Source organism: Nelumbo lutea, chromosome 8, assembly GCF_056320005.1.
Source record: "Nelumbo lutea isolate HS-2025 chromosome 8, American lotus-T2T, whole genome shotgun sequence".
NCBI classification, from domain to species: Eukaryota; Viridiplantae; Streptophyta; class Magnoliopsida; order Proteales; family Nelumbonaceae; genus Nelumbo; species Nelumbo lutea.
In genome coordinates this window covers 26,515,624-26,649,693 of record NC_142691.1, presented here as the reverse complement: position 1 = coordinate 26,649,693, position 134,070 = coordinate 26,515,624, and the positions used below count along the sequence as shown (strand labels likewise).

The 134,070-nt window shown below is 37.4% G+C and overlaps 2 protein-coding genes across 4 annotated transcripts; both read left to right on the top strand.

Moving 5' to 3' along the window:
* Positions 1–20,797: 20,797 nt before the first annotated feature.
* On the top strand, positions 20,798–109,168 carry NUDT3 (nudix hydrolase homolog 3). 3 transcript variants are annotated; one of them, XM_088957476.1, is made up of 22 exons: positions 20,798–20,873; positions 21,102–21,291; positions 24,475–24,654; positions 25,198–25,275; positions 35,260–35,356; positions 42,041–42,174; positions 43,123–43,204; positions 57,686–57,772; positions 62,958–63,064; positions 69,362–69,533; positions 69,709–69,962; positions 70,063–70,144; positions 70,512–70,577; positions 71,329–71,406; positions 71,491–71,586; positions 79,078–79,184; positions 79,305–79,473; positions 82,204–82,287; positions 99,364–99,458; positions 99,558–99,648; positions 99,746–99,892; positions 108,873–109,168. In XM_088957476.1, exons 2-22 carry the CDS (start codon positions 21,215–21,217, stop codon positions 108,933–108,935), a joined length of 2,346 nt encoding a protein of 781 aa, XP_088813602.1. In that variant the 5' UTR covers positions 20,798–20,873; positions 21,102–21,214; the 3' UTR covers positions 108,936–109,168. The 3 variants fall into 3 exon arrangements, with proteins under 3 accessions (XP_088813602.1, XP_088813601.1, XP_088813600.1); XM_088957475.1 differs by having other exon boundaries at positions 20,861–20,972; XM_088957474.1 differs by lacking the exon at positions 20,798–20,873 and having other exon boundaries at positions 20,876–21,291.
* A 12,798-nt stretch (positions 109,169–121,966) lies between these two features.
* Positions 121,967–131,585, top strand: LOC148843546 (phosphatidylinositol 3,4,5-trisphosphate 3-phosphatase and protein-tyrosine-phosphatase PTEN2A-like). Its single transcript, XM_088958512.1, has 13 exons — positions 121,967–122,171; positions 122,457–122,932; positions 124,041–124,142; positions 124,229–124,285; positions 124,388–124,453; positions 126,549–126,725; positions 126,850–126,936; positions 127,026–127,090; positions 127,158–127,234; positions 129,534–129,580; positions 129,736–129,866; positions 130,601–130,670; positions 130,816–131,585. The coding sequence occupies exons 2-13, from the start codon at positions 122,504–122,506 to the stop codon at positions 131,353–131,355; spliced, it is 1,848 nt and encodes a 615-aa protein (XP_088814638.1). The 5' UTR covers positions 121,967–122,171; positions 122,457–122,503; the 3' UTR covers positions 131,356–131,585.
* The last annotated feature ends 2,485 nt before the right edge of the window (positions 131,586–134,070 follow it).

Genomic DNA, 134,070 nt, shown 5'->3' with positions numbered 1-134,070 from the left:
TTATAAAAAAAAAATATATATATATATATATAATAATTAAGTTATATAAATAATTTATATATTTATATATTTTATATTAATAAAATATTTATTTTGTAAATTTATTAATTATCTAAAATAATTAATTAATCGAATTTCAATTGAATTGAATATTCAAATATTTAATCGGATTCGAATTCGAATATTAATTTTCAATATCCATCGAATATCGAATCAAATTCAGATATCGGATTTAATCGGGTTCAAATTCAGATATTATCTGATCCGATTCGAATTCGATCCATTTACACTCCGCATCTTTCAATTGGGAGGCGGTTTGGGAGTAGAGTGACTTGGATCTAATCCATAACCTAGGTATTTGGTCTCACTTATGATTACATATTCGTACTTGTGGTGGTGTAAATGTGACCATGGAGTGTGTATTAGCTATCCCTTCAGACTCCATCACCTTCACCTTCAATGTTATTGATCAAGGTCTTTCAAGTGGTGGGCCACCTTGTGATTGGGTCATAATCCCGTTTTCTGTATTGCTATTTGTAAGCTTCCAAACATCAGATGAACTATTTTTTTCTTTTTGGTCTGAAGTTTTAAATCCTATTCCTTGATCGAAACTGGTTCATCAATCGTAAGGTGGCTACTGGCAGGTCAGGGAGTTGTGATGTTCAATGCTATAGTCTCTACTCTCAAGTTAGCTTTCTCTTCGCCATCTCAATTCTCAAATGATATTAGGAGCTCATTCAAGAGTCATTATTTAGGGTAAATTACAATGAACCCCCGTAGGGATGAGCAAGAAAAACTGAAAACCGACTGAAACTGAACTGAAAATTTGGTTAACCGAATCGGTCAGTTTGATATTTTAAAAAAACCAATGGTATCGGTTCAGTTTTGGTTACCAAACCGACTAATATACATATACTTATATATTTTATTTATATTATATATATATATATATATATATATATATATATATATATATATTGCCTTTATGTTCTCTAAATGAAGCCATTTAAAATAACAATAAATAAAAAATCATTTCACTAACATAGAAAAACAAAGTTTCTTGAAACTTCTCTTCATCTTAAAATATAAAAATGATCCACTCCTTTCTCCAAGAAAAATTAAACAAAATTTTAAATTTATATCTATCAAAAAGAAATCTCTACCATTTCATTTGAAAATTGAATACAACCAAAAATCTACAAGGATCTATTGGAGAAATTGAGTGGACTTCAATATTATATTTAGAAAATTAATCAAATCATAAATCATTCAAATAAATAATAAAATGATAGTTTGGGGATTTAAAAAATTAAACTAATGAATGAATCTTTTTAGAAGCTAATTGGCGGAACTCACACAGTCAGTATTTGCTGCAAAATCAAAGTTCAAGGACAAGGGGGTCTTTGTTGCAAATGAAAGTTCAAGGGTTAATTGTTACTGACCCCATAGTATAAGGAGGTCTTTGTAATTTACTATATTATTGATTAACAACTTCTATGTCAACAAAAGTAATACAATTTTGCTGGTGTGGAAGTTGATTTCTATTTTATAAAGCAAAACTATTCAAATTTGTGAAGATCCTCTGTGATTATCCAAAAACAACTCACATGGATTGATATGGAATTGATACCTATCATTTGAAGGAAATGAAAGTGATGGGACCTTCAAAAGTTGTATTGGAAATCATTTTTTATTTACAGCGACTCTAAGCCCGAGGGACTGGCTAAACCAATTCGGGTAAGACTTGAATGGGGAGAAGGAAAGTATTAGACACCACTTTCATGTTTCCAATAGATGGTGTCCATGTGGGTGATTACAAGGCATGCACAAGCATAGATTCATGACTGTCAAGTGAGCATGGAGAGTATGAAGTTCTCCTCCCCAATTTGTTTACAAAGTTCTTGGTTTAGAAGCAAGGAGTGAATGAAGGTCTCAGCATGCTCATGAAAATGAATAAATATATTAATAACCTTATACTTCTATAAAATAAGATAGAATCATGAAAATTAGGAATAATCATCAACAAACAGTACATAATAGCGTGATCCTTTATTGGGTAATAGTGGGGTTAGGCCCCAAACATCTGCATATACTAACTTAAGAGGAGAAATGGACCAAGACTGATAATATTGTAAATGGTAACTTGTGGTCTTTTTCCATTTGGCATGAACTACAAATAGATTTTGAACAAGGATGCTGCCTTGGAAGTCCAAACTTGGCAATCATATGGTGAATTTTATGTAACTCCGGAGTCCGGATGGTCCAATTGATCGTGCCAGCCTTGAAATGTAATTCGTCTCTGACACAAGCTGAAACTCCATATGCTTTATTGCTTCCTATAGCTGCGCCTATTGGTAAATGATAGAGTCCATTACACTTAGGTCCTTGGAGCAGAACATTCCCCATTGGATCCTTAGTCACAAAGAAATTTTGTTGACTGAAAGAGATTTTTGGCCATAAGGGAATATGATATAGTACCCAAATGAAAAATATGATATTTATAAATAAGTGAAGAAGAAGAACCAACATGATGTATGGGAAGACCATTACTACATCCTACTTTCACATGATCTGTGTCAGCAGTATCATCGCTTCCTGCCACAGGAGGACTCCCACCAACCCAGATAATGCAGATCATGATAAGGACTCTTCATGCTAATTCCTACTCTTATTCTTTATCTATACTGTCAAGTGTTATACTGTTGTATCTTATCCCTATCATTCTATACATATATAAATATCATTGATATACAACTCCACAGGCGAATTGTGATAGTAGAGTTTCTCTCAAACTTGCTTCAGTTCTCTAAAGTTAAAGTTATCCTTCAAGTTCTTTCATGGTATCAGAGCCAATGGCTTCTGTTGGTTCTGCAACTTCCTCTGCATTCAATGTTAATCAGTTTGTCTCAGTGAAGTTAGACCTCCACAATTTCATACTGCGGCATTCCCAAATGACAGTAGCACTACGAGATGCTAAACTCTCTGATTATGTCACCGGTTCCTTTTCTTGTCCACCCAGATTTGCATCTGATTCTGGCAAGGAAAAGCATATCATCAGTTCAACAGGGCTGTCTGATCCTTGGTTGGCTCTTGGCTTTTTTTCATTGAAGGAATATTGGCACAAGTTACGGGAACCACCACCTTCAAGGAATGTTGGGATTCTTTGTCTCGTATTCTTGCCTCTAAGTCAAGTGCTTGAATCCGGAAGGGAACAATGTCAATGACTGAATACCTGATGAAAGCCCGTAAACTAGCCGATGTGTACTAGTAGCAGCTGATCAACCGTTATCTGAGATTGATCTCATTCTTCTCATTCTCGGAGGACTCGACCTTGACTATAGGCACTCACCACTACAATCACTGTGAGAGCAGCCGACTACACCTTTGGTGAAGTTTGTGCCTTGCATCTCAACCATGAGATCAGGTTAGATAATTCAAAATTTCTTATTGGATCTGTTATGGCTGCTAACATTGCAGTTAAGGACATCAACAAAGGACAACGTCTTGTTCCATCTCAACCACGTAGTGATAAGAACAAATCCAAGCCTACTCCCTCTGACAATTAGCGACCTACCAAACCAAAGAATCATTCTGCTATGATCGCATCTTCTTCTTCTCGGTTAGGTAACTCTAGTTAATTGGTACCCCGATTCTGGAGCCACCAATCACCTCACTACTAATCTCCATGACTTGAAGCTGCATTTTGAGTACAAAGGTCCTGATCAAATTATGTATCGTAGGCAATGGAACAGGTTTGGACATCCTTCACACCATGGTTTTTAAAGCCGGTCTGGCAACCGAACCGGTCAGGGGTCCGGTTATTGGATCGAACGGTCCGACCCAAACGATCGGTTCAAAACGACCAAAACTGTTCAAATGATTAACTAGCCAGTTCAACGGTTTGCTGACCAAAATCAACGGTTTTGGAGAAAAACGAAACCAGTCAGGTGACTGGTTCCCGGTTTTTCCGGTCCACTATTGTTTTATAATATTTTACATGTTCCAGAAATTACCAAGAATTTATTATTTGTTCATCACTTCACAACTGACAATGATATCTTCTTCGAATTCCATCTTCATGTTTGTTTTGTAAAGGACCACTCATCAGGAAATATACCACTAGAGGGTCTGAGTAAAAACGACCTATATCAACTTCCACTGCTCTCTACCGGTTCAAAGACAGCTTGCCTAAGAGAACATACAACCATTGATCACTGGCATGACCACCTTGGTCACCTTCACTCAAGATCATGCAACGTGTGCTAGCAGAAGATTGTTAGCTCCCTCTCTCCTCTCACAAGAAACCCACCTTTTGCACTTCGTGTCAGCAAGGCAAGAGTCATCGGTTGCCTTTTTCTCCTTAGTGATTCAGTTGTTAGTGCTCATTAGACATTATTTATTCAGATTTGTGGGGTCCCTCCCTCGTTAATTCTATTAATGGATATCATTTCTATATTATTTTTATTGATGGCTTTAGTCAACTCATATCGATATATCCATTATTTCGAAAATTAGATGCATTTTCATTTTTTCTTCAATTTAAGGTAATGGTTGAAAACCTAATTGGACATAAAATAAAGATCTCGCAAATTGATGGTGGTCTTGAACTTACCAAAATTTAAAGGCTCTCTCGCTAACCATGGTATCCTCCATCGTATTTCATGTCCATACACGCAACAATGTTGAGCGGTGTCATCCTCATATAATTGAAATGGGCCTTACTGTATGTCTTGCCTACTAGTATGACACTTTTTATATTGTAGTACATTTGGTTAATCGACTTCCATATGCTATATTTTCTTATATGAGCCCTTTTGAAAAATTATATTGTGGAAAAATTCAAGAAAACAGATTCAAATGACATCCAAACTGAAAGTAAAAGTAGAGATAAAGAGAAACAAACACAAAAAACACATATGGATTTATGTGGTTTGGCTTATACCCTACATCCATGAGCGAAGCAGGAATAGAAAACCATTATGAAGTTTCCAATGGAAAAGAAATGTAGAGTTTTGCCCTCACAAAAAAGATGGGTATTGTTCATTGCTCACACCCTTAAAAGTTTATTTTATAATTTGAAAAAAAAAACAATAATTACAAGAAGGCCCCTATCTGGGTGCCCAAATACTAAGAGAATATAAGAAATGAAAAAAAGACCAAAAGCACCCCTATCTAACCATTCTCAACACTCCCCCTCGAGCTAAACATATATGTCAATCATGCCTAACTTGGCAAGGTTCTTTGCAAACTTTGGATGGTGAACACCTTTAGTGAAACAATCAGTTAATTGGTCCTTTGACTTTACAAAAGGAATGCAAATTTCTCCGCTAGCAATTCTTTTTCTAATAAAGTGTCTATTCACCTCAATATGTTTTGTACGACCATATTGGACAAGATTGTGAGTAATATTTATGGATGTTTGATTGTCACAATATAGTCTCATTGGAACATCTACTTGGATGCCCATCTCAATCAATAAGGTCTTCAACCAAAGTAGTTCAAACACTCCATGAGCCAATGCTCTGTACTTTGCCTCAGCACTAGAATGAGAAACCATAGATTGTTTCTTATTTCTCTAGGAAACCACATTGCCTCTAACTAAGGCACATAATTGGATATAGATCTTCTATCATCAATGGACCCTGCCCAATCAACATCCATGTAAGCCACAATCTTTAGATGGTCGTGGTTGGAATACAACATCCCTTTGCCAGGGCATTCGTTTAAGTAAGTTAAAATTCTACTAACTACCTGCATATGAGATGTCCTTGGTTCATGCATATTTTGGATAGCCACTCCAATAGCACAGGAAATGTCAGGTCTAGTCAAACAAAGATACAGAAGGCGTCCCACCAATCTCTGATATATCCTCCTATCTGGAAGAATTTCTCATTCAGTAGATTTCAACTTGTGGTTGAGATCAATTGGAGTTTATATAGGCTTACACCCTAATTTCCCAACCTTATGAAGCAAATCAAGTATATATTTCCTTTGTGACAAAAAAATCTCCTTCTTGGATCCTACAACTTCAATGCCAAGAAAGTATCGGAGATCACCATGATCCTTAATCTCAAATTCAAAAGCAATGAATAATTTTAACTGAGAAATAGTTGTGATATCATCACCTGTCACAACAATGTCATTAACATATACTATCAAAAAAATTACTCTACCATCAACTCTTCTAATAAATAAAGTGTGGTCAGCTTGAGGTTGAGAAAAATCAATCTTTAAGATGGCATTCCTAAACTTGTCAAACCATATTCTTGGAGATCGTTTTAACCCATACAAAGAATTCTTCAAACGACACACTTTTCCATCACTATTAGGAAAACTTACCCTAGGTGGTAAGTCCATATACATCCTCTTATAAGTCCCAAGTTCCTTTTAACCACCAAGCATCCATTACCAATTGAACCAACTGAACCACACTCTTTCACTCAAGCCAACATTGATCCTTCCTGGCATTCTGCTATGGAATCTGAGTTTAATGCATTAGTCAAAAACGACACATGGACATTGGTACCTAAACCCCCTGAGAGTTGTTCCCATTGGTTGTAAGCGGATTTTTAAGCTGAAGAGGCATGGTAATGAGTTCATTAACCGTTACAAAGGCTATTTAGTTGCTAAGGGCTTCACTCAACAGGCTAGCGTTAATTACACTGAGACATTCAGCCCTATGATTAAGCCTACCATCATATATGTTTTCCTCAGTCTTGCAGTTTCTCAGGGCTGGCTGCTCCGTCAATCGGACATTTAGAATGCTTTTCTTTATGGGGATATTCATGAAACTATCTATATGTCACAACCACTGGGTTTCAAGGATACTTCTCACCCAGATTGCCTTCTTTTGAAGTTGATCTATGGCCTCAAATTGTTTCCATGTGATTGGTATCATAAGCTCATTATCTTTATTCTATCTATTGGATTTACCACATCTCAATCTAACTCCTCTATCTTCAAACATGATGGGTCCAATTCTCTATTTGTTCTTATATACGTGGACGATATAATTGTCACAAGTTTTCATCGAAAGATGTACTAACTCTGATTCAGTCTCTGGGTTCTCAATTTTCTATTAAGGATTAGGCCCTTTGCATTTCTTCCTCTACATTTTGAAGTTCTTTCCACCTAGTCGGGTCTTTTCCTCTCTCTAAAGAAATACATCACTGACCTATTGCTGAAGTCTCATATGGACGATGCAAAGCCTGCTTCTACCCCACTTCCCTTAGGAATTCACCTCTCTCAGAATAGGGCACTCCACTTGCAGATCCTCATGAATACCGTCAAGTTGTTGGAGCTTTGTAGTACATCTTGCTTACACAACTTGACCTCTCTTTTGCTATGGCTAAAGATTGCTAAGTTATGCACAACCTAACCACATCCCATTGGGCCCATGTTAAGCGCATACTGCACTATGTTAAGCACACCCTATACTTTGGTTTCATAATCAACAAGTTTGCTGATCAGTGTGTGTGTGTGTGTGCATGCATGCTTTGACGTTGTTTGGGTGGGTTGTCCAAATGGCAGGAAGTCGCATGGTGGCTATTGTGTATTCATGGGCCCGGACACCATCTCTTGGTCTTCCAGAAAACATCCTACTATGTCGTGCTCTATTATGGAGGCTGAATACCTGACCATCGCTTTTTTTTGCTTCTAAACTTTTTATGGCTCTAATCTCTCTTTCAGGAGTTGCATATTCCTCTCTCCTCCCTGCCGGTTCTGTGGTGTGACAACATTGGCGCGACATACCTTTCCTTTAACCCAGTATTTCATTCGCGCTTTAAACACATTGAGGTGGATGTTCACTTTATTAGACATCATGTCCAGCTTTGGAACTTAACAATTCGTTTTGTTTCCACCAAAAGTCAGGCAGTTGATATATATAAACTCTTGTTCTTTATTTGTACTGCCAAGTGTATACTGTTGTATCTTATCACTCTCATTCAATTTGGCCCTGTACAATTAGTTTTGTTTTGAGGAAGTCCAAACTCTAGAAGTGATGCCCTGATGTAGGGGTGTCAATGGACCGGTTTTAGGTTGGATTTTGTTCATATCAAAATCCATTTGGACAGATTGGATGGACCAATAATACATATTGAATTTGGACCGACTGGATGGACCAATATGACATATTGCATTGGACCTGGTCCGTCCATAATGAATTTATATTGGATTGGGCCAATATCTGGTCCATTGATAGAAGATAAGAACATAAGTGTCAATGAACCAGGTTTGAATTGAAACCAATATAAATTAACAGGAATTTAAACAGATTGGACAGTCACTGGACTGGTCCAAAATATTCATTGGACTGGATTGGACCAGGTCCATTTGTAATGGACTCACATTAGACTGGACCGAATTGGACTAAGTCCAGTCCAATTGACACCCCTACCCTGATGGGTCATCCTCGAATCTGGATACCCGCTCAGTTTTTGTCAATTCCTATTCTTGTTCTTTATTATAGGCTGCAGTCTCTTGGGATTGTTCACCCTGGTATGACAAGTTAGACCCTCGTCAACATTGAAAAGCTCCATCGCCAAACCGATTACATAATTGACAAGTGATCTGTGAGTGAGGACCTCAATACCTCTGTCATTAGGGTAGTTTTTGCATCCACATCTTAGTCCACTTCCATGATAGTTGTTATGTATTTGAACTGCTGATTGTTGGAATTGGACTTAGGACTTGTATTAGCTGCATTAGCTACAGGGGAAGCATCAATAGGTTGAGCATGTTGCGTTGATCCATGATTTAAAAGAAAGCCAAGAATGTCATCAATACTAAGACAGTCCACATCAGGATGATTAGCTATAGCAGTAACAACGGGTTCATATTTGAATCGGAAAGGATATAGAGAATGAGATGTTGTCTCAGAATTGGACCTACAACTGTTTCCAACTTATCTACAATGACTCCACCTTTTTGCAGATATTCAGAAACAGATAGTGAACCCTTCTTCAAAAGTCTGCCACAGTCTTCGAAGCTGAAGAAGTTGGGCCTTTGATTGTGAAGAGAATGAATGTTACAGTGCATACCGAACTTCTGATGTTGTGTTGAGTCCAACCACTTAGCTAGTATTCCCTCAATCAGAGATGAAACTAATAATCAACTGAGTACTAGTTGATTGAGTTGGCTCCATGAATCATACCCTTGGTTTGCTACCATTTGACCAGGATTAGTTACATCCTCGATTTCCTTGGTCGATGCTTTTTTAGTTCCTTCAACAATGCCCATTAGTCGTGAAGTCTTAGTTTATATGGTAACAATCTGGGCTCTCCAGATTAGGTAGTTTTCATTGGTAAGTTTGATTGGTACGTAATGGGTGACCTAACTGGTGGTGGGAGAACTGCTCTTCTCACCAGTGGTAGGAATAGAAGCAGCCAAAAGGTCACCATAGAGTGATAAACAAATCAATTGGAAAAAGACCAACGTGCAAGGTAGGGTGTATCGGTTGTATCGATGTTTTTTTATGTTTTATTTATTTATTTATTTTTAAAACCAATTTAGAGGGATCGATTTAAGTTCCAGGTACCCTTTGAACCATGGCCTAATCCAATACAATTCCTGTAGGGGAGTATCGAAAAGGCCCCAATACATAATGATATTTTGAACCTTGCCAAGGTGCCTCTCATGATTGGTTTAGGAATTTGTAGATGAAGTATTTGAGTCTAGTAAAACTATTGTTGTGGTTAAATGGGAAAGAATTCGTTTTCAATAGAAAATATATCAAATACATATTAGGGTACAATAGTCCTTAGCTTAGTGGGGGTGCTTTCAACAGAAGGGCAAAAGTAGAAGTTGCATCCCCCAATTTTAATGTGATTGATATTCTTATATTTTTCGGTTTTCTATCAGAATTTTTGTTTTTGTTTTTTTTTTTTCAAATTGCAACAACTGATACCAAAGATACTTTACGTGCTGTTGACTTTTGTCTTCATTCTGCCTCTCTACAAGTACTAGAATCATTTTTCTTGGTATATTTGAGAAAGTAAGTTTCTTACTTTATGAGAAATGGTTGTTGATTACTTTACTACCATTTAGTTCTCTTTCAAATTATTTAATTGTTGTTTAGTTCATCTTTCCTCAGGAAATCTCTGAGCATGTTGATCCAAATTAAATGTGCCACTTTTATCCCATACCAATTAGCAAAGGTTTAAAGATGATGTCTTACATTATCCCGTAAGCATCCTTTGCCAACCTTTTATTGCACTATTAGGGTCTCCTTTGCATTGGAATTATTGAGGAAATTACTCACGGATAATTGCTATCTAAAAATTTTAGTGGTTCTTATTTATTCATGTCCTGTAACCTTACATGGTTCATTTTTCTATGTAGTGGTAATGGTATCTAAAGATAAATGCCTAACATCCACTGTTCAACAGCAATTAGTTATTTAGCATCTAAGAATCATCACTTCGACTTTTTGAGGTAGAGAAACTCCTTTAATTTTGATCAAATTTCTTAAATTAGAGATTTTAAGTGCACTATACCTGATTAGCATTTACGTTTATATTGTTTCTTTGACGTTATGGATGGCACTATCACTCCAATCGAATGAAAAACTCAACAAAGGGGAAGGGTATTTGTTTGCAGTGGGACCGGTGGGAAAGAAAACAGGAAGAGAGAACAAGAATAAGGAGAGAGAGAGAGAGAGAGAGAGAGCAGGAGATCTATGCGATTAAGAAGACGGGAACTTCTGGATGGTATTGGTATGTAGGGATGGCAATTTTCATCGTTCCCGATCAGCCTTCCTGACCCAACGGGGTCGGGGTCGGGGATGAAGTTATCACTGAATCTTCAATCGGGTTCAGGGACGGGGATGGAGAATGCAATCCCTGCCCCGTCCCGGCTCTGATTAATATATATATATAATGTTATATATTATTATATAATATATTATTCATTTATTTGATTAACAAATAACATTATAACAATTAACAATTTCAATTAATAATTAATTAAAAAACAAAAACTAAAAAACTTTCGAAAGTTGAGAGTCTCTTGAGTCTTGACTCTCTTTTATTCTCGACTACCACTTAAGTCTCTATAGAGGACAGAGAAAGACTCAAAGAAGAAATAATAGACTACAGAGGAAAACCCTAATTCTTCCTTCGTCTATTATCACCGATCGTCGTCGTCGTCGCCTGTCGGACGTCAGTACTCAAAATCCTGGTTCTTTGGCTTCCTTCTTTGTCTATCTACACCACAGGCCCACAACTCGCAACTGTCCTCTCTCTCTCTCTCTCTGCTTTCGATCTCTAATTTTTTGTGCTTTTGATTTCTTATTTTTGAAATCTCAAACATATTACAAATACAAATCCGAGTCTACTTCAGATTTGAATCTACTTCAGTACATATCTAAATCTACTCACAAGTCTGAAGTTTCTCTCTCATTTAGATCTAAAGAGCAACTTTGCAAGTTTTGTTTCTGATGCCTAGGATTGTTGGTTGTGTATTATGGGGTTCTGCAAACAACCATATCAAGTTCAACCGGTGGCTACTAGCTTTCGTGTAATCGGGGATTCAGGTCTCTGATGAGGAATTCATCCCTATCGAGGTTGGGGATGAAGGAGAGTTCCTTTCCCCGACGGGGATGGAGAATGTAATCCCCTCCCCGTTGCCATTCCTATTGGTATGGTATAGGTTTTTGGGAAAATTCCTGATTAGCACCTTGTACTTTAGGGGTTGTGCCAAATCAGTCCCCGAACTTCAAAATGTGTCTCTGTAGTACCCTAAATTTTCAAATTGTGTCTAATTAGTTGACCGTCAGTCAACACTGCCACATGACATCAGGTGCGCATTAAATAATTCCAAAATGGCAAAATTAACCTTAATGGTATTTTTCTGACCATTTTACCCACTTTGTTTGAGTGTTAAAAGAAGGAAAGGAGAAGAAGGTTATGAAACCGAACACTGATAAATTATTGAAGCTCCTACTCCCCTGTTCAAGCTCTCCCGTTCAACTATCAACTATAACTGGACAATCAACTAGAACCAGATGAAGAATTATACTACTCAAGGCTTCCTCTATTTAAATGAAGCTTGTTAAAAAGTTTTTAGATGGAAATGGGTATGGGACCGTGGCGATAATGATGTTGACTTATGGTCAACTAATGGTAGGGATCTATTAGACACAATTTGAAAGTTCAAGGTACTACAAAAACATGTTTTGAAGTTTAAGGATTAACTTGACACAATCCCCAGTGTATCGGGTATTGATAAGGAATTTTTCCTAGATTTTTTGTTGGATTTAGTGATGTTTGTGCAAAGAAGTTTAAGTTGGGCGATAGAGGATAAAGAAAAGCCGTGTGTTATTGGAAATTGGGGTCACAAAAACTTGGAGATGCTTTGAGACGTGTCTAAAGACATTGTCTTTAGAACGTTAATTGCCCCCACTTAGTTTTATTGAATTTGTTGTTGAGTTACAAGCAAATCCGTTTCCAAGATACAACAAAGCCTTGAGCGAGAATCTGCAACCAACAAAGTTGAAGAGTTTCCGAAGAAACTTTCTGTGAGATAGTAGTAGATCGAAATGAGAGGGATAAGAGTGATTTTCGAAATGCTTATATGTTCATTTGCTTAAGTCACGCTCCTTAAATAAATTCTGAAAAGTCATGGAGCAGGGAAATGTACTGATTTGGAAAATATCCTTGAACAGTTACAATTTCAAACATTGTGACTGTTCAAAATTAGTCAGTTAATGGCTATTAACTTTGAATAATGCCTTTTGATCACACTCGATCATGATCATTGAAAAATATCAATGGTCAGCCTCGCACAAAAAAGTAAAGTTGTTTTTTGCAAAGTATGCAAAGTGTGTCTCTAAAGTGCCTCATTACATCGCACACATGCGCATGTGTACGCACATTGTACAATAGCAAGCTTCCATACTCTCCTCATATATTTTCAAGAAACATAAATAAACTTTTATAAAAACTCAAAACAAGTTTAATAATTTTCCAATGTAAAATAAGTTAAAAACTGATTTTTCATGTAATTAATCAATCAAACCCCGATTTAATCTCTCCAACATGTATGTCCGTGTGCAATTGTACTTGGATGGAGAGAGGCGCCATTTTGAACTTTTATATGGATGCGTATTGATTACATGTTGATGACTTAGATTCCTACAACATGTGTTGGTCCCTCCGTTGGTGACAATTGAGCTAGGAAAATACACTCAATAAATTGAACCAAGTGAAAAATATGATTAAAAATGGGTCTGATCTGATCCATTTTCAAACGATCCATGCCCTTTTGACCCCTTCAGCTTATTCTAACTTCTAGCATGTTAAAAATAGTTTTTATTATAATAATATCATTATTATTTCCTCAAGAGAAATTGAAAATCTGATTTCGATAAAGGTAAGATCAAGGTCTCTTGAGCGAGGCAGAATTGTACTCAATGAAGAACTCTAGATATGAGGGAGACTTTGAATTTCATGATCATTCACCTTGGGACGAAGAAATAAGGGATGGGATATACAGTTTTATGGAGAATTTAGCATGAAACCTGACTAGAGAGAGATATGTTTTATTTTTGCTAATATTTTGTTTGATTGTTTTTTTTTTAATTTTTATGTTTTTATTTTTCTCAACTACTTTTTTTCTGCAGAGAGAGAGAGAGAGAGAGAGAGAGAGAGAGAAAATAGTTTTCAATAAATTCAATATTTATAGTGTGGTAAAGTGCCAACTGGCTGGTTGGTAGGGGGGTGGGGGGTTATGGGTTAGGGGATGGGTTACTCCTGTTGTGTAGCCCCGTGGAGTAAAAAGAAAAGAAAAAATTGTAGTGCCAATTGAATGGCCCAAATTGGACTATGTACTTTTTTTTCGCTAATAGACTAATAAAGTATGGAAATTGTCTAAAACTCACCATGAATTCTCGACATTTCTCTTAAACTCACCACAACTTTTCAAAACGTTTAAAACTCACCATGTCAGTAAGTTTTTATTTTCCAAAACTCGCATTCTGTTAATGCGCCGTTAATGTTTCTTAACAGAGGTGTCCAGATCAGCATAAATAACAATTTTATGACCAAATCACCCTTGAATGGCGAGTTAGAGGAAAATGGTCCTTTTCATTTTTCAATTTTTTTTTTACATTTTATTGTTTTGTTATAATTTCTAATGTTTTTTTATAATTTCTGTTTTTCTAAATTTTTCTATTTTCTACAATCTATAAAATTTCCTGTATTTTTTGTTATTTATTTGCAATTTCTGTGTTTTCTATATTTTTTGGTGCTTTTTTTACAACTTTTATTTTCTGATTTTGTTTTTCATTTTTTGTAGTTTCTATAATTTGAAAATAATTTTTTTATATTTTTTGCAATTTATGTGTTTTTATGTATTTTATATTTAAAAATATTTTTTGAACTTTTTTCCTTTTTTTTTCATATCTAAATAGTAATAATATTAACAGCCGTTAGTCTCTTTAACGTCAAGTTAGTGACATGGTGAGTTTTAGACATTTTGAAAAGTTGTGGTGAGTTTAAGAGAAATGTTGAAAACTCATGGTGAGTTTTTGACAATTTCCCATAAAGTACTCTAAGAACAATATGGTCATAACCTTTTTTTTTTTTTATGAAACAGGACACACCCAATCCCCCCTCTTCCACAAATTTGGAAGAACTCTCTTGCCTTTGATTGGTTTTCTTATAAATTATGTGAAGTAAAAAATATAAAATTAAAAAAGGAAATTGGGAAGGGGGTTTGGAGTAAGGAGAGGCATGTTGACATGGACAACCTTGTTTTTATATATATAGTATAGATTATTCAATAAAAATCAACACCTAAACTATAATTTTCCATAATTTTGGTAAATTGGAAAATTTAATTACTAAAAATTATTGATTTTGGTAATTTAATTTCAGTTTTTTTTGAAAATTAATTATTGAAATCAATAATTACTAAACATGAATAATTAATTGAAATATTAATAAATACAAATTTAATAATTAATAATTAATAATTTTCATTGAAATTTTTATTTAAATAAATATATATTTTTTTGCATTTTCAGTAATTTTGATATTATTAGTAATTTGTAACAATAATTAGTTATTGATTGATATTTTCTATAATAATTAAATGATATTATCAACTAATAATTAAAAATATTTAGTAATTTTTAAGTGGAAAGTTAATTTCAATAAGTCTATTTTTTTTACTTTTTAGTAATTTTTATAGTTACTATAATTTTTGAGTAATAATTAGTGATTTTGGTAATTTAATTTAGTGAAAGTTAAATTATAAAACTTCCAATTATCCAAATAAATAATTAATTTTTTTTTGTAATTTCTATAATCATTGGATATTACATCTAAAATTTCCATAATTTTTAGAATTATATTAATGAGTTTGGGAGATGACCCCCATGTAGGAATGGTAATGCACAGTTTGGGGTAGGGATCATACTCCTAGTCCCTAACCCTGAGTTTTAAATCAATTCATGTCTTTGACCCTTTTCCCCGTTGGGAAGAAATTTAACATGCATCCATGGTCCCCGATGAAGATGGGCTCCCCATCTCCTCCAAGTTTTAATAATATAATTTTTAATAATATATATATATATATATATATATATATATATATATATATATATATATATATATATATATATATATATATATATATATATATATATATATATATATAATATATAATCGTGGATGGGGTGGCATGTGAACTTCACTTCTCGTCCCCCAATCGAGTATTCCTTTTAATTCCGTCCCCACTCCATCCCTGCTAGCACTAAGGCATTTTGCATCCCCATCCCCCGCCTGGTGTGGGAGACCAAGTACCTGGTGGGGATGGGAAAAATTGCTATCCCTAGAGGTGTAAATTGGGTTGTGCCGCCTGTGACTCGACTCGACTTTGGATCAGGCCATGCTGGGCCTAGCGTTTGAAGCCCACGGCCAGCATGACACAACACAACTGTGCGTGTTGTGCCGCCCGAGAACTAGCCGTTGGGGACCCCCATGGCTAGTTTCAACTTTTTGGGTTTTTTTTTTACAGAAACACCCCTAAGAACTATAAACAGTTATATATGGGGTATTTATGTATTTTGGTTATGGGGGAGAAAAATGACACAAATGCCCCCCAACAACTATATGACAACTAGTTTAGGGGGCATTTTGGGTAAGCTAATAAATAACTTTATAATGACCAAAATACCCCTCTCAACAACTAAAAAATGACTAGTTTTTAGGGTATTTTGGGCGATTAAATAATTTTCAATTCCTATAAATAGCCCTATCCTCCACCATTCTCATCACACCAATTCAACAATCCTCTTATTCTTTTCTCTAGTTCTCATACACTCTCTGAACTCTGCTTGACTGATTCTCCAATTCTCAACATTATTGAAGTTTCAACAAGGAGAAGGCTTGCTCAGCTAACTCAAGTATTTCAAGTTAGCTAATTTGGGAGGCTTGGACTCTTGGAGTTGAAAGGCTTCAATTGTTGAAATCAAGTTGGGATTTCGAAACCGGTAATCCGGGTAAGTCCAATTAAATTAATTTTTACTTTTTTTAGAATTAAAAAAAATGGTTGGATCCTCCTGAAACCAATTCCCCAACATGTTCAATGCGACGATATTCAGTCACAACATGATAGTGTTAGCATCGATATGGATGCTATTGATATTGATGGAACTTCCACCCCTAGTACTGATACTAGGGGAAAGAAAAAGAGAGCCTTTAAGTTGATTAGCCCGGCTTGGAAAATATTTAAAGTAGAGAAGGTTGAGGGGAAGGGGAAAAGAGTTATTTGCCAAAAATGTAGGAAAGATTTTAGCTATTGCAGCAAGGGTGGTACTGGCCATTTGGGAAGACATTTGCTCAGTTATTGGGAAGAAGAAGAAGAAATGAAAGAAACAACACAAACACAAATTGGGCGGGGGGGGGGGGTACATTTAAATACTACTAGATTAGATGCTTTAAATTATTTTCATTCGTATAAACAAATTTTAATTTATAAGTTATCAAAATTTTAATTCTAAAGTTGCAACTACTTTTGATGTTTGGACTTCTAAGTTTAACATAAGTTATATTTGTTTTATCGGTCATTTTATTGATGGAATTTGGCTTTTAAATAAAAGAATTTTAAGTTTTACTAGGCTTGATTAGCGACATACTCGCCCAGCTATTGCTGCAAGTATTTTAAATACTATACATGCTTATGAATTGATAATAAATTATTTTTTATTAGTTTTGATAATGCTAGTAATAATGATTTAGTAATAAATATTTTAAAATCTCAATTAAAATCATATTTAAATGATAAATTATTTCATATTAGATGTGCATGTCACATCTTAAATTTATGTATTTAAGATTCTTTAAATATTATTTCTACTCATATTTCTAAAATTAGAAATTGTATTATATATATTGAAAGTTCTAGAGAAAGAAAATAAGAATTTAAATATTTGTCTAAATTATGGTTTAAAATGTAAACATTTTATATTATATGTTAAACATAGATGGAATTCTACCTATGCTATGTTAGAAAGTTGTATTTCTTACAAAAAAAAAAAATTAGTGATTTTTATAATGAAAAATGCCTACTGATATTATATTTAAGGAAGACTAGGAAATGACAATTCGTATAAGAGATTTTTTAAAACATTTTTATGATGCAACTAATGTATTGTTAGGTATTTATTATCCAACTAGTTTTAATTTACCTTATCAATTAATAGTGATTAGTGATTGTTTTTCAAAATATAGAAATAATCCATAATTTAAAAGTATTGTTGAAATAATAGAAAATAAATTTAAAAAATATTGGGAGAACATTTCTCCTATTTATTGCTTAGCTACGATATTAGATCCTAGGATTAGGAAAGATGGTTTAAATATTTTACTTGAAATATATTGTGAAAATATGAATATTGAAATTGGAAATTAAAAAGAAGAAATTAATAGTTTATTATTTGAAATGTATAATTTATATAAATCTGAAGTAATAAGAATAATTCTATAAGTTGTACAACTGCACCTTCCACTTCTGAACTTGAGCCTAGTAGTAGAAGAGAAAAACATTTTTTATTTAATAAGTAGAAGGTAGAAATCTGCTACCTCAACAACAATTTAATTTATTGAACTTAATTTTTATTTACAAACAAATTTTTCTACTTTAGTTGAGGGAACAAATAATTTTGATATTTTAACCTGGTGGAGTGAACATTCAAAAAGTTATCCAGTTTTCGCCACCATTGCACGTGATCTACTAACCCCTTTGGTGTCTACAGTTCCATCGGAGTCTTGTTTTAGTGTAGGTACTAGGGTGTTGGATGATAAGAGAAGTTGAATGAATGAAGAAAGTCTAGAGATGTGCATCTGTTTTAAAGGTTGGCTGGATGCTGAAGACATATTGCAAGACAAAGTAGGGCATGACACTACACCCAATATTTCACCTAAAAGTCATGGACAATAGGAGAAAATCAGAAAATGATGATGGCAATATTTTTTGTATACTCACTCAATAGTTGTATAGAATTTTTTCAAATTATTGTAAAATTTGTTTTACTTTTATTTAATTTATTTTCTATTTTTTTTAACAATGTAATTTTGTATTTTCAATTTGTAACTATACTATATATATATTTTTATATTTTATTAATTTATTATATTTTCCAAATTTCATTTTTTATTTATCCAAGTATCCAACCATTGTATGTTGTGTAGTTTGTATCATTCAAATTTAAATGAAATAAAATTCCTATTTTTCTTCCAATTTGTTATTCCATTATTATTTGGTTAAGTATTATTTTTTCATTTATTTGTTAGATTTCTCATTTCTTATTTTTTCAAATAGTTCCCAAAAGGAAAGTTAAACATTTTAGTTTTACTTAGTAAAGAAATAAAAAAATAAAAAATGTCAGAAAACAAAAAAAACAAAAAAAAAGTAAAAAACCAATCTGGCCTGGTTCAACTCATGCCCAAGGCCCGGCCTGTGGCCTAGCCCGACACAACCTAGGCCCATGGCACGACTCAGCACAAGCCCGCACGGGCTTGGGCCGTGGCTGAGCCCCCAAATTATCCTAAGAGAGGGCAGCATGACCCATGAGCTATGCCAGCCTGGCACAACCCATTTTACACCTCTAGCTATTCCTAACCCCAAGTTGTCTGGCCCAATAGAACAATAAGTTTTAAGCCAAGTCATAACATGTTTTTTCCTGTGCATGGCATGGAGCTATTAATGCTTTATAGTCTTTGATTTCTTAGATTTTTCTTGCATCGCATTTGCACGTTTTGTTTGTATTTTGTAAGTAGTATGATTTGGACGGCTATGTGAAATTTGCACATCTTTTGCAAATAATAATAAAAAAAAAACAATACAATTTGAATCACCTTCATTCTACCTTGCACGTGATTAATTACTTCACATTCCAACCTTTCCAAACATAAAATGGAACCTACAAGAGATGAGATTGCAACTTTGGACATCATTTTATTTCACTAGAAAAAACATCATTTTACTTCCAATTTTATTTCTCCCAAACATAAAATAGAGAGATGAGATTCTCGCCCTCAGCGTGCATTGGGAATATCTCCCCTACTTATCATGGGAACATGCTTCCAATACATGGCTGAGATGGGCTGTGCGGCGCTGATGCCAATTCTACTGAGGTAGATCAGAATTTGCACTCAGTCCATCTATGCTATTAGATGTTTGCACCACCAAGGTGCAAATCTCCCCAATCTCCCCATATATATAAGGTTTTCAGGCTACAATCCCCCAACATTTAGACACATGGCATTTTCATTTTTTTAGAAATTTAAACATATGACATTTTTCGAAAAGTTGCTGTTAAAATCCATAATCCACTACTACCATTCATGCAAGTGGCATTCTCATTTTTTAGAAAGCTAGACATGTGACATTTTTTGAGAAATTCCTACTAAAGCCCACAACCCACTACCGGGCCTGTTGAGAGAATTTTTGGGTTGGGCACGTTCACGGCAATTCACCAATTCACGGGCATGCTTTTGTTTTTATCAAAATAAATCAATGGGCAATTACTAATTTGCCCACTCCCATGGTAACACGCCCAACCCAGAAACTCTCTCAACAAAACCACTACCACCATTCAAACATGTGACATCCTATTAATTCAAGAAGTAATTAATAAATAGGATTCAAAAGTGAGATCCATTAAAAGATTGTCATAAACCCACATTTGTTTTTAAATGATTTTTTAAAAGAAAGTACTTTATTATTTACAACCTTGATTTAACTTTTAGGAACCAACCTAATTTAACTTTTAAAATTAAATAACTCAAAATAAGTTTATTAGATAAATAGTAAATACCAAATAAAGTGGATTACTGTTTACCAATAAAATCTCATTTAATATCTTAAATCAAATAAAAAAACATAAATTAATATTGTCAATTACAAAAATGCAAGACCCATATTAATTGTTTTTATTTAATTTTCGATAACTAAATAATAAACTTCAAACTAAATTATACATACATTTAGTTACCCCGTACTAAATATATGGTCTTTTGAAATAAATAAAAAAAAACTGGTTGAGCAGTAATCAATTGAAACTGATTCCAATTATTCAGGATCAAAGTGGGCATTGAATATTTGAATTGAATCAGAAATGGGCCCATTTCTAATTTTTTTCTGCATAAACAAACTGAAACACTTAAACCAATCAGAAATCCCTGGACGGCTGAACCCGGTTGACTCGATTCTCATCAGTTTTTTTTTTTTTTTTCTTTTTTTAAGGTATGCTCCTTTTTAAGTCATTTTCGGACTCTGCAACGCCAGACACCTACGTGGCCTACCTAGATTTCAAAGCATTCGATGTTTTTGACAGAGTTAATACTTTCAAGTTTTTCAACGTGATGGTAAGTTCAAAAAAGAAAAAAAAAAAAAGAAACGTGATGGTAAGTTGTGGTCGTTCGAGTATGCAATCAATGGCAACTCGTTAACCCTCTATTCTTCCTGTAAGTTGTAATCCAAATGGGTTCATCGTAGTTAGTAGTAGTACGCAAGGAATAAATAAAGCCAGGGTAAACTTGGGAATCCGAGGGTAAATGTGGAAACTGATCGACTTACGTCATCTGTGACCGCAGCGTCAGCGCAAAGCAGGTTCAAGTTCAATGGTGGAATACAAGTACTAGCAGTGGCGTAGCGCTCGTTTCCTTCTGTTATCTAAGGCGATCGGTTATACACGGAAGCAGTAGTCATGGCTGAAGCCCACGAAGAGGAGCTTTTTGATGTTCTTACCAAAACGGGTGAAAAGACGGGCATTCGGAAACCCAGGCGAGTTTGTCTTATCATTCTCTATTCATCTAGTTAGAATTTCCATTTCTCTCTCTCTCTCTCTCTCTCTCTCTCTCTCTCCCTCTCTTTTCTTTTTCTAGTTATTGCAAAACATCATTTGGATAGACATGTACAACGAAAATCTTGAGAGATGAAAATCTATGAGTTGATTGGCATAAGTTAATATTAGAACTTTTGTAATCAGTTTGTAGAATTGTAAAGAATTTGGTTTTGTTGCAATGCACTCTTAATGATCGACAAAAGGCGAGTTCTCAAGTCCATCAATATGGCCAGCAAACTTTGTTTTTCTTAATAATGTGAGGGACATTATTACGAGGTTCTTCAGAGCTATAGCGCCAGCGGAGAAATATATAACACTGTTTTGGTGTGCAGAGGTATCCAACATGTCAATCTCTAAGCAGCTGTTAATGAGTACTGAATAAGATGAACTGTTGGAAAGTACAGTAAAGAAGACTAAACTGTTGGTCCCCTCGCCACTGAATTTGAAAAAAAAAATGGCAATTCTTTATCTCTTAAACAGAGGATGATCCTAAATTCAAATAAAGCATCATTAAGATTAGTGACGGTCTTACTGTAGTGTCAAGTCAAGGATGGTCTTACTGTAGTGTCAAGTGAAGGATGAAAAGGATTCCAGTTAACATAATGGGATTCTAGATTTAGGCACAAGTGTCTTTTTTTTCTCTTTGTGGCGTGTATATCTAGATAGAGGTGAAAATCAAGAGAAGAGATTTTGAAGCTCATCCTGATTGATTACCTCAATCAGGGAAGTCTACATGGAATATCATTTTTGGGTTTCTTCATTTAACATCTAAGGACAACAATCTGAACAGAGGATCCTTCCCTTTTCTTTTTCTAACTGAGTTTGGATCAAGCTTAATATTTGTTTGGAGGGTTTTGACCTCTGATGTCTCAATTAGAGGTAATTGTTCTGGAATGGAGGCTTATCTTAGATCATGAAGGGAAAGTTATTGCTGCTTTGCTTTTGGTGCAAAATGGAAGAAAATCTTTATTTTGGTACAGGAGTTAAGCACAGTGAAGTATGGAGTGCAGTTGGCCCACCTAAAGGCATTAGGAGGCTACTTATCATCACAAATAGTCAAGCAACTACTAATTTTTTTCTATATTTCATAGAAAAATCAAATAGAGATCAAAATAAGCTTCAAAAGTTTATCAGTAGGAAATATCACAATTTTGTGGGAGGTGAATAGAACTACTGATTTTATGCCTCTTTTTGTTGATCCAATAGGGATATTTAATCAATCAAGAAGGGAAAAGAAAAGGAAAAGAGAGCTTTATTTTTTAATGAATTATCTAGGCTTCTTATTGGTTTTGTTATAGGATAATAGCAGATGTAAATATTTAGGGATATAAACAGTATCCATTTGTTTGAGTTTGAATCTTCAACCAGATCTGTTAAGCCAATCTGAATTTGATCTATTTATAATTGGATCAAATATGGGTGTGCCCCAATTCAAACCATGGTTCTAAATCGATACAGTCCAATATGCTGGATGGGGCATATTGGACTTTACCCTGAGGTGCTTTACATTTTTATTATTGTTATTTTTTTCAAACCTGTTCAGGGGGATTGGTGTAAGGCCTGTCTACTCCCTGAAAGAGGTCAAACCCTGAAACACCTAATATTTTGCGCATTGGTGACCCACTGGTAGGATATGTATCGGATGATACAGGCCGAAATTTTGATCCTTGATCCAAACAGATCCTATTCAAATCCACCACTATTACAATGTATATGCATATATCTATATAAATTTGATAATAATTTATTAGCAAAGTTGGTTTGTGGGGAGAATGGTATGATTTAGGAATTGTTGTGGATGGAAGTGTTCCTTTTTGATGGCTGGGATTTGATTAGGGTTGATCATGGGCAGGGTGGCCTTGGCCTGATTCTGGGCCCATGTCTTTTATGTATAAAATGCTGGCGTTTGCATAATATTTTATATTATATGATGTATAATATGCACACAAAATTTGTTTTATATATTATATAATATAATATTGTATAAAATATATTGTAAGTGTCAGCTGAACCTTAGGTGGAAAGGAAAGATAAAAGATGGTGGAAATAATCTAGAAATGCTCTATTCTCAGTCAAATCCTTTTATAAGTCCTTGTCAAGGTCAAGTGGAGAAAATTCAGGTTGGAAAGGCATCTGGGGAAACCCTGTTCCCCCAAGGGTGGAAGCTTTTGCTTGGCTAGTAGCATAGGATAGCATATTGACATTAAATCATCTTCAAGATGGTGGCTTTCACTTAGCTAGCAGATGCTATCTTTATGATAATGCTGAGGAGAATGTTTTTCATTTGCTTGTTGAGTGCCTCTTCTCCATTCTCCAAGTTCATTTGGGGCTTTTTCTTCAGATCTTCAAGGTTGGTGGGTGGTCTCCCAATTCTGTGGAGGAAATCTTCTCCAAATGGCCTAAGATATCTGGAAATGTCAAGGCAAAGATCTCTTGGAGCTGCATTTCTTTCATAGTTTGCTAGGAACTTTGGAAAGAAAGAAATAGAAGAATAGTTGTTGAGAAGGCTCACTTAAAGGAACATATAACACTTTTATGTGGCAAATGAATTATGGACTGGATCCTCATTCTCCCAGAGTTTTTAAGGAATCACAAAGGAAGATCTTGGTTCTGAATTTTGGAACACTGTGCAGCTGGCCTAATCGTTTTTTTCTTTTCTTTTGTATGGTCTATGTTTTTTCCTCCTTTTTCTTCTCAGTGTATCTTTCCCTTGTTTTGTTCCCTTTGTAGCTTTGCTCTCCAGTGATACCTCATCACTGTCAAATGTACTTTTTTTTTTCTATTAATAAATTTTCTTTTTTATTTACTACCAAAAAATATATTGTAAGTGTCAGATTATAATATTTATATATAAAATATACAATATAAGATAAAATACATATAATTAAATATATCTCATCAGGCCTTTTCTTCAAAAAATTTGAAGACAAACAAAAAATCTATTTATGTTCTGGTCAAGGATATCTTGTTGCAGGCTGTGTAAATGCACATTTGTTGCTTAGATAATTATTTCAATTTGAATATATGTTTTTTTTTTGAGAAGCAATCCTGGCTATAATATCCTTGTGACTGGTATATTATGATATTCAGTTTTTGTAAATTATCAATTACTACTTATGCAGGGGAGATGTTCATAGAGATGGGGATTATCATCGAGCGGTTCATGTGTGGATTTTTTCTGAGAATACTCAAGAGCTGCTTCTGCAGCGCCGTGCTGACTGCAAGGATTCTTGGCCTGGATTGTGGGATATCTCCAGTGCTGGTCATATATCTGCTGGTGATTCATCCCTTATAACAGCCAGGTAGCTAATTTTATCAACAAGATGTGACAGGTGTAATATTTGCTTAATATAGAGGCACTGAGTTTTAGGAAGTTTTCACTCACTTCTTTTTGTTGATGATGTAGACCTGCTGATAAGAAACAAAATGATTTCTTTCTTTTGCGCCTTTCTATCCCAAAATATTCACTGACTAATTGCCTAAAATTTTATTGTTTTGTTCACCTTTTTATTTATTGGTCACTTCTAACATGCTAGTGTTTTTTTTTTTTTTTTTTGCTTATTCTAAATTTTGTATATCAATATAGCTAGATAGGCTTTCAAATATTGTGCCTTGATTGGGTATGTCCTCTATTTAAATGGCACTTGGGACTTACCTTCTTGTAGGATTTAATAATTATAAATACTAATCATAACTAGTGAGTTTCTTCTAGTTTCTACTAAGTTGTTTCGATTGAATGATGTTTTGTTTTAATCCTGATGAAATTTGATATCCTTGTAACAGAAACAGTATCTAAATTACTTGTATATCATATGATACATTTAACTATTTTTACTTGATTCCAGGAGGGAGCTTCACGAGGAGCTAGGTTTAGCTTTGCCAATGGATGCATTTGAATTTATTTTCGTCTTTCTTCAAGAATGGTTGGTAGATGCTCTCATCTGCAGTCACATTTCCAACTTTCCATGTTCCTTTTTTTGCAATATTGGTATTGCCATATTATTAGACTCAAGTAAAATACAATATATGATGCATTAGCAATTTATGACAAAGGTAATGTATTGGTGGATGTTTCGACTGTTGCTATAGTAGTCCGAACAGGAAGAAGAAGAAGAAGAAGAAGAAGAAGAAGAAGAAGAAGAAGAAGAAGAAGAAGGGTCTGTTGAAAATCTGATGGGTTACCCATTCAGTCGATCCCCTTAATCTATATTAGGTTCTAATCATAGTTACAAAGACAGAAATGACCTTACTTAAGTGTGGGGCAGAGTAACTCTAATAACACTGCCACATAAGCAAGTTACTTAATAAACAGAAGAAGACTAAACTACCCCTATTCGGCACATCTTAACACTCCCCTTCAAGCTGGAGAATATATGTCATATAATCCCAGCTTGTTACATAGATAGTTCACTTTCCCCGAGCTTAGAGCTTTTGTAAACAAATCTGCCCACTGGTCATTGGAGCCCAGATGTTCTGTATTTATCTCTCTGGCAAGAACCTTCTCTCTCACGAAGTGGCAATTAACCTCTATGTGCTTTGTTCTCTCATGAAAGATAGGATTGGATGAAATATGTAGTGCAGCTTGGTTGTCACAGTACAATTTCATAGGTTTATCCATGTGAAACCCAATTTCTTGTAGGAGATTCCTCAGCCACACTAATTCACAGGTAGTGTGAGCCATGGCCCTATATTCGGCTTCAACACTGTTTCTGGCTACAACCATCTGCTTTTTACTCTTCCATGTCACAAGATTTCCTCCCAGAAATGTGCAATAGCCTGTAGTAGATCTTCTGTCACTCACTGAGCCTGCCCAGTCTGCATCTGTATACCCAACTACTTCAAGTTTTCCTCCTGGTTTATACAATAGCCCACGGCCTGGAGCACCTTTCAGATACCTCACAATTCTAAGGACTGCATCCCAGTGAGGTATACAAGGGTTCTGCATGAATTGGCTCACCACACTGACTGCAAAGGAGATGCCGGGTCTCGTGATAGTCAGATAGTTCAGCTTTTCCACTAGTTGTCTATACCTTCCAGGATCTTCAAATATTTCTCCTGTATCACTGCTCAACTTAACATTTGGTTCCATAGGAGTCTCAGTCGGTTTTGCACCTAATAATCTTGTTTCTTCCAATAGATCAAGGACATATTTCCTTTGGCACAGATTCACACATTGTTTTGACCTGGCAACCTCTATTCCCAAGAAATACTTTAATGTTCCAAGGTCCTTTGTTTGAAAATGATTTTGCATTAATACCTTTAGTTTGTCAATCCCCAATTTATCACTACCAGTGATGACAATATCATTCACATAGACCACTAATAAAATCTTCCCAGCTTCTGAGTCATAGCTGAACACTAAGTGATCAACCTGGCATTGCTTCATTCCAAAACTCTTCACCACTTCGCTGAACTTCCCAAACCAAGCACGCGGAGATTGCTTCAACCCATAAATTGCTTTCTTCAGCCTGCACACCTTACCACCCTCCCCCTGAGCAACAAACCCAGGTGGTTGCTCCATATATACCTCCTCCACTAGATCACCATGGAGGAAGGCATTCTTTATGTCAAGTTGAAGGAGAGGCCAATCATACATAATTGCCAAGGAAATTAGGACATGAATGGAACCAATTTTAGCCACCGGTGAGAATGTCTCCATATAGTCCACACCATACACCTGTGAGTAACCTTTAGCAACAAGTCTGGCCTTCAGACGTTCCACACTACCATTTGGCAAGTATTTCACAGTATACACCCATTTACAGCCCACAACATGCTTCCCAGGTGGAAGAGTAGTAAGTTCCCACGTTTGAGTATGTTGAAGAGCAGAAAGTTCCTCCTCCATTGCCCGCCGCCATCCAGGTGAATTAAGAGCTTCTTGAACATTGTTAAGTAGGGAAATAGAAGACAAAAGTGAAACAAACTGGCGATGTGATGCAGAAAGACGAGATAATGAAACAAAATTGGAAATGGGATGGAGTGTGGAACTACGTTTACCTTTCCGTAAGGCAATGGGTAGGTCAAGATCTGAAGGTTCAGCAATAGGAGCCATGAGAGGATCCGCAGATGAGGTAGAAGCAGGAGGAGGGGCTGGTGTCGTTCGACGTGTATACACTTGTCGGGTCGGTGGTCGTTCAGTGGTGACCTGCACTGGATGAGGAGATGAGTCTACTCCAACAACAGCCTCTAGAGCTGAATCACTGACAGGAAGAGGAAGATGAGGTAAGGGTGAGGACAAGGGTGCTTCATGATTGGAGAAGAAGGGGACAGACTCAAAAAATGTGACATCAGGGCAGACATAGCACTTTCGGGCAATAGGATTGTAACACTTGTACCCTTTTTGAGTCCGAGAGTAGCCAAGGAAGACACATTTAATTGAGCGTGCATCTAGCTTGTCTATTCCAGGACTCAGATTATGAACAAAGCACACACAACCAAAGACACGAGGAGTTAATGGAAACGGAGATGAAGTGGGAAACAAGATGGAGAAGGGGGACCGACCATGAAGAATAAAAGAGGGCATTCGATTAATGAGAAAACATGCAGTGAGTACAGCATCACTCCAAAACCGTTTAGGAACATGCATGTGGTGAAGCATAGACCAAGCAATTTCAAGAATATGACGATTCTTCCGTTCAGCCACCCCATTTTGTTGAGGGGTGAAAGCACATGAGGTCTGATGAATAATGCCATGCTGTTCTAAATACCGTTGAAATGCAGTAAGAAAGTATTCACGACCATTATCTGAACGGAGAACTTTGATTGGAACACCAAATTGTGTGCGTATTTCAGCATGGAATTTTTGAAAAATGGAAAATAATTCACTTCTTTCTTTCATTAAGTAAATCCATGTCATTCTTGAACAATCATCAATAAATGAGACAAAATACTTGTACCCATTATAAGACTCTATTTTGATCGAACCCCAAACATCTGAGTGAACCAAAGAAAAAGGACTCAACATACAACTCTCAACTCTTGGACTGAAGGACACACGACGGTGTTTACCAAACTGACATGACTCACATTGTAAAACTGACAACTGACTCAATGATGGAACCAATATCTTGAGGACCTTGAGAGATGGATGTCCCAGTCGGCAATGCCATTGTAGAGGAGTAAGGGAAATCTGAATTGCAATTGAAGATCCACCGCCGTCAAGGTAATACAATCCACCAACTTCATGCTCCCCACCTATCTTCTTCCCCGTCTTGAGATCCTGAAAAGCACAAGTGGAAGGAAAGAAGGTAACATAACAGTTAAGAGCTTTGGTTATTTAATAACAGACATAAGATTGAATGGAAACTTAGGTACGTATAAAACAGATGATAAAGGGACAGAAGCCAAGTCAACATTACCTACACCACAGATGGGAGATGAAGACCCATTGGCAAGTGTAACAGTTTGTGGTGTGGAGGTTTCAGCAAGAGAAAAGAACACACTTAGAGTCCCGGTCATATGATCTGAGGCTCCAGTCAATAATCTATGAAGGAGTTTTAGATGACATGCAAGCGATACCTGATTGGGCATATGTGGCAGTGGTATGCTGTGAAGTAGTTCGAAGGAACCGTTCATACTCATCACGCGGAACACTCACCATCTCCCTCCCAGAAGTAGATGTAGATGTGGAAGGAGTTAGGTCTGCCAGTTTACTGTCACTATTAGCAACCTCACCTGCTACAGCATGATTAGCCCATTTAGAGGGAGGGCCATGTAGATCATAACAGAAATTCACTGTGTGTCCATCTCTACCACAATGAGTACACTTCCTTGTAGAGTTATTTTTTCCTCTGCCACGGCCTCCCCCTGAGTCACGGCCACCCCTACCAATCATGGAATTGCCACGGCCCCCTCTGGAATGACCTCCCCTTCTTGTACTATGTCCACCACCTCTAGCTGTCACAAGTGCTGATCTATCATACTGTGTGGGGTTCTCTGTCTGGCCCAAAGAGATTCTACGAAGTCTTGAGAATACTTCCTCAAGTGTAGGAAGAGTAGAGCCCCCCAATATTTGAGCTCTAACTGGTTCATATTCCGACTTCAGCCCCACTAAAAATCTTGTAATATCTAGCTGCTCCCTTTGCTGTTGCTGAACTTGAATATCTGGAGTAAGGGGATGATAGACATTGAGTTCATTCCTTATATTCTTCATGCAGGCATAGTACTCTTCTAGTGTTTTGGTTCCTTGTTGCAAATCAAAGTACTCCTGATACAACTGATATACTCTTGTTGTGTTATCTTGTCCAGAATATAGCTTCTTAGCATGCTCCCATATCCTTAGCCGTATCAAGGAACATGAAGTTGGCACTGATTTTGGGTTCCATACTATTCCACAGCCAAGTCATGATTTGAGCATCTTCTTGTTCCCAATCATCAAACCCTGGAGAGTCAACCGGTGGCTTCTCATCTCTAACATGCTTTGATTTCTTCTTTGCCTTGAGAAAAACTTCCACGGATTTAGCCCATGGAACATAGTTCTCCCCATTTAGCTTAATTGAGGTCATTTGTACTCCTAGGTAGTCGGAAGAAATTACTACACTAGGTTTCTGATCATTGTAGCCATCTCCTATTGCTGCCATTGTACATTTTCACAGTTGTCTCTAACTTTGCTTCTCAGCTACAAGCTGATTGATGCTGTTCACAGTTTGATATTTCAGCCCCTATTGCAGCTTCTAAACACCACTGCTGACTTCACACACTTGTTCTTATTCACAATACTGCTGACTTCACACACTTATGTCCCACATAAGCATCAGTTTACCATTCACTAATCACAAGTAGAGGCCCTCTTACAACCACTCAAGCACCACAACACAGCCAAATCTGCTGCACCCAGTTCAGACTTATTTAACACACTTAAGAGGGCATTACACAACCACAAGGAGTTCGGCAAGGTCACTGCATTCTACCTTATACCGTATCAAGAGGGCATTACACAACAACTTACAGCAGCCCTACACATTCGGCTATTACACAACAACTTACAGCAGCCCTACACATTCGGCTACTGCACACACAGCCCTTCCCAGGGCAACAATGAACCTAGTTCTCTAGGTTCTACTCAGTACAACAGCTTCTTGTAGGGTTTCTACCCAGAAATATAAGTAACACTAGAAGAAGAAAGGACCGACCTTCCTTTGAGAATATCAATCAACCATTCACTACTGAAGTCACTTTCCTTGTTGAAGAAGGTTATGCGCAGCAGAGAGACAAGTGTACTGTTTCTGACCTAGGGCGAACCAGTTCTCTCCATCGACTGATCAGAAACAAAGGTGAAGAGTCACGAACAGTGCTAAGGTGCTTTACCAACTGACTTAGGTCAGGAGCATTGCTCTGATACCATGTTTCGACTGTTGCTACAGTAGTCCGAACAGGAAGAAGAAGAAGAAGAAGAAGAAGAAGAAGAAGAAGAGAAGAAGAAGAAGGGTCTGTCGAAAATCTGATGGGTTACCCATTCAGTCGAGCCCCTTAATCTATATTAGGTTCTAATCATAGTTACAAAGACAGAAATGACCTTACTTAAGTGTGGGGCAGAGTAACTCTAATAACACTGCCACATAAGCAAGTTACTTAATAAACAGAAGAAGACTAAATTACCCCTATTCGGCACATATTAACAGTGGAAAATGGTTGACTCCTTTTACTCTTTCTCCTTTGATGTTTTTTGGAGAAGTTGGTCGGCTGTGGCATCATTTTTTGATCAATAACTTCATACTACATCAAACCAGAGAATAGAATACAAATAGGGAGAGATAAAATCTTAACTCTCCCCATATTTAATGGTGAAGTTACAATTGAGCCCAAAATAACTGATTTCTTCCTGCCCCTTGTTTTACCAATCTAGTTACTCTACTAAGGAGAGGGCCTTTGTTTCTTGGACTCCTCTGGAAGGTATTGTGACGCTGAATTTTAATTGAAGTTGTCGGGGGAACCTGGGCCTGTTTGCTATAGGAGGGGTTTTGGGGGATAAGGACAGCAACCTTTTGGCCTTATTTTTGGGCCCAGTGGGAATAGGAGATTCCAATAGGGCTGAACTGCTAGCTGCACTACAAGGGATTCAGCTAATGGCCTGGTTGATGGCTTAGCTAAACAGGGGTCAACCAGGGCTGAGTTGTTTTGAGCAGCACTGTAATTATGGAGTCTAGCACATCCTTGTTGGGGTGCTTATTACTGTTTATACTTGTAAATTAATGAATGGAGTTACCATTTCCAATCCAAAAAAAGTGACTTGTGTAACAGTGAGCAATCTTATCATTATACTTAAGTTGTAACTCTCATATAAATAAGAGACAAAGTGGGGTTGTTGTTTGTAATTATGGGGTGCTGAATTTTGACTGGGATATAAGACACGTTTCTTCTTATGGAGTAAGTGTTTGGAATGAGATTGTGATTCACAAAGTTTCAGTCGGAATTTGCTAGCTGTTCTAAGGATGCTGTGGGGGATGGTAGCAGAGTAAGATTTTTTGAGGATGAATGACGTGGAAATGGAAGGTTGTGTGAGGTTTATCCCAGGCTTTACAAACTAAGTTTGAAGAACATTGCTGTAAGTCAGCGTTTTGATGTAAGAGGAGATCAAGTTGTATGGTGTCCAGTTTTTGGACGTCCATTATTGGACAGAGAATTGGATGACTGTGCAGAGTTATCCAGCTGGAAGAAGTGAGGGTGGTTTTTGGTAAACCTGATGCCAGGTGGTGGAATGAATGTAAAGCTGGAAAGCTTTCTGTTAAATGTATTTACAATGATTTGATGAGAGATTAAATGGAGAATAACAGATTTTCAGGAGTTTTAGGAAACCAAATTCCTCCTTGAATTGAGCCTTTTGCATAGCTTCTTTATTTGGATAATGTTTTCACATTTGATTACTTGAAGTGAAGGGGATTTCAAATTCCAAACAGACACGTCATGTGCAGTCATTTAAAAGGTGCACTTAGATGCACAGGTGAGGCACATTTTTGGGTATGCACTTTGCCTAGGTCCCAGGTGGAGTATTTTCAAAAGGCGTTCATCTGGTGCACCTGGTGGAGTATTTTCAAAAGGCACTCCCTATAAAACCTTTCTTTTTTTTTTTTATAGGGATTAAGAATTTAAGACCCTAATAGGGACTTGTTTGGGCTTGCCTCGGGGGGCTTGGTATAAAGGCAGTTTGTAGAATCAACAATGCATAATATCATATTAGCTATTTGAAGTAATGCAATTGGGAAAGAATAAAGAGATTACATGCTTGAATATGTTTTATATGTTACACTTGATTTTATTTTTAAAATTTCATTTTAAATATGTTTTACATGTTATGTTTATGTATTTTAATTTGAGATAATAGGTTTTTTAAAGCATTTATTTTAAAATTTAAGTTTACATTTTTAGTTAATAATTTTTTTAATATTTTAATAAGTTGAATTTTTATTTTGTTTTATTTTGAATTTTTTGGCATTTGTTTTTTTTTTAGATTTTTTTTATTTTTCATTTTTTAGATTTTTTTTTTTTTGCATTTTTGCCCATTGCTCTTTTTTGGCGCCTTTCACTTTTAAAACATTGGTCATGTATGAGGAGGAAGATTCATGCCATTTATTTATTTAATTTCAGGTTGTGAAGTTTGTTTGGTGTTTCTTTTCTGCATTATTTAAGGTGTTGTTGGTGTGTCCATTTCAACCTAAGGAGATCTTTACTAAATGGCCAAAATTGACACGAAACATGAAGGCTAAAATATTTTGGAGAACCATTCCTTTTGCACTATGCTGGGTTGAAGACAAGGCAAGGGTTGAAGTCAAGTTAGTTGCTGATATTGGGTCTTCAATTGTTGAATGGGCCCTTGCTTGTTCTGATTTTAACAATATGAACAGATGTGATTTTGGGGAGAAGTTGTGGGAGACTTTATAGTGGGTTGCTCTTTGTTCTTGTTTTCTGGTGTTTGGGATCTTTTAATGTACTGCTTTGTGGTGAAATCTCTTCACCTGTTTGTATCCGTATTCTTTTTTAATGAAATTACTTTTTACTGTCAATGTTGAGGACTAAAAATATATGATGTAAAAAAATAAAATAATATAAATAAATAAAGCTTGAGGGGGGGGGGCAGATTTGACAACTGGCCCACTCCACATAAATTCAAATTTGGGGGGGAGTTAAGCAACCACCCCACATATGAAGAGTGGGGTGGTTGCTTTAACCTCCCTACCCCATAACTGTCTCCCTCTATATAAGGGGGAGAGGAGAAGAAATTGGGTCGGAAGATAGGAAAAAAAAGGAGAGAAAGAGAAGAAAAAGGAGAGAAGAGAGAGGAAGAGGAAATAGGGGAGAGAACTTACAGTTCTACTGATTGAAGTGATACAGATATAGATCTTATTTTTTTTCCCTTTAAATTTTATCTATTATTAATCCTTATCTTATCTTCTCTCTCTCTCTCTCTCTCTAGAGTTCTGTTAGAACTCAAAATCCTATTTCAATTTATATATCTGGCGGATCTCATCCACCACAAAGATAACAAAAATAATACAGGGGAGCCTTTGATATGTCGGTGGATTCTATCCACCCCAAAGAATTTCAGTAGGCTAACCCAGTGCCGTCAAAACACATAAAAAAAAGGGACTAGTGTGCTGGTTTACCACCTGTAACAGCACTTTGCCACCTGTTGCAACATTGTTGCAGACCTGAAATGGGGGGGGGGGGGACAGATGTACTGGTTTGCTATTTGTTGCAGCCAATTTTGCCACTTGTAAATGACAAGCCTCTGGGTCCCACTGTCGGTGGATCTTATTTAAACTTATACATCTTAACAGTGAATCCCGTTAATTGGTAAGAAGTGGGACCCACTATACTGATTTGGTGGTGGGCATGACCCAATGGTGTATGGGTCCTATGACCTGTCTACCAATTGTGGGGTCCACTCATAGGTATAACCCGCTAAGAGTCCAAGCTGATGGGACTGCTTATACCTGTTATTGGGTTTAACCCTTACAAAGTAGCTCTTTCACATAAAATCAAAATCAAAGGGTATTTTCTTCAAGGAATATAATTAAGGGGTTTTAGCAGACATAGTGCATACTTATACACCCTGAATAGGGAAACCCTAATTCTACTCAAGTTCTTTTTTTTTTTTTTTTTATGAATTATGATCAAAGCAGTCAAGGAAGAAAAAGAGTGGGACATGCACTCATTTATGCTCTCATTCATTCAAACATTCTCGTTTCTCTTTTCTCCTTCCTCCTTTCTCTCTCTCTCTCTCTCACACACACACACACGCACATACACAGACACACACTGCACACTACTTCCTAGTTGGTATAAAGCAGAAACAGATCTAGACAGAAACTCCTGAAAGTTCTCCATATTTATGAGATTTAACAGGCTTTCTAGAGTAGGGGTGACAAGCTCTTCAGGTCCTGAAGTCCAAATTTCAAAATTTGACTTTTGACCAAAGTTTGATCAGCTTCTTGTATTTGTTTTGGAAAACAACCGAGGCGCATTTAGAACAAGAAGATATAACATTGAGGGGACACATAAGGTAAAAAAACACATCCAGAATATATCCAGCAAGTTTGATGTGCTTGCTGGATTTTCTGAACGAGAATAACTCACATTGAAAGTTGAAACCACATTTCCCATTCTTCAATTGAGTTGAAAATTTAGAGAGACCTTAAGAACTAGTTGATCTTCTTTCTGACGTAATAGTTCTCAATTATATGGTTATACTCTATTTGAAGTTGATCAAACATTGGTTGGTTAGCATGCTTTTTCTGACAATCTTTTTCTTGATTGTGCTCCTGGATCTGGTGGAGCCTGTATCTTTCATTTTCCTTATTTTATTCTTCTTTATTTTCTCCCCCTCTTTATATGTACATTTCTATTATACTTTCTTCTGATTTCTTAATCAGTTATCTTTGTCTTATATTTGTCTTACATGTTGAATGCAGTGTTATAAATGATGGGAAATTTGTTAACAATGAATTCAATGATGTATATCTAGTGACAACTCTATCTCCAATTCCCATGGAGGCCTTCACTCTTCAGGTACGAATGTAAACTTGAACTTTTAAACAAGAATTTTATGAAGTTCTGGAAAGGAAGTATTCTTTTTTCTGTTGGTCCCAGCTATATTGAGTCTTGGGAGGGGTGGACTGGATACAGACCTAACGTTGGGCATTTCTTTTTCTTTTTTCTTTTTTATTTTTTGCACAAAGTGGCTGGTCTCAGACTTGTACCTGTGTCTTATGGTTGTTAGCCTGTGCCCTTACCAACAGTGCTGCGAACAAATGGTGCCTTGATATAAGCTGACCTTTGGGGTGGGAATTGACACACCATCTTGATCAACTGATCTGATTCAGGTTTTCTTTTTCTCTTTGATAGGAAAACTTATGATTAGGGGGCCAAATGGTGGTCTTTTCTATCTGGGATCTTGGGAGGGATACATTGGATACATACCTAACCTTTGGCTTTTTTTTTCTTTTTCCTTTTTCTCCCCTCTTCACAAGTCTTAGATTCGGACCTGTATTCTCACTCGTCAGCCTGAGATTTTTCCATTACACCAAGCAATGACCCCTTAATAGGAAACCATACTTGTGGTTAAGATGATTTTTATTACAGTTTTCTAGACTGCTTATAGGAACATTTCAATAAGGTCTACAGTTGGAGACCTTTTGTAAATCTCTTAGGATCCATTCAGTATTTTTTTTATCAATAACTGGAATTCATTAGATTAAAAGAATTCAGTTACAGCGCTCCAAAGAGAGATAAACAGGCTTAACTCTCTCCGGGAAGATAACAAAAAGGAAAAATTTACAGAACAGCCCAAAACATTTGATCCCTTCCCAACCCCTGCTTTGCCAAAGCATCAGCAAATGCATTTGCTGTTCTCTTGACCCACTGAAACTTGATTTCCAGTCCTTTAGTTAGCCACTTAATCTCCCTCCTCTCATTAGCATATTTTCAAAGTCCACTACCTTCTTGTAACCAACTTAAGACTAGCTTTGAGTCCCCTTCAACGACTAACTTTTGTATTTTCAGTTCCTTAGACTTCCTTATACCCTCCAGTACTACATAGACCTCAGCTTTGAGAGAGTCTCCAAACCCAATGAAACCTGAATACAAAGCGAGCACCTTCCCACCCTCATATCTGAAAATCCCTCCTACACCTGATAGACCTGGATTTCCTTCACTACTTCCATAGAAGTTTAGCTTTATAAGTCCACTTCCTGGTGGTGACCACACAGGACAAACTAAAGAGTGAGCAGGAGCAGAATTTGCCACCTCCAGCCAGCTATTCAGCAACATAGCCGTAGAAATATCAACAAACAGGTCCAAAGATTTCAACCAATGTACCACCCTCACTGTTACTATTTCAATAAGGCGTTCTTTACTTCTTTCAATTTCAGAGAAAATTCTGGTGTTCCTTTCCTCCCAAAGAGTCTAACAAACAACAGCCCTCACACATCTCCACATTATCCTTCCCCTTTTGTTTGGCCAATCAAAGAATGAGGGGATAAACAAACTTTGAATGTTTGGCGGTGGGGTCCACCTGCAACCAAAAGAGGAAAGAAACCATTCCCAAAGATTAGTAGCAAAGGGGCAAGAAACTAATAAGTGGTAGGAGCTTTCACCATTAGCGTTGCAAAGAATGCACCAATTTGGAGAAAAGCACCAAAAAGGCCTTTTTCTTTGGAGTATGTCACATGTATTACATCTTCTGAGGAAGGCTTCCCAACAAAGGGCTCCAATCCTTGGAGGAATCGACTCACCCCAAACATCCTTAACTGGAAAGTTTTGTGCAAATGGACTGGATGAAGGTAGTAGGGACTTGAAGAAAGAGGCACAAGAGAAGGTTCCAGAGGGAGTTAGGGTCCACAATCTCTTATCCCTCTCAAAGGGATCCAACACCACCTGGTCTAAGATCTGAACCAGACTCATGGAATTTTCAATCTCTACATCCCTTAAGCCTCTTCTAAGCCCCAGATCCCAATCAAACCCAAAATTAGACTGAGAAGGAACTAGAAAACTCAAACCATTGATCTTTATTGTTCTTTAACCTTTTTGGTTGAGACTGTAAATTCTGGATTGCATATATGATGCTTATGGACAAGTAAGACCTGATTTGGGGTTGGACTAGTTTTGTTAGGTTAAAAACTCAAACCTAAGACCCATGTTTTCGATGCTTCAGGAGTATTTTCTGTTAGTTTGTTTTGTTTTTTCAAAATCAGCAACTCTGATTTTTTTTCTGTGATTGTATACGTCTTTCAATGGCTTTGAAAAATACAGAAACTCTGATTTTTTTTTTTCTGTGATTGTGTATGTCTTTCAATGGCTTTGAAAAATACTGAGATACTCTTTATTAAATCTGATGGGACAAAGTACACAACTTGGAAATTATTTTTTTTGTTGTTAGGTAACTGTTATTCTTTTATCAAATAATGAACACCCCCCCCCCCCCCCCCCCCCACACACACACACACACAAAAAAAAAAAAAAAAAAGAACTATTACTTCCTGTTTAGCCAAAGCAACAGCTAAACTATTAACAGATCTCTTAACCTAATGAAGGGTAGACCACTAGACTCTAATTTGCATTGCCAAGTCCCTTAGTTGTTGTTAAGCAATCAGCTTACTTTTATTCCACTACAATATTTTTCAGGTTGTGATTTGGACACTCTTGAACTTGGAGATTACATTTTAAGTTTTTGCTAAATCTAAAGGTCTATTAGAGCTGTCAGTGGATCTGAGGCTAAGCTGGTCAATATATATACTAAATCTCTTCAACAATGGAAGATAAATAATGCAGGAATTTATCCTAGATCTTTTGTTTTATTGATATGAATATTGGAATGCCTATGAGAGGTTTCCAGACAGCTCCTTTGATGTCAGAATACTTTTGGAAAATTTCTACTAGAAGTTTCTTGTACAGAAATTCCAATTTCAGTACAATATCTTCTCCTACAAGTAAGGGGGAAGATGATACAGGAATGTTATGCAAGATTCTGGTAGGATATTGCTTAACGCAGGTGCCTCTTCGAGGGAGGCACAACCTCCTGACCATATATAGCTGACTTAGGGGTTTTTTTTATATGCAGACTCTCCCTCTTTCCTGTCGCCTTCTCCAGACCTTCGGAGACTTGACCATTCACCAACGAGAGTCCATGTTATAAACAGTAGGAGCTCCTGGAGCTAAGGCATTGGTGTGGATTAGAGCTAACCGTAGTTGGGCTGGGCTCTATCAGTTCCCCCTCTCCTCAGGCTGATCATTGTCCTCAAGTTCAACCTGAGGGAAAATTTGGCTCCCAAGTAGCATCTTCAGGAGGCAACCCTAACCATGCCACTAGGGCCACTTTGACGATCTTCTTGTCATTCTTTATCCAGTGGTAGTCCAGTATCTACTATGGAGTGAGTTGTAATTCTCCCTCTTTTGTAAAAGGTGGCAAAACAGGGGTTGTTGAGTGTGTAGGACTCAGGTTCTTCTTGAGTAGAGAAATGTGAAACACCGGGTGTAACTTTGAACCCTTTGGCAGTTGCAGATGATAAGAAACAACTCTTATCTTTTCAATAACGAGGAAAGGCCCATTAGAAGTGGGGAGAAAAATTGTGCTATATTCGCCTTGCAATGGTGGACTGACAGTAGGGCTGCAATTTCATACACATGTTCTCTAACTTGATATAATGATATTCAATTGCCTTGTGACGTTTGTCATATTGCCTCTTGAGAGCTGTTGAGCCCACAGCAAATGGGTCTTTAGAGACTTCAATAGTTTATCGCGATCACCCAACAGTGGCCATTTCTGAAAGCCCCTTCTCATATGGGAAAATAGAGGATCTCTTCCGTAGAAAGTGGTAAGTTGTATTCTTCTAGAGTTTCACCCATGGAAGAATAGTTTTCAAGGCACCAAGGCGAACCTAGGCGACAAGGGAGCGCTTAGTCGCCTGGTCACCTAGGCATCGCTTAATGTCTAAAAGAAAAGTAAAATAAAAATGCGATGAACCCCAATTTTTGCCGTTGAAATAGAAATACAGAAGGGTAGAACCCCTATCTTTCTTCCAGAAAAAGAAATAGACCCCTATTTTTTGTTCCAGAAGAAGAAGAAGAGAGGAGGAGGAAAGAAGAAGGGGCGGAGCCCCTATTTTTGTTCCAAAAAAAAAGAAAAAGAAGGGGCGGAACCCCTGTTTTTTAGGAAAGAAGAAGGGGTAGAGCCCTTGTTTTTGTTCCAAAACAAGAAAAAGAAGGGGCAGAGCCCCTGTTTTTTGTTCTAGAACAAGAAAATAAGAAGGGGCGGAGCCCCTGTTTTTTGTTCCAGAAGAAGAAGAATAACGAAAAGCATACCTTTTGTGATCGATTTACCTTTCTTCTTCAAAGACATACAGCTTGGAACTTGATGAGGATATTTCTTGAACTCGTATTCGAACATCATATCTATATCTCTCAGAACTCACCTTCGTATATTTTATCTATCATAAACCTTAAAAAGATAGGAAATTAATAAAAAAATTATTATAATGTGAAAGAAATAAAAATAGTGATTCGGTGCATCATGTCTATATTTATATTATGGACTTAAAATATAAAAAATATTAAATATGAAAAAATTACAACATGTTATAGATACATTATATGGTGTTTGGGCGAGGCGAGACCCAAAAAGCGCCTACACGCCTAGGCGTCGCCTTGACAACTATGCATGGAAGCCACTTAACCTACTATTTTGGGCGCTCTCTTGTAAAACTTCTCAAGTTGGTCTCCAAACATCACTTGGTGATTTTTGTCTGGCATCGGTTTGAAGATGATAGCTCGTAGAATGGTGGTGGTGGGTATCTTGTAACTTAAAATACGCCTTACAGAGCATATTGAGGAAGATAAGATCTCTATTTGACACAACCCCCTAAGGACTACCATGCAACTTTGCAACATCTCAAATGAATACTTCAACCACCGTGGAAGCACTATAACGGTGGGGCAAGGCCTAGAAGTGCCCATATTTTGTTTAGTGGTCAACAACCGCGAGGGGAGAGAGAGAGAAGAAGAAGAAGAAGAATTTTGCTAGGAATGCTGGATCTAAGCTCTGATAGAGAGAGAGAGAGAGAATAATTTTCTTTTTCTCTCAAAAAATAATTATTTGTCCATGGGGATACACCTTACATCACGTGCACAAGGAGATTCGACATAACAAACCCTGATGATTAGTTATGCCCATGTGGCATTCTATAATATATTCGAGTGATGGTGGGTTGGGTACGAGCTCTTGGAACAGAGGCATTGGTGTGGATTGGAGCTGACCCACTGCTGGCCTGGGCCCTATCAAATTCTTAATGCTGTAATTTGTTTATATGTATTTTTTTTTCTATTGTTTGTATTTTTTCATAAAGTGACATCCCTTCACTTTTTACCTGATTTGTTTTTTTCTGTAATGGAAATTACCTTAGAAATGATATTTAGGATTTTTTCTTCTTTCATTTTCAAAGTGAAATTGCAACTCAGTTTTGTTAGTATCTTTAAATTAATGCAGAGGTGGTCTGCAGCTATTCTTGAGACTAAATGACAAACTTTGTGGAACATTATACCTTTTATTTTCTTTTGACGATGTTTGCAGAGAAAATAAATGGGTGCATATTTGAAGTAGCCTCTCAAATGTTATTATTGAAAATATGGAGGCTTATCATATCTGAAATTATTGGCTGCGTATTGATGCTAAATGATTATGGGGGATAACTTGTGTCATTTAGAATGATACTGGAAGATGTCTTTTTCATAGTAAAAGTAAATGGAATTTATTATAAATGAAAAAGTAATGATTTCCATGAGAACACCCAGAGAAAAACTAAAAAATGTCTCCTAAAGTGAGACCATAAAAAAGCCAAAAAATCTATTAGAATCTATACATCATCCAAGGGTAGTCTAAAACTTTCTTTGGAAAAGATGCTTAGTTCACATATTCAAAATCTGGAAGTGTTAAAATCGAATCCTATGCAAGAATTCTGATGTCTAGACATATCCTTCTAGCACTCGTGACTTTCTCATCAAATATTCTTCTATTCTTTTCCATCCAAAACAGCTATGGGAATGCTTCTATGCCAGCAGACTTTGTCTTAGGACCACAGTTGAATGAATTTCATAATGGAAACATCTCATGAGGAAGAGTTCGGCTAAAAGATCTTCTATGCATGAAACATTATGACTAAACACAATCATCCATCCGATATCTAGGAGGAGATTGTAACCACCAGTCAACTTTGAGACAAAAGAGCAAACTTATGGGGCATTACACTTTCTGCAATCTTTCAGGTTGTTGGAGACAGTTTAGCAAAAACAAAGGTGGTTGGAGACAAAATAAATAGGCGAATATTTAATGGATGACCACTGCCACAATTATGCAGGGATATCAACTCTAACATTGTTGACTGGGCATTTTGTGCTAATTGCTAAAAAGATTCATGGACATGAATTGAGTAGATTTGGAATTAGATTGGAAGTCAATTGTGATTATTGACCATACTTTTTTTTCCTGTAACCACATTGATCATACATATTTGTTATAATTTTTCTCATTTGTTTTTGTAAGTAGAGGTGTCTTTACCGTATACCTTTAAGCATCTTTTAAATATCTGTAAGTGAAACTTCTGTTGCCAATGAAAAGTCATTAGTCAGTTAATTGACTTCGTAAGCCAACCCATCTTAAAGAACTTTAACTGATATGTGGTTTGCCTAATTTGTTTTTTGTAGGACACAGAAGTTTCTGCAGTTAAATACATTTCTTGGGTTGAATATAAAAGCTTACTAACAAAAGAAGATCCTGAATATGTCCCTTATGATGTGAGTGGGCAATATGGCCAACTGTTTGATATAATTGAAAAAAGGTATGGTGTTATAATTCATTAAACAGAACCTGATTCTCTATCATCCTGTTCAAATTCGTAATATTTTTATGATAATTGATTGTTATTCACATTTGTAATTAAAAAATTAAGAAACCTGAAGTTTATCCAGTGAAATATCTTCATCTGATGTTGGTTATTAGTGCATGAGGATTTCAAAGACATTGTCAACAGAAAAAGTCTTCGCAAGAGCCTGTAAGTTGCTCTGGTACCAAGAAGAAGTAGAAAGAAGAAGAGGAGGAAGAGCTAGTTACAAATGAGAAGAGTGTTTTACTGTTCACACCCTCAAACTTGATATTTATATCATGAGAAGAAAATTACAAGAAATCCCTTACTTGGGTGCCCAAATACAAGTAGACATGAAAAACGGCAAAAAACCCCCTTGCCTTATATATTCTCAACAAATATCAGAAAGCTGATTGTTGAAGGTGACTCAAAGTAGGTCAAAGGTTGGCTACAAAAAGGGGGGAATGGAATTTGAAAATTTTCGAATGAAAAAAAAAAGTTTAAGTGACTGACCCAGGACATGAATATAAAACTGCAGTGGGTAAAGAAAGTTTACCTCTCCACTTGCAAAACTAGGGGTGGGAAGGAATAGTTTACTTTGGGCTTTGTTGTAATTTGAACTTCTATCTGGGGAGGGTTAAGTGAGTTTACCTCTCCACTTGCTTTCTTGTATCCATTTCTTATTAATATTTTATAAAAGTTTAAGTTATTGATCAAAAAATGAAAAGTGCTAGAGGCATGCTAGGAGGGGTTTGATTTAAGTAGTGAGAAATGATTTAAGCATTGATTAAACATGGCTCTGCAGAAAGGAAGAATCATTTGTTATGACTAAACTAATTTATTGAATATGTTAAATGCATCTCTAAATTTGTTACCTAATAATTTTCTGTTTATGCAAGTGGTTTCATGTAAAATTGCTTTTAGGTATAAGGAGAACACAGAGGCACGCAGTCTGATCCTTCAAAAACAACTTCGCCGTTATGCACCAATTTATCTTGATACTGAGGTACAAATAATTAACTTTTCATTCATTAATCTCAATACTGTTACGATTGTCATGTGCATCTTTCAGTCACTTTTTAGTGTTTCGTTGAATACATTTGTGAACCAAGCTTCTTTAGTTTGTTCTAAAAGACATTCTTCGATTTGTTTCTTAACTTGAATTTGACTATTTATAATACCATATTTCTTAACTAGCAATATAATGTTTATATTTATGTGAAGAGCTCATTCAAATTTTCTTGTCATTTTGATCTGTCTGTTCATCCTTCTGTTTAATGTTAAGTGGGCTTCAGTCCTACACTTTCAGTGATAGTATGAGTCCATCTCTTATTCAGACTTAGCCTTCGTTGTGACAATTTTGGCTGGTCCTCACTCCTCACTTTTTGCTTGAGTGCCTTTCCCCTGGTTTACTGCATTCTAGTGAACATATCACACAATTGTGAACCTCTTTGCTGTTTTAGAGTATGACAAGTTTGATAGAGATCCAAGTGTTCTTGTCCTATCCAGAGGTGTCCCTCATTGATTGCACAACTACTGTTGAATGAAAGAAATAGATAATTATTTTTGCACAGCTATCACACTCTGCTGGGTGTTGGCATGGATCTGTGTCTCCTAACTGAGTGATTATTGATTTTGTATAATGTATATTTTTTTCTTTGACATGGATCAAGAAATAATGAAATGCTATGTTTGGGCAATTCCCTCTAATTCAAAATGTATTAGAATTGAAAATTACACCTACAGTAATTCAGATAATGCAAGAAAAGAAGAAAAGAGAGGAAGAGAAAGAAGAAGAAAGAAGTTTCAGCAATAGGTTGTGGAAGAAGAAAAGAAGGGAAGAGAGAAAAGAAGATGCTATAAATCTGATCTGCACTAGAATTCTGTTAGTATTAGAGAGACTAGAGGAAGAAGGAGAAGAAGAAGAGAAGAGAATAGAGAAGAAGAGAATTCTGGTTCGAACTAGAGAGAATAATCTTTGTCTCCAGTCAGCCAGATTATATTTATATGTTTCTATCCAATTAACAAAAGACTACTATGTCCCTACTTAAGTATGAGACACATCACTTAACATAACATTACACATCAGCTTTAAACATAAATATAAAGACTAAAATACCCCTATATAGTCGACACTAACACTCCCCCTTAAGCTGGTGAGTATATATCATATAGGCCCAGCTTGTTACATATGTAATCCACTCTTCCTCGACTCAACCCTTTGGTGAACAAGTCTGCCCATTGACTCCCTGTGTTAACATATGCAATATCTATGACTCCACTAAGCACCTTCTCTCTCACAAAGTGACAGTCAACTTCTATATGCTTTGTTCTCTCATGAAACACTGGATTAGAAGAGATGTGGATTGCAGCTTGGTTGTCACAATAAAGCTTCATTGGAGTATCAATCGGATATCCCATCTCTTGTAGAAGATTTCTCAGCCACACTAATTCACAAATGGTATGTGCTATGGCTCTATATTCAGCTTCTGCACTACTTGCCAGAACTGTCTATTTCTTACTTTTCCATGTCACCAGATTACCCCCAAGGAAAGTACAATAACCTGTTGTGGATCTTCTGTCAGATACAAAACTAGCCCAATCAACATCAATGTATCCCTTTATTTTGAGATTTCCTCCACTCTTATATATCAAGCCTCGACCAGGAGCTCCCTTCAAATGCCTTATAATCCTTAGAACTGCATCCCAATGTGCAACCCGAGGTTTCTGCATAAACTGACTCACCACACTAACTGCAAATGAAATATTTGGCTGGGTAATGGTTAGGTAGTTTAGCTTACCCACCAACCGCCTGCACCTTCTAGGATCTTCAAACTCTTCACCCATATCACTGTTCAACTTGGTATTTGGTTCCATAGGTGTTTCAGCTGGTTTGACACCTAACAATCCTGTTTCTTTCAACAAATCAAGAACATATTTCTTCTAACACAAATTAATACCATGCTTAGACCTTGCTATTTCTATCCCCAAGAAATATTTTAATTTACCAAGGTCCTTTATTTGAAAGTGTTTCTGCAGGAAGGTCTTCAACCTATCAATTCCCAATCTATCACTACCGGTAATGATAATATCATCTACATATACCATCAATAAGATCTTCCCAGCATGCGAATCATGACTAAATACTGAGTGGTCAACCCGAAACAGTTTCATACCAAACTTCTTTACCACTTCACTGAATCTACCAAACCATGCACGGGGAGACTATTTAAGTCCATAAATGGCCTTCTTCAGTCTGCACACCCTACCATCCTCCCCCTGAGCAACAAACCCGGTGGTTGCTCCATATAGACCTCCTCAAGTAGATCACCATGTAAGAAAGCATTCTTGATGTCAAGCTGAAAGAGAGGCCAATCATACATAGCAACTAGAGATATCACAACACGGACTGAACCAATTTTAGCAAATGGAAAGGTCTCCGTGTAGTCAATACCATATGTTTGGGAATACCCTTTTGTGACCAATTTAGCTTTTAACCGCTCTACACTACCATTAGGTAAATGCTTAACAGTGTAGACCCACTTACAATCGACAGGCTGTTTATCGGGAGGAAGCGTGGTGAGATCCCACATATGATTATGAGTTAAGGCGGAGAGTTCTTCTTCCATTGCATGGCGCTACCCTAGAGAGGCAAGGGCTTCTTGGACATCCGTAGGAACAGAAATAGAAGACAACAAAGAAATAAACTGTTAATGGGAAGTAGAAAGGTGAGTGACAGAAACATAATTAGAAATGGGATGAAGTATGCAATTGCGTTTACCTTTCCGCAAGGCAATAGGAAGATCAAGGTCAGAAATTGGGGTTGTAACGAGTGTGGGAACAACTGTCGGATTTGTTGACGGTGATGAAGCTAGAGGAGGAGCCGATACATGTTGTCGATGTGTATACACTTGATGAATGGGTGGCAATTCAATAGGAATTTGCACCAGAGGCAAAGACTTGGTCACAACTGGAACAAGTGGAATGGGTTCCTCAACGGGAACTAGAAGAGGAGGTGGTGAGGAAGAAGAAACATCACTTGAAGAAAACGGAGTGGACTCAAAGAAAGTAACAGCATGACACACAAAGGAACGCCGGGAATTAGGATTGTAACACTAATACCCTTTCTGGGTATGGGTATAGTCAAGGAAGATACACTTAGTGGATCATGCATCTAACTTGTCCCTTCCCGGTCCAAGATTATGAACAAAACAGACACACTCGAAAACCCGAGGAGTAAGGGGAAACAAAGTGGTGAAGGGAGAGAATGACCTTCAAGGATGGGCATGGGCATCCGATTAATTAGGAAGCAAGATGTAAGCACAACATCACTCCAAAAATGTTTGGGTACATTCATATGGTGCATAAGGGATCAAGCAATTTCCTAAAGGTGGCAATTCTTTCTCTCAGCTACCCCATTTTGTTGTGGGGTGTAGGTACATGATTTGATGGATAATGCCATATTGTTCCAAATACTCCTGAAGCGGTGTATAAAAGTATTCACGGCTGCGAATTTCGGCATAAAATTTTTGGAAAATGGAAAACAATTCACTCATTTCTTTCATTAGGTAAAGCCACGCCATCCTTGAATAATCATAAACAAAAATAACAAAGTATTTGTAACCATTGTATGAAATTATTTTATTTGGACCCCAAACATCGGAATGAACTAAAGAAAAAGAACTCGACATACGATTATCAACCTTAGGACTAAAGGGAACCCGATGATGTTTCCCCAAATGGCATGACTCACACTCCAAAACAGAAAGAAGACTCAATGATGGAACAAGAGACTTCAAAACTTTAAGTGATGGATGACCAAATCTACAGTGCCACTGAAGAGGAGAAAGGGATGTTTGAAGAGTTGTTGATGCACTACCACCACCATTAAGATAATATAGTCCACCAGCTTCATGCCCTCCAACAATCTTCATCCCCATCTTGAGATCCTGAAAAACACAAGAAGGGTAAAAAGTGATAGAGCAATTAAGGGACTTGGTCAACTTACTAGCAGACATAAGATTAAAAGGAAACTTGGGAACATACAAAACTGAGGATAAAGATAAAGGGTCTATGTTAACATTACCAACACCACAAATGGAAGATGTGGAACCCTTATCAAGGGTAACAGAGTGTGATTCCAGATACTGAGTAAGGGAGGAAAACACGCCTGGAGTTCCAGTCACGTGATTGGAGGCTCCAAAGTCAATAATCCAGGGGTTGGGTTTGGATGCTAGACAAGCCATACCTTAGTGTGCAAGAGTGGCTATATTCTGTTGAGATGTGGCCTGAACAAATCTCTCATATTTATCACGTGGAACATTCATCATCTCCTTTCCAGGAACATCTATAGATATAGAAGGCATTTGATCAGCTTGATGACTCTCTTGTCTGGAATTACTATCACTGGCCACTTAATGATTTGCCCAGGTTGAAGGTGGGCCATGCAAGTCATAACAAAAGTTGATGGTATGTCCTTCCATACCACAATGTGTACATCTTATTGGACCAGTACTACGTCCTCTACCACGAACTCCCCCTGAATCTCGACCTCCAATACATCCACCACCTCCACTACGACCATACACCGGTCCACTGCTACCACTACGGATGGGTTGAGCTCCCCGAGCTCCACCTCTAACACCACGGCCTCACCCTCTTGACACTGGAAAGGCCGATGTGTCAGAGATATTAGAGTTCTCTGTAGGCCCAATAGAGATCCTCCGAAGACGAACAAACACCTCTTCTAAAGACGAAAGAGCTGACCCTCCTAGTATTTGTGCTCTCACTGGTTCATATTTAGGTTTCAGTCCTACTAAAAATCTAGTCATATCTAGTTGTTCTCTCTGTTGTTGCTGAATTTTAACATCAGAAGTGAGGGGATGGTACACATTCAACTCTTTGTGAAGGTTCCTAATGCTAGCATAGTACTCCTCAAGACTTTGATTACCCTGTTGCTGATTAAAGTACTCCTAATAAAGCTGATACACTCTAGTTGTGTTGTCTTGTCCCAAATACAGCTTCTTGGCATGGTCCCAAACCTCCTTGGCTGTATCGAGGAACATGAAATTCATATTGATCTTGGGTTCCATACTATTCCATAACCAGGTCATAATTAGTGCATCCTCTTGTTCCCAATCACCATACTCATGAGACTTAGCAGAGGGTTTTTCTTTCCTTATGTGCTTCCTTTTCTTCTTAGCTTTAAGAAAGACCTCTACAGATTTCGCCCAAGGCACATAGTTCTCCCCATTCAATTTGATAGAAGTCATCTGAACATTCAGGTAGTCGGTGGGAACCATCACACTAGTTTTGTTTTCACTGTTATTTCCCATATCTGACATTTTTTTTTCTTTAGTTCACTTCTCACCACCCGTCACTGAATTCTTCACTCTCCAAATCACAACCCTACTACACAACTACCTGAATACTCACCACACTGCTTGCAACTCACCAACCATTTGATCCACACTGAAATCCCCACAAAACCCACCTATCTAATCACCAAACTACCGACCTGCACTCAGCTGTCATCTGCATCACCTGAAACTGCCCTCTTCTCATCATCGATTAGGGGAGCTTCCTACAAATCATTGCAAACACCCATAAACTACTGACTGGAGGCATAAAAACCTCCAAGGGGAAAAGGCAATCACTCCTTTTCAGCCCCTTTCCCTATCTTCAACAGATGATGAAGAACAAATAAAAAACCCTAGGCTGAATGGTGAGAAAAGCAGAATTCTGGGCATATTCGATTTTATCACAGTGGCTCTGATTCCATGTTATAAATCTGATCTGCACTAGAATTCTGTTGGTATTAGAGTTGAAGAAGTATTAGAGAGACTAGAAGAAGAAGGAGAAGAGAATAGAGAAGAAAAGAATTCTGGTTCGAACTAGAGAGAATGATCTCAGTCTCTAGTCGGCCAGATTATGTTTATATGTTTCTATCCAATTAACAAAAGACTACTATGTCCCTGCTTAAGTATGGGACACATCACTTAACATTACACATCAGCTTTAAACATAAATATAAAGACTAAAATACCCCTATACAGTCAACACTAATAGAAGAATTTGAACCCCTCTCTCTAGCCCCCTTTCATCACTTTTATTAATAATTCTAAGTCTGACCACAATTACTTAGATGCCCTTAATGGGGCAGCCAGCACTACACTACTTAAAAGAAAATAAAAAGAAGGCCCATAAGGCCCATAACTAAGAAACATAACTTTTATACACTACTTAAAAGAAATAAACAACACTAGGGCTCATTTGACCCATTCTCACTACACTCCCCCTCAAGCTGAACATAGATGTCAATCATTCCCAGCTTGCTTACATAATGTTCAAGCTTTGCCTTTGGGACTCCCTTAGTTAGAAAATCTGCTAACTGCTTTTCTGATGCAATGAAAGGTAGGCACACCTCTCTCGAAGCTACTCTCTCCCGTATAAAGTGTCTATCTACCTCAATGTTCTTAGTTCTATCATGTTGAATTGGGTTGTGAGCAATATTAATAGCATCTTGGTTATCACAATACAACATCAGTAACTCGTCACATGCACCCATCTCATTAAAGAGAGATCTAAGGCATAACAACTTAGAAACACCATGGGCCATAGCTCTATACTCTGCCTCAACTAAAGATCTAGCAACCACTGACTGCTTTTTGCTTCTCTAGGAAACAATATTTCTAGCTACCATAGCACAATATCCTGATGTGGATCTCCTGTTATCCAAATTTCTTGCCCCAATTAGGATCTATATATGCTTCTACATTCATGTGCCCATGTTTAGCAAATAATATACCCTTCTCGGGGGTTCCCTTAAGGTAGCATAATACCCTTTCTGTAGCAGCCCTATGTGTGTCTCTAGGAGCATGCTTGAACTCGCTGATGACACTCACAACATATGAAATGTCTGGACGAGTCATACATAGATAAAGAAGTTTCCCTAGTAATCTCTGAAACACTCTCCTATCAACTAAAAGTTCTCCATCATTAACTAAGAGTTTATGGTTCACATTAATAGGGGTAGAGGCAGGTTTAGCACCAAGTTTTCTAGTCTTAGCAAGAAGGTCTAGCACATACTTCCGTTGAGAAATAAAGATACCTTCCTTGGACCTAGCAACCTCAATGCCCAGAAAATACCGCAACTCCCCTAGGTCTTTAATTTCAAATTTAGAATTGAGACACTTCTTGAGAGCACTAACTTCTTCTGTTTCATTGCCAGTAACCACAATATTATCTACATAAACTCTAAGGAATGTCACCAGAGTGTCTTTTCTCTTAACAAAGAGGGTATGATTTGATTGAGTCTGAATGTATCCAAACTGAACAAGAGCAACCCTAAACTTGTCAAACCAAGCACGTGGTGATTGTTTCAGGCCATAAAGTGATTTCTTCAATCTACACACCTTACCCTGCATTTCCTTGCCATATATACCAGGAGGAAGTGGCATATATACCTCTTTAATGAGATTTCCATTCAGGAATGCATTCTTAACATCAAATTGATACAGAGACCAATCATAGCACAATGCTAAGGATAAAAGAACTCTCACCGAAGTCATCTTAGCAATTGGAGAAAAGGTCTTAGTGTAATCTATCCCATATGCCTGGGTATATCCCTTGGCAACAAGACGAGCCTTATACCTCTCAATTGACCCAGTTGCATGATACTTGATAGTGAAAACCCACTTGCACCCAACAAGTTCCTTCCCAGCTGGCAAGTCAACAATATCCCAAGTAATGTTTTTATGAAGGGCTTCTATTTTAGTACTCATATCATCCCTTCAATTTGGTGTGGCTAAGGCTTTTGAAACAAACTTTGGAATGGATTATGAAGAAATGGAGGCTAGAAAGGCATAGTAGGATGGGGACAACAAGCTGTAGGAAAGATGTTTGGAAATATAATGTGTTGTACATTTCCTCTTACCTTTTCTTAAAGCAATGGGTAGGTCAAGGTTTGGAAACAAGGGTGCTGGTGGAGGAGGTGATGGACATGTCCTCTCTTTAGTAATCGGGAGCACCTGGGACTCAACTGGAGGTGTGGGATCAACATGTGTTTGCCTTAGCCTTTGTCGATGGTACCACCTTTGGAGTAGGATGAGTGGAAACAACTGGAGGACTAGTAGGAGGATGGGGAGGAACAGGAGTGGAAGCCCTCAAAGGAGAGAATCCCGCCACAGGAATGGGGGTAATTGTGGAGGGCTCGATAGAAGACTCAACCGGAGTTGGCAAAGGAAGGGATGAAGAAAACAACTTGAGAGATCTCTCCCACTTAGAAGGATGTCTATAAAATGGAATTGACACTGCAAAGGTGACATCCAGGGAAACAAATTGGGTGCCACTAATGGGATCAAAACAATAGTACCCTTTTTGTGTGGAGGAATAGAGAAAATCTCAACATTAGGAAAGAGGACTCTGAAATGAGATTTTAACCCCAAGAGTCGAGAAGGCATGCAGTTAATAAGGTAGGTAGCTGTTAAAACTGCATCACCCCAAAACTTCATAGGAACATGGGTAGCAAAAAGAATGCTCCTTGCAACTTCCACAATGTGTTTGTTTTTCCTCTCCACTACTCCATTTTGTTGTGGAGTGCGAGCACAAGAACTTCGATGAATAACCCCAAACTTCTCAAGATAGGATGTAAGGTCCTCAAAATATTCCTTAGCATTGTCTAACTGGAATATTTTGATGCGTGTATTAAACTGAGTGATTATGTGTTCATGGAACTGTTGCATAAGTTTAGGCACTTTAGCCTGAGAGCGCAAAAGGTAAATCCAAGTATATTGTGAAAAATCATCAATAAACATGATGAAATATCTATAGCCACCCATACATGGTAAATGGTAAGGCCCCCACACACCAGAGTAAACAATATTAAAAGGAATAGTTGATCTTTTATTACTTGAAGGATAAGGCTCTTACAATGCTTTGAGAACTCACGAGACTTGCAATGAAGATTCAATAGACTAATTCCTTTAAATAACTCTGGAAACAATTGACTCAATGAAGAAAGGACAAATGACCCAAACGACTATGACATAACATAATATGACTAGTGGACTCTAAAACAAATGCAGTTCTCTTAGGTTGTACTTGGCTTTGCTCAGGCATGTCTAACAGATAAATCCCATTCGCCTCATGGCCACTCCCAATCACCTTTTGAGATTCCATGTCTTGAAAAACACAATCTGAAGGAAAAAAGGTCACACTGCAATTCAGGGATTTAGTCAAATTACTAATTGAAAGCAAATTGGTATTAAGTTTAGGTACATGAAGAACAGATGATAACGTCAAGGCATTAGAGGTCTTAATGTCTCCCTTTCCTATGATAGGGGCTAGGGAGCCATTAGCAAGGGATATCTTATCCCGGCCAGAAAGAAGTTGGGTAAGAGGTGAATAACTGTGAAACACTGGTCATATGGTTAGAAGCACCATAATCAATTATCCAAGGGTTTTTTGAGTACTTGAGATAGAAGCATGATGTGCAGTGGCACGAATACCTGAGTGAGCATATGCAGAGGAATGAATAGTCTCTGAAGGAGTTGTAGCAGTGGATTCCAAGTGACTGACAATTCAGCCATACTTCTCTCATATTCAGCCCTGGCGGCTGCAAGCTGTTCTCCCACTGACTTCTCTCCACCCTGTCCTTGTTCACCTTGTGAAAAGGTGGCTACATTTGCATTTCCACCTTTTCAAGTTTTATTCCTTTTTCCACATTTTCTTTCTTGAATATGGCAGGAACGAGCTCTGGATGCAACTTCCAATATGTGTCTTTAGTGTGTTTAGGCTTATTGCAGTATTCACAGATAACATCTTTCTTCCCAGTGCTAGCCTCCGGCTTCATCCCCGCATTAGTATAGTGATCAACATGTGGCTCTACAAACTGAACCTGTCTTCTGCTCTCCTTACTGCTCACCATAGCATATGCTGGAGACAAAGTCACCTCATCCTTTGCTTAAACATTCTGCCTCACAATATCATACTCCAAGTTGAGCTTGGTGAGGAACTCAAAGACCCAATTTCTCTCCCCCAACCTCCTTTATGTTTCTGCATCCTTTGTGCAACCCTAAACAACAGTCTCCATCAGATCAATCTCTTACAAAAGAGATTTCAGCATAGAGAAGTAGACTGCTAAGGGCTTTTCCCCCTGTCTAAGATTATTCACATCATGCTTCAATTTGTAGGTTCGAGCAACATTAAGCTTTTGGGAATAGGTTTCTATGACACTATCCCACACTTCTTCTGTAGTTTCAATCCACAGGTAATGTTGACTAATGTGTGGTTGCATAGAATTCACTAACCAACCCACTACTGTGTAGTTTTCCTGCATCCACCTTTCATAGGTAGGATCATCCTCTTCCGGTTTCTTCTTACTCCTGGTAATATAACCCCATTTTCCTCTACTACACACATGTATCTTAATAGATTGAGACCAAGCTAAATAATTGGTCCCATCTAGCTTCACAATAGTCACAGCCCCAAAAAGATTCTCCACTGACCCCCCATGTCCAAACCTATAATATGTGGAATATTTGGTCTCTCCTCTAGTTTGCTCCATTGAGTAAACAGATGCAAATGAAAATCAAATTAGGGCTTTACTAGGCTAGATTTACTTTTCTAAGCAAAGAACAACCTTTTCAACCCCCCAAAATTAGGGACCTGCGGGATGGGGAGAAAGAGAGAAACTTCAACCGCCCCTTCCAGAGGTTCCAGAATTCAATCCAACCAAAACTGCCTCTAATAGAAATCAAAAGGCTTACCTATTATCCCCAAGCACCTGGTTCAATCTGTCTCTATGACCTGTAACAATGTTTCTCTAGTTATCTAGGGTTTTTGGGAAAAGTCTCCAAGAACTTGTCCTAGGCTTCAACTAAGGATGAGAAACCTCCACAAAAATCTCCAAAAACCTTCCTAACTGGGCTACATAAGTAGCTGATTGATTAACTGATCAGTTCTCTATACTTACTATGTATGGGCAAAGAAAGGAGAAAAAGGTTGAAAGTGAGAACCCACTCTGATACCAAGTTGAAAATTACACCTATAGTAATTCAGATAATGCAAGAAAATAAGAAAAGAGAGAAAGAGAAAGAAGAAGAAAGAAGTTTGGGCAATAGGTTGTGGAAGAAGAAAAGAAGGGAAGAGAGTAGAAGAACTCGAACCTCTCTCTCTAGCCCCCTTTCATCACTTTTTTTTTTTTTTGATTGGAAACAGTGACTTTCATTAAGGATATCAAATAACATCTTGCACTGTCAACCACTCTGACAAAGAGTGTTGACTCCAAAATAACATCTTGCACTGGCCTAGAATGAGGACTGTCATCCTCCCCACCCTTTCTTCTCTCACTTTCTAGTTCATCCTTCACCAAGATCCTAAAGATCTCCAAAATCATCTCCCGATTCTGTCACCGTCCTCCTCGTCAACTGTCAGCATCTTATCACTACCCACTACTTCTGTTGAAGCACTGGCAGAGGCAGACTTGGATGTCGGGCTGGTCTCTCTTGTGAGCAAAGGACTAGAAGAAAGATTAGTACCCACAAAAACCAAAGGAGACATCATACCTTGTGACTGAGAGGGAGACACACTAGGATTTGGAAGGTTCTGGTTTCTGAACTTAGCCTTTTGCCAGGGGTGACACTCTTTGGACCAATACTTGGAGAAAAGCACCGGGATATAGGGTCTGTTGTTGCCTTGCCGAGAGCCAGTGGGAGTGTTCTACTACAATCAGTTCCTTCTTGTCCTTGATCTTGTACGTTGCTGGTTTCTCCATTCCTTTCTGGCTGAGTTTCCCTCTCAACCGAAGGATTTTCCTTTTCCACCATCATTGCCCCTACTTCCAATCCATTAAAGCGCTCTTCAAATAGTAAGGCTAGACCGTTCGCCTCCACCAAATCAATCAAAGCTTTTGATTTGCTTTCCACACTTCCTGGGCTAGGGGAAACTGTAAAGGCTTCATCGTCTGTATTGTCTTCATCGAAGCTGACCAATCTGTATCGAACAGATCGTCCTTATCCCTTTGCCGATCGTACCTTGGGTTTGGTTTCTCTGGGCTAATAGAGTAGGAAACCAGCCTGGGTTTCCATGTCCATAATACTCCCACAATCTTCTGATCTCTCTTTTTTCCGATTGGTGGGGCTTGGGTTGGGATGATGATAGACCAGGAAAATCGTCTGGTGTCGCTCGATTCCTGCCTCCTATCACATGACCTCCTCAAATTAGGTCCAACTCTGTTTGCTGGCCCAACTGGATTAGGCCCAGTTACTTTTGGCCTTAAAACAGGACTTTCTTTACCCGACGCCACGTGCCCACTTAAGGGCCCATGTGGCTATTTCAGCCAACCCTGTTTCTCCAGCTGCCTCAAAACACAAAGCCCAATGTCCACCTGTCTTTCTTCAGATTTTGACACAACCACCTGGGCAAACGATCTGAATTTAGCCGTTGGGGTTTGAATTACTGAGCCTGATTTGTTGATAAATAGAGGAAAATGTTCCTTTGTGTTCGTCTTCTCCAGAGCCACAGTTTCCTTAATCGTGAAACTTCTCTTTTCATTCTGTCACTGCCTTTGAATGTGCTGAGTAGGTAGACTTGCCACGTCAGCGTCGTCTTCCTCGGGATGCCCTTCCTTCCACCACTGAGCTTCAATGGACGTAGTAATCCAGGCTTTGTATTCCACCGCATCTGTGTATACTTCCAGTAGATGAGGGATTAACTCTGGTTTTGCTCCTCTCAGTCGAACTACGGCTGCTCTCAAGTCATCAGCAATGAAGTCCAGCAGTTCTCCTCCACAGAGTTTTGCAACTCTTGTAAACATTTCCAAGTTCCAGAGGTGAAATGGTTACCTAGGATTCTCAGTTCAATATACTTTATTGGCTCGACAATCTTTTCATTAGAACAGGGAGACCACCCCTCTACTATCACCATGCCTTGCTTAGTTATAGCCGACAAGGGTACATCCACCTGCACTTCTTCAAGCAATAATAACACTGCTTTCTTCCCATTGAAAGGTTGTATTACTACCTTGCCTAACTGTTTCACTTCTTCCCCTGGGCCAGTCCAGTCTCTTACAATTCCTTTTGCTGAAATAACCACCCTGCGTTCCCAATCTTCTTTGGAGGTGTTTACCCACATTTTAAGCTTTCCCAGATGTGCAGCTAAACATGCATCTTCTACTTCCTCGCACAGCATTTCGTCTTCACTCCAAATCTCCTTTTCCTTCAATGTTTTTTATTTCTCTTCTTCATTTGATATTTTTTCCTCCCCTTTTCTGCCTTTCAAAGCTGTGTTGGAGAACTCCTGAATTGCTTGAATAATCTTATCCCAACCCGAGGCCTTTCTTCCTTCTGGGAAACAGGTATATTGTTTCAAACCTTCACCAACTCGTATATTCCAACATACCTTCCCTTTTTGTTTTCTCTTTTTTATGCAACATATTTTCTTCCTGCATCAGTGGTAGTTTTTTTATGCTTTCACCTGTGATGAGTTCTTTGCACCTTCTAGCACACCCCTGAACCAAAAAATAGCTCTTTTTGGAAGGACGAGGGAAGCTCTTCTTTGTTCAACTATCTTCAGTGCTTGGGCTCCCCTAGTCCACACCTCCTCCATCACAAAGGTTTTTGCTTCAACTTTCAACATTTTCCTCCACCTTCTCGCCAGTGAGAACTCCTCCATCATGAACCCATGCATCATAGGGATACCACCTATCCCCTTTCATCACTTTTATTAATAATTCTAAGTCTGAGTACAATTACTTGGATGCCCTTAATGGGGTGGCCAGCACTAAAGAAATAATTAAAGAAAATAAAAGAATGCCCATAAGGCCCATAACTAGAAACATAACTTTTAAACACTACTTAAAGAAATAAAGAACAGTAAAGTCCATTCAGTCCATTCTCACTACAATTTGGGAATGTTAGTAGGATATTCTGGCTTTAGGTCTATTGTAATATTCCTTTTTTTTATAAGCTATTGCAATATTACTTGTGTTGTCTTTTGTTGGTTCATCTATCCTTGCATGATCACATCAAGTACATCTATCTTTGACAACTCTTACATGGACTTGGGTACAAGAGTTGGAATGTGTGCCAAGTATGATGTGTCAGAATCTACAAGCCAGAAAGAATAGAATCCAATGTCTTTGCGAGATTATTTTAATCTTTAAAATAATAGTGCAACAATTCATGTAATGCAACTTTTTATTTTATATACAAAATTCAGTAATTAATGAAAAAGATTTCAAATTAAACATAAAAAATAATGCAAATAACAAATACAACAATTTACAATTGACTGACAAGTTTGGTGTCTTGTTATTGGTGTGTTTTGTCATTGGTCTCCACATCTGTTGACTGACAAGTTTGGTGTTTCAATATGTCCTTGTGACTGGTGCAAAGAAACATTGCCTTATCTCATACATGGATTTTGTTTCCTTAAAAACAATTTATAGCTCTAATTTCCTTATTTCTTTGTTGTCTTGTTATTGCAGTTGAATGGGCTAACGGAAGCAGACAAGGAAGCTCTTGTTTTACTTATTAAAGCTGCAAAAGTGATAGATGACATCTTTTATTTGCAGGTAGGTACAAGTATTACTAGAGGTTGTACGTGCTATATTTGGTCTTTTTCTTTGTTTGTGGATAATAGGTAGAAGTTCCCAACCCTTTGGCCTATCTTGAACTAGTCCTTAATGTCTTTTTTTCTTTCCCTAGTGGTAAAGGATAAGCATTTTATTTAATACAAAAAAGACAGAAAAAAAAACACAATTTGCAGCCTAAGAGAAAAATATCCCTCCCCCTAATAAAAAAATGAAAAAAAAAGACGTACAAATATAGAAAGCCACCAAGATGCAGGTTTTCATAGGAGATGTAGTTTGAAGTCAATAAAATCAATCTCATCATCATCATCTAAGCCTTATTCCAACTATATGGAATCAGCTATATCAATCCTTATTTTTTTGGAAAATAAAAGACAATATTAAAACCAAGATTTGCAACATGAATCCTATTTCACCATTTTGTTCTGTTTAGAGCCATTTGTCACCACACTTGGGTAAGGTGTAGTGTGTTGCTTCTAGGGAACACCCCTAGCTTCAGCATGAAAAGACTTGCATAAAAAGTCAGTGATTATTCTAATATGTAGAGATTAGAGATTCAAGAAGAAAATAAGAAGAATGTAGAAGGTATGGTGTTCTATCTTGCATCAGATGCCTTATTCTCTTAATTTGCATGCCAATTACAAAAATGCCCTTAGCACCACCAAGTAATTGCATTATTTGAGATAAAGATCAAATGAATAAAATACCAATGAACACTCAATTGTCCCACTTAAGATGAGCACACCATACATGCCCAAGTTGCTAGATTGAGTTCTAGCTTGGGTATAGGGATACCCCTGGTTTATGTCTTTAGTGGGGCTTCAACTTGGGCATTCCCAACCTCGTTTAAGTCTTTAGTGAGCTCATGTTAGGTCAATTGGCCTCAACCGACCAAAGCATATTCAAAAACTACCTTCAAATTTGACCCAACCGACTAAAGCATAGCCAAAGCCCGAGCCCAACCCGAGTTGTGTTGGGTTAAGCTTAGGTTGGGCCTAGGTTGATAAACTTGAACTTTACCTTGGGTTAGGCTATGCTTGAGCTTGAGGTTTGAGTCTTAGGGTTGGGCTTGGGTTGACCCTCAATCCAACTCAACCTTCCCGAGCTACACCTAGATCTCACAGAAGGTAGGCATTCTTCTTCACTTGCAACACATTCTCTAATGAAGTGTTTGTCTACTTCTATGTGCTTTGTTTTGTCTTGTCGAATAAATTTGTCAACCTTGTTTATGGCGGCTTGGTCGTCATAATACAGATAAGGTTGGAAGTATTGATATATCCTGATATGACACAAGGGGTGTATTGGTACTTTGAACCAATGTTTTAAAAGGCGTAGGAGGCATACACCTAGTGGCGCTCCCAAAATGCCCTAAGGCGTATGCCAAAGGCAGTGACACCTCTGAGGCGTACACCTCAAGTGCAAGAGGCATATGCCTCATGTGCTTTTTTCATGAGGCATGCTAGAGGATATGCCTCATGTGCCTCATGCACATCTTATATAAAAAGACAAAAAAAAAAGAAAAAAAGAAAAAAAGGAAAAGAAAAGAAAGGGAAGGGAAAGAAAAAGAAAGAGAAGAAAAAAAAGAGAAAAGGAAAGGGAAAGGAAGAAAAGATAAGGGAAAAGAAAGTGGTTTGCCCCCTGCCCCTTCAGTTGGGGCCCCGTCCCCCTTTTTGATGCAGCCCAATTTGTTTTTCTAAGTTAGGGGGGTCTTCAGCCCAATTTATTTCAACTAATGTTATGCATCTTTATTCTTCTTAATATAAAAGATTTTTATTAAAAATAAAGAAAAAATGAGATCTCCCCTTTCTCCTAACCCCCCTCCTCTTAAGGAGGCTTACACCTCCTTGTGTTTGGGAGGCTTATGCCTCTTGTGTTTTGAATTACGCCTCACACCTCTAGGTAGTGGAATGCCTCGCATCACGCATCCGCATTTTAAAACATTGCTTTGAACCTTGTGCCCATACATTTTTTTTTTCCAAAAATAGTTTAAGGGGTAGGTATTAGGCCTATCTACCCCCTGAAATAAGTTAAACCCTGAAAACATGTTTATTTAGTGTATCAATGACTAGGGGTGGCCACGAGCCAAGCTTTTCACGAGCTATTCGAGCTCGAGCTTGAGCCCAATAAAGCTGGGCTCGTGAGGTTCGCGAGCCTAATCAAGCTTTTACATATATAGACACATATAAAAGATAATAAATATAAAAGTATTGTACATATAGAAAATAATATATATATATATATGTATAAATATATAAAAAATAAAAATGTTATATATAATATTTTTATTTTTTATATATAATAATAACTAGTTTTTGTAATTCTTAATTTTTATATTTCATATAAAAAAATAATTTTTATATGTATGTAGATTTTTTATTTTATAAAACATTTGGCTCATAGTTGAGCTTGAGTCGAGCTAAGCTCGAGCTCAAGGCTCTAGCTCAAATCGAGCTCGAGCTTGAGCCTTATACTTTATTGGTGAGTCAGGCTCAAATAGCCAGGTATTCAGCTAGGCTCAACTCGGATCCACCCCTATCAATGACTGCCAATATGATACATGAAGCTGTTTAAAGATATTTCAGCTGGTGATTTGATGAGAAAGTGGAAGGGAATTGCTGATTCCACTCCTCCTAAGGAAAGTTTAAGGCTTGTTTGGTCTCCGATTTCCAGTGGTTTCATTAAGTTGAATTTTGATGGCAGCAGTGAAGGAAGCCCGGGTCCTTCAAGCATTGGAGGAGTTTTTGGTAATGAGGAAGGGAAAGTTATTTCTCTTTTCTTTGGTCCTATTGGAGTGAGGGGTTCTTTGAGATCTGAAATATTGGTAGTCTTGGAGGGCATTCAAAAAACAGAGTTGAATATTCGGAAGTTATCAATTGAGGGAGACTCAAAACTAGTCATTACATGGTTGCAAAAGGAAGAGGAAGTGGGTTGGTGAGGGTTCATCCATGAGAAAGGAAGAATCAAGCGGCTGATGCAAGACATGGATGTTACTCTAAAATGGGTTGAAAGAGAGGCTAATTCTTTTTCTGATTCTCTGGCCAAACAAGGGGTCGGAAGGAATCGATTGCTTTTTTTCTGTTAATAAGGTTCAAAATTTTGATACAACATGCCTGTATTGGGTGTAGTGTATCATATTGTATCAGTGGCTTGTTGATATGTGAAATACAGGTGTTTTGGGGTCAAACCCCATTTCAGGAGGTAGGCATGCCTTAAACAGTTAAACCAACCCTTCTGAAAAGGTTTGAAAAAAAAAACTAAAAAAATATAAGCATGGGATTCAAAGTACCAATACACCCCTTCTGAGTATCAGGGCGCATTGGTACTTTGAACCTTGGGTATATGACCATTATTAGAGAAAAGAAGTCCTTTCTGAGTATCATTCTTCAAGTAACATAAGATTCATCATACTGTTTGCATATGAGAAGTCTTGGTGCATGTATTGACTGAAAACACTAACAGCATAAGAAATATCTGATCAAGTTAGACAAATATAATAATCTGCCTATCAACCTTTGATACTCTCCCTTGTCAAGAAACAACTCACCATCGTAAAGTCCATGTTTGATGAAGGACAGGGTAGTCCTATTAACTTAGTTTCTTGTGGTGGGCTTTGTGGGGTGAATGAGGGGCTGTGGGTAATTGGAGATGAAGGATATGGATGGAGAAGCAAGTAGAATGCTTGCTGTCAGGGTAAACGGCAAAAGATAGATCTCCTAGAAGAAGAAATAAGAGAGGGGGGAAGAATGAGAAAATTTTCTGGCAACAAATGGGATTTACTAAACCAATCTTTATTTCATCAAATCTCTCCTTCAGCTCCAATTACAATGATTCTATTTATAGACTCAACTTATTAACTCGAGTGTCCCTTTACAGACTCTAATTTGGATTTGGAAACTGATCTAAAACAACTCTTAATTGCCTTAAAACTAAGACAAATCCACAAGTAACCCATTAGGACACTTAAATAAGGACTCCAACTCCTAAACAACTCTAATAACTGATTACTGATCCCACTACAACTGACTCACTTTAAAGACAATAGAAATTACTAAAAATAGTAAACTGTATATTTACTATAATAGTAATCACAAGAATTACTATAATAGTAATTCCAAAATAGCAATAAAAATCTAAAAAACAGAACCGTATTCTTAAGATACCCACAACTAGAAAATAAAAAAGTGAAACAGTACTGATATCCTATAACCCAAAACCTCTGAAATTGGTTTAGGAATTCAAAAATTGGTTTGTATCCCCATAAATTCTTTTTTTCATCTGCATCAGTGCTTGTAATTAGGATATATAGGAGTCTCTACTGGTGTGGTCCCTAGTTTCTTCACTCCTTGAATAGATCAAGAGTATACTTTCTTCCGTGTTTTCCTTCCCTTTTTGTACATTTAATCATTGTGCTATATGCTATAAGGACTGCACTCTTGCTTTTTTTAGTGAACATCATTTTCTCCCCAATAATGAAAATAGCAAGTGGGAAGTCTAATGATTTTTGGTTGAGTTGATAAGGAAGTTTCAAAGAATTTCTTGTACATCAACCATGAACCTGTTGTATTTGTCCTTTGCTCTTGGTGATTTTTTAAATAAATAGGCGATTAATATTGTATTACATACAATATATTACCAAAAAGGGCAGTCATCCCATTTATATATAATATACAATGTTCTTTTAGTGGTTTTTGTATTTCTAATTTTCATTTTCTTTGTTCTTTTCCCAGCTTTTAATTCCCCCCCCCCCTTTGTATTATTCTTCTTAAATTTCTCTTTTTTTCTTTCTTATTTTGCTTTGATAAGTAAAGAAAGGATTTATTAATGAAACAGAAGATGTACATAGCAGCTTCCTGAAAAGAGACGTGAGATGCAGCCTCAGATACAAATTAAATTACAATCGGACCCAAAGCATCTGTTTTTAATGCACCTTTTGCTTGGCTAAGTGATCTGCTATCCCATTAGATGTTCTCCTTTGCCAAAGGATCCTTACAGTCATATTAATGGTTAACCATTTAAATCTTTTCACAGCTTCCCAATAAGTCATATTGTTTATTCTTATTTCATAACAGATAGTTTGGTCTGATGATGCTATCCTCAATATGATAAATTATGTAAGGTAGCTGTTACTGATTTTTTTTTCTTTTCTTATCCTTCTGTTTTCTTATAGGTTTGGTACAGCAATCTTACATTAAGGGATTGGTTAAAGCAACGTTGTGATCAATCTGACTTGGATAAGTTAAAATGGATGTATTATGTGATTAACAAGAGTCCATGGTAAGTTCTTCATTGAAAATGTTACTCATGTATCTGGGGCGGTTGGAAGAATCTTGCTGTTATTTGCTGCTACTTTTTGTTCCTTTTGGGGTTTTTCTTTTATTCTCTATCTTTGCTTGTATTTGTCTTTTTTTTTTATTTGTTTTAATCAATTTTACATTTACTATAAAATGGTGCTACTTATATTTCTATTGTGCACGTATTTTCTGCTTGATATATTTATTTATATAATTTTGCATAAATCTACCTAATAATTGGACTCTTAAAATTCAAACTCCTAAATGATTTCTAGAAATCTCTTCGCAGCCCATGGATTCTTAATAAATCAGGTTAAATTCAACTATGTAACTTGCCATTTTACAGAAGTGAGCTTCCTGAGTAAGCTTCGGAAGCTATCTTAATGAAATGGATTTTGAGATCATTTTCTGACACCAAGCTCCAATTATATATATTGGAGCATTTCTCTATTGATGGGAGTTGGAGCATTTCTCTATTTATCCATTGACTCCCTCCCCCCGTCTCTCTCTCTCTCTCTCTCTCTCTCTCTTAAGTCTGAAAATTTTATACTCTTCAATGTAATTGCGAGATGATATAAAATTAGTTGGATCACTATTAAACCCTGGAGTTTCTAGATGTAAAACAAAGGGAAACCTCTTGTGTAATTCTAATTCAAGCACTCCAAAGATGCTTATTGTTAATAAAATTTATTTATAGATTGAAATAGCTAGAATGGTTCACCACCAACTTATATTCTCATTGCTAATGACCATTTTTATATCATGTTAGATTCGCATCGTATGTTTTTTTTGGATAGATGTTTAAATAAGCTTATATAGATATCTTAATGAAATGGATTTTGAGATCATTTTCTGACACCAAGCTCCAATTATATATATTGGAGCATTTCTCTATTGATGGGAGTTGGAGCATTTCTCTATTTATCCATTGACTCCCTCCCCCCGTCTCTCTCTCTCTCTCTCTCTCTCTCTCTCTCTCTCTTAAGTCTGAAAATCTTATACTCTTCAATGTAATTGCGAGATGATATAAAATTAGTTGGATCACTATTAAACCCTGGAGTTTCTAGATGTAAAACAAAGGGAAACCTCTTGTGTAATTCTAATTCAAGCACTCCAAAGATGCTTATTGTTAATAAAATTTATTTATAGATTGAAATAGCTAGAATGGTTCATCACCAACTTATATTCTCATTGCTAATGACCATTTTTATATCATGTTAGATTCGCATCATATGTTTTTTTTGGATAGATGTTTAAATAAGCTTATATAGATATTGACAAGGTTTTAAAAGGCTAAAGGCATACTTGAGGCGTAATGAGCCAAAAAGGTGAAGGTTTTAAAACCCTAAAGGCATACTTGAGGCGTAATGACCCAAAAAGGTGAAGGTTTTAAAAGGCTAAAGGCATGCTTGAGGCGTAATGACCCAAAAAGGTGATGCGTAAGCCTCGGATCTTAAGAACAAAATTATTTAAAGTTTATAAGTTGATAAAAATACCATATAATATACTTAAAAAAATAGAATGTATAAATATCCATAAAATAAAAGTTTATAAGCAATAAGTTTTAGGCGTTATTGCATTAAATAAAATAATAATGAATCAACTAACAATTATAAACATTTTACATTTCATGTTTAAAAATGCAAAGTTCTCAAATAATTTAAATGACCAAATTGGAAGAAAGGAAACATATGAAGAATCATCCATTTAATTGGATATTAAATTTATGGCCATTTAATAGTTCAGAAGAAAGAATATAACTTGATTAATTTGGTCTATACAAAAAATCAATAAAAAGAAAATAAATCCATTAGGAAAAGAAATGAGAAAAATAACAAACCTAGGATGTTAGAATTAGAATAATAAGAAAAACCACTTGATATATCCACGAGAAACTAAGAACTTGATTGGCCCATTTTGCATTGAACTCTCCTATAACTCTAATAGAAACTAATAGAAGTTGATTTCCCCAATTGGTTTTTCTTTTTACTTTTTATTTATTTGGCTCATAATTATTGAAGTGCTTCTTCCATATATTTTGAACTAAAAGAAAATGCATCAAATATATATTTTTTTGTATTGAATCACTAAATAATCATTGATACTTATTTGAGGCTTACGCCTCACACCTTGAGGCTCGAGGCTTACGCCTCATCCTGACAAAGGCTTAAGCCTCACACAAAAGTTGTGAGGCTTAAGCCTTGAGTAAAAATCTGTGTGCCTCGCCTCAAGGCGTAAGCCTCACGCCTCAAGGCTTAAGCCTTTTAAAACAATGGATATTGAAGTCAATGCGTTTTCTCGTGTAAAATGCATTGAAGGGTTAACCTTGAATGTTCCATTCCACCACTGGGCAAGCTTCTGCTACCCACTGTTAACTTCAACTTTTTTCTTTCCTACATGTTTCCTCCAGGTTCTCAAACTGGATACCTCCAATGGGAATAGGATAAAGCTGAATTTCGATAGGTATAGTAGGGACAATCAGTGTCTAGTATCCATCAGGCATCAATGGGCATTTAAAGATTGTAATGGGTTCATATTGGCCATATTGTATAGATCGGTGGGGCAAGGAAACTCTATAAAAGTAAAATTTTCAGCAACATTATGAGGATTGAGATTAGCTAAAGAATACAATTATAGGAACATATAGAATTGGAGTGGAATTCTGCAATGGTAGTAAAATGGATTTAAGAATAAGGATATGACCCCATTGCAACATAGGAACAGTATGAAGGAGATTAAAACACGGAAAAAGGAAAGGGTCATAGAAGTAAAACCGGTACAAGGATCAGCAATTGGATTGGCTGATATCCTGGAAAAACAAGGGGTAAACTGAGGGTAGTTATTCCAGAAAATGATTAAGGTATAGAAAGGTCGTGGTGGCACCCTCAACTATCAAACCTTTGAGATGCTTGGTATCCTTGTAAAATTTTATTTTATTCTCCTATAAGTTGATGTTATCAAAAATAAAAATAAAGCTGTCAGTGTTAAACAATCCCTAAAATAGTCATTACCTAATGTTGATTACGTCTATTTAGGGTCTTGGATGGGGTAACTGTATAGGACCTAACTTTTGGCAATTTCTTTTACGAAGTGGCCTCTCTTAGACTTGATCTAGCTTCTCACTATTCTGAGCCCGGGTTTTACCATTACACAGAGAAAAGTCCCTTCTTAAATGTTGAATAGTACCTATAACTTTAAATATGTTGAAGCGTTGAAGCATAAATATAAGTATAATTACGTACATACATGTATGTATCTTAGTCTTGTCCCAACGGTATGGGCTTGGCTACATTAATCTCCAATTTCCACTCTATTCGGTGCCATATGTGTTGTCAAAATATAGGCCCTTCAATCATTTCTCAGTACTTCAACACATATCCTTTTGACTTGCAACTCTAGATGCTTCCAACTTGCAACAGATCACTTCTTCTCACTAGTACTTTTGATGGTTTTCTATTGGGTCCATGTTCACAATTTTTTATATCAATGGATGTTTCTTTATTCAAAGATGGGGAAACTTTGAGGATATTTTGTTAATTTCACTAAGGTATTCTGAAGACCTAGAGAAATCAGAAAACATTTCTTTTAAGGCTTCATGGACTACTAAAAGAAATCTAATTGCAGATTTAAGACTTGAGAAAAAAATAGTAAATGCATATCAAATAAGAGAAGATTAAGAGGCTTAAATAGACATTTCTCTTTGTCTCTCTTTAGTCTTTTAACCATCTTCTCTTCTATATTTACAGTTAAGTATGTATCCACTTTTGTAATTGTCTGTCTTTTTCCTTTTCCTTTTTTGAATTATAATGATTTAGTAAGCAAATAGCATTCAGAATAATAAGGTAATCATGCTGTCAAAAATCCCCATTTATTCTCAGCAAATGATTTTTAAATATTTTTCATGATTTTAATTACATATTAGAAAGTTATGAATCTTATGATGATAGTCTAAAATTTTAAATCTAAGATGCATAATTTATCAATGAAATTTGAAGTATCTGTATTGTAAAAGAAATTAAATGTTTTGAAATGCCTATTGTATCAAATTAAAGTGCATAAGCATAAAATATTAAACATAATATCATCATCTAAGCTTTGTCCCAACTATACGGGGTTGGCTACATGAGTTCTGCTTTGCCATTCCATCTGTTCAGTGTCATTATCCATTGTTAATTTGTGAGTGCTTAAATCATTTCATACTACAACCCATGTCCTTTTTGGTGTTCCCCTAGCTCTTCTAGCCCCCCTTCAACTTTTAACCAAGATTTAAAATGTTGGTGTCGAAGGAAATATTGGTCATCCAAATATAGGAAATTTTTTGTGTTGGTACCTATGGAAAGGGATATATGTCATGGAAATATAGGAAATACATGGACATTTCAAACCATGCTTGTAACAGATCATTTCTCATGTGTGTTATATGATATAAAACATATTCAAAGTCAAAATATGGAAGTCAAAGCAAACATTTGTAGATCTTACCAAAGTTCTTCAAGCATGTGAAGCTTTCATTCTGTTTACTTATCTTGTAGTTGCATTACCTAAAGTGGCTATTGTAATGTTAAACACTATGCATTTTTAACTCTTGAAGATTGGCCCTCTGCCTCCTTAAAGGTTCCTTGAGGAAAGCCAAGCAAATCCATTTAGGGGTTTGTGGGAATGCCCTCAACTTGAATTTTTGGCTTGTTATACAATGGGGCTGGTTTTGTGCTTTTAGTTGTAGTTGGTTGTATTTTAGGATTTGTGGTCAAATATTAGTCGTATTACTTTTGCTTCTTTAGTGGAAAATTTTCCATTTAAGATACTATTGAAGAACTAAAGCTTTAGTTATTTGAAACGTCTTTCTTTTTGTTTATTTTAAAAGTTAATATATTTACAAACAATAATAAAATTTATTAGTTGATAAACCATTACAAAGGTGTAAAGAATAAAGGAATCAAAATGCATGCCTTTTGAAAGGGGCTATACCTGGGTTAAAACGAGGAATGCTTTACAATTTGCACTAGGCATGCATGAGGCATTGCTTTTAAAACACTGGAAATATCACCCAATATATCAGCCATGTGGTGTAGATGTGAGAGAAAAAAATCTTGGAATATATTGTATTACCCTTAGCAAAATGGGGAGATTTCACCAAATCTTGACGATATTGTATAACATGTTTGGTGGTACTCCTAAGCTCATACATGTATTCTAGTTTATCATATCTCATCTAGTTTACCACTCATCCATATCAGAGTTGTCTTTTAGTCTACACTCATCTTTTGGAGATGTTATTTCTTGACTACCTAGCACTCCATATAACATTGCTGTTTTTATAACCGCTATATAAAATTTATCTTTTAGCCTATGTGCCGTTCTCATATCAAATAGGACTTCAGATGCACCCCTTCATTTTGCCCATCAAACTATGTGGGTGACATACCCAATCTCTCCATTGTTGTGGGTTATTGAACCAAGGTAGTGAAAGAGGTGATGTTGATGGTGAAGAGACTTGAACCTCTGACTTCCTATTCTCATGCAATAACATGTTACCACTAAGCTTTGATAGCATTTTTGAGACTTGAACCTTGCATCACTTGTATGAAAACAAGAATAACTACAAGGTCATGACACACATGTTAAAATGTATATGATATATTATATATTCACATAGATGATATTATGGGTCACTGAATCAACCCAGTAATCAAACTGTTTGATCTGTGATCTAGTGGCATTTCTAGTTTTATGAACATCTGATAATGCTGGTCTTTTGGATGCACACTAGTGACAGGTGGATCTTTTAGTGAATCATCCATAAACCTTATAATACAAATGCATGTAGTTATTAAGAAAAATTAAGCAAAAAAAATGTCCAAAGTGAAAAAATGCATGAAAATTAATAATAGTTAATTGAAACTTAAATAATGTGAATGTAAAGATTCCATCATAGATGCATATCGTCTGAAAGTGACAATAGTTTGCTCAAATCATACCGAATTCACATGATATTGAGCTCATTGGCAAACTTTGTAACAGTAAGGAATCAATGCTCTTACACCTATTCTTCTCAAACTTGATTCCATGCTTTATTGTAAATTACCTGTCATTTTTTCTCTTTCAATTTGCTATTGCCTTTTGGTGGTCTTCAACTTTTCCTCCATATCACTGTTTGCCTTCTCTTTCTGTTTGTGTGCTTTCTTTTTTTGTGTACCTGACTATCTCTGTTATACTGAAATGCTAGCTATGCTTTTTTTACATTGAGGTTACTTTTTATGTTCTTAACTTCTTATAACAGGTCGTGCCTTGATGAAAACAAAGCCTTTTTGACAACGGCAGATTCAGCTATTAGGTTGCTTCCTGAATCCGTCAAGCCTATACCTGGGTGGAAGGGACTTGAATATAGAGCTGCATTTCCCATGCAGAAACCTCCTGGTGCAAATTTCTACCCACCAGACATGGACAAAATGGTAAAATATTCTCAATTATATTATATAGGACAGAGATCCATTGGTTTTTTTGGATACACTAATGTTTCTTAAATGACTGACTACAAGTTTACACAAATTTTCCAAAAAAAATATTGTACATCCAATTTCAAAGTTGTCTTCTTTCTATTTCATTATGAAAACCCATTTATTGTAGGAATTTGAATTATGGAAGAGCAATTTGTCAGAGGAACAACAAGAAGTTGCAACCGGATTTTTTAATGTTATTAGAAGACATAGTGAATCCAATTTGGATTCTTCTTCTCTCTATGATACATTTGGCAGCACTAATCAAGTTAAGGTCCCCATCCATGATCTTTTCATTGTTCCCTTCTCTCATGAATATAAGCCTTTTCTAGTAAAAGCTTCTGAATTTCTGAATAAAGCAGGGGACATTACCGATTGTGCAAGGTATATTTGTTGCTTCAATGGAAACTATAAGTTCATTTACAAGCTATCATATTATTCAGGAATGTGTCTGTTGATTTCAAATTTATCTCCTGTTGTGCAGTTTAAAGAGGCTGCTGAAAGCAAGAGCTGATGCTTTTCTTTCAAATGACTATTATGAATCTGACATAGCTTGGATGGAATTGGTCAGTATGTATCATGCTGGTTGATATAGAAAACTAGGAAGGTTAATTTAGAATGTAGGATTTTGCTTCTGCCAAATTTGAATGCCTAGGCACCTAGGCCACTAGGCATCCCTTGTCATCTGGAATTGCCTATATGCCTTGACAACTATGAAACAAGTAGTGACTCTTTGGCAGCAAATGCTAGTGAGCCTGAAAATTGACCTCCAATCTGCATATTGATGGCAAATAATAGTCTTGACCTCCAATCTAGGATGCAAAGACTTCTAAATAGAATAAAATCACTTTTATGATATTTAGGAATATGCTGTACATTTCTTAATTATACAAACAATTAATTTCAATAGCATGTTCTTTTATTCATTTTCAGGACTCTAAACTGGATATTACTATGGGTCCATATGAAACATATGAGGACACTCTTTTCGGATACAAGGTATAAATGATGTGGCCAACTTATTATTTCTTAAGCTTTTGCATACAAGGCATGAATGATATAGCCAGTTTTTGTTTCTGTTCCCATCTTCATATTTTATCTCTGTAAAGTAAAGTCCGTGAACCACTCACTGTGGCATGATACTGAAGTCCCCAATAGACATAGTTCAAGAATCCTGTTGTTTTTTCCCTGATTGTTAAGAATCCTGTTTACTTTATCTTTGGTTATCTTTATTTTTGATGTAATCAAACTACCTGTATTTTACAGGAGCAAATTGATTAGAACATTACCTCAGTAGCTTCGTAGGAGAACTTTCATACTAAATTTCTATTTTATATGATTATATCTTAAGACTAACTCTACATAGGAACAATTGCTACTCTGTTGCCTTTAATCTCTTTTCCATTTATTTTTTTATGGGTGATCAGTGTAGAAATTTGGAGTGTTTGACAATAGTGGCTCCTTTTTCCCATGTTCTACATAAACATCTTTTTTTTTGTGGTTTTAAAAACTATTTTACACTAACAGGTATATACTTTTCATTTTAGTAATTACATGTCATTATTTGTCATCCAATTTGATGGTTCAGAGTGCTAGTTTATTTCACTTTGTTCCTCATCCAATTAGTTAGATAATATCGTTCCATAAATGCATGTTTTATGAAAGCACATTAATATCATCATGTTATTTGTCACTAGATTTTTTTCCTTGGTGATGTTACTAATATTATTTGTTAATACATGATATCTAGGCTACTTTTGAAGCATTTATTGGAATAAGAGATGACAAGGCAACCTCTCAAGTTAAACTCTTTGGTGATCACTTGCAGGTATATTTAGTATCATTATCCACTCCCTACATTTCTATTTCTGCTTGCTTTTCTTCTTTTATATAATTGCAAATCTTTTGTCAGATGTTGGAGCAAAATCTTCCATTGGATGACATATACAAATCAAAAGAAGTCGCTGCTGCACCTATTCGTGTGATTCAACTTGTTTACAACGCAGGGGTGAGTTTTCAGTTGTTCTCTAGAATATTTCTTAAGGATGACACTATTTTCAAGGCAGCAAAGATCCAATGTTCTTGCTTTCAAGGCTTTTACATGGGCATGCTTCTGGCACTGTTTCATGGGCTTTTGGACCAAAATTCACTTGATTCAGTTCCTGTCTACTCCACGTCGAATAAAACTACCTGATAATTTGCTGCTCCACTTTTTTTTGGACCAATAAATGAGAAAATTTCATTAATAGAAAAAGGTAAATAGTGAATACAACACCAACTTGAAGATCGACTTTGGAAAAACCTGTGTGGTTGGAATGAATTTGGAGGATCGGGAGGTAGAGTCTATTGCAGGTTGCTTAGATTGTTCCACCTCTTGTTGGCCTTTGACCTACTTAGGTCTTCCCCTAGGTGTCAATCCTAAAGAGAGTCGGTTTTGGGTTCCTATTGTGGAAGGATTTGAAAAATGCTTGGCAGCCTGGAAAAAGAATTACATTTCTATAGGGGGTAGAGTGACTTTGATTAGGGCTACACTTGCAAACCTTCCAATTTACTTCCTTTTAGTCTTTAGGATTCCCTTGAAGGAGGCTAAGAAATTAGAAAAGGCAATGAGGGATCTTTTGTGGAAATCAGGGGAAGTGAAAAAGGATCACTTGATTAGATGGGAGATAGTTAGTCAAAGAAAGGAAGAGGGGACTTGGGGATAGGGAATTTCGTTCCAGCTCAGTTCTTAGGGTGTTTCCTATTAAAGAGGTTTGGGTTAGACCTATCCCCCCTAAAATTGCTATTTTCTGCTGGGAAGTTTACTATGGTAAGATCAATACTTTGGAAAACTTACAATAGAAGAAACCTTACTTGTGTCTTTCCCTTAATTGGTGTTTTCTTTGTAAAGCTCAGAATGAGGATTGTTACTACTTACTAATATCTTATCCCTTTGTTGTAGCTTTATGGATTTGAATCTTTGTTTTGTTTGGATGTAGGTGGAACCTGCCATCTGATGTAAGTATATTGTTTAATCCATCTACTTTTGGGTAGCACACACGGTGAGGGAGAATTATGTGGGAATGTACTAGAGAAGCTCTTTTGTGGACAATTTGGGAAGAAAGGAATGCCAAAATCTTCTTAGGAAAGGAAAGAAGTCTCTCTGAGGTGAAGGAATGCACTTTGACAAGAATCCATTGGCTGAAAACATTAAACTTCTTTGCTGGTTTTTCCTTTGATGATCTTTGGAGAAATTGGCTAGTAGTGGCTAATACCTCTACTAGGATGAATAGAAGAGCAGTAGAAGGGACACCTCCAAAGGGTGTCATTAAGCTGAACTTTGATGGGAGTAGCCAAGGTAATCCAGGACCTTCGGGTATAAGAGGGGTCCTAAGAATAAGGATAACAACATTATCTGCTTATTTTTAGGACCAGTGGGAGTGGATGACTCTAGAAGAGCAGAGATACTAGCTACTGTGCAAGGGATCCAGATTGCAAACCAGCTTGGGGTGGAGTACTTATTAATTGAAGGTGATTCTCAGGTAGTGGTGGGATGGCTTTTGAACCCGGATTCTGCCATTTGGGGTTATATAGATCTCCTTAAAAAAGTGAATTGGCTGACTAGCAACATGACAGTGTTCAGTGGGTGAACAGATCAGCAAATGCTATAGCTGATTCATTAGTCAAACAAAGGACTTCTCGGGACTGCCTATAATGGACTACCTTGTAATTTGTTCAAATTGAATTTGAGAATCTATCTTTAATTTTTTTTGAAGAGGTCACACCTTGTTCCTCTTCTTGGGATGCTTGTAACTCTTATCTTCTGTGATTAATAAATTTCTTCATTCATCAAAAAAAAAAAAAATACAACAAAAGTTTACAAACAGTGGGACATAAACCCTCTTATCTCTCCCTCAAGAAACTCTTTCTTATTTTTACAACTGTTCCCAAAATAGTTGATCTCTTCCCACCCTTTGTTTGGTTAAAGCATCATCTAAGGAATTGGCACTTCTTTTGATGCATTGGATCTCTTCCCATCCCTTATTTTTACAATTTGCTGCTCAACTTTATATTCTAGCTTCCATGTCCAACTGGCTTTAAAACCTTAAGCTTTTTGACCCCATCTATTACCACCATTATTCTTTTTTCTAACTTGTATTCATAGTTCAAGTACATGATTATAAATTATTTAGGAATCTTCATTTTTTTTTACTGTTTTAGTTATTTTGTATAGGAGCTCTGGTATGTTCTCTGTCTTGGTTGCTTCATCAGAGTCTGTGATAGATCTGATCAAAATCAGAAAGTTTTTTTTCTAATAATTAAAGAAATATCTCAAACTAAAAAAATGCTTGTAAATCACCACAACATTAAATGACAAAGAATATGTGATTAATCAAGAAGAAATTAGGTGAAATAGAGAAGAGAATTAGTGGGAAGAAGAAAGGAGAAGAAAAGAGAAATTAGTATTGGAGAAGTAAAAGTCAAGGCATAACTGCTGCCCTGTTGTATTTTATACGATCTGTTCATAACTGCAAATAAAAGGACAATTCTGCCCCTACAAGGTGGCAGCAAATGAAGAGAAAATAAAGATGGCCCCACAGGCCTATTACATAATCAACCTAATCAAAAGAAGAAATAAATGAAAGCCCACTATGCAGGGGTAAGGTTGCATCCATCTATCCCTCCCCAGACCCCAAATTAGTGGTAGCCTCGTGCACTGGGCTGCCCTTTAGAGAGATGCAGCATAAACACTTGGAGGTAAAAACGAAAAATCCAAAAAACCCAACAATTGAGAGTGTGTAGTATTGAGGTAAAACCAAAAGAACCCAACAATTTACAAAATCAGTAAAGAAAAGGAACCAGACATCTTCAATAACAATATCATAGCTAGACCAGAAGTTTGAAGTTCAATCCAAAAGTGATCTCTCCATGTCTTCAAACTCTGGGTGAGCCATCACCCACTGTACAATAAGGTTTTCCTTGTCAGCATATAATCTCTTGCAAATTTGTTTGTGTTAGGACATATTGAATTCCAACACTCCATGGATTCTTGATGGGCACTTCAACATAAAATTTTCCTCCATGTACTTGCTTATCTGATCTAAATGTTTGTCTAATATACACAATGAATGGCATTTGTGTTCTAAAAACCATTGTTAAGATGGTTTGGTCATGTGCATAGAAGACCATCAACAATACCCATAAGAAGTGATTTGTTGCAAGTTGAAGGGGTTAGAAGTGCTAGGGGTAGACCAAAAAGACATGAGTAGAAGTAGTAAGAAATGATTTAAATGCCAATAATTTAGCCATGGATATGGAATTAAATAGAATGGAATGGAAAAACAGGATTCATGTGGCCAACCCCATATAGTTGGGATTAGGTGTGGGTGATGATGATGATACCTATATACTCTCTCCTTGAACACAAACAAGACTGTTTCTCAATATGTGTCATAGCTCAGGACTTAGGTTGAGGAAGAGGCTTGAGATAGGTCGAGACAGCCCTAGTTCTAGACCCCAACACATTCTTAGAGGATGCTTACCATGATGTGTCTATACTTGAGATTTGGAGTTTGGGCTTTATGCTCTAATGGCCTCTTTCCTTATGCATCTTTTTTAGCTATCTTATCTCCTTCCTTTTCTTCCTATAGGGTTATTTTGGCTAAAGCTATTTGCAATATACCACCTACCTATGTTTATTACACTTCATTGGAAGGTTATATGTCAGAGGACCAGTGCTTGTAAGCTCCTCCAAAAGAGGAGGCCTAACTGGTTCTTTTCACCTAGTATTTGCGTTTTACGCATGACAAGTTGTGAGACTACTGATTACTTGCTAACTCTTGTCCTTTTGCTACTAATTTTTTGATGTTTTTTTCTTTGGCCTTTTTAAATATGGGTAAATACCTCCAAGGGGCATGGATTTTTTATTTTATTTTTTTTTTGAGGAATCCTTCTCTCCCATCCAAAACAAGAGAGAAAATCTTGAACAGATGCATAACAGATGCTTTCCTTTGGACTGTGTGGGAGGAAAAGAATGCAAGAATTTTTAGAGAAGAGACGCATACTCAAGTAACTTTGATTGAGAACATCATGATGAAGATGACTCATTGGGTTAAATTGATGCTTATATTTAACTCTTTCTCGGTGGAATATATCATAGATCCATAGGGGGTGACAATATATTGCCTCTTTGTCTAGAATCATTATCCCTCTTGGTCTCAACTCAACCATTTACTTTACTAACTTTGTAAAACTGAATTTGGAAGCAGTAGAAAACTGCTGAATCAAAGAATCTATAAAGAAAATAGATATTTCTTGAAGAAGAAGAGAAAGAGAAAGAGAAGAAATTGAGAAAGAAAAAGAGAGCAATCAATTCTGGCCATCCTCCTCACTAGTATTTATACTTTTAATAAAAAAGGGTACAATGACTAATATGCCCTTATAGGTGGCTAACACATAAAACTACATATATAACTTAAAAGAACCACTGAAAAGGGACCCAACAAGAGTGTTGTGGTCCCCACTTCCTATGTACGAGCGAAGGTGTTCAGATCAAACAATGCAAATGAATGTTTTGAAAAGAACCTTGCTTCGTATCTGTTAGAGTATGGAGTTATCCATCAGAGCAGTTGTTCTTACAATCCGTAGCAGAATGGTGTTGCAGAGAGGAAGAACAAACACATTGTTGAGATTGCAAGAAGCATGATCACATCTACTGTTCTAGTTCGGTTTTGGGGTGATGCAGTTCTCACAGCTGTCTTCCTGATTAATAGGGTGCCCTCTCGTATACTTGGATTCAGCACCCCATTCAGCCTCCTTTTTCCTGAGGGGGAGATGTTCCACATTCCTCTCAGGGTATTTGGCTGTGTTTGCTTTGCACATGTTCTTGGTTCTCATTGCTCAAAGCTCGATCCAAAGGCAAAGAAGTATGTTTTTATTGGGTATCTAGAAAATCAGAAAGGGTACTACTGCTATGATCCAGTCTCTAGGAGTTGGTATGTTAATATGGATGTTACCTTTTTTGAGTCCACATCCTTTTTATCAAAGGATCCTTCTCAGGGGGAGTGTTTTGGGGAAGTGAGTGAGTAGTCTATTCCTCTTCCAGTGCTAGTTCCTGTGTCCACTCCTGTTATGATCCTCCTATGTCACCTATCTTACCACCTCCCTTGTGTCCTGCTTCTCAATGTTACTCATGGCAGCAACTTCACAGGGAGGTTGATTCCACTGCAAAAGAACTCACATCACTTCTTATCGGTTCCTTAGAGACTCCAGATTTAGCTGACATGGATTCAGGTATTCCTCTTGATCCTTTTAATGTTTCAATTCCTATTAATTCTACTAACCCCATTACAGATGACTTGGACCTTCCTATTGCACTTAGAAAAGGGAAGAGAAAGTGTACTGGTCATTGTATTTCACAGTACCTATCCTATAGTGGACTTTCTCCTTCCTATCGTGCTTTCCTTTCTTCTTTTGACTCTGTGTCTATACCCAAGGGTGTCAGTGAGGCTCTCTCCGAACTTGAGTGGAAGACAGCTATGTAGGAAGATGGAAATATAGAAAGGTATAAGGCCAGACTAGTTGCAAAATGGTACACCCAAACCTATGGCATTGGTTACTTAGAGACCTTTGCACCAGTTGCAAAGATGACTTCTGTTCGGATCCTTCTCTCTCTTGTTGCCACATACTCTTGGCCCTTGTTTCAACTTGATGTAAAAAATACTTTTTTGAATGGAGATTCGCAAAAAGAAGTGTATATGGATCTTCCTGCTGGTTTCTACAGTGATGCTGAAAAGGGGAAGGTATGCAAACTGAAGAAGTCACTCTATGGTTTAAAACAGTCTCCCAGAGCATGGTTTGACAAGTTCAGGAAGGCCTTGATTGCTTTTGGCTACACTCATACTCAACCAAACCATACTTTGTGAAGTGGAGGGTGTCCTTGGTGTCAGTTCTGATTGTTTATGTGGATGATATTGTTGTCATAGGAAATGACCTAAGTGAGATTGACAGTTTGAAGAAGAATCGATTCAGAGAATTTGAAATTAAGGATCTTGGGGAGCTGAGGTACTTCTTGGGCATTGAGGTTGCAAGATCAAAACATGGACTGATTTTTCATGTGGATGATATTGTTGTTGCAGGAAATGACCTAAGTGAGATTGATAGTTTGAAGAAGAATCGACACAGAGAATTTGAAATTAAGGATCTTGGGGAGTTGAGGTACTTCTTGGGCATTGAGGTTGCAAGATCAAAACATGGAATTTTTATTTCTTAGAGGAAGTATGTTCTAGACTTTTTACAAGAAGGGAAGCTTGGAGCAAAGGCTGTTAGTACTTCTATTGATCAGAATCATAGAATTAATGCATCAGAAGGTGAGCTGGTAAAGGACATTGGGAGATATCAAAGACTTGTGGGGCAATTGCTATATTTATGTATAACAAGACCAGATATCTCCTATGTAGCGAGTGTGATGAGTCAATACATGCATGCCCCACGAGTCCCGCATTGGGAGGCTACTGATAGGATTCTTGCTTATTTGAAGAGACACCCAGGCAGAGGCATACTATTTGTTGAGAATGGACAGTTGAAGTTAGAGGCTTATACAGATGCTGATTGGGCAGGATGCCTTGATGACAGGAGATCTACATTAGGAGTCTGCACTCTTGTTGGGGGTAATCTAGTCTCGTGGAAAAGTAAGAAACAGACAATTGTGGCAAGATCAAGTGCAGAAACTGAATACAAAGCCATGGCACATGGAGTCTCAAAGCTTCTCTGGATCCGCTCCTTGTTAGGAGAGATTGGTGTTGAGGCAGAAGAACCTATGATGCTATACTATGATAATCAGATAGCAATTAACATTGCCCACAACCCAGTTCAGCATGACAGGACAAAGCACATTGAAGTGGATAGACATTTCATAAGAGAAAGGGTGACTTTAGGGGAAGTTTGTCTTCCATGCATTGCTTCTTATTTGCAGCTTGTTGATGTTCTCACAAAAGGTGTTGCAAGGAACAAGCTGGAGCATGATCTACGTAAGTTGGGAATGTGTGACATTTACTCCCAACTTGAGTGGGAGTGTTGAGTTGGGCCGATTTCAAGTTATTGGGCCTAGTCTTTTTTTTTTTTTTTTTTTAATTTGTTAAGTTAGATAGTTATTGGGCTTTAGGCCCATTAGTTTATGTTTTTAAGTTGTGACTGTTCAGCTACTTAAAGTAGCCGCCCTACTGAGGGCATTCTTGTAATCTTTCATTATTTTATTTTAAGGGGTTGGCGATCTATTCAATTTTGGCGACATCCCACTCTCTTTTCTTCTCCTCTCTTCTTCTCCACTGCTGAAACCTTTCAACTTCTTCTACTTTTCTTCACAAGGCATTCATCTAAAACTGTTATCAGCAACTTCTACTATAAGTTTATCATTTTTTGTTAATCTTTAGATTGATTAAACTATGTTAAGCTAGGTGCTTTGTCTTCAAGAATAATTTACTGAAAAGATATGATTGATAAATTTTGATTATTATATCAGGATGTGAAGGGCCCACAGACTGTTGCTTTTAATTTGCCAAATGATGAGCGCATAGTCAAAGACCGTGGAACATCAATGGTTATGCTCAAGAATATTTCAGAGGCAAAGTATGTTAATTTTTATTCATGTTATTACCATCACTTATTTTCTCAATAAGTGACTAGTTTATGCAATTATTTTGGAGTTTCAATAAATTCTGAAATTTCTGAGTTGCCTATCCTAATCAGGTTCAAGCATATTCTTCAACCTATAGCTGGTGTTTGTGTTATAGAGGAACAGAGGAAACATGTTAATTTTGAATCTTTCTTCACCCATACAATTTGCCACGAGTGTTGCCATGGCATTGGACCTCATACAATAGTACTCCCAAATGGACAAGAGTCAACAGTGAGATTGGTAATAACATTTTCTGCTTGTTAAATCTTTAGTTGGCAGCAACTCTTTCAACTGTTATAACTCCTGATTTCTTTTAGAAATGCATCTTGCGTCACATTTGCTTTGTTAATTTATATTAAATAAATTATTACATGCAGCACATTTAGTTTCAAAAATGAAAACAAGTTTAAAATTTTGCCATATTAAATAGAAAACATTTAGTTGGGAAAATAACTATTCTATTTTTCATGAAAGGAAATTTCTTGTTACATGAAACCATGAAAGCATTGACCATAACCACATTACAATTTGATAGTATGGAAAAATGAGTTTTCCAAGGCAGGTTTGTACTTCTTAAGGAATACATTCTTGAGGTGTTTGCTGAATTAACTGAAAGAAGTTTGATCTTTCTTATGGTGAAAGAAGTTTAATTTCTCCTAACATTCATTGGCTATTATGATTTTATCAATGATTTGTCTCCCATTGATAAAAGGCCCCTTAGAATGGTGTTGTTTCAAAAGTAAGGATCTCCTTTAATCTTAGTAAGAGAACTTTGGTAATGATTTTATACAAACTACCCACTATGTTGATTGACCTAAGATTCTCTTGGGTAGCTTGCTTCAGGCCATTTTAACATAAATGCTAGGAATGTGGCATTTTCCCCTCGATTAATGGTTCCTCATAAAGTTCTCTGAAAACTTACAAAAGACCCTCTTTAAAATCTCCCAATAATCTTGATATAATGCTATTGAGAATTCATTCGGCCCAGGTGCTTTAAATCTCTCCATTGAAAATACTTCCTTTCTTATTCCTTCAATGTTCAATTGTTTCTCCAAAGCTAAGTTTTTAATCACTACTTATGTTCAGCCAATTCAATCCTTCTTACTTTTGTTTTCGTAGGAGATGAGTGACAATAAATTCCTTTAAAGTGGTCTACAAAACCATCGCTATTATCTTCTGGTTCTGTTATCTTACCCCCATTTACTGGTAGCTTAGGTCATAGTTTTCAAGGCGCCAAGGCGAAGCTAGGTGACAAGGCATCCCCTTGTCGCCTAGTCGATCGCCTAGTTGACTAGGCAATGGATTTTTTTAAGTAAAAAACATATATCATAGAGTAGTTCCCTAGGATACATAACCATATTTCCTTGATAATTATCCATAATTTTCATAAGAAAAGTATAAACTTCATGTTGAATTATAGAAAATCAACATATTCATGAGTAGAAAAATAAGAAAAAAAAATATAGGGATCTGAACCCTATTTTTGTAATAAGAAAATGTGTTGATTAGACAAAATTCAAAGCTTTTAAGTTCAAAAATTTGTTGGTTAGACAAATTTTAATTTTTCCTTACTTATTGATTCAGGTTTTGAAGTCTTTGAGGGTTCAGTACAGCATTTAGCAATGTCTGTGTTGATTAAACCCTAACAAATAAGAAAATAATAAAAAGAAACTAGTATATAAACACACAAAATAAATATTTCAGTTTAATAAAGTCTTTTATAGTTATAATCTCAAAAATTAAGAATATAGAAGTATTTTATAAGACAATGTACAAAACTGCTTGGTGATTAGGTGAGGCGAGCCCCCAAGGGTGCCTTGTTTCCTAGGCACCCACCTAGGCGTCGGCTTGACAGCTATGGTCTAGATACAATCTTTTTCTTGTTTTTCCTACCATTTTCTAAAGAGTGGACACATTTTGAGTTTCCATCCCCCTCTTTAGTCCACTTGCACTTTGAGTTTCCAAATAGCGGCATCCCTACTACCTATAGATGCCAAGAAATAATTGCTTCCAAGTTCTAGCTCAATCGTTGAATCATTGTATCCAACTACTTAATAGTCCACTAGTGTTCAATACAATGAGAAGTAGATGAGGTACAATGGCACTTTCCTTTGCGAGCTGCAATAGGGAGGTCAAGGTCATTTAGAGAAGGTTGAGGCTTAGTAGTGGAAGGTATGTCATCGCAGTAGTAGTAGTAGGTAAAGGAGCTGTAGTACTTGGATCTAGCATCACAGAGGACATTAGAACTGGCCTGGGCTGCTCATGACCAAAATCGACCTGCGTCCACTGCCTATGAGACACCCTTAACTCCTTTCACTTTTGGCAATTCCCCTCACTACACTCCCTTTCAATGACTGGAACAGGTAATGGGACTTCAGGAACATGATCACCCTCCTCACCACTCTCCCCTTGAGATGAAACCCTAGGATAATAAGGAACATCCTCAAAGAATAACATCCATAGACACAAACCCTAGACCTCTTGGAAATTCCCCTCACTACACTCCCTTTCAATGATTGGAACAAGTAATGAGACTTCGGGAACATGATCACCCTTCTCACCACTCTCCCCCTGAGATGAAACCCCGGGAAAGTAAGGAACATATTCAAAGAAAGTAATAAAATAAAGGAGAAAGCTCTAGATGAATTATTGTATCCAACTCCTTAATAGGCCACAATCAACTGTGTTCCATGATTTCTCCAAACCACCTAGTTGCCACTCACCATTCAGATCACCTTTAACTTTTAACAAGACCCTTTTCCCTATTAAGATGTACTCTCTGAAACTTTTATTGCTTTGTTTGGTCTTTGGATTTTGTGGCCCAAAAACAATACTTTGTTATGAAGAACAAGAAAGGGGAAAGATATATTATGGTAAGAATACACAATGTTAAAATTTCAACATCCCATAGACCATTATGAGAAATGGATATTGTTTTGATCTATTACATTTCTAATTGTTTGGATGTAGGAACTTCAAGAACTCCACTCAGCTCTGGAAGAAGCAAAAGCAGATATTGTGGGACTTTGGGCGCTTAAATTTTTTGTAAATCAGGTCAGTAACTTTTCATAAATGACATTTCAGAAAAACATTATTTTTCTGTTGAAGTTGTAATGGTCTATGCCTGTAATACTCCAGCTAGTGCAAATTGATAATAACTTTTAAAGGTGCATGTAAAAGAACGGACTTTTTTTTTATGTAGCCATGACTCTATTCAGTGTGATGTCTTATTCTCTAGTTTTATTGGCATTTTATATTTAAGAATGATCTTTTTTTTTTTATCAATGAAAAGATGCATTTTTTTTGCTAGTACTTAGGTTAATGTTTAATCTGTTTCAGTCTCTATCTGTGGTTTTTGAAGTTTACTACTGTTTTTCTTTTGATTCTTGATACCTTACCATCAAAATGAGTAATGTTATAATTTAATTGATATCATGAAAAGTAGGTGATGGAGATCATGGTTTCTTTTGCAGTTTCTTAATGTACATTTAAACTTATGTTTATTTATTGAGTTACCATCTACTTAACATTTGATATGTTTACCTGTTATTTTCCTTCTCATGTTCTTGACATTCTTACAGACCTCATTCTAGTTATTCCACCTACTCAAATTCGATATTCTACTTTCACCATTCACCATATAATGTTCCTCAATTAGAAGAATGGGGCAATAATTTCATCCTAGGAGTTGAGGTTGTTGATGAAGTTCAGACAAGGGCTGGGCAATATACACAGCAGAACATTTTTTTGTCAATCCTTCTCACTTTTCTCTAATAAAGTTGGCCTTATTCATAAACTAAAATAGGATTTTGGCCAGGGATAGCCTTTATTTGACTCCTTACTGACTCCTACTCAATGTAAAACTAAGATTTAAACAAGTAAAGCCTACTTAAGAAAACTCAACTTTCAACTCCAAGGCTAACATCTACCGATTCTACTCCTTTAAACTAACCAATAAAATTCCTAGGAAATCTGAAATCTGGAAAATAACTCAACAAAAAAAGTAACAAGTTGGTAACAATAGAAGAACAAAAAAATTACATAAATACCAAGGGAAGGGGAGAAGTTAGGTTCCGAATTTCTACCACACCAACAGGAGCCATGAGTGGCAGTTGCACTGCTCTTTTTAGGCATTCTTTGGGAGGTTCCAATACTTATTGGACCCGGGGAATTTCATGCCTTGCTGATTTTTTCTGCATAGTTAATCTTGTTCTTATTGGGATTTCCTAGGTCTTGTTAATTACTTTGTTCTTCCATTTATTATTGGCTGACTTTTGTTTCCAGATGGAATTTTCTTCTCCAACAAGTCTTCTTCCACCAAAGGATCCAAATCTTGAGTCCATAAAAGAAAGCCAATTTCTTATTTCTGAAGAATATAGCAAAACTGTTTGAGATAGAAAGGACAAGCATATTACTGAAGTTAGATATATTTTAAAATGCACCTACTTTGTCATTTCCCTACTGATTGGTTCTAGGAAGGAAAAGTGAGGCATGATCCTAGTGAAGCTTGATGGAATATTAGTTATGTGCCGCAAGGGGCACTTTGGACTTTTCTTTCTTTTTTATATTGTATGGCCACACTAATCTATAAATATAAAGTCTAGTGCCGCCAGCACAACTTTTTGGCTCTCAACATTTTCTTCCCTTCCTCTTCTCTTCTCCTTCTTCTCTCTTCTCTTCTTCTTCTATCTTACTGAAATCATGGTATCAGAGCAGGGTTGTGCTCTGTAATTTTTTTTTCTTTGGTCAAAGCCATCCTTTATGCTTACTGGACTGAGAATGGAGAAAACAAGTCTGTCCTGTACCTGAGAACTCTCTGGCTGCAACTTCCTCACTTGTTTCTGGGATGAAACTCAACTGTAGTGATTCCAGAGGCTGGTTGATGACTGTTTGGATCTTTCTAAGAGGTCAGTTGTTCCCTTTCTCTTCATTTTCTTATTCTTCTTGGACTGGAAAACCCAGAATCCTCTCAGACTGAGCAGGGACAGGATTTAAACCTTGTTTTCTTTTGGTTCTTGGTACTGTTACCAAGAACAGGTTAAGGTTTGTCTTAACCGAATGGTATAGGGAAATTTAACCCTTCTCTGTGGGTCGAATGATCCAGAAACCTGTGTACGTGTGGAATTGTTCTGTAGGTCATGAGTGACCTGGTTCAGCTGGCTGGTATAGCAGCAGTATATTGATGTTTGTGGCTTATATTAGCCTTGGAGAGGTCTGTTAGACCTGTGACAGTGTTCATCCGGCTGGTACAGCAGCATGTATTGATGTTTGTGGCTTATATTAGCCTTGGAAAGGTCTTTTAGACCTGTGAAAGTGTGTTATAGCGAGGACTGCGCTTGTGTTCTAGCAGTTAGAAACACTTAAAGTGAGGGCTGTGTAGTCCTTTGTGTGTGTGGACTGGAGGCCCTTTTTTTCTTGGAAGTGTTACCCATGAATTCTGAAGATTCTGCAACCTCAGGAACCACCACAAATTAGGGCGGAATGAACAGTGGTCATGATTCCTTAAATTTCTCAATGACTATTACTCCCTTTGCATGAAAGAAATTACTTGGCATGGCTATGTTAATATTTTTAACTTGTTTTGGTATGATTGTAGATCATGTGAGTGCACACAACACATATTAGGCTAGCTTAGCAGTTCTTAATTCTCATAGTAAGGTAGGAGACTTTGGTGGTTGCCTCCACATTTCATATGTTAGAGGATTGTATTTATGTCATTTGGGTTACAAGAGGCAATCATTTATTGGGTAACTTGGTTTTACCATTGTTTGTTAGAATTTCTGTCTTATATTTTGTAGGGTTGCAAGAAAGTCCTGTCACCATGGTAATTCATTGAAAACAAATCACCCAGGTTTGCATTGCATTCGGTGATTGATTTTTCACTTGAACCAATTGCTTAACACCAAGTCTCTTTGGTTGGTTTGTCACAGTTGACCGAACCAAGAAAGAATAACTTTATATTAAAGGAAGTAAAAGTACAAGACTGCCCTTACATAAGAAAGTAAAATAAGATAAGGTACAGAGATGTCTAGTATAAATACTACACTACATGATATAATAGAAAAAGTACAAAGACAAAATCACTCCTCATCTCTACAGGTGCATGTCATCAAAGTTTTTCACTGGTTGAAGGAAGGTGTTGTTAATAATGGCCCTTGTAGTAAATTCAAGAGGATTTACAAGAGGAAGAGATTAAGAGCCAAATCTAGAACACAGCATTTGGCAAAAACCAGCAAAGATTCGAATTTTTTGGAAGGTGACACAGACAAGAGGGCTTCAAAACTAACCTTGGGAAATCAAGAAGAAGAAGGTTTACCAAGGGATAAGAGGTTGGAGGGGGTTAAGGAAAATTTAGTCGAAAAGATTGTAGAAAGGGAAGAGATTGTTGAACAGGGAAGCACTGATAGAGTGAGGAAAGTATAACAGAATATTGATCTGGAAAGAAAAATAGTGAAGTTCAAGTTTGCAATATTTTAGGCTTATCTATTCTGAGAGGGGAGGAATTTGCAAGAAAGGTGTTCTGGGAATTTGAAGAGAGATCAAGTGAAAAAATAAGGCTTTAAGGGGTAGAGTTGTTTGGTGAAAGGGGCTAACCCTCATTGATGGTTTGGGGTTCTTATGGGGTTTTGACTTGGTTTTTTTTTTGTCTTGTTTTTTTTTTTCAGTGGGCCTTATTTTCTTTGTTTGTAAGGATTGGGACAGAATTTTTTGTATCTGTAAATTTTGTAGGGTCTGGAGGTGTGTTCTTGGATTTTGTTCTTTTTGGGTGATATCTTATCACCCGTGCATAACTGCTTTCTCCTCTTTCTCTAATAAATTTTATTTATGTATTTACCTCCAAAAAATGTCAAGTGCTGAAACTGAGTATAAAGATATGGTCCATGAGGTTTTGGAATTGATATGGTTGAATGCCTTGCTAAATGAGTTGGGGATCAATTCTGAGAGACTAAATGAAACTGTATTTTGATAATCAGGTTGTCACAAGTATTCTTCTCCTAATATTTATGACTGATGATCTCATAGTTGTCCTATAAAGCTTCCTATTAAGTTTGAATTCTATGCACTAATTGCACAATACACATGAAGTATCTCTTCATTCTTCCAACTTTAGTTCTATGGGAAAGATCATCTCTCTCTGTGGATAGTTGATCCTGTTGGTTCGGCTGTCTTAATTTGTATGTTTATCTTTGTTGGGTCTAAGTCATTAGTTATTGGGCCTTAGTTACTGGGCATAATCTTATTTAGTGTTTATTTTGACTAGGTGTCCCATCACTAATCAGGGGCATTCTCGTCTATTTATGTAACATTATGTAATGTTCTTATATATAATAGATTAGGGCTGGCTGAGGATTATTCTGCCGCCCATCTCATATCTTCTTCTTCTTCTTCCTCTTCTCTCATTCGACAGCCCTATTTCAGCAAACATGGTATCAGAGCACTAATCTTTCAACTGGTTACTGCAGCCGCCTCTTCTTCTACTCGTAGTTAACTCTCAAATCTTTCTTTTTGGTTGCTGCAAAGAAACACTAGGGTTGATTGTAGAACACATCTAGACCTACATCTAGGGTTTCCCTTGGTTGTAGGGCCCAAGGGGAGTTAGACCCAGAGGCTGATGCCCTAATAGACGCAGTACAACAGACTGTAGCCATTCGGCTAAGATAGATCTGTGTAGAACAGATCTAGGCGGAAGGACTAATCTCAGCAGTCCTAGAACTGTTCGTGGGTGAGGTTATAACCTGCGATAGCAGTGCTTAGCACACAGTAGAAACCAACACAGCAAGTTGCAGGCTGCGGCAGCAGTGATTAGAACACAGCAGAAGGTAGCACAACAGAGTATAATCTGTGACAGCAGTAATTAGGGCACAATGTGCAGGACTGAGTTTACAGTGCAGCAAGTTCCATAAGTGTGAAACAGTTCACTATATATTGCGTTTACAGTCTTGACATTTACGAGTAAGTGAAGATGTCTTCCATATCCGGGGAAGTGTCTTCTAGAGATGTTAGGGCTTGTGGGAGGTCTCCTAATCTGGAGAATCCAAATCTGCACAGCCTACAGATCACAAGTGTGTTGGATGAATACAACTTCAGAGAATGGTCTGTCTCAGCCATGCTTTTCATCACATCCCGGGAACTCACTGGTTACTTGGACGGGCAGAAGAAGGAACCAGAAGTGGGGAGTGCTGAATATGCAGCTTGGCGCAAGGAGAATGCTACAGTTATGTCCTGGCTACTTGCCTCGATGACTCCAAGAGTAGCTAGGACTGTTCAACATTTCTCCACGGCTGCCAAGATATGGGAAAAAGTTTCTAAAACCTATGGGCAGAAAAAGAATAATGCCAGAATTTACAGACTGAATCAAGACATTGCTGCCTTGAGGCAAGGAGATATGAGCGTTGCAACATATTTTACTACACTAGAGGGACTATGGGAAGAGTTAGATCACCACCTTATTATTGATTGGGAGAGTGCCGGAGACAAGGAAAAGCATGACAAACAAATTGAAGAGGGTAGAGCATTTAAGTTTCAGGCTGGCCTAGATCCTATATATGAGAGCATAAGGTCCCAAATTCTGGGAAGGGATGAAATGCCAGACTTACGTCATGTTTACTACCTTGTGAGGAATGAAGAGGTGAGAAGAAAAGAGATGCAGGTTGATACTCAAACAAAACTAGCTGAACAGTCTGTGGAACATTCGGCCCTAATCTCTACAAATCAAAGGGGAAACAGGCACTCTGACAAGAGACATCTGAAGTTCACCCACTGTGGAGGGGAAAGGCATGTGAAAGAGACCTGTTGGGCTCTCCATCCGCATCTAAAGCCAGCTGCATTGAGGAAAGATAAGAAGCATCTGAAGGGTCAATCTGCAAGTGTGAATCTGACTACGGGTCAAAGTGATGATGGTTCAAAACACTCATCTACAGTTACTTCTTCTTCCATGGGACAGACTACTAATTCCCCTTGAACCGGGTCCTTGGTTTTACTACCGATGAGGTAGAGGTACTTGGCCGGGCCCTAGCCCGTCTAAGGACCAATTCTCTTCCATCCTCCTCCCTTGCCATATCAGGTATTGTCTCTGCCTTTAGTGCAACTAGTACTATTGATCCTGCCTCTTGGATTATTGATTCTGGTGCAACTGACCACATGACACACATGTCTTCTCTATTTTCTTCCTATCATTTAATGTCTGGCCAAAATAAAATGAGGGTTGTTGATGGTTCTCTCTCTACCATCTCTGGGAAAGGAGTGGTTGACCTAAGCAAGGACCTCTCACTCAAATCTGTCTTGCATGTTCTCAATCTTTCTTCAAATCTCTTATCTGTTTCAAAGCTTACCAAAAATTTGAATTGTAGCATAACCTTTTTTCCTACTCATGGTGTCTTTCAGGACAGATTGACGAAGAGAACGATTGGGAGCGGTCATGAGTGTGGAGGTCTCTACTACCTTGATGCAGACATCAGTTCGGCCTTGCAAACATCTGCTACTTGTAGTCAGTCCAATGTGGAGTCAATAGCTAGGTTACATCTGTGGCATGCTAGGCTAGGTCATTTACCTTTTTCATCATTGGAAGTGTTGTTTCCAGAATTATTCAAAGGTGTTTCAAGTCAAGAGTTAGTTTGTGAAGTCTGTCAACTATCAAACCAATGTAGAACTGTTTATTCAACTTCGAGTAATGAAATTCGAGCTTCTTTTGACTTAGTCCACTCTAATGTTTGGGGCCCCTCTCCCATTATTTCTGTTGATGGCTTTCGATACTTTATCAGTTTTATTGATCACTATTCTCGATGCACATGGATCTACTTATTAAAAGCACGAGAAGAAGTGTCGCGGGTAACCATGACATTTTGCAAAATGATTGAAACACAATTTGGTACGAAGGTCAAACAATTCAAGTCAAATAATGCTGCAGAATACTTTGAAAGGTCCTTGAATCTGTTTATGGAGGATGATGGAATGATTCATCAGTCATCTTGTGCTAGTACCCCCCAACAGAATGGGGTTGTTGAGCGCAAGAATAGGCACCTGCTGGAGACTGCTCGAGCCTTACTATTTCAGCACAAAGTTCCAAAAAACTATTGGTCTAAGCAACCCTTACTGCATCATATCTGATAAATCGAATGCCATCCAAGGTATTGGGGATCAAAACTCCTTTCTCTGTTCTTTGCCCTCATCTTCCTGACTTTTCTCTTCCACCGAGAGTCTTTGGTTGTGTATGCTTTATACATGTCAAGGATCCGAAGAAGACCAAATTGGACCCTAGGGCTACAAAGGGAATCTTTTTGGGGTACTCCCCTACTCAGAAGGGATACAAGTGTTATGATCCAGTCACCAAGAAAAAATATGTCACAAAGGATGTGGTATTCTTTGAGTCTCAATCCTATTTTCATTCTTCCCAGAATCCTCTTCAGGGGGAGACTAGTGGGATGGAAGAGGATTCTTCTGTTCCTCCATTCTTTGTACCTCTCTCTACCTCAGGCCTTCCATCGTCTCCTCCTGATCCACCTAGTTGTGGTATCCCAGGTGAATCTAGTGAGGCTCCCATTGTACCAGCTACTACTAGTGATGTTGCAAATATTACTGAAGATTCCAACAGGCTGCAAAGAGATATCAGAATCACCTACAACAGAAGGAAGAAGGGTCCTCTAACTCATGACAGCAACCAACTGGACTCGAATCAACCTGTCTCAGAAACTCAAGGTAATCCTATTAGTTCCTCTGACTTGGATCTTCCTATTGCCCTTCGTAAGTCTACTCGTTCTTGTACTATCAGACACCCCATTGCTGATTTTGTGTCTTACTCAATTTGTCTCCTCGTTATTGTTCTTTTGTGTCTGCTCTCTCTTCTGTGCATGTTCCTACCAGGTATTCTAAGGCAGTATTTGACCCAAAATGGAAAGAGGCTATGGACGAAAAAATGAAGGCCTTAATGAAAGCAAGGACTTGGGAATTAGTGAATCTACCAGAAGGGAAAGGCACTGTTGGATGCAAGTGGGTGTTCACTGTGAAGCATAGGGAGGACGGATCCATTGAGAGGTACAAGGCTAGACTGGTAGCAAAAGGGTTTACTCAAAAAGAAGGGATTGACTACAAAGAAACCTTTGCTTCGGTGGCAAAACTCAACACAATCCGAGTTCTATTATCATTAGCTGCAAATTTCTCATGGGAGCTACATCAGTTGGACGTGAAGAATGCTTTCTTGAATGGCGACCTGCATGAAGAGGTGTTCATGGATCCTCCACCAGGTTATGGTTTTGGCAAGAAGGTATGTAGACTGAGAAAAGCCCTATATGGCCTTAAGCAGTCCCCTCGAGCTTGGTTTGAGAAGCTATGTGGGGTCATGAAGAAAGGGGGTTACACTCAAAGTGGGGCAGATCATACCCTATTCATAAGGAAGAGAAATGGCAAACTTACGGCACTTATTGTCTATGTGGATGATATGGTAATTACAGAGGATGATCAGGAAGAGATTAAAAGACTAAAGGAGGTTTTGGTTGCTGAATTTGATATCAAAGACCTGGGCCAACTGAGATACTTTCTTGGGATTGAAGTTGCAAGGTCCAAAGAGGGCATCTATATATGTCAGCGGAAATACATCATTGATCTTCTTCAAGAGACAGGCATGATGGGGTGTAGGCCAGCAGATACTCTAATAGAACAGAATCATGGTCTACAGGAGTCAGTAGGAGAGGACTACCTTGATAAGGAAAGATACCAAAAGCTGGTGGGGAAGTTGATTTACCTGTCCCTCACTCGCCCTGACATTGCTTATGCTGTACATGTTGTCAGTTAGTTCATGCACACTCCTAAAATCCCTCACATGAAAGCTGTGGAAAGGATCCTCAAGTATTTGAAGTCTTGCCCGAGGAAAGGGATTCTGTTCAGGAAAAACTGTAAAATTGAAGTTGAAGGATATACTGATGCAGATTGGGCTGGCTCTGTTGGGGACAGGAAGTCTACTTCTGGGTACTGCACCTTTGTTGGAGGAAATTTAGTTACATGGAGGAGTAAAAAACAAAATGTGGTTGCTAGATCTAGTGCAGAGGCCGAATACCGAGCTATGGCTCATGGTGTTGCTGAACTTTTATGGCTTAAGATCCTGCTTGGTGAACTTGGAATAAAGATTGAGTGTCCTCTCAGGTTGTACTGTGACAACAAGGCTGCCATCAACATTGCAAATAACCCAGTGCAACATGATAGAACGAAACATATTGAGATAGACCGTCACTTTGTTAGAGAAAGAATTGTCTCAGGAGAACTCTACATTCCTTATACTCCCTCCGAGATGCAGATTGCAGATGTTTTGACTAAAGGGCTAGCTACAGTGAAATTCGTGGACTTACTTGGCAAGCTAAATGTTAGAATGCTCGAGTCAAGGGTATTTTGGTCATTCTGGATTATCTGCTTGAGAGTGAAAGGTCTATTGTATCTGAGTTTAAGTTATGTGTCCCATCTTCTATGAGGGACAAAATGGTCTTTCCTGTAACTCTATGTTTTTTTGAATAAATACAAGTGGGTCAGCTAGGGGAGATAGATTTGGTCTCTCTTCTAGTCTGGCCGAACCTTTCTTTCTTCTTCTTCTTCTTCTTCTTCTTCTTCTTCTTCTTTCTCTTTTCTTTCTTCTTCTCTACTTCAACCTAGAATCTGGTAGAGTTTACTAACATGGTATCAGAGCTGTAAGGTCGTATCCTCATTTCTTTCTTGCTGCTGTTCTCCTTCTGGGTTCGCTGCCAACTTTCACAGTCATCTTCTTCCTTTTTTGACTGACCTGAGTGGAGGTTCGATAAGGGGCTGAAAAGGAGCTGTCGTTTTGTGGGCCTGGAGGTGAGGATGCCTCCCGTTATTGCTGTGGTGGTCGTTGGAGTGGTATACTAAACCCTCTATTCAGTATCGAAGAGGGCTGAATGTGGACAGGTATGAACACTACTGTTGTTTGTCCAAGGGACTGTGAATGTTTCTTTTTTTTTTGTTTGTTTCAAAAGTTGGTTGTGGTGGTGGTGCTCAGTGTGACTGATATGCATCTCAGTTGTGTTCCTCTGCATTTCCCTTCGTATGTATGTTGAAAGAAGAGTTGTCGACTGCTGAAGTTCACAACAGCAGTAGATTGGTGGTGGTTGTGTCGTGGTGATTGGTGTATCTATGTTTCAAAAATATTTAAAAGTGATCTCCTATACCTTGTGTGTAATCAGTTCTGCAGTGTGCAGCCCAAGTGTTTGATGTGAGGACTGAGTGATTTCAGTCTTAGTGTGTTGATGGTGAATGGTTCTGCAGTGTGCAGCCCAGGTGTTTGATGTGAAGACTGAGTGATTTCAGTCTTAGTGTGTTGATGGTGAATGGTTTGCAGTGTGCAGCCCAGGTGTTTGATGTGAAGACTGAGTGATTTCAGCCTTAGTGTGTGGTGTGTAATGTGTATTTAAAGAAGCTGGAATTGGTGGTGTTATAAGTGAGATAAGTCTTGTGAAAGAGTGGGAGGTTGTGTTGTATATTTGAAGGTAAAATAATTAAGATGGCTTCAATTGAAAATGGGAATGATAACAAAACAGTTGTAATGCTTTCTCCAGACTATCTAAGTGTTCAAATGACATCCATCAAGTTGAATGGTGAGAATTATGTACCATGGGCAAAATCTGTGGAGGTGTTCTTGAAGGCCAAGAGAAAGGTAAAACATGTAAGAGAGGAGAAGCCTCCCTCTGATTCCCCTGGGATCAGTGACTGGGAACAAGTAGATGCACAGATAATGACATGGCTCTGGAACAGCATGGAACCAAAGATTAGTGTGAACTTCATGTTCCTAGATACAGCTAGGGAAATCTGGGATCATGCTAAGAAGTTGTACTCTGGACAAGACAATACAAATAGGGTGTATCAGTTGTACCAAGAGTATTTCAATTTGAAGCAAGGGAGTCAAAGCTTAGAAGAGTACTATGCAAGTTTGAGGAACATTCGTAATGAGCTTAATGTGTATCATCCTCTAACATCAGATGTTCAGATCCAACAACAGCAACGTGAGCAGCTTGATGTGACAAGGTTTCTTGTGGGGTTGAAGGCTGAGTATGAGCCAGTCAGAGCACAAATATTGGGAGGATCTGCTCTTCCCTCACTTGAAGAAGTTTTTGCTCGTCTTAAGAGAACATCCATTGAGTCGGTAGAACATTCTTCTCTCTCTAACAGATCTGGTTTGGTAGTGACTAAAGGGGGTGGTCGTGGAAATAGAAGTGGTGGTGTCAGGAGTGGACTCCCAAGCAACCGTGGTGGTCACATGTTTAGCAGGGCTAGTGGTCGGACTGGAGGTTGAGACTCAGGGGGAGGTCGGGGAAGAGGAAGGAGTTATACTCAGAGAAAGTGTACACATTGTGGTTTAGAGGGGCACACAGTTAATTTCTGCTATGATTTGCGTGGTACACCCAACACTTGGGCTAACCATGCTAGGACTAAGGGTAGTGACACAATTACTGAAAGTCAGCAAATTGACCCAATCCCCTCCACATCTACTTGTGCTTCTGAGAAGGAAATGGTGAGTGTACCACGTGCAGTATATGAGCAGTTCATTCAAACATCTCAGCAGAACACCGCTACACTTGCCCATTCAGGTATGGCTTGCTTAGCTTCCAAAGACTCACACTGGATCATTGACTCCGGGGCCTCGGACCATATGTCTGGGACTCATGATGTATTTTCTTCCCTTTCCCACTCCTCCACACCTCAAACAGTTACACTTGCTAATGGTTCTACATCTCCTATCTGTGGTGTTGGTGATGTTAATCACCCCTCATTGCCTTTATCATCTGTTTTATATGTTCCTAAGTTTCCTTTTAACCTTATGTCTGTCAGCAGATTAACCAAGTCTCTTAATTGTTCTGTAACCTTCTACCCTTCTTCTTGTGTGTTTCAGGATCTCAAGACAGGGAGGAAGATTGGTGGAGGGCATGAAGCAGGTGGATTATATTACCTTGATGGTGGTGGTCCTCCAGTAGCTTTTCAGTCATCTCTTACTCCTCTTCAGTGGCACTGCAGACTTGGTCATCCTTCTCTCAAGGCCTTGAAGTTACTGGTTCCTTCCTTGAGTCATCTTTCATCATTAGATTGTGAGTCATGTCAATTGGGTAAACATCATAGAGTCTCATTTAGTCCAAGAGTTGATAGTCGTGTCTCAAGTCCTTTCTCTTTAGTTCATTCCGATGTATGGGGTCCAATTAAAGTGGTGTCATACAATGGGTATAAGTATTTTGTAATCTTTGTTGATGACTTTTCAAGGATGACATGGATTTATCTTATGAAAGATCGTAGTGAGTTGTTCCCTATTTTTCAAAAATTTTATGCTGAAATACGCACTCAATTTGGTGTTCATATTAAAATCCTTCGCTCCGATAATGCCAAAGAATACAACTCTTCACCATTTCAGCAATACCTAGAACATCATGGGATCATTCATCAAACTTCTTGTGCCTACACCCCACAACAGAACGGTGTAGCTGAACGAAAAAATCGACATCTTCTTGAAACTGCTCGATCCTTGATGATTAATATGAATGTCCCAAAACATTTTTGGAGTGATGTTGTTCTTACATCCTGTTTTCTTATCAATCGGATGCCCATGTCAATCCTTGGAAGTCAATCCCCTTTCTCCGTGTTGTTTCCCACTTTATCTCCATTTCCTCTTACCCCAAGAATCTTTGGCTGTGTTTGTTTTGTTCAACACTTGGGGCCTGGGTTAGACAAGCTAGATGCTCGAGCTACTAAGTGTATCCTTCTTGGCTACTCAAGGACTTAGAAAGGGTATAAGTGTTATAACCCAAAATCCCATAAATCGTTTGTGTGCTCTGATGTCACCTTCTTTGAGTCAGTTCCGTTCTTCTCAGATGCTGGGGTCTCTTCCTCTCCCTCTGTGGTTCCCCTTCCTATACCTGTTGTGGACATCCTTCCAGTAGCTCCTGTTTCTACTGTAGAAGCACATCCTATGCCTGTTACTACTGGGAAGCCGCCAATCACTCAAGTGTATACCCGCAGAAGTGCATCGGGCCCTCCTCCACTTCAGCCCCTGTCGACAGATCCTGCTACTGCTCCTCCTTCAGATCCTGATCTTCCTATTGCTCTGCGAAAAGGTAAACGTACTTGTACTTCTCACCCCATTTCACACTATGTTTCTACTGCTCACCTTTCTGCTTCTCATTGCAAATTTATATCATTACTCTCATCTGTTCCCATTCCCAAGACTGTCCAGGAAGCTCTTGCCTCTCCAGGGTGGCGGCAAGCCATGGAAGAAGAACTCTCTGCTCTACAACATAATCACACATGGGAACTCACCGCTCTTCCTTCCGGTAAGCACACAGTTGGATGTAAATGGGTCTACACAGTGAAGTATCTTCTTGATGGCAGTATGGAGCGATTGAAAGCGAGGTTGGTGGCCAAGGGTTATTCTCAGATGTATGGTGTGGACTATATGGAGACATTTTCTCCTGTGGCTAAGATTGGTTCAGTTCGGGTGCTGATTTCATTAGCTGCTATGTATGATTGGCCTCTTGTACAACTTGACATCAAAAATGCCTTCCTGCATGGTGATCTAGTTGAGGAGGTGTATATGGAGCAACCACTAGGGTTTGTTGCTCAGGGGGAGTCTGGCAAAGTGTGTAGGCTCAAAAAGGCAATTTATGGACTGAAACAATCTCCACGTGCTTGGTTTGGCAGGTTCAGTGAAGTGATGAAAGCCTTTGGGATGAAACAATGTCAGGTTGATCATTCTGTGTTCAGCTATAACTCAAAGGATGGGAAAATCTTGCTAGTCGTGTACGTGGATGATATTGTCATAACTGGGAGTGATAGCAATGGAATCAACAGGCTGAAGAAATTCTTACAGGATCACTTCAATACGAAAGATCTGGGGAAGCTGAAATATTTCCTGGGAATAGAGGTTGCGAGGTCAAAACATGGGATCAACCTATGTCAGAGAAAATATGTTCTTGATCTACTTGAAGAAACAGGGTTGTTAGGTGCTAAACCAGCAGAAACTCCTATGGAACTCAATGCCAAGCTGAGTGTTGATGCGGGTGAAGAGTTTGATGATCCTGGAAGATACAGAAGGTTGGTGGGCAAATTGAACTACCTGACCATTACCCGACCAGATATATCATTTGCTGTGAGTGTGGTGATCCAGTTTATGCAACATCCTCTGGTTCCTCACTGGGAAGCTGTTCTGAGAATTGTTAGGTACCTAAAAGGTGCTCCAGGTCGTGGTTTGTTATACCAAAGTGGAGGAACTCTTGAGATAGTAGGGTACACAGATGCTGACTGGGTTGGTTCTATATCAGACAGGAGATCAACTACAGGGTATTGTACCTTCCTTGGTGGCAATCTTGTAACTTGGAAGAGCAAGAAACAAACAGTGGTGGCAAGAAGTAGTGCAGAAGCAGAGTACAGGGCTATGGCCCATACCACATGTGAGTTAGTATGGCTAAAGAACTTGCTTCAAGAGATGGGATTCTCAATTGACAAACCCATGAAATTATACTGTGATAACCAAGCTGCTGTTCACATCTCTTCCAATCCCGTCTTTCATGAGAGAACTAAGCATATCGAGGTTGATTGTCACTTTGTAAGAGATAAAGTAATAAGTGGGGTGATAACCACATCTCATGTGAGCTCAGGAAATCAGTGGGCAGATCTCCTCACAAAGGGATTGTCTCGGGGAAGAATAGATTACATTTGTAACAAGCTGGGACTATATAATATATACTCTCCAGCTTGAGGGGGAGTGTTAGAATGCTCGAGTCAAGGGTATTTTGGTCATTCTGGATTATCTGCTTGAGAGTGAAAGGTCTATTGTATCTGAGTTTAAGTTATGTGTCCCATCTTCTATGAGGGACAAAATGGTCTTTCCTGTAACTCTATGTTTTTTTGAATAAATACAAGTGGGTCAGCTAGGGGAGATAGATTTGGTCTCTCTTCTAGTCTGGCCGAACCTTTCTTTCTTCTTCTTCTTCTTCTTCTTCTTCTTCTTCTTCTTCTTCTTCTTCTTCTTCTTTCTCTTTTCTTTCTTCTTCTCTACTTCAACCTAGAATCTGGTAGAGTTTACTAACACTAAACATGATTGACATCCATGCTTAGCTTGAGGGGGAGTGTTGGTTCGGCTATCTTAATTTGTATGTTTATCTTTGTTGGGTCTTAAGTCATTAGTTATTGGGCCTAATCTTATTTAATGTTTATTTTGACTAGGTGTCCCATCACTAATTAGGGGCATTTTCGTCTATTTATGTAACATTATGTAATGTTCTTATATATAATAGATTAGGGCTGGCTGAGGATTATTCTGCCGCCCATCTCATATCTTCTTCTTCTTCTTCCTCTTCTTCTCTCATTCGACAGCCCTATTTCAGCAAACAGATCCAATATATCAAGATTGAGCACTTTGAGGAATCATTTGGCCATTGATTTTAACTAAATTCCTATTTTAATCCTATCTCTTCTAAAAATTATATCCCATATGTATCCTGTTAGAATGCTCGAGTCAGGGGTATTTTGGTCATTCTGGTGTATCTTCTTGAAAGTGAAAGGTCTATTGTATCTGAGTTTAAGTTATGTGTCCCATCTTCTATGAGGGACAAAATTGTCTTTCTTGTAACTCAAGTTTTATGAATAAAAGTCAAGTGGGTCGGCTAGGAGAGTGATTTTGAACATTCTCTCTTCTAGTATGGCCGAACACTCTTCTCCTCTCCCTTCTTCTTTCTCTTTTCTTTCTTCTTTCTTCTTCTCTACATTGACCTAGAATCAACTAGGGTTTATTCACATATCCCAATAAAAAGGGCCATTACTTGGTGTAATGGTAAAAAGGGCTGGCAAGAATGAGAATGTGGGTTGGAGTCTGAGAACAGTCACTTTGTGCAAAAAAAATGCCAAAGGTTAAGGACCATATCCAGTCTACCCCTCCCAAGGCCGCAGATAGCTAGGACCAGCATTAGGTAATGACTTTTTATGTATCCTAATAAAGGTAATACTATTTTTGATAAAAAATTATTCAATATATTCAGTTAACTTAGTTTTCTTGAAATCTTTTAGCTTCTAGTTTTTTTTTTATTGGAAACGGTAACTTCATTAATACAACTTAAGAATAACCTTCCAGAGTTAAGTACATCTGTCAACCCCTAAACAAGTGTTGATCCCCCAGTAATATTTCTTACAAAGCTGCCCAGAACGTTCTCTCCCTCACATTCCCTTGTTTAGCCAACATGTCAGATAAACCATTAGCTGATCTCCTTGTCCATTTGAAGCATGCACCAATCTTCCTTGTTGTGTTGAGGATTTCCCTTATGGGCTGTCTATAAATCCAGGCTCCCAACTTACCAGATTGCAGCCACTCAATCAACAATTTAGAGTCTCCCTCTATCTCAATTTGGTGTAACCCCAACTGTTTGGCATATCTTACACCTTGAAGCAAGGCCACCACCTCTGCTCTCAATGAGTCCCCCACTCCTTTTGGTCCTGAAAACATAGCCACAATTCTGCCATTTTCATCTTTGAATACTCCTCCTATACCTGAAGGGCCCGGGTTACCTCTAGAACTCGCATCAAAGTTCAATTTCACTCTTTGTTGTGTTGGTGAGGACCACAATTCCTGCACAATCAATCACATTATGTCTTCTAGAAACAAAATACACCATGGGACCTCCTTCAAATCTTGTTCTCATGCATAACCAATATAAAAATAAATAAATAAAATAAAATTCATTACCTTTGACGCAAGCCTCTTGAGACCATGAAATAGCTGGCCTTCTATCAAAATTTTTTTTTTCATGTTAATTGCTATTCCTTCATTTCTATCCTTCAGAATGACAATAGATCCATTCAAACTCCTGTATTACTCAATTTAGAGAGAGAAATGGTTCTGGTTTAAAGACAAAGGGGCTCATGTAATAGGTATTACCAAAAAATAAGGAACCAAACATATAAAAAAGTAGAAACATAATGTGTTAAATGTAAAACTCACCAAAAAGAATGAGCTTCCGGTATTGATAAAGACTAAGTTCAAAATCGTTCAAAATGTAGAACTAGTTCATCAACCATAGCTCCAATATGCTTACACTGAATTCATATTGTATTTGTCCTCAAGAACACATTTTGACTCTGGTTCACCCTTTTTGTCAGGGATTGCTTCCAAAAAATTTGATAAAGTCTATGCATGTTTCTTTCCTTGCGGGATGCTTCCGGTCAATACGCTTTGGCTTAGAAGAAGCTCATGGGTAACTAATTGTTTTATCCTACCTCAGCATTTAGTGGCTAAGTACTAGTATTTTGAATCCTATATTGCCATTTCATTGATATTTAATAAATTAAATCAGGAAAGGACAAGCTCTACAGTTTAACTGGTTATTTGAGAAAGGAGCTTTTGTTTTGCACTTTGATGGAACATTTTCAGTTGATTTCAGCAAGGTAAGAAAGTTTTTAACTCTTCAAGCTTTAAGGTATTTTTCTACAGAAAAGGATTCCAAAGGTTTGCACAGGAGTTTAAAGTTTCTCATATTGTTAGGTTGATGGAGCCGTTGAAAGTTTGAGCAGGGAGATTCTAACAATACAGGCAAAAGGTGACAAAGCTGCTGCAAGGTCACTTCTCCAGAAATATGGTATAATGACAAAACCATTGCAACTTGCAATGGAAAAATTAGAAAAGATTGAGGTATGGGACTGTACTTTTTTACTGATAATTAATACACATTTTAAGTTGGGAATTTTTGAACTCTTGAAGAGTACTAGAAAAAAGAAGCTTACCATCTATAAGATCAATACCGTGACACACAGTGCACAGATATAATTAAAACTAACATTTCAATAAATCTCCCATGAGAAATATGTCCTATGTAAAAGCCAGCATTATTGAATGATTAACCTTCTTGTTTTTATCTAAAGGAAATGAAGAAAATTGTTCAATAGTTCAGAGAAAGGCTACTGAGTTCAATGGATGTGGGCATTACGTCAAATTTATTCTTGATCTGACATTCTTAAGTTGAATACATGGACTGCGGCTTCTTAACCATAATGCATGTAGAATTTTGTTATATTTTTCCTCTTAATGATAGTTCCCTATCTATAATATCAAAATGGATTATCCTCTTCAAAATAGAATTAAAAGTGAGTTTTAAGGAAAAGGCAAATTTTCACTTTTTTACCATATGTTATAATTTAAAACCACTGAACAATTTTTTTCATTGTCTGATGAAAATCATCATTATTTTAGAAAGTAGCAACTGCCCTACTAGGGGCATTCTTGTATTCTTCACCTTTGTTATGTTTGATCTAATAAAACAGAGAAAGTAGCTGGGAGAGAGCTATGATCTCTTCTTCCAAAAGTCTCTCTTTCTTCTCTCTTCTCCCTTCTCCATTCTTCTTCCTTGCTGTTCCAGGTTTATTTGTACTATTTTTCCCTTGATTAAACACACTGTTTTAAAAGTGCAGGTAATTTTATAGTATAATTTGTTAAAACATATATAGGAGCCCCTCTATGAAAGCTTTTGCCAACAACTTCACACAAGCCATTAAGCTTCTATGTACTATGGCATCAACGACAAAAGAACAAATAATCCTTTGTCGCCATTATCAGTGTTCTTCCATGCTCCCATCCTTCGTAAAACCACGCACCTTATCAAGTCTCACTCCATTCTCCATCTCCAATTCCTCCTATCAACAAGATCAACACCACCGTCACCGCCCACAAGTCCCACTTCACTCTGTGCAATTAACCAAGAGGTGCTTCACAAATTCTTGAAGCGGCAACGGTTGTAGATGGGAGGGCCAGAGGTAGTTGCAGCGGCAACAGTGAGGTATCAGTAAAGTTACCAGGGAGGAAGGGGTGACCGATGTGGTTAAGTTGAAGAGTTTATTTTTAATAACAGTTGCATTGTACTAAGCTTCGTCATCTCTGTCTTCCATTAACATACTTGTCAGTATTTTATAACTTTGAATACAAGAGCTTTGAACAACTTCAACGACAATGTCTCGCCCCCCTCCTGTCAGAGAAGGAGACTGAATCGACCGGTGAGTAGACGTCACATCAGCGACGATGTGGTATTACATTGAAACAGGGAAGGTGAGGTCGATGGGGGGAAGAAGAATAAGAAGAAGAGCAGGAAGAAAGAGAGAGAGAGGGAGGATAGAGAGGGAGAGGAAAAAGAGAAATGAAAAGAAATCAAGTTGGGTTCGAGGCTCCTGATCGACAGTGCCACCTGTCATTCCCGAGATCTAGATTGAGCATTGGGTAGTGTTTTCTAACAGGCCCTCATTTTGAAAATTTATAGAAGAATGATGCGCAAAATAGTCTTTTTAATTCTTCAATTAATGGACAATGACAATAAGGAAGATTAGTCAATTGTCAGAAACAGTAGGGATACTTACGACAATACTAAAACAGTAAGGGTATAGTTAGTCAATTTCCTAAACCTTAGGGGTAGTTTAAGATGTATTCACCAACTTTGATATCCATTAGGCCCTGTTCGCTTTTTGGTAAGTTACTTACCTGGGTAAATGCAGTTTACCTAGGTAAGTTTTTCCTGGGAAACACTTACCCAAGTAAGTGCATTTACCCATGTTCTTTTATTTCTCATGTAAATAAGGTAATGCCCATTTTAACCATAAAAATCCATCATTAAAAAGGGCATTTTTGTCTCATTCAAGTGTTGACAACTTTCCCCCTAGGTGGGAAAGTTATTTACCCACCCAGGAGATGGGTATCACTTACCCGGGTCAGTGGTACCCAGGAAAATAAACTTTCCCTGGTCCCCACATAAATCTGAAAAAAGAACATACTCAACATAGGATTCTTGGTCAATGGGAACCAAAATCCCATTGACCAACTTTCCCCCCTCTCAAAATCCAAAAAAAAAAAACGCCCCCTTAGAAGTATGTACTTCTAATCCAAGATATGTGATAAGCTCTTTGGCATGGAGGGAAAATACCATCGGTATTGATGCTTCTTATACTCCATTATATGTGCATGGCAAGTGATATCTGGATTGTTCAAATGGTTCAAGCTGATAAAGTGAGCCGAATAGGGGTAGTTTTGTCATCTTATGTTTGTTAAGTAGTTTGCTTATGTGGCAGTTTTATTAGAGACCTCTGCCCCACACTTAAGTAAGGGTAGTTTAGTCTTTGTAAAGGTCATTAGAATCTAATAAGGATTAAGGGGGTCAACTTATGGGCAATCCATCAGATTTCGACAGACCCTTATTTTCTTTCTTCTTCTCTTCTTCTTCCTCTTCTTCTTCCTCTTCTTCTTCCTCTTCTTCTTCCTTCTCTTCCTGGTTCGGGTTACTGTAGCAGCATTCGAAACATGGTATCAGAGCCATGTTCCTAACCTACTTCAGTTGGTAAAGCACCTCAGCAGTGTTCGTGACTCTTCTTCCTTCGTTTCTGATCAGTCAATGGAGAGAACTGGTTCGCCCTAGGTCTGAAACATCACAGCTCGTCTCTCTCTGCTGCGCATAATCTTCTTCATCAAGAAAAGTGACTTCAGCAGTGAATGGTTGGTTGAAACTCTCAAAGGAAGGTCGGTTATCTCTTCTTCTTGTGTTGCTGGTATTTCTGGGTAGAAACCCTTCAAGAAGCTGTTAGTACTGATCAGAACCTAGAGAACTAGGTTCATTGTTGCCCTAGAACGGGCTGTGTGTACAGTAGCCGAATGGTGTAGGGGCTGCTGTAAGTTGTTGAGTGGTGTTAGGGCTGCTGTAAGTGGCCGAGTGGTGTAAGGTGTAATGCTGTGATATAGCTGAGTTTTTGTGGTTGTGTAGTGCCCTCTTAAAAATATTAAACTAGTCTGAACTGGGTGTAACAGGTTTGACTATGTTGTGGTGCTTGTGTTGCACAATCCTTATTGAGTGGTTGTAAGAGGGCTTACATGTGATTAGTGAGTGTTAAATTGATGCTTATGTGGTTTGTGGTGTTGTGAAATCAGCAGTAGTGTGAATAAGAACAAGGCGTGTGTACCCATTGTTGTGTTTAGGGGTTGTAGGTGCTGGAACATCAAATTTTGAATTACAGCAGTCAGCTTGTTGCTGAGAATTCAGGTTAGAGGCAACTGTGAAAGCGTACAATGGCAGCAATAGGAGATGGGTTTAATGATTAGAAACCTAGTGTGATGGTTTCCCCTGACTACCTAGGTGTACAGATGACCTCAATTAAACTGAATGGGGAGAACTATGTTCCATGGGCTAAATCAATGGAAGTTTTCCTCAAGGCAAAGAGGAAAGTGAAGCACATAAAAGATGAGAAACCATTGGCTGACTCCCCAGGGTTTGATGATTGGGAACAAGAAGATGCTCAAATCATGACTTGGCTATGGAACAGTATGGAACCCAAAATTAGTGCCAACTTCATGTTTCTTGATATGGCTAAGGATATATGGGAACATGCTAAGAAGTTGTATTCTGGACAAGATAATACAATAAGAGTATATCAACTTTATCAAGAGTACTTTGATTTGCAACAAGGAAACAAAACACTAGAAGAGTACTATGCCTGCATGAAGAATATAAGGAATGAACTCAATGTCTATCACCCCCTCACTCCAGATATCAAAGTTCAACAACAGCAAAGGGAACAACTAGATGTTACAAGATTCTTGGTGGGGCTGAAATCAGAGTATGAATCAGTTAGAGCCCAAATATTAGGGGGCTCCACCCTTCCTACACTTGAAAAAGTATTCTCACGGCTTCGCAGAATTTCTTTGGGACAGACAGAGAATCCCACACAGTCTGATAGATCAGCACTTGTGATAGCTAGATGAGGTGCACACAATACAAGGGGGGAGGACATGCCTCCCGAGGAGGCCGTGGCAGTTCCATGATTGTCGGGGTGGTCATGACTCAGGGGGAGGCTGTGGCAGAGGGAAGAATAACTCTACAAAGAAGTGTACTCATTGTGGTAGGGAAGGACACACAGTGAATTTCTGTTATGACCTACATGGCCCTCCCTCTAAATGGGCTAATCATGCTGTAGCAGGTGAGGTTGACATCAGTGACAGTAAACAGGCAGACCGAACTCCTCCCACATCTACATCTACTTCTAGGAGGGAGATGGTGAGTGTTCCGCGTGATGAGTATGAACGGTTCCTTCAAACTACTTCACAGCATACCGCTGCCACACTTGCCCACTTAGGATTTGCTTACATGTCGTCTAAAACCTCTCCCTGGATTATTGACTCTGGAGCCTTAGATCATATGACCGGGACTCCAGGTGTGTTCTCTTCTCTTTCTGAAACCTCCACATCACAAATTGTTACACTTGCCAATGGGTTTCCATCTCCCATTTGTGGTGTTGGTAATGTTGACATGGCTTTTGTGCCCTTATCATATGTTTTATATGTACCTAAGTTTTCATTCAATCTTATGTCTGTTAGTAAAATAACCAAAGCTCTTAACTGTTCTGTTACCTTCTTTCCTTCCACTTTTGTTTTTCAGGATCTCAAGACGGGGAAGAAGATTGGTGGGGGGGCATGAAGCTGGTGGATTGTATTATCTTGACGGTGGTGGATATTCAATTGCTCTTCAGACTTCACTTACTCCTCTACAATGGCATTGCCGGCTGAGACATCCATCTCTCAAGGCTCTCAAGATATCGGTTCCGTCATTGAGTCATTTGTCAATTTTGCAATGTGTCATGTCAGTTTGGGAAACATCGTCGTGTGTCCTTCAGTCCAAGAGTTGAGAGTCATATGTTGAGTCATTTTTCTTTGGTTCATTCAGATGTTTGGGGTCCAATCAAAATAGAGTCTTATAATGGGTACAAGTATTTGTCTCCTTTATTGATGATTGTTCAAGAATGACATGGATTTACTTAATGAAAGAAAGAAGTGAATTAGTTTCCATTTTTCAAAAATTCCATGCTGAAATACGCACACAATTTGGTGTTCCAATCAAAGTTCTCCGTTCAGATAATGGTCATGAATACTTTCTCACTTCATTTCAACAGTATTTAGAACAGCATGGCATTATTCATCAGACCTCATGTGCATTCACCCCTCAACAAAATGGGGTAGCTGAACGGAAGAATCGTCAGCTTCTTGAAACTGCTCGGTCTATTCTTCACCACATGAATGTTCCTAAACGGTTTTTGAGTGATGCTGTACTCACTGCATGTTTCCTCATTAATCGGATGCCCTCTTTCATTCTTCATGGTCGGTCCCCCTTCTCTATCTTGTTTCCCACTTTATCTCCATTTCCATTAACTCCTCGTGTCTTTGGTTGTGTGTGCTTTGTCCACAATCTAAGTCCTGGAATAGACAAGCTGGATGCGCGCTCAATTAAATGTGTCTTCCTTGGCTACTCTCGGACTCAAAAAGGGTACAAGTGTTATAATCCCATTACCCGAAAGCGCTATGTCTGCCCTTATGTCACCTTTTTTGAGTCTATACACTTCTTCTCAAGTCCTGAAGCACCTTCATCTCCACCCTTACTTCCTCTTCCTCTTCCTCTTCCTGTCAGTGATCCAGTTCCAGATGTTGTTGTTGGAGTAGACTCATCACCTCATTCAGTGCAGATCACCACCGAACGACCACCGATCCGACAAGTGTATACACGTCGAACGACACCGGCACCTCCTCCAGCTTCTACCTCATCTGCGGATCCTCTCATGGCTCCTATTTCTGAACCTTCAGACCTTGACCTACCCATTGCCTTACCGAAAGGTAAACGCAGTTCTACCCTCCATCCCATTTCCAATTTTGTTTCATTATCTCGTCTTTCTACCTCACATCACCAGTTTGTTTCACTTTTGTCCTCTATTTCCATACCTAACAATGTTCAAGAAGCTCTTAGTTCACCTGGATGGCGGCGGGCAATGGAGGAGGAACTTTCTACTCTTCAACATACTCAAATGTGGGAACTTACTACTCTCCCACCTGGTAAGCATGTTGTGGGCTGTAAATGGGTGTATACTGTGAAATACTTGCCAGATGGTAGTGTGGAGCGTCTGAAGGCCAGACTTGTTGCTAAAGGTTACTCACAGTTGTATGGAGTGGACAACATGGAGACATTCTCTCTAGTGGCTAAGATTGGTTTTGTTCGTGTACTAATTTCCCTAGTAGTTATGTATGATTGGCCTCTGTTTCAGCTTAACATAAAAAAATGCCTTCCTCCATGGTGATCTGGTGGAGGAGGTATATATGGAGCAACCACCTGGGTTTGTTGCTCAGGGGGAGGATGGTAAGGTGTGCAGACTAAAGAAGGCAATTTATGGGTTGAAGCAATCACCACGTGCTTGGTTCGGGGAGTTCAGCGAAGTGGTGAAGAGTTTTGGAATGAAGCAATGCCAGGTTGATCACTCAGTGTTCAGCTATGACTCAGAAGCTGGGAAGATCTTATTAGTGGTCTATGTGGATGATATTGTCATTACTAGCAGTGATAAATTGGGGATTGGCAAACTAAAGGTATTTCTACAAAATCATTTTCAAATAAAAGAGCTTGGAACATTAAAGTTTTTCTTGAGAATAGAAGTTGTCAGGTCAAAACAAGGTGTAAATCTGTGCCAAAGGAAATATGTTCTTGATCTACTGGAAGAAACAGAACTGTTAGGTGCAAAACCGGCTGAGACCCCTATGGAACCAAATGTTAAGTTGAGTAGTGATACAGGAGAAGTATTTGAAGATCCTGGAAGGTATAGACGACTAGTGGGAAAGCTGAACTATCTGATTATCACGAGACCCAACATCTCCTTTGCAGTCAGTGTGGTGAGCCAATTCATGCAGAACCCTCGTATACCTCACTGGTATGCAGTTCTTAGAATTGTAAGGTATCTGAAAGAAGCTCCAGGTCGTGAGCTATTGTATAAACCAGGAGGAAAACTTGAAGTAGTTGGGTATAAAGATGCAGACTGGGCAAGCTCTATGAATGACAGAAGATCTACTACAGGCTATTGCACATTTCTTGGAGGAAATCTTGTGACATGAAAGAGTAAAAAGTAGACGGTTGTGGCTAGAAGCAGTGCTGAAGCCGAGTATAGGGCCATGGCACACACTACCTGTGAATTAGTGTGGTTGAGGAATCTCCTACAAGAAATTGGGTTTCACATGGATAGACCTATGAGATTGTACTGTGACAATCAAGCTGCACTCCATATCTCATCAAACCCTGTCTTTCATGAGAGGACAAAGCACATAGAGGTTGATTGCCACTTTGTGAGGGAGAAGGTTCTTGCTAGAGGGATAAATACAGAACATGTGGGGTCGAATGATCAGTGGGCAGATTTGTTTACAAAAGCTCTAAGCTCAAGGAAAGTGAACTATCTATGTAACAAGCTGGGATTATATGACATATATTCTCCAGCTTGAGGGGGAGTGTTAAAGTGAGCCGAATAGGGGTAGTTTTGTCATCTTATGTTTGTTAAGTAGTTTGCTTATGTGGTAGTTTTATTAGAGACCTCTGCCCCACACTTAAGTAAGGGTAGTTTAGTCTTTGTAAAGGTCATTAGAATCTAATAAAGATTAAGGGGGTCGACTTATGGGCAATCCATCAGATTTCGACAGACCCTTATTTTCTTTCTTCTTCTTCTCTTCTTCTTCCTCTTCTTCTTCCTTCTCTTCCTGGTTCGGGTTACTGTAGCAGCATTCGAAACACAAGCAAACAAGTTATTTTTTCTTTTCATTTTTTGTGGTTGGCCACTTGGCCATAAAGGAATTTTTGCAAAATCTCACTTTATCCAGGACTATATTTTTATTGAAGCATATTTGTCAACTTTCTAGGTTTTTTTTTTTGAACCCCAAACTATTGGTCGAGGGGCAACCACAGAATATTTAATGAATAATAATCAAAAACAAAGTCCAAAGTGTGGGTCATAAAACCTTACCCCTCAAAAGAAGCTATGCAAGAAGATTTCTAGCTCATAAAAGACACATAGAAACATCGAAGCACACAAGGAAGGGACCAACTAACTAGAATGAAGGGGATACCCCATTTATCAATTATTTTCTAGGGATTCCATTGATTTTGTTTAGACTATTAAAACAGGATTCAGAAAAGCATATGTACTCTGATTGAATCAATCCTCAATTATATGGGCTTGAATCATCAACCAGCAAATTAAGAAGGAAATATCCTGCAGTTGAAAAAACTTAAGGTTTAAATCTCAAGAAAGGGATCTGTACATGTGACATCAGATGTCTCCAGTTTTTGTTCACAGATTGTGCCAACAAACTATTGATGGATCCATGAATGAGTTAAGGGATTTAGGCATGAGCTATTCATATAATATAATGTATAGGAAGCATCACCCCCTTTGCTCTTTCTTTGGCAAAACAGGACTTTGCTCCAAAGAACTAAACTGAATATTCTGTTTCTTCATTTGAGGCTTTATCTGTTAGCCTCTGAGCTGTCACGGCTTCTTACACTGATGAAAGTAACATATTCTCTTGAAGGTTCTGTGGCAAAGGAAGTTCACCTTGGAGTCCCTTCCATATTCCTGTAATTAAGATATGCAGCTAAGGCTCAGTTTGAAGGAGTACAAATGCAAATTTGTATAGTGCAAAACCTTGTATTTTGTATTATTTTTTTATGTATTTGCACTGTACATTATTTGTATTTGTACTCCCTCCAAACTGAGCCTAAAGTTTTATCTTTACTAATTAACAGCTCCACTTGACTGACCTATCACTATTTAACCCTTGTTGATTGCAGGTACCAGTGGATGTAGCTCCCGTATTTTGCACTGCTGACAAAATACTGGAGGAAAAACGTTAGAAATGTGATAATGCACTTTTACTCCACTTTTATGGAGTAAGTTTTTTGTAGTGCGAATCCAAATTGATATCAATAAAATGTAATTGATTGTATCAAGGACACGGACGCAATAAAGGATGTAGTATGGTTTTTTGTTTATGGTTAGTTAAGATTTGATATAGTTACCTACTTTATAACCAAATTTATCAAATGTAGTTATCAGTTAGATTAATGTGGACTATGACTGTTGCCTAGATTGTGGGAGTCACTATTCGTCTTTTCTATGCATTTTTCATTTTTGCTTTTAGATTATTAACCAATAAGATAACTCTGGAATTGCATAGAAGCAAAAAGTTTATTTTATTTAGTTAAATATTTATAGTGAAGACACTTGCCAACTAATTCAGGAATAAAAGACTCGGTGTTGCCAGTTGTACAATCTTTCCAACACTTCTAATACGCCCCCTCAAGTAGGAGCATAGGGATTAATCATGCCCAACTTGGGTAATAAGAAGACATAACAAGCAGCTCTTAACGCTTTAGTGAACAAATCTGTAAGTTAAAAACAGGATGAGAGATGTTGAGCTGCAAATTGTCAGGCCTGTAAATGTTTTGGAACAAAATGACGGTCAATTTTCATGTGCTTTGTGTGTTCATGGAAAACTGGATTAGTGGCTATATGAAGTGTGGCACTATTGTCACAATATAACCATTGAGCACTAGAAGGTGTTCATAGCTTGTAGTCTTGCCAAAGAGCAACTCATAAGGAGTTTTGCCATTGAAAATTGGTATGGGCAGTCTGTTGATAATGTATGCTACTGTCAATATGCAATCTCCGCAGAAGCAGAAGCGGATAGGTAAAGCAGCTTGAAAATGAAGTGTCCTTACCTTGAGCAAATGCCTATGTTTGCGCTCGACCACACGGTCCATATCATTTAGTATGGTGTGTCAACATTGGAAGTTTAGTGTTCAATCCCATGTAGATGATAAAACTGCTACATGGGCTGAGAGAACTCTCTTCCATTCGGATCGGATGATCTTAACCTGTGCATTGAACTAAGTATGCACCATATTGCAGAACATGATAAGAAATTGTAGTGTTTCTAATTGAAATTTCATCAAAGGTACCCATGTTGTCTATGTAAAATCATCTACTATTGTTAAAAAATACCTTGCACCTGAATATGTTGGTGTGTGATGTGCACCCCATACGTCACAATGAATCAATTAAAAAGGGGCAATCTGGTGAGCTTAGTTCAATTACATGAATCACAAGAGAAAGAAGAATTCAAATGAATATCTAAATTGTGTATTAGTGCCAGCTTATCAGAACCAGCATATATTAAGTCTCTGATGCTAGAGGGGCAATCTGGTGTGTGATGCTAGATTTTTGTTAATAGTAGTATGTAATGCAGTAGGTGAAGAGGGGCTGAGGAAGTGGTACGTCCATTTTGCATCTCACCCACAATTAGTTTCTTTGAATATAAGTCCTGCATTAATAGAAGTTAGGGAAAAACAAGATGGCACAATTCAAGTCTATGGTCAGTTTACTAAAAGTAAATTGCACTTAAAATCAGGTAAGACACCATGTAAGGAGAGATCATGCCTCATTGCTGCATTGGCACGAAAGCACCATTAGGGGGCTGAACATTTTTTATCGCAGTGGTATCAATGGAGAAACCATTTGGTGAACAGCTAGTGGGCATCATATGATCAGATGCACCACTATCTATAATCTAGGTATCAATGTGTGATCAAATAGAAAAGACAGCTTATCAACAAAGTTGGCCTAAGGCAAGATCAATTTCTTATCAAGATTGAGCAATTCCATCAATTGATGGTACCGATCCATATTGAGAGCTAAAACTGGAGTGGAGGTTGATGCATTGTCATTTTGAGAAGTATTGGAGTTGGCTCATGGTTTTTGATAACCAGAAGTGCCTTGTTTTGGAGCAGATTGCCCCTTGCTTCCCAATTAGGTGGGTAACCTACGAGTTCATAACACAGATCTTTGGTGTGGCCATTGCGTTTGCAATGGTCACAACATAGCTTTGGTTGGGAATTCTTAGAGGTTGATGACGAGTTTTGTCCAGCAACATGCATCGCGGTGGCATCAAGATTTTGGTAGAATGGGCAACAAGATTTTGATGACACTTTTCTTGATTGACAAGAGAATACACTTTGCTAACCAATATCAAAGGTTCCATCACCAAAATTCTAGAACAGACTATGTTGAAGACTTCACTCAAACCCAACAAGAACTGGTAAACACATTCACATTCCCTTACATTGGCAAGATCTCTTGCCGCGTCACAAGTGCATGTTCCATAGGTGCAACTTAGAATTACAGAATTGGCATCTTAGATTGCCTTAAGCTTGGTGTAATAGACAATCATAGATAGATTTTCTTGCCGAAGAAGAGCTAATTCTCATTTGAGCTGAAAGATTCATGGAGCATGTCCTAGTGAAAATTTTTCTTCAAGATCCAACCATATATCACGTGCATAATCCACATATGCTACACTTTCATGTAGATTTTTTGCAAGAGAATTAAAAATCCATGATATTACTACCATTGAGTTACACTTGATCCAAGTCTGTTCATTGCTATATCTCCTAGGTTTTTAGATTGAGCCATCCACAAAACCAAACTTGTTTTTCGCAGAGAGAAAATTTCTTGTCGCTCTTTTCTATTTGGCATAATTGTTCCCATTAAGCAGACAGGAAACCAGCATTGCACCTGGTTTATCACTCCCACTGTTTCGCTTTACCTAGTTCAAAGCTCTGATACCATCTAAAATTGTTGAGAAGCAAAAAGTTGAGTCTATTTCATTCAGTTAAATATCTGTAGTCAAGACACTTACTGACTTATTCAAGAATAACAAACTCAATTGTTGCTAGCTGTGCAATCTTTCTAATACCTCTAATAATAAACTACAACCATTTCTGCTTCAATGCTTGTAAGTATTTTTACTGATTACTTGAGATTTACTCCAAGTCTAAACAAATTATATAATGAACAACAGTGACAATTAAGTCTCAGTCATAATATATTAAGTTTTATGCCTTTTTTGTAATGTTCAGGGGTATTTTTATATTTTTTCTTTTTTAGTAAGAAAATTTTTTACTAATTCTTTCATTTCCAAATTATAAATATTAGTAGAGGTTGAACTCCCATCTTTTCTCTCCTTTTAATGTGGTGTTTTTCTCTCCTCTACTCTCATTTCTTCTTCCTCCTAATTTGAACTCATATATCCCCCCCCCCCCACAGAATGCATCCCAGCACATCCCAATCATGTATTGGAAACATCTCCCAATGATAAGTATGGGAGATGTTCTCAATGCAGACTGAGATATGCATGTGGGATGTTTTTGGGGCTCATTCTGTGGGGGTCAGATGTGAACTCTCCTAATTTCATATTATTTAAACCAATTAATAGAAAAATAATATCAAATTGGTAACCAATAAAGATCTTGCTGCTTTTATCTCTTCTTTCAAGGTCAAGTCCATGATCGTTTAGAATCAGCAACTCGTTAAGATCTAAAAAGGTTGATCATTAGATTTAAGTTTTCCTTAATCTTCTAGTACTTTGGAGAATCTTCAAAAGCTTTTTCTTTCCTAGGAAATTGTCATCTACATTTTCATCCAAAAAATTTCTGAAAGTGTGGTCATTAGCTTTTCTATGCATTTCCTTCTTGTTGCTTTTAAATAATAGATAATAGGTATCTCTTGAGGCAAAGGATCCCATCATTGTTACTTATCTTCTTCATTAATTGTCATGAATTTCAAGTTTTAATTTTTAAGGGTCGTTTACTAAAACACCCCTATATTATACCATATTAACCATGACACTCCCTGTAATTTGTGTATTACTAAAACACCCCTTTTAGTTTTCACCCATCTTACTTAAACACTCACTTTTTTAGCTATTATTATACACATAAGAAAAATATAAATAAATTAACATTATTTTAAAGTGACCAGTGATGTGATCGTAGAACTGAATTTGACAAAAATGAGACAGAGAACCACAGGACTTAAAATAAAAAAAGGGTAAAATACTTAAACTATCTCTATGTTTTAACAAATGAATTAATACTTAGCTTATTGTTTGAAAAATTATTTGAAGTATCCTTCTGACAATTGATAAAATCATTTCTTGCTATTAACATGCTGTTAGAATCCATTTGTACGTGATGTCATGTGATTGCATGATTTTTCTTAATATCAAAACAATCCTTTTGCGGTCAATTTTACCTTTTATTGTTCTTCAAATTTTCAAAATAAAATCCAATGGCAATGTTGTCAATGAAAGAACCTTAGATAAAATGGGATTTTGAGGTTATTAAGTAAAAGAAGACCCCTTCATTAACAAATTGCTTTCTCTTACTAATGTTGCCGATCGATAGAAGAGATCATGCAGAACTTACTGGTAGGAGACCATCAAAGGTCTCACCAGAGTGGATGAATAAGGATTCTTCAATTCATCCCTTTGTTTTGTCCCCTTTTAGAATATGAAAATCCTGATTTTGAAGCAAAATTCACTAGAATTTGCCTTAAAAACTCTCAAAATCCTTCCCAAGCCACTCCATGAGAATCTGAACATACATAAATGATCTAAAGAAATTGGTTTGCTTTTAGATTTAAAATTCCAAGCTTGTTGAAGTCCTTTTTTAACTTTTCAACCTATTCAGGTTGGAACAAAGTAAGGTCTCTTGATAAACTATATACCCATAAAAGAAAAGAAAAGAGAGGTTTCATCTAATCAGAGTAGAAAAATGAAAATTGAGCCTATAGCGAGCCTTGACACGTTGCTAGTAATTAACAAAATTACTTCTCTAATTGAATGAACGCTTGACAGGGAGATGCCCCAGTTATAGGAGATGGCAAAGGTTGTTAATAGAGCTCGCATCGTCTGTCCCCTACGGGTTGCAATGCGAATTTATTTGTACTGATGCAAAATTAGCGTAGTGCAAATGATTTCAATGCAAAATTATAATTTATTTTTATTTCAATTTTACAATTATTTTTATTTCAAACCTACCAAAATTCAATTAAATACAATTAATCCTCTATTCTCTTCCCCTCTTTATTCCCTTCCCACTGCCCCCTTCACCCTCACTGACACACAGCACTCTCACCGCTGTCAGAGCAACTCCCGCATCCCCACTTCATTCTCTCTTAGAATGAAGACTCTGGATCTTTTGCCCACAAGAACTCTATCCACATCTACCCACAATACAGTACCTCTGTGCATTGGGAACATTTTCTGTGCATAATACTATGTAAGAGGATGAGATGTTTTTCATGGGTGGCTACGATGTTATGTGGGTAAACATGGGTAGAGCTCTTGTGGGCAAGAGATCCAGACTCATGAATGAAGAGCACATACAACAGATGTATTAAGGTTGTCAATTTGCCTCACATATTTTCTTTATCTCATAGTCATGTCCAAGGTTTTTAAAACTGAACCAGACAACAAATTGATCAGGGGTTCAGTTCTCAAGTCAAATGGTTCAATCGTTTGAACCGAATGGATGGCCCATTCTGACAAAAAAATTAAAATAAAAAAAAAGCCAAAACTGTCAAACGGTTTGAATGGTTTGACAGCTCGGGTCAGTGGTTTGCTAACCAAATCAATGGTTTTTGGAAAAATAACAGTTCTAGGATAAAACGGAACCGATCACCTGACGATTCCCAGTTTTCAGGTCAACCGTCTAGTCCGGTTTTGAAAACCATGGTCATGCCTATTCATTTTGATGATCTCTCTAAATTCTCTCAGCTGCGATGGACAAAAATATTATCTGCAATTTATTTAATTGTATTAGAGTGTTCAACAAGAAACTTTCAGGGATGGAATATTCCATTTTGATGTAGAAGGGTCGTGGCTTATAATATGTTTTGGTAATTTCTATTTGAATTGATGTAGAAAAGGGTGGACGTCGGCAATTAAAAGAAGCTAAGAGATGACTGTCGGTAGTGGAGGTGTTAATAATGAGAGATTAACAAGGTGTTTGATTCCGTGGGCATTTATTCAATAAACGTTGCTACATAGGCATCACTTTAGCAGTTCCTCTCTCTTATTCTTCTATATGCATCAAGAATAGAAAAAACAGACTTCGGTTTTTGTACACGCCTACCATTTAGGGAAGTTATTTTTTAAAGCTTCCACAAACAATTAGGCATTTTTTCACTATTACACTGATGTGATGCCTAGTGGCGCCTAATTGTCATAAACGATTATAATTATTACCTTTCTTAGTTTTATAAGCAAATAAATTACAAACGTTGAATGAATAAACGTAGATGGAATCAAACACAGACTAAACTTGACTTGGGAAATGAGGTGGAGGGATAATATATGACAACTTGTAAACATGAAGAAGCCACGTGAAGGACAGAGTAGTTTGACACACAGCAAAATATTTGATTGCCATCTTTTGTACTCTCCTCCTCTGTTAAAGAGAAAATTCCAAATATTTGTGCAATGGTAGTGTTTCAGTTTGAGACGGCTAGGGTGGATGTGAAACCATTGGAGAATCGCATCCACCACATCGTCTTCAGCCCAATCGTAACACAAATTTGATCAGCTTGGAATTCTTATGTTTGTGTAATAGAAGCTAGAACAAGAGTGTTTCAGTTTGAGGGAGGAGAAGAGAAGAGAGAGGGGATGTGAGGGTTGCAACGGCGGTGGTTGCTCCAATGGTGCTGAGATTAGTGTTGTGTATTGGTGAGGGTGAAGGGGCGCTAGGGAGGAATAGAGGGGAAGAGAATAGAGGGATAATTGTATTTAATAAAATTTTGTCAAGTCTGAACTCCATCAATTTCATCGAGGAGTGTTTGAAGCTGGCTGGAGATTTGGAATGTGGTGTCACCTACAACCATGTCTATAAAGAGACCAATCAAGCTACGGACTGGATGGCAAATCAAGCACTTTCTTTTCCTCTCAGCACTCTCAGTTTTTGCTCTCCCTCTCTCCCTAGAGACTTAAATTCTATTTGTTTTTGTGATGCTTGGGGCTGAGCTACACCCCGTCTTGTGTAGCTCCTCCTATTTCTACAAAAAAAAAAAAAAGAATTTGGGAGAGGGTGGACAATGCGAACTCCACACACCAAAAACGAAAACAAAGTATGCTGAAGTAAAAAATTCTCTAATAAATCATTCAATTCAAAATTTTTGTTAGGTCTGAACTCCATCATATTCAAATGAATCTGGGAGAGGGTGGACGATGAAAACTCCACATGCCAAAACGAAAACAAAGTATGCTGAAGTCAAAAATTCTCTAATAAATCATTCAATTCAAAAATTTTGTCAGGCCTAAACTCCATTAGCTTCAAATGAATCTCGGAGAGGGTGCACGATGAAAACTCCACACGCCAAAATGAAAACAAAGTATGCTGAAGTCAAAAATTCTCTAATAAATCATTCAGTTCAACACCCAGTAAAAAAGAAGACAGTAAGAAATGAAGACCCCAACAAAGACAATAATAAAGGGGTGAGCATTCAATTTATTTGGGTTTTTAATTAATAAATCAAAATTTTTAAAACCGAAAAAAAAATGAAAATTGAACCGAAGCCGATTATAATAAAACCGAAATAATCGAACCAAAATTTTTTGTTCAGTTTTTGGTTCTTTCGGTTAAAAACTGAATTTAATTAATATATAAATATAATATTATATATTAAAACCTATAATATATATATTATAATATCTATTATGAAATTTGATTTTATTATAATATATTAATATATAAATATATAGCACATTATATATTAAATATTATATATTGCATATTATATATTATATATTATATATTACATGTTATATAATGAATTTTAGTTAATTCAGTTTTTTCGGTTAACCGAATTTCTAAATCTAAAAACTAACACCAAAATTTTTAGTTGGGCAATTCAGTTTTAACCGAATAATGCTCACCCCTAGACAATAACATATGAAGACTTCAATTAAATAAAGGGTAAAATGCAAAAACCTCCTCTGAGGTTTCTGATAATCATAAAAACTTCCCCTATAGTTTCATTTTAACAAATACCTCCCCTAAACTTTTGAGAAACTCGACAAAAACCTCCTTTCAGTCACCTTCCCAGACAGGAAACATTAGACTGATGCACTAGTTTTTTTTCCAAATACCCATTCTACCCTTTTACATACAAAATATAACCCAGTTTTAACTAAAAAAAAAGTTCAAATATGATCATTAAATGAGGTTTCTGTCAAATTAAAATAGGGTTATTTTAGTAATTTTGTATGTAAAATAATTTATAAAATGGTAGAATGGGAATTTGGAAAAAGTGGGTGCATCAATCTAATGTTTTCCATCTAGGAAGGTGACGAAAGGGAGGTTTTTGTCGAGTTTCTCAAAAGTTCGGGGAGGTATTTGTTAAAATGAAACTATAGAGAAGGTTTTTGTATTTTACGCTCAAATAAATTAATGAACAAAAAAAAAGGATTTCCAGTCAAAACGTAGAAAAAAAAGGATGTTGATAGAGATTTGAGAACAAGTCAAAAATTTGAGCTCTTTCTCCTTGATGATTTCTTTGCTTCTTCCTCTCTCTCTTCCAAGTTCCATGTAACTCGCAAAAGCATCATAGACATAAAGTTTAGTGTCCATTTGGTTTGCAGTTAGAATTGAAAATGAAATCACTTGGAATGAGAATTGGAATCAGAATGGTCCATTCCCATAATTTGTTTGGTTTAGACAGGAATAGGAATGGAATTTTCTTTTGGTAAAAGCATCATCTATGTTAAAAAGGCTAAGAGTCTAAGACCTAAGAAAACTATACAAGAGGCAAACTCAAGGATTCACCAGATCCTTAGCCGCCCATTGCTGGATCCAAAGAGGACAATTGAAAACAAAGGACCTGAACTTACAATCCCTTTTTTGCCAACTCATGGGCAGCCCTGAATTTACAAATTTGAAATGCACAGGCTGGGAAAAGATATCATCTCTAGCTACTTCTGCATTACCAGCACCTAAAGTAGAGAACAAATTGAGGTAGTCGCTTTGTACAAAAATGCTAGAATGTTGGAGGTCCCAAGCCAGGTCCAAACCTTTCAGCATAGAAAAAGCCTCCACTTGGATGGGCGAGTGGGCTTTAAGATCACCGAAAGAAGTTGCAATAACTTTTCAAGTGATGTCTTGCGCTACCACTCCAAAACTAGCAGCACTAGAAGCCAAAAAATACTCCCATCAACATTGAGCTTGATCCAACCTAGGGAGAAAACTATTTGAGATCTAGGGTTAGGGGTTTGCAAAGAAGGTTTGAAATCCTTAGAATCTGTAAGAATGGGATTTCATTCCTAAGGGAGGGGAGGGGAATGACCATTCCCTCATATGGGGGAATGCCATTTCAATAGGAATGGAAATGAGATTCCAATTCCGCCCAACCAAATAATTTGAATCAGAACAGTCCATTCCAATTCCGATTCTAGACCTCTATTCCCATGAACCAAACATGGCTTTAGGCTCTACCATCTATTCAGCTTAGGGAAGGCAATTTCACCCTACAGTGGTACCTACCCCAATAGTTTTTTTGTTTTGTTTTGTTTTTTTTTTTTTTTTTTGTGCTTAAAAGACAGAGTTTAGGGTGGGACGGGTTTGGGGATTCTACAACCTATATGGGTAAGGTATTAAGCTAAACCCAATCCTCCCCACCCTGTATATTGTTAGACAGCATATGGGCTTTATGTATTAGGTGTTAAATTTAATAATATTTGTGTGAAGGATAAATGATAGTTTGTATGTTTCATACATGTCTTAATCAAATAATTGGAATTTTTTATGTTTGTTCATGTTATTTTACTTATTTAATGCTTATATATAACAAGAAATAACAAAAAATTAGATGTGGATTTTAAACCCAACCTACCTTACCCTTGACTATAGGGATGGTGGGGTCAGGGTGGGTTTTGCATTTTCATGCATAGAGAGGGTTTGGACTCTCAAAATCCAGCCTTGCTATGAATTTTGGGGCCAGTACAGGTTGGGAAGTTTAAGGAAGAGGATAGGGTTTAGAATTTACAAAACCCTTCTTGAACCCGTGCATTGCCATCCCTAAGCCTTACTTGATTTTTTTGACTTAGGCTAAGTTATTCTTGTTGTTGCTGCTCTGTGATGCCCAATTAGCAAATGTGCTTTGATTGTGTTAGGAATGGTTTCCTTGATGATTTGGTCCCACTACTAATTGAGCATGTTAGGCAAAGTAATTCTTGTTGTTGCTGCTCTGTGATGCCCAATTAGCAAATGTGCTTTGATTGTGTTATGAATGGTTTCCTTGAAGATTTGGTCTCCCTACTAATCGAGCATGTTAGAGTTGGTCAAGTAAGGGTGGCTTAGTCTTTTCGTTCTAATTTAAATTATGTGATGATGTGGCAATTCTGTTTTGTCTTTTTTTAATTTACTTGTCCCATACTTAATAGGGGTATATTTGACCATGTACCCTAATTCTAATATAATAAAGATTATGGTCGATTAGAACTAGTTTGACAACTTCTTCTTCTCCTTCTTCTTCTCTCTCTCTGTCTCTCTCTCTAATAGGACTTACCTGAACCGTTGAAACATGGTATCAGAGCACTAAATACAGGAGAAGGTTGCGATTTCAAGATCCTGGACCTGTGATCTTTCCTCTTCTTCTTTTCTTCGTTTTTTCTATGCTGCAATCTGAAGTGCACAAGTAGAAGGCTGCGACAAATTTTTTTGGTAATCCAGGATTGCCACAATCTTCATTACTTAGGCAAAGGAAGGTGCGGCAGCCCTAGGTTAGTAGTTCTAATATTATTGTCACCATGAGTGATACCCTAATGGTCGTGTGGTGGTGTTCCAAACCCTCTACTGAGTAGTTTTAAGAGGGTTCTTGGTGATTGTTGAGTAACATCTATGGTGGTTGGTTATTAGTAGTGGTGTGAAGAAAACAAATTTTTTGCTGAAAGAGATGGTCGAACGTGTGTAAACGGTGGTTTACATCAAGTTTTTCTTTTCTTTCATTGTGCTTGGTTGAGAGATTGTTGAAGGTGATGTGGAGACTGCTGTAGTGTTGACTTAACAACAATATTTTTTTTTTGTGGTTGATAATACAGAATTAGAAATTGTATTGGGGAGCACAATGGTAGCAACTGGGGATGATGGTGGTGATTAGAAATCTAGTGTGATGATTTCCTCAGACTATCTAGGTGTGCAAATGGCATCAATTAAACTTAATGTTGAAAATTATCTGCCATGAGCTATCTAAACGGTAGTTTACATCAAGTTTTTCTTTTCTTTCAGTGTGCCTGGTTGAGAGATTGTTGAAGGTGATGTGGAGACTGCTGCAGTGTTGACTTAACAACAATATTTTTTTGGTGGTTGATAATTCAGAATTAGAAATTGTATTGGGAAACACAATGGTAGCAACTGATGGTGGTGGTGATCAGAAATCTGATGCGATGATTTCCTCAGACTATCTAGGTGTGCAAATGACATCAATTAAACATAATGTTGAAAATTATGTGCCATGGGTGGAGGTTTTTCTCAAGGCCAAGAGGAAGGTGAAACATGTAAAGGAGGATAAACCATCAGTTGAATCCCCAGGGCTTGATGATTGGAAACAAGAAGATGCCAAAATCATGATATAGTTGTGGAATAGTATGGAACCTAAGATAAATATCAATTTTATGTTCTTAGATACAACCAATGAAATATAGGAACATGCCAAGAAACTTTATTCTATATAGTATTTCAATTTGTAGTAAGGAAATCAAACCCTAGAAGAGTATTATGCTAGTATGAATAACCTTATAAATGAACTCAATGTTTATCATCCCCTAACTCCAGATGTTAAAATTCAGCAACAACAAAGGGAGCAATTGGATATAAGTAGGTTCTTAGTGGGGTTGAAATCAGAATATGAATCGGTTAGAGCACAAATATTGGGAGGTTCTTCTCTTTATACACTTGAAAAGGTATTTGCTCGATTTCATAGGATTTCATTGAGACCCAAAGAAAATACCACAACGTCTGACATATCAATGTATGTCGTAGCAAAAGGATGTGGACGTGATAATAAAGGGGGAGGACATGCATTTCGAGAAGGCCGTGGTAGTCTCATGTTTGATCGTGGTGGTGGAAGTGGTGGAGGTTATGACTCAGGGGGAGGTCGTAGTAGAGAAAGAGGGAACACTATTAGAAAGTGTTTACTTTGCCATGTAAGCCGATTTTGAGTTTCTTTGATATTGATTTTCAAAAGTGCTGATTATTTTTGTATTAGAGCTATTATTATTCAATGCCATGTCATCCTCAAGAATCGATTTTTGGTGGATTTCCTAAAAAATCACTAAATTTGGCCAATCAAACTGAAATTTCAATGCCAACTCTTCTAACTCTGACGTGGCCCCAACATGGCAGTGATACTCAATAAACCATGGTTGATGCCAAATATCACCTTATTTTTTATATGATAATTGAACAAACATGCCACAACACTTGACAGTTGACACTATTGAAGATTGGAAACTGGACCGATAACAACTGTGGGATAACATAATGGAACTTCGGTGCTGACAGCCATTTGATCTCTCTCTCTCTCTCCATTCAATCTGACTTTTCATTAACATGTGAGCATTGCTTGACTTCTCGTTAAAAAAGGGCTCTATAGGCTTCAATTTTGATTCAGGCAATGTCGATCTCTCAAACGATTACCGCTTTGGTTCTCCTGGGATATTCCACATATAAATCTTTGAAATGGGTATGGTCAGTGCTGAGCTGTTGGATTATGAGTTTTTTTTTTTTTTTTCTGCAAATTCAAATGTTACCGTTCTGAAAATTTGACGGAGAATGAAGGGTAAGATAGTCTTTTCCATTGTATGTGCACGCACGGTGGAGTATTGACCGTCGCTCTTGTGAGTCCGTGACGCTAACATTTGTTTTATCCAAAATACCCAATGCAGGCCCCACACGACTTGCGTGTTTCAAGTGTTTGCGCTACGTCTAGAAGCTAACCGTGGTGCTAGCATTCCTTGCTCAATAGATATGTTTTTGATATTTTGCAAGGATCAGATGGCCAAAACTCTTCTAACCAGACTGTTTTTGTTGATGGGACCGTTTTAGTCGGTTCTGATCGTGCCACGTGTCGAGTTCTGGGCCCAGACCCAAGAAGTTCCCAAGTCCAAAAACCGATCTCACTTCGCCTGCGAAATGGTCTACGTCTTTCTCCTCCCTCCCTCCCTCTCTCTTTCTGCTCTGAAACGACGAGGCTTAAGCCCGGTATCTCACCTCTCTCTCTCTCTCTCTGTGCCTTTGCCTATCCCTCTATTTGTTGCTTCTGGTTATGTTTGAGATTTGTTAGGAAGATCTGTAAAGCTGAACACTGTTTTCATTTCGATGTTAATTTATACTCAAATCTGTTAGGATTTAGGATCAGATCTGCAAATATGAAAATTAAGTTTTTTTCTGTATTAATTTAGTCTCAGTGTGCTCAAATCTGTTAGATTTTGCAGCCCTTATTTGGAAATCGATATAGTTTTGATTGTATATGGTTGGCATTTGAAGGTTAAGCTGTGATTCGTGTTGAGGTGACTGGGGTTTATTGGGTAGAAATGGACAAGGAAACTGTTGATTCATCGTCTGCTCCTCCTGCTAAGGCTCCTGATGTGCAACCACCTGCAGCTTCTGCACAAGATAACTCTGCCCGTGATACGCCGCCCTTACTATCTGCTTCTGGCATATCTTCATGGGCCAGAAGTTTCAGTCTTAAAATTCCAAAGACCTCGATTTCAGGGCAAGAGGAGTCGCATACTTCAAGTTCCGCCAAGGCAACGCTTGCGCGTTTTACCAGTGGACTGGGATTGCGGTTATCCCCGAAAGCTCCTGTGGCAGATGAGAATGCTGAGGGTGCTTCCACGGCTCCTCAGACTGGTGTTCTTGAATCATTGACGAAGGGGTTGGTTGATTCGTCAAGGAGTGCAGTTAAGGCTGTGCAGGTCAAGGCTCGACACATTGTGTCTCAAAACAAACGAAGATACCAGGTAGCCTACTGCTTAATTTTTCTTTATGATTGGTGGAGGTGTCTTTTCTTTCTTTCTTTCTTTTTTTTTTCTTTTTTTTTTTTAATTTGGTTTTCTTCATACTCTATTGGAATTTGATGTATAAGTATGACCAGTGAATTTATATTTGTTAATACTTGGTTTGACTGTGGCAAACAATAAATTGCTTTCTTATATTTATTTTGCATATTTATCGAGTGTTTAAATATTCCCATTACAGTAGCTGATGCTAGTTTTTCTGATTTATTATCTACTAGGACAAACTTCTGATGTAAGACCAAATTTCAATTTATCTGCACTTTCTATATACATCTTCAGGGACATGTCTAGTCTAGGAGTTTCTAGTAATTAAGCCCAGCAATTGTAATGCATGCAAAGTATAATACGCTCTACAATTTCTCTGTCAAGCTCTGTTTAAGCATTTAGGTGCATCATTTTGTAAATCTTGTATGCACAGACACAACGATAGTTTTTTTTTTTGTGCCAGAGAAGATCTGTTTAATGGAGATGAAGAATAAGGGTAACTGGATCTTTTGTTTCTTGACTGTAACTTCAAGTTTAATTGGTATTTGGTAATACTCCAGTTTAACAGGATGGAAAACTTTTACTCATAAATATATGCTTTTACCTTACTTTGTTGTGTAGAATGTCTTTTTTACACTATTAGGAAGTGCTAATATCCTTTGTCAGTATTCAAATCCTAATCCTAGTTTGCTAAATTTTTATGGTTTCCCCTGTAGAAATTTCAGAATATAGTTACAAACTTGAAACTCCACTTTTTTTAACTAATTAGACCTTACATTTCAAGATCAGTTTTGACCCTATTTCATGCCGACTTAGTTCCACTCTTCATCCAAACATTAAAACATCATTATTTTCTCCACCCTCCCCATTCAGTCTTACATCTTTACTAAATGTCATATATTGAGAGAATTGGGAGATTTTCTGTATCTCACTGATATTGCAAAACATGGTTCTGAGTGCTCAAACTCTTCTTAGTTTCTGCTGTCCCTGCTCAAGATATTACTGTCCTGGATTTTCTCATTGTTTGATGTTATGATATAAGCAAAACTTCCATACCTGGTTTCAGGAAGGAGGATTTGATTTGGATATGACTTATATCACAGAGAATATTATTGCAATGGGGTTTCCTGCTGGGGACATGAGTTCTGGATTTTTTGGATATGTTGAGGTAAACGGTTAATGTTTTCCACTTGAAGTTTAGTTGGTTGAGTTTCACATGACCTTTATGAGACTAGGTGAGAAATGTTAATGCAGGGATTCTACCGAAACCACATGGAAGAAGTGATCAAGTTCTTTGAAACTCATCACAAGGTAATGATAATCTATTTACTTTCATCATATGAGAATTACTTATCTGTTAATTTACTTACTAGATGTTTGTTCTTTTCTTGCGAACCAACCTTTTCTTCATAGGGAAAATACAAAGTATACAATCTTTGTTCAGAGAGGTTGTATGATGCATCACTATTTGAGGGGAAGGTATGTGCCTCTTCTGTTTATTTGCTCTCCTGATTCTTGTTATAGTGTACAGGTAAAACTTTAGTGGATACCCACCGCATGGAGAAAATATCATAAGCTTCATCTTTCTTTTTTCTTTATATTGAAAAAAAAAACTCAACAACCAGAAAACCCATAACTAGTATCTATTTTATTGAAACATAGGGTTTTCTACTTCTTGTATAGCAGTTGATTGGCTCAAATTTTCTTCCTTGTTCCTACTTTTTCTTTTCTGTTATTTCTCCTATTGTCAATCAATCCTATGTTTTCTATACTTGTTTTCTTATCGGTAACTTGAAAATGTATTCCTTTAAGTGGAAAATTTTATATTTACAATGGAAATGTGCCTAGCACCCCACTGAAAACAGATCAGCATTTGCTGTCCTTAAGACTTTGGTATATGTATTTGTAACAGTCCAAACCCTTGGTTTATAACCCCATCTCTCCCCAACCTCCACCCCGAAATACACTAATTATGATTGTGCTGTCAAGTTTTTTCCTCTTGAAAATTCCAGCTGATGTGGTGCATAGGATGGAGAAACTTCAAAAAGATTTCCTTTGGGGTGGAGATGGGAGATGGGAGAGGGAATAAATTTTATTAGGAGAATTGGATTGAGGTTTGTAGACCATAGGAGTTTATAGGATCGGGTTAAGGAGGGTAAGGCCTTTTAAAAGGTTTGGTGTAGAGAAAGAGAGGGATACACACTGGAGAAGGGGTGATTTTGTTGGTAAATATGGGGTGGTTAGATTGAGTGGGAACCTAGGGAAGTGTCTTTTTATCATTTTTGATCGGTGGGAGGTGTCTTCCTTATATGGGGTATGTGTCTGGAAAGAAGTTATGTTGTTCCATCAAGACTTCAAGAATCTTACAAGTTTTTGGGGAATGGTGCAGTAGAGTGAAGTGAGGAGGTTTTGTGACCTCCATCCAAGGTTATATAGGCTTAACCCACAATATACAGATTCATCAATGCTACAAATTGAGAGGAAATCAGTTGGTGTGGTGCCTGAAGTTTAGGAGACTATTATTGGATAGTGTATCATGCTGTTGAGCAATATAGAGAAGTTAGGGTTTCAATATCAGAGAGAGAGACTTTTTTTTCTGCAATCACAAGAAACCAGATGGCATCTTCCTTTATTAAGGATATTTAGGGTAACCCTATCCCTCAAGGGTGGAGGCTTTTGCTTGGATAGTGGCAATGGATGGTATATTGACAGAAAATCATTTAAAAATTAGAGGATTTAGCATGGCTAGCATATGCTATATGAGTCTTAAAGAATAATAGAATGTGAGACATCTGTTTCTGTTTTTATCTTAAAAGTGGTTTTTCTTTACTTGAAATATGAAAAGGTGCTCTAGTTAAACAGACAGAACAACTGACAAACTTTCTGATACTTGGATAGATGCTTTTTTTTTTTTTTTGGTGCATAGGGCTACACAACAGGGGATAAGGCTGTTACAGGGTGGGAAGATCAGCGAACACCCTCGCTGATATTTTGACAAAACAAGGGACAAATAGGGAAACACAGTTCTGGGATAAACTGTAATCTTGTAGTAGCACTCATGTACTCCTTGTTATAGTTTTTATAGTTTCTGTTGTTTGGGTTTCCTGTGTTGGAGAGGAGGCATCTCGCACCTCCTCAAGGGTCTGTATTTTCCTATTGATTTTAATGAAATGTGATATTATTTATCAAAAAAAAAAAAAACAGGGGACAAGACTTGGATGGTGATGGGGCTACAAAGTCGGGGTAGCCCTTCCTCCAAACCCATAAGCCCCCAACCTGGTGAATGTGGGATTCGATCCCATCTATGCTACAAACTAGAGTGCAGCGAACTGACCAAGTGAGCCAGATGGCACCTTCAGATAGATACATAAAATAACAGTTATAGCTTCTTGGAGATAGAAACTCATATTATGTGCTAAAGAATTAAATATGACTATCTTTTATCATTTTGTAGTGCTGTTAATAATTGAAAAAGATTATATCTTTCTGGGGTTGCTTTCTTGTGCTGATCAGTCTATTACAAAAAAAAGTCACATCAGTCTTTTCCTATTTTTTAAGTCTTTCGTATTTCCAGGTTGCATGCTTTCCATTTGATGATCATAATTGCCCCCCCATTCAACTCATCGTATCATTTTGCCAAAGTGCATACTCATGGTTGAAGGAAGACATTGAGAATGTGGTCGTTGTTCACTGTAAAGCTGGCATGGCCAGGACTGGGCTAATGATTTCTAGCCTTCTTCTATTTCTGAAGGTGTGCTATGTTCCATTGCTCCTATTATCTGGCATCAGGGAAATTATGTTACTTTTATTGGCCATGTTGCTTTTTAATTTTTATTGGTCTGACAGTAGTGTTACCATATCTGCCTTTCTACTAGTTCTTCCCAACTGCTGAGGAGTCCATTGACTACTACAACAAAAAAAGATGTGTAGATGGGAAGGGGCTAGTGCTTCCAAGCCAGATTGTAAGTCAAATTATGCTATATGATAATACATATTTCAATCAAAGAACGCCTTCCACATCTATCTGATAAATAATTTCCTCTGTTAACAGAGATATGTCAAGTATTTTGAGCGCATCTTAACATACTTCAATGGGGAAAACCAGCCTGGGCGTAGGTATTAATCATCTCTGAAACTGTGTGGTGTTCAATCTTCACACGATAATCGACTATGTTTTCTGCAGGTGCATGCTTAGGGGATTTCGACTTCACAATTGTCCTTACTGGATTAGGCCCTCAATTACTGTCTCTGATCATAATGGTATAATGTGGTTTTCTTTTATTGTTGTCTTTATTCTAATGGTTACACACAGTGCTGTTGCCTATGTTTTTCTATCATTTTTTAGGCTTTAACATACTTTCTTTTTATTGGAAACGGTAAATTTCATTGAATTAGTAAAGGAATACAATGCCAATCCTCACAGCATGAGTGTTGACCCTGTATTTTCTCCCAAAAGTTACAGTACATCCCAAAAATAATTTTCCCTTTAAGTTCCTTGTTTTGCCAAAGTATCAGCCACACTGTTAGCTGACCTCCTTGTCCAAATAAAGATTACTCCCATTTCCCTTGCTAAACAATAAATCTCCCTCATTTGTTGTCTAAAAGTCCATGCCCCCAGTAGGTTTTAACATACTTTGATGGCTAACTCTATGTATTTACAGCCACCATTATACATGCATCAACTACCAAATTTTTTTCTTCTTGTATATCTGTCTTCAAAGATCTTCTATTCCTTTCTTCCATGCCCCCAACATACAACAAAAGGGATAATACTAAAATTTTTAGCCTTTTGTCTCCTAATATTTTCTCCAGATGTGAAGGAACTACTCTTTGCTTAAATGCTATGTAGAACTCCTACATTAATTCTAAAAAGTGCATTTGCTGAATAAGAGGATAAGGTTTTCCTCTTTCCTCTTGTACACTACTCATGTATTTGGCAAATGAAATCCCCTTTTCTCTCTTATTTTCAAGTGATCTAATGTTAAAATACTATCCATATCCACTAACCAAACAAAAGTTCAGCCCTTGGAGGGATGGGGTTGCCCTAAAGCCTGTATACATTGTACCCTTTTGTACGTTACTCATGTATTTGGCAAATGAAATCCCCTTTTCTCTCTTATTTTCAAGTGATCTAATGTTAAAATACTATCCATATCCACTAACCAAACAAAAGTTCAGCCCTTGGAGGGATGGGGTTGCCCTAAAGCCTGTATACATTGTCCCTTTGTCTTAAATTTCTTATCAATGTCCCATGAAAAGTCTTTACTGAAGGCATAACCATCAAGATCATACATTGGCTGAAATATTTGAATCTTTTCAAGAACTTTTCTTCAGATGACATTTTTAGAGGTTGGAGTGCCATAACGACTTCCTCTTCCTCATCTCCCTTTGTTCAAGAAAGGTGATCCCCACCTCTACCTTGTAGGGTGAAATTGAACTTTGATGGAAGATACCACACTACTTGATCACCTCTTTACTCAAAACATTGACTCTTTGGATGAGTCTTGGAAGAACCACCTTCCAAGTGAAATGAATTGGCTTTCAGAATATTGGAAGACACCAGGCTGTACATGGAATTTTTGGTCCTTTTTTGAACATAATGGTAAAAACGTTATTAAGAAAAATCGAAAACAGGAATAATGAGCTTTGTGGCCTTGGCAAAAATAAATGGTCCCCCAAGATATACTACCAGTACACACACTTGTCCAAACCTTCAAAGAAACAGGAATATTGGGCTTTCTTGTCTTTCTTGATTGGATGCAACTGTGATGGTGGGAAATGGGAAAGATATTTTGTTGATGCTGGTGGGATGGAGTGCAATCATTCTAGTAACTTTTGGTGGAATAGAACTCGTCGTGAATTAGTTTTAGTTCATCGATGCCAATGGAATGGAAACCATGAGTCGTTACTTGAGAAGCTACACTGAATCAGCATTGTCTCACATCAGTTTTCATTTCAAACTACTTGGGCGAAAAAAAAAACTGCATTTATCTTGTATTGTGGCTTTAGAAATAGGAAGATGCCAATAGAGATATTGTTTATTCACCAATTAACCGTCTTAGTTTGAGATTGTGGCTTTCAGTCCTTACTTGATGCTGAAGTCATTTTGTTCCTGTGGTTCATGAACTATTGGAAATTGTGAAGCCTGATGGTGTCATTTAATTAATTATTTATTTATGACAGGAGAACTTTAGATGATGTCTGGAAAAAAGTTTTTGTTTGAAATGTGTTTTTCTCATTGATTATTGCAAATTGAGTCTTGGTGGCGTATCTTTTATTATGACTTCTATTTGTGTCAAATATATGTTGGATGTAACTTAACTGTTTAATGCCTGTTTTTTTATTTCCCTTTATTGTAAATTCTATATGGCAGAATTTATGCCATTTTTAATTCCTCAAAAAAATTGTCATTTTTGGTGGATACACTGAATATTTTCATTGTATAGTTGAAAAACCTGTATAGCAAAGAATATTCCATAGCATAAATTGGTTATTGTTTTATGTTTATGTATGCACATGTGTTTTGAGATTCGACAATGATATTTTTCTTAATGCACAGGAGTTCTATTCTCTACCAAAAAGCACCCAAGAACTAAGGATCTGATGGTAGGCTTTTACCTGAAATTTCATTTTCTCCTTTGGATCATTGTCAAATTATGGACGTTACCTTAACATCCTTGGACTTTAATATAATATTGTTGACTAGTAGTTGAAACCTGTATGGTCCTCGTACTTATTTCCATGTATTTGTTCTTTTTTAGCCAGAAGATTTTTGGTTTAATGCACCAAAGAAAGGGATCATAGTCTTTGCTCTACCAGGGGAGACTGGTCTGACTGAAGTGTCTGGGGACTTCAAAATTCATTTTCATGACCGCCAAGGAGATTTCTATTGGTATGTGAATTGTAAGCACGTTAGCATTCATCTATATCCATATTTCCTGAAACTTTTATCAAATATAGAGTACAGAAGGGGCCATTGGCTGGTATAATGGTTAAATCTCCAGATGACAAGCATGAGAATAAGAGTGGAATCTGCGAGAAGCCACTTCTTGCAAAAAGAAAAAAAAGGAAAAAAAAAGCAAAAAAGGCCAAAGGTTTGGTCTTTACGCAGTCCATCTCTCCCAACACCCCACATAGCTTGGAAGAAAATTGGGCAATGGCTTTTTACAGGAATAAAGAGACATAATGTAATATAAAGAGAGTTAGACTGGATACGCTATTCTCCCCCCATAGTATCCTGATTAATTTATTGAGTATTCATCTTTTTGGTATTTTGTCCTTTTCCAACAATCTTCTTAATAATCTGTGGCATACTGTCCAACTTAAAAGAGTCTCCTATAGTTTAACCTGTAACCCTAGTTAACCCAAAAAAAAATAAAAAACTGTAATCCTGGTAAAGATTGGGAAAATATAAATAGATAAAGCATATAAGCATTTTTTTTTCTACCGTTTTTTCTGGTAAATCTCTAATTTTAATATTCTTTTTCTTCAACTGTGGAGAGTTTAATGTTAATAACTTTGAAGGATTAGTCTTAAATTTTCACCTTATTCTTTTGAGTTACAAGTCTTGATTTTCTCTCTCAAATTGTAACTAACGTCTCTAATTTTCCTGTTTCTTGCTTCCAGTTGGTTGAATACAACAATGACAGAAAACCGGAAAATCTTGAACACTTCTGACCTTGATGGGTTTGACAAGGTAAACAGCAGTAGATATATTTTAAGGCGGGAAAGATATTTGGGCAGTGGTTTTTCTGATACAAGTTTTCTCCCTTTCTCCTCCCTTGTTTTCTGGTTGTTTCTGTATGTCATTTGGCTATTCACGGGATCTGTACCATGCACAGAGGAAATTGCCTTCGCCTGGGTTCCAGGTTGAGGTTGTGATGATAGACTACAATGACACAATTCCTACAAAGCCAAGAACTGGAAGTGCAAGCAGGAAGTCTGATGCAAGCCCAGGGACAGGTCCTGTCCCAAGTGATGGAGGTGCAGCAACTCCCAGCGCAAATAAAGACTCTGGAAGTCCAGATAAAGATGATGTATTTTCAGACAGTGAAGGAGAAGAAAGTGGATCTTCGAAGAATAGGGAAGCTCAAGAAGTTTCTGGAGTAGGACCTGCTAGTACCACTGCCGGAGGTCCCCAGACCGGCACCACTCAAGAACAAGTAGCAGCTTTAACTCATGGGACAGAAAAGTTTTCATTAAGAAGCGAAGGACCCACACAGCAACCATCTGCAAATGAATCGAACACTGATAGTGATAGTAGGTCTGGCTTGAGCGTTGACATTCCAAAGGACTCAACAACCTCCAATGATTTCAAGGCTATTGCAGCTGATGCTTCTGTCTTTTCTTTCGGAGACGATGAAGACTATGAAAGTGAATGAACCAGGAGTGTCATTTGACAGCATTGATGCTCACAAAAGAATTTGTACAGAAAATTATTTGTAAGGATCAAACAGGCATCTTCAGATGTCCAAGTGAATATCTGCATGTATTTGTTCATTCTTAATATTGGTTGTGTATTGGGTCGGTCCCATTAGTTGGCAGATTCTCTGCTGTCTTAGTACAAAAATTTGATTTCATTTAATAGCCCTCCCTCCTTTGCAATGCTAAAGTTGTCCTTGTAGCAAATACATTTTTCTTCTTTTCTTTTTTTTTTTTTTTTTTTTGAAATTTCGAGAGAACAAGGTCTCTCCCAACAATTAAACATGTATCCATCCTCGTGGGCGTGGCATGCTTGGATAAGAAACCATGCGTAGCAATTATACGATCCTTGAAATATGGGTTGTGCTCCCCATTTCCCACAAATGGGACAGTCCACATTACGAGTGAGCAAATGGGTAAAGTTCTACCTAGAATCGAATGGAATCGATTTCGAATTGGCCTTGAATTGACCTTATCCAATCTGTTATTGGGTAGGTAGGGTTTAGTACCAAATTCTTGAAATCGATCATTATTCAGGCCGGTTACAAAGTCCAGGGTTTATCCTTTCCGAACTGATCCGATGAAATAGCGTTAGTCGGCCTTGGTGGAACTGGCCTTAGAACCAAACTTGCCTTGAAATAAACCTCAATATATTTTGAAGAATGTGAAGATTTGAACTCAAACACTCACGGTTACAAAATCCATGGGCTCATTTGACCATTGAGTTACTTAAATAATTTGATAATTTGTTTTCATTTTAATAATTGAATGTATATAATAAATAATGTAAGAGGTAATATTTACAAAATTTAAATTATAATGACAAATTTTGAACTATATATTAATATATTAGAATAATCTACATATTAAATTACTTAATTTAATCAATAAAGACAATATAAGTTTTAAACTATATATTCATTATTAAAAATCAAGTTTTTAAATACATGTTTCTTTTTTTTTTTTTTTTTTTTTTTAAGGATGAGAGTAGAGAAAGAATAGGTTTTATAGGTAGACCCCGGAATTAACCTCAGAGTTGCCAAGGCCAGAACTGACCCTAAAACCAACATTCACAAGGTAAGTTCCGGTTACAAATTCATGGAACCAACCCCACCCATGTCCCTCCCTTTAAGCATGTGTTGAATAATGATTAAAGAATTTTAGCTTTGAGGACAACTTGGTTTCCATATTTTCATTTCCCTAGGGATTTAGGTTTCCTCATCATGTCACCATTCATAATAGAATAATAAGATTTGATTGTGAAAATTCCTTTTGGAGTTGGCTCCATAACAGAATATCCTCTTTGCTCTTTGAAGGAACTGCATTTGTTCTGATTGTATTCAAAATTTCAAATAGGTACAAGGTTCCTGATTTTGGTCCCATCTCACTATCTAGTTGATATGTCTATGACATCCTCGACTTTAAAGTTTGGTTCAGGAATAGTTCTATTTTCAATTTAATTGCTTTAAATGCTTGTTGTCCACCCATGTATCCTTCCAGCATTTAGCCCAAGAAACCCTCTTTTTGTTTGTCTTCCAAAAATTCTTTATTTAATTTATTTTCTCATAACTTAGACTTCTCCTAGGTTACAATTCTCCATCCAAGCTTTGCAAAGCAGGCTACATTCACCCATTCCTTTTTTTATTCCCATCCTCCATAGAAATTGAATGGCATAAATTATTCCACTTAACCAAGGAATTTGATAGAACTTTTTAGTTCATGTGTTGACAAAGATGGAGTTTCCTGAATCTTGGTGTGAGATGATAAAGTAGTGTATCACCACTCCTAAATTTGCAGTAAAAGTAAATGGAGTTGTAGACAAATATTTCTCATCAAGAAAAGGAGTAAGATAAGAAGATCCTTTGTTCTAGTTGTGAAACACACATGCAACAATCTAAATAAAGGAAAGAAAACAGAAGAGAAAAAGAAGACTGAAAAAAATGGGAGAGAAAAAAATAGAAGAAGAAGATGGAAGAAAGGGAAGAAGAAGAGAGAGTTCTAAAACTCTCTTCAGCCCCTAATGATTTTTTTTTTCTTTTATTGTAAAAAATAAAGATAATTACATGAGTGCCCTTAGTAGGGCGTTCATCACTAAAAACAACAAAAAAAGCTTATAACTAAGGCCCACTACCTACTAATACAAGTTATAAACATAACTTAAAGAAAAATAAAGAAATTAAGGCTTATTCGGCTCATTTTCACTATACTCTCCCTCAAACTAAACATTAATGTCAATCATGCATAACTTGCTTACATAATGTTGAAACTTTACCTTTGGAACTCCCTTAGTTAGAAAATTTGCTAACTGTTCTTTCTGATGCAATGAAAGAAAGGCACACATCTCTAAAAGCCACTCTCTCCCATATAAAGTGTTTATCTACTTTGATGTGCTTAGTTCATCATGTTGAATCGGGTTGTGAGCAATGTTAATAGTAGCATGATTATTACAATATAACACCAGTGGTTTGTCACATGAGACACCCATCTCATTAAAGAGAGATCTAAGCCAATAACAACTCAGAAACCTCATGTGCCATAGCCCTATATTCTACTTTAGCTGAAGATCTAGCAACCACTGATTTCTTTTTGATCCTCTAGGAAATAATATTCCCATATACCATAGCACAATAGCCTAATATGCACCTCCTATCATCAACATTACCTACTCAATCAAC

Excerpts from the sequence above, each read along its gene's own strand:
- NUDT3 (XM_088957476.1), top strand. The coding sequence starts at position 21,215 with ATGGCTGAAGCCCACGAAGAGGAGCTTTTTGATGTTCTTACCAAAACG. Across the intron at positions 69,534-69,708 it reads CACCAGACATGGACAAAATG|GAATTTGAATTATGGAAGAG; the intron begins GTAAAATATTCT and ends CATTTATTGTAG. Across the intron at positions 79,185-79,304 it reads AAGAATATTTCAGAGGCAAA|GTTCAAGCATATTCTTCAAC; the intron begins GTATGTTAATTT and ends TATCCTAATCAG.
- LOC148843546 (XM_088958512.1), top strand. The coding sequence starts at position 122,504 with ATGGACAAGGAAACTGTTGATTCATCGTCTGCTCCTCCTGCTAAGGCT. Across the intron at positions 122,933-124,040 it reads AAAACAAACGAAGATACCAG|GAAGGAGGATTTGATTTGGA; the intron begins GTAGCCTACTGC and ends ACCTGGTTTCAG. Across the intron at positions 126,726-126,849 it reads GCCTTCTTCTATTTCTGAAG|TTCTTCCCAACTGCTGAGGA; the intron begins GTGTGCTATGTT and ends CCTTTCTACTAG.